Source organism: Capra hircus, chromosome 2, assembly GCF_001704415.2.
Source record: "Capra hircus breed San Clemente chromosome 2, ASM170441v1, whole genome shotgun sequence".
Taxonomy (NCBI): Eukaryota; Metazoa; Chordata; class Mammalia; order Artiodactyla; family Bovidae; genus Capra; species Capra hircus.
Genome location: NC_030809.1, coordinates 49,929,236 through 50,058,892, shown reverse-complemented (window position 1 = coordinate 50,058,892; position 129,657 = coordinate 49,929,236). Strand labels below are relative to the sequence as shown.

Here is a 129,657-nt window from a genome sequence, read left to right as displayed (position 1 = left end):
ATCCCTCTCAGAAAGCATCAAGTATAGGGAGGTGTATTTTTAATACATTTATTTTTTAAAATGTCTTCTCTCTCACCTCCACCACTTTCACTGTCCTCTACATGGGAAAGAACTGCCCATCCAGTCCATATTCTCTCTTCTTGCCTTCAACCATCAATTACAAAACTCCTTATAGAAAGCCAAAGTCCTCATAGTTTTAGATTTTCTTCTCTTTTCTTCCCACCATTTTATCTTCTCTAATTTTTTCTCTTGTGAGTAATTTTGGCCTTTTTCTATGAAAATACCCCAACCCATCTTTTCTTTGTTCTGTTTTCTACTGTTGTCCCAATTCTGCATCACAGAGCCCAGAAACCAGCCTAGCAAAGACAGAATCCTCCTCAACTCTCAGAGAAAGGGAGAGGTGGGAGTTGCTAGACTCAGAATTCTTTTTAGTGGGTAAAAAAGGCTATGAACACTCCACTTAAATACATTTATTCCTAGTCACACAATACTTAATCTAAACACAAAGGCAAATGCATCCCAAGGTTTTTCATTCCTCTACAAGGAAAAGAAGAAAAGATGTGAACAACATTTAAAGACTGACATTAACCCAGGAATTTTCATAGTACATGTGCTATCTATCTACCTCTACTTTTGAAGTATGTGTTATGCAATATTTTTTATATTTGTTTAATCCTTAACATATCCTATGACTGAGAAATTGTCTGGTGGTTTAGATATTCCCAGAATTTCTGGAAGTAGTGACTATCTTCTGCAGCAATATTCTAAGTGTATTCAGTGGGAGTGAGGGGAAATTATAGAGGATGACCTGGATCACAGTGCTATGAACACTGGAAATCAGATTAAATCACATGTTGTTTGGAGATCCTGGACTCAGGGTCACGGGAGCTCATAACATCGAGGAGATATGATTGTAGAACACTTTCAACTCATCTGCAGAGCTTAACCTGGCATGCAGGTGAACTGGGTATGTTCCCAGATTAGGGTATAAAACCATGCAGAAGAGAAACTGCCAGAGTCTGTATCCATATCTCTGCCTTTCCCAAGGTTCTTTCTTTGGATAGGTTAATATCCTTGTGTGGGGTAGGGGTGGTCAGGCTTGGGCATCATTTCCACAATGTGCCTCAAGTAAAGGAGGTAACTTGTTGAACCAAAAGATATAGTAATGGGGTTGAAGAAAGACACCATCATTTGCCTTTATGCTTGAACCCCAATCCAGTCCAGACTGCCTAAGTACAATGAAAGGATAATTTAATAAACCCTATAATTATCTAGGGCAGCATAATTATATTGTGTTATGCGTTATATGTGTTAAAGTAATTGTCTCAATGTAAACATTCAAAATAACACAGTTCTTCTAAGTCATTCTGCATTTCTTCATTTATTTTAATAAGTGGGAATAACATAGGCCTCATAGGCCTCTGAAATTCTGAGCAGTCCTGGGTCAAGTAGCTCTTGTCTGAACATTATGCCTCTGGAGATGGACTTTGCAGCTCTCTACACCATTAACTCGGAGAAGACAATGGCACCCCACTTCAGTACTCTTGCCTGGAAAATCCCATGGATGAAGGAGCCTGGAAGACTGCAATCCATGGGGTCACTGAGGGTAGGACGTGACTGAGAGACTTCATTTTCACTTTTCACTTTCATGCATTGGAGAAGGAAATGGCAACCCACTCCAGTGTTCTTGCCTGGAGAATCCCAGGGATGGGGCATTCTGGTGGGCTGCCATCTATGGGGTCGCACAGAGTCGGACACTACTGAAGTGACTCAGCAGCAGCAGCAGCCCCACACCATTAACTAGAACAACTAAGTCGTGTTAACTACTTAATAAATGAGAGAAAATGAAACAACTTCTGCCTGACTGTTTACTGTTTGTAAGGCACCGGAAACAAGTGAAAAAATAGAACATAGTTCTTAACCTCAGATTTATATGCCAGAGAGGCAGAAGGACACCAATCATGGAATCACGTCATTAACCTAAAATTATACTCTTGTGGGAGTTCTCTGGTGGCATAGTGGTTAGGATTCCAGTCTCTCATTGCCATGGCCTGTGTTCAATCCTTAGTGGGGGAACTGAGATCCCGCAAGCCATATAGCACAGCCAAAAAAAAAAATTACACTTATGATAAATTGCAGTAGGGGGATTTGGCCTTCTTTGGTGGGAATCAGAAAAGTATCTGTGAGGAAAGGGCAGAGGTTAAACAGATTTCTGAGAATGGAACAGAAATAAAGTGGGGGAAAAGTGGCAGGGCCAGGGAAGAGAGTCCCAAGCAGGGGGAAGAGGGTATTCAAAGGACCTGTGGTCAGAGGGAATAGCACAGATTTGAGACTTTGAAAGATGGCCTGAGCCTCTAAGACAGAGAGAGCCAGAGAAAATGGGGGCCAGAGGAGGCTAGTTGAAGGAGATCACTTTGAATCTCCAGGTTGTTTTGTTTTTTTTCTTTTCAGGGAAATCATCTTGCTGCTAGTCACACATGCCACATTCATGCCCCCACCCCACTGCTTATCCAAATTCCAGTCATCTTCAGAGCTCAACTTGAGCCTGAACTCTCTAGAATAAACCACACTAATCTGCCACACTGACTGCCCTTAGAGCACAACTTTCTTATGCTCCAGATTTTGAACAGCAGTAAAACCGAGAGGGAGCAAACCCATAACTGCGTAAAGTATTGTCCAAAGAAATAGCATCCAAGCAATAATATTAAAACGCATTTAGAGAAGTAGACAAAAGGAAGGAAACATGCCCTCCCAGAAATTTTTAAAAATTTTCCCAGATTGGGGGAATTTTCACTTATTCAGAGCAACAGCTTTGAGTTATTAGGGGACTTTTCACATATAAATATTGCAATGCATGCCAGAGGATGTGGTATAAAGATGAATTATGAAGAAGCTAAAGTAGAGCGAATCCACAGAGCCAAAATTTGGCTCTTTTAGAAGACTTTTTCAAAAAATAGACAAAACTCTGGAAGCTGGTGAAGAAATCAAATAAGAAAGCATAAATAGACAATAACAGGAGTAACAAGGGAACATTATTATAAATACGAAGATTTTTAAAAATAAGAGACTATTGAGAACATCTTTGTTGGCAATAAACTGAAAACAGATTTAAGGGAACAACTGACTAGAAAAATGTATCTCATCAAAATTAATTCAATAAGAAAATAAGTAAATTAAGGAATATATAACTGGAATTAGGCAGAGATGGTAGACTTAATCTCAAATAATTCAGGACCGTGTATGCATGCTAAGTCATTTCAGTGTTGTCTGACTCTTTGCGACCCCAAGGACTGTAGCCTGCCAGGCTCCTCTGTCCATGGGATTATCCAGGCAAGAATACTGGAGTGGGTTGCCACGCCCTCCTCCAGGGGATCTTCCCTACCCGATGATCAAACCCACATCTTCTGCATCTCCTGCACAGCAGGCAGATTCTTTACCACTAAGCCACCAGGGAAGCCCCAATTCAGGGCCAGTTGATAGCAAATGACAGAAAAAGCATTCAGGAATACCCCTAGCAGCAAGGGCTTCCCTGATAAAGAATCCACCCGCAATGCGGGAGACCTGGGTTTGATCCCTGGGTTGGGAAGATCCCCTGGAGAAGGGGAAAGCTGCCCACTCCAGTATTCTGGCCTGGAGAATTCCATGGACTGTATAGTCCTTAGGGTTACAAAGAGTTGGACACGACTGAGCGACTTTCACTTTTCTTTCCTAGCAGTAAAATGGGTCTTTTCCCCTCTGATTCTACCAATTGCTCATCTGTAATGTATAAACAGAATGCTTAATAACTGAGATTATCAGACTGAGGGAGAATTTCTTCTTACACTAATATCTTGGCTTGCAAGTTTTCCTGAAATTGCCACCTGCCGGGCTCCAGCCCCGGTGGATCCAGGGAATTCGAAGCGGGGACAGTGTTGGCGAGGGAAAAACTTATTTATTTATTAATATAAGATTAGATTAGGAAGAAATAGTGTAGTTGGAAAATTAAGTGGAGAAAAGAGGCTGAATGACTTAGTTTACTTGGAAAGCCAATAAAGTTCCAGACAAGGAGCTTGCACCATCTACTTTAGGCCACCGGTGTCCGTTTGAATATCGGAGAGTGCCCCAGCTTGGGCTCTCTCTCTTACAGATCTTAGAAGCTGGGACAAGTAAGTATACATGGAGAGCCTCCACGCCCCAGATGGGAATTCAGCCTGAAATTGTAAAGAGGAGACACAGGGGAAACCAGTCCTTCCAATGACTTGCCCGGCCTCTATTGTCTAGGAAGGCCTTTTATACCATTTTGATTGTACATAGAGATCAATGGGTAATACAAAATTATGCAGCGTTAGCAGTCCAGACTCTTTCTGTATATCTTTTTGTATACAAAAGGTCTCAGGTGATTTACATTATCTTCTGGCCAAGAGGCTTGCTAACACTTTTTGGCTCTCTTCCTTAATGAATGTTAATCTCGTTTCCCCTGCAGTGTTTTTTCTTTAATCTGCATCTCCTTAAAGCACTAAAGTTACATCTCTATAGAACAAAGGCGCAGTGGGTTATAACAAGGTAGTTAACTCAAAGATCTAATGTTGCTACTTGTTTTTTCTATATACAAACTATATCAACAAATAAAAGATATGAAAATTTGGCAGCAAGTATTGGCTCAACAATAAAACGCTTAATCAGTTTTATTCTAATGATCTTGACACCACGGAAGCCCCTGCAATCCTAGGATGTTTTAAGCTTCCTGTGCCTCCTGAGGTCAGGAGGCCTCAAACAATCACATGTGCAGCTGTATGAGTCCTGCAGGCAGGCTAGAAAGCCATTAGAGGGGTTTTTGGATAGAAACACTCATACTATACCCAGAGATTTATTATCTAAAAGCTCTAATTTTTCCAGAAAAAGGTGGTGGGGGGACAGCCCCATGTTAATGACAGAAGAGTAGGTGGAAAGCATAACACAGTAAAGCAGGCAGACTCTGGTCTCGGTGGGTGGATGCTCAGGAATTTCCAGAGGGAACTCCTGAAGCCTGATCATGTCCTTATGTTTTGTCAAGGCTTCCTTCCACATGACCTTGTCACGGGCGAGATTCCTCACGCTGGCCCCCAGCAGCCACCAGTAACACTACAATTAAGGGCCTCTATTTTAAGCAGGTGTGTGCACTGTAACCACCTAAAGTATTATGCCATCAGTTCTGAGCCTTTTTAATCTGAGGATATGTTTGAATACCATTGGCACACTTGAAAGGCATTCAGACAATACTAAACTCTAGTTAGCAAGAATTACAGTACACTTGTACTACAGTGGAACAGTATCACTGCGACTGTCAAAGCAGCAATTCTGTTTGTCACTCTTCAGCACTACGTTACTATTTGAGAAAAACCGTTTTACTACCTGACCAGGCTCTATTACGCATTGTTAAGCATCTGAATGCAGAGTTCCAAAGAATAGCAAGGAGAGATAAGAAAGCCTTCTTCAGCGATCAATGCAAAGAAATAGAGGGAAACAACAGAATGGGAAAGACTAGAGATCTCTTTAAGAAAATTAGAGATACCAAGGGAACATTTCGTGCAAAGATGGGCTCGATAAAGGACAGAAATGGTTTGGACCTAACAGAAGCAGAAGATATTGAGAAGAGGTGGCAAGAATACACAGATGAACTGTGCAAAAAAGGTCTTCACAACCCAGATAATCATGATGATGTGATCACTCATCTAGAGCCAGACATCTTGGAATGTGAAGTCAAGTGGGCCTTAGAAAGCATCACTACAAACAAAGCTAGTGGAGGTGATGGAATTCCAGTGGAGCTGTTTCAAATCCTGAAAGATGATGCTGTGAAAGTGCTGCACTCAACATGCCAGCAAATTTGGAAAACTCAGCAGTGGCCACAGGACTGGAAAAGGTCAGTTTTCATTCCAATTCCAAAGAAAGGCAATGCCAAAGAATGCTCAAACTACCACACGATTGCACTCATCTCACATGCTAGTAAAGTAATGCTCAAAATTCTCCAAGCCAGGCTTCAGCAATACGTGAACCATGAACTCCCTGATGTTCAAGCTGGTTTTAGAAAAGGCAGAGGAACCAGAGATCAAATTGCCAACATCTGCTGGATCATGGAAAAAGCAAGAAGAGTTCCAGAAAAACATCTATTTCTGCTTTATTGACTATGCCAAAGCCTGTGACTGTGTGGATCACAAGAAACTGTGGAAAATTCTACAAGAGATGGGAATACCAGATCACCTGACCTGCCTCTTGAGAAATCTGTATGCAGGTAAGGAAGCAACAGTTAGAACTGGACATGGAACAACAGACTGGTTCCAAATAGGAAAAGAAGTACGTCAAGGCTGTATATTATCACCCTGCTTATTTCACTTCTATGCAGAGTACATCATGAGAAATGCTGGACTGGAAGAAACACAAGCTGGAATCAAGATTGCTGGGAAAAATATCAATAACCTCAGATATGCAGATGACACCACCCTTATGGCAGAAAGTGAAGAGGAACTCAAAAGCCTCTTGATGAAAGTGAAAGAGGAGAGTGAAAAAGTTGGCTTAAAGCTCAACATTCAGAAAACGAAGATCATGGCATCCGGTCCCATCACTTCATGGGAAATAGATGGGGAAACAGTGGAAACAGTGTCAGACTTTATTTTGGGGGGCTCCAAAATCACTGCAGATAGTGACTGCAGCCATGAAATTAAAAGACGCTTACTCCTTGGAAGAAAAGTTATGACCAACCTAGATAATATATTCAAAAGCAGAGACATTACTTTGCCGACTAAGGTCCGTCTAGTCAAGGCTATGGTTTTTCCAGTAGTCATGTGCGGATATGAGAGTTGAACTGTGAAGAAGGCTGAGCACCAAAGAATTGACGCTTTTGAACTGTGGTGTTGGAGAAGACTCTTGAGAGTCCCTTGGACTGCAAGGAGATCCAACCAGTCCATTCTGAAGGAGATCAACCCTGGGATTTCCTTGGAAGGAATGATGCTAAAGCTGAAGCTCCAGTACTTTGGCCACCTCATGCGAAGAGTTGACTCATTGGAAAAGACTCTGATGCTGGGAGGGACTGGGGGCAGGAGGAGAAGGGGACAACCGAGGATGAAATGGCTGGATGGCATCACGGACTCGATGGACGTGAGTCTGAGTGAACTCCGGGAGATGGTGATGGACAGGGAGGCCTGGCGTGCTGTGATTCATGGGGTCGCAAAGAGTTGGACACGACTGAACAACTGAACTGAACTGAAGGCAATGACTTTATATCTCACATCCAAGAAAATTCTCTGCCATTGTACATTGTATCACACAGCCCCCTCAGCCTATTCCAGCTGACAGACCTCATATAACGAACTACATCTCTACTGAATCCCAGAAAGAATTAACTGTTATGTGTTCATCAAAATTTAACAACACCTCCCACCCTCTTGTGAAAGATTCACCTTACACCTTGTACATTAGCTGAGAACTGCCAAGAGCTAATAGCAATCCAGCATACACAGGTGATTCATTTTACAAAGTGCAAAATATCATTTTTTTTTTTTTTAGAGTAAGGGCTTTATGGAAATTGCTCCCAGCAACTTCACAGAGAGGTCCCTCCACGCCATCTCCCTCTGTGGAGCCCAGAGCCATGGGGAGACAAAACAAAGGTCCAGTCGACACAACCTTTACTGGAGTTAAATAGATGATTGTAGACAGAATTTTTTTCATTTTAATACATATTAGGAAGAAATGTAAATAGCAACTCAAACCTGGGTTTTCACAGATATTATTGTTTAAAATAATTTAAATTGAGTTGCTAAGCAAATTATATATTTAATAATATATTTACATTTACCTAGTCAGTTTATTTAAATATGAATGTTAAATTAATGATACTATGTATAATATGAGAATATGGTAAAAATCATGAAGGTGGCATATGAGTGATTGAAGTTTAGGAAAATGCTTTATCTAATTCACTCATTAAGGCCCAATATCACACAGCAGAAAGCAAGGACCAAAGAGAGGGTAATATATTTTCAGTACATGCTGTCATCTCCACTGACAGATGAATGGGTAAAGAAGATGTGGCAAGTGTGTGTGTGTATATATACAATGGAATACTATTCTAGATGATAGAATTCAGCCGTAAAAAGAATGCAATAATGCCATTTGAAGCAACATGGATAGATCTAGAAATTGTCATACTAAGTGAAGTAAGTCAAACAGAGAAAGAGAAATAATGTATAATATCACTTATATGTGGAATCTAAAAAAAAATTATGCAAATATAACTTATTTGCAAAACAGAAATAGACTCACTGACAAAGAAAACAAACTTAGGGTTACCAAAAGGGAAAGGGATAAATTAGGAATTTGGGATTAAAAGAGGCACATTACTATATATAAAATAGGTGAAAACAAGAACCTACTGTATAGCACAGGGAACTATATTCATTATCTTATAATAACCTATATGGAAAAGAATATATATAATGGATATATAACTGAATTACTTTGCTGTACACTTGAAACATTATAAATCAACTACACTTCAATTTTTTAAAAAAATGCTTTCTCATAATGATCTCAGGTGATCCCCCCTATACTGTAAGCTAAGAGAGAAAAGTGTTGTTATAACCATTGTAAAAGTAGAGTAAGTGAGACTCAGAGAGAATAAACAACATATGTGATGTCATCAGACAGCTGCACGGATCTCCCACTTCTCAGAAGACATTGTTAAAGAGAAAAACCACAGCCCCAAAGTGGTATCACCTGTACTAAAGTTCATGATACCAAACCTAGATTCAATACCTAACCTAATCGAAGTTTTGAGCTCAACCAGAAATGTAACCAGTCTGGAATTAACCAGTCTAGAATTCTCTGTTCATTGCCAATGAGTTAATCCATCACCCTCTGTGGCCCTCTCCATCCCCCAGGAAGAAGAGGCAATGATGATGCAAGATAAAACCCTTGTAAGTCCCCTCCACACAAAAAAGAAGACCAGCCTGGCCTAAAGATAACCTTTTCTTCTGCTGATAGCTCCTTTGCCCCATCCTTCTTCCTCTAAAAATCTTCCATTTTGTATAATCCCTAGAGCACCCTTCTAGTTGCTAGTTTGGAAGCTGTCCAATACATGAATCACCTAATAAAGCCAATTAGATCTTCACATATACTTGGTTGAATTCTGTCTTTTGAAAACATAATGGTGTGCATACGCATTAGATGATGAGTAGACCATCTTCCACTTGGTCCATCTCTTTTCACTGTGCCCTGTCCCCACTCCATGGAAGACAAAGGGGCAATAGAAGGCCCTGAGAACTAAGGGGCCATTATCAGAGGGTGGAAGGATGACAAATGAGAGTCTCCAAAAATAGCCCTTGTCTGCCTCATAATTCTGTCTCAGGCTGGTGAAGCTTCAGTTCAGCTCTGTTCAGTCACTCAGTCATGTCCAACTCTTTGTGACCCCATGGTCTCCCTGTCCATCACCAACTCCCGGAGCTTGCTTAAACTCTGGTACATCAAGTTGGTGATGCCATCCAACCATCTCATCCTCTGTCGTCCCTCCTGCTTTCAATCTTTCCCAGCATCATGGTCTTTTCCGATGAGTCAGTTCTTCGCATCAAGTGGCCAAAGTATTGGAGTTTCAGCTTCAGCATCAGTCCTTCCAATGAGTATTCAGGACTGATTTCGTTTAGATTGGTTGAATCTCCTTGCAGTCCAAAGGACTCTCAAGAGTCTTCTCCAACAGCACAGTTCAAAAGCATCAATTCTTTGGCACTCAGCTTTCTTTATGGCCCAACTCTCACATCCGTACATGACTACTGGAAAAACAGTAACTTTGACTAGACAGACCTTTGTTGGCAAAACAATGTCTCTGCTTTTTATTATGCTCTCTAGGTTTGTCATAGCTTTTCTTCCAAGGAGCAAGTGTCGCTTAATTTTATGGCTCCAGTCACCATCCCCAGTGATTTTGTAAAGCTTAGAAAAATGTTTTTCTCTGTGTAGGATTATCACATGTAAATGACAAATCCAAAATCAGTTCTCTCTTAAATTCCTAGCCCTAAGCAAATTAGCCTCTATTTTCCCAGAAAAGATTTGAAATGGGGCACTACCACAGCACAAACCTGGAGTGTTATTTTTTTTCAGTCAGTGTTCTTTCTGGGCTTTCCTTTTTTTCCCTCCTAGTGGTAGAAGCAAGTAGGGATCAAATTCTGAGATGATAGAATTCTGAGGCATCCCTTCCACAGAGCAGGCACGAGTAAGAGAAGCACATAATCTGGTCCCCAACAAGTAAACTGAGTTTCCAGGGCATTCCAGATAGAAAGTGAAGGGATTAGGTTTCTTCCTTGAAAGAAATGTGGACTTGGAGTACTGTGAGTGAAGTGAAGTCGCTCAGTCGTGTCCGACTCTTTGCGACCCGTGGACTGTAGCCCACCAAGCTCCTCCATCCACGGGATTCTCCAGGCAAGAATACTGGAGTGGGTTGCCATTTCCTTCTCCAGGGGATCTTCCCGACCCAGGGATCGAACCCAGGTCTCCCACATTGCAGGCAGACACTTTAACCTCTGCACCACCAGGGAAGTCCTGTAAGGGAGAATAATTCAGGTATTCTTAAATGTGAGTGGGATTTTAATTTCTCACACAAAATGAAGAAAATATTCCTCCTTGAAATCAGATCTGTTCTGTGTCTTACTCAGAAATATATTAACTCTAGAGCCAGGGGCATGACAGTAGAAGAAACAGAACTGTGGTTTCTAGACATAGTTTTCCAGCTCTTTTTTGACCTTGAGCTTGTTACTTCCTCTCTGTGGTTGGCCAAATGTACTTTCAAAATTTTTGCTGTTCCAGCACTGTGTGATTCTAAACATATTGTTTACAAGAAGAGAAGAACAGGAAAATTCAGACTTTATTGATCTCAGAAGTGGAGCATAGGGACTCAGCCTCTAGAATAATCTCGATTTGGGCCTGAATAGTAACAAGAATGAAAATGGGATGCCTAGGGGCAGTTTCAGAGAGCCTCCACCCCAGTGACTGATGCTGAATGTGGCAAAGATCATCATTAGGACCAGGAGTCCTAAGAGATCCAGAGGGCTTCCCAGGTGGTGCAGTTGGTAAAGAATCTCCCTGCCAAAGCAGGATATGCAAGAGATGCAGGTTTGATCCCTGTGTCAGGAACATCCCCTGAAGTAGTGAATGGCAAGCCACTCCAGTATTCTTGCCTGGAAAATTCCATGGACAGAGGAGCCTGGCAGGCTACAGTCCATAGGATCACAAAGAATCAGACACAACTGAGCATGAATAAGGATAAGGAGGACCAAGAGTCCAAAGGGACCCAGAGTAGGCAGGTCTCCATTAGAACTAAAGCTCCTACAACTTGAAGATGGAAGTTGAGTTACTCTATCAGAACTTGAACAGTGAAATTCAGGAAATGTAGGACTTACCCCAGGACTGGAAGAGTGATGAAGGCAGGCTCAATTAGCACATTCCTTTGACATAATGAAGGGCTTCCCTGACAACTCAGTTGGTAAAGAATCCACCTGCAATGCAGGAGACCTGGGTTCAATCCCTGGACTGGGAAGATCCCCTGGAGAAGGGAAAGACTACCCAGTATTCTCCAGTATTCTGGCCTGGAGAATTACATGGACTCTATAGTCCAACATATGATGTTGCCTTATTCACTTATTTCTGCATCATCTTAGGTCATGTTTTCCAGAAGCTGACCCTGAGATGAGGATGTGTGTGCAAGTGACTTGTTAAGGTAAGGCTCCAAGGAGAAAGTACAAGAGTGGGGAAGCAGGTTAGGGAAGAGGAAAAAGCCAGGCCAAGCTGATGAAGTCCTAGCCTCAGCCTGATCATGAAACTCTGATCGTCACATGAAACTCTGTCCTGCCTCAAGGCAAAGGAGCTGAGCTTTCTACTCCTGCATTAGTTAGTCATTGACTTTTGGCTGCCCTGAAGGCATGAAAACCCCATTACATTTCAACTATGAGAAGCATCAAGCTGCTTGCATAGCCCTGCGGTAGCGCTCTAAAGGAGTCTGCAGGTGCAAGCTATTAAGAGTGAAGCCCCCAAAGCTGTAGTTGGGACATTCTACTAGTAAATGTTGCTTGGGGCACCAATTATGTCCTCAGTATTCATAGAGGGCTGACTTTTCTCCCCATTTGGATAATAAATTTATATGAAAAGAAGCATAGGTTTTGGAGACCTGGATTTTAATTCTAGGCTCCGTCAATTATGAAGTTTGTGACCTTAGAGTGTTTAACTGCTCTGAGTCTGTCTTTGCACCTGCAAAGTTTAATTGACTGATATCAAATAAACATGGCAAAGTTTAATCAGATGAATATATTTTCAAGTTTAAAATCTTTGAAATAAGGATATGTCTTATTATCACCGCTGGTCAGATAGTAATCATGACAGAGTTGTCCCTGCCTGTGCCTGGTCTTGGCTGTTCACATCATTGTCACCTTAACTGAGTTATATGCACTGTTGATAGTTCATAAGTTTTCATCACCATTTAAGATATCTGTAATAGGCTGCAGTCCATGGAGTCGCTAGGAGTCAGACACGACTGAGCGACCTCAGTTTCACTTTTCACTTTCATGCATTGGAGAAGGAAATGGCAACCCACTCCAGTGTTCTTGCCTGGAGAATCCCAGAGACGGGGGAGCCTGGTGGGCTGCCATCTCTGGGGTCACACAGAGTCGGACACGACTGAAGCGACTTAGCAGCAGTAGCAGCAGCAGTAATATGATTACATTGCAATTCAACTTTAATATGAAAAGTTCCTTTAGAAACACACAGAAAATAGAAACAATAGTAGAATGCAAATTTGGTATTAAAGATACAAATATTCCTCTTAGGAGTAATGACCACATTTACCTATTTTCAGCAAAGCAATAAACCAGCCATGGTCTTTACAGAACCTAAGAAAGGAAGACACCCACAGGTAGATGAATCTATGTTATGTTCTATTACAGAGTCATGTACGGAAGGATTGCCTATTGTGACAGAGACATTGCCCCATCCTTCAGAACAGCTGAAAGAAATTTCAAAACAAGAGGTTAGTGTGACTGACTCATAATGGCATAGCACTTCATGGGTCACATTTTAGTTGACAGGGTTTTTCTTTCTTCCTGATACTTTATGTATATATTATATATACACAATGGTGAACAGGCATCTAATGATGCCTTAGATTTGATGAAATTCCCCCCAATTCCACAATCATGTCTGGCTGTTCTCTGGAGCTGACAGTGAAGAATACAAAAAAAATAATGCTACCAGGAAGGAAGAGGCTGTATGGAAACATCAAACCTCATGCCTGGGTCCTGGGTGGCAGCAAAAAGTGAACATGGAACTGACTCATAACTGATGGGAAGGAAATCTTTAAAGTATAAGAGAGAGTAGCTAGAGATGGCACAGGCAAACAAAGCCGTAACTTCCAGAGCTGCTCCCTCTCCCCTATCCTCACTAGGATTTCCTTTCCTCCAGGGTGATGTGCAGAGACTTAATAGTCCCCAAGCTGCCCAAACAGAAGGCTCCCTGAAGCCCCCTGCTGGGCCAGGTATAGCCCCTCAGTGGCTGCATGGGGTGAGGAGGGGAGCAGTGGGGGTGGGTGCAGGGGGGGCAGGGGGAGAGTTCTCATAGGAAAAAAGTGGAAGAGCACTCGGAAGCAGAGAGAGGCTAAGGATAGAAAGTAGTTTTCAATTAGTACAGAAATAATTAACACTTAGAAAGTCATTTTGGCCATGTTGGTGTTTGCCAGTTGAATATCAGTCCTGTTATGACCCTTTCTTCTTATATCTCTTCACTATAAAATGTGGAGAGACTGTATGACATGGAAGGTATGAGCCAGGCTATAGTTTGCCATGGGCTTGAATCCCTGCTGAATAACTTCTCATACTCTCTACTTTTTTTATTCATATAATACAGAAAACACTTGATCCTATACGTTTGGATAGATGCTTGCACATAGGGCCCAGCACATAGCAAGTTCTTCATAGAGAGAAGCTGCTAGAATAGTTATCTGTTTCTTTTGCACATACACCCACACCCACACAAAACACCAGTACGGTCATCCCTTGGTATCTATAGGGAATTGCTTCCAGAACCCTCACAGATAGTAAAATCCTACAATGCTCAAGTATCTTATAAAAATGGCATAGTATTTGCATATAACCTATCCACACCTCCTTTATACTTTAAATTAGATGACTTAAATTAATAATATCTATATTATATATATGTCTAATAATATCTATATTAGATATTATTAATATAATATAGTCCAATTCCCTACAGATACCAAGGGATGATTGTACCTGTAAACGCTACGTAAATAGTTGTTATATCATATTGTTTAAGGAATATGACAAGAAAAAAGTCTGTACCTGTTCAATACAGAAAATCATAGTAGGCCTAACCTCATAGAATAAACCAGCAACAATGTAACAGTCTATCCCCAATTGATTGAATCCATGGATGCCAAGCCCTGGATTTAGAGGGCAATTGTAACTTGTCCAGTCATTAGTGGATGACTCACATTAGCTAGGCCATGTTGAAGATGTGGACTTAAGGCTTTGACTACTGATAACTATTAAAATACAACCACAATGAGAACATCTGGTTTCAATAGAAATTCTAGTCCCTTTGTTTCTTTGAACCAGTTTAGAGTTTCTTTTTTTGCCCTCCAAAACAATTGAAAGCTTTGTACTAAAGTTACCATTTCTGAGTAGATTGAAAACGTTCTTTATTGAAAAAACAAGTAGACTCTAGGAAAGCAGGGGAGAGAGTTTTGGCAAGTTGCATTTTCATTAAGGGCATATTACATAGTCAACTCACCATGGTAAAGCGATTGAGACATTTCTCACTGACTTTTCTGACCCCAATTATCTTATGCTCAGCAAAGCTTTCACAAAAATATCATCACAACTTATAGCTAATGAATTAGCTGAACACTGTCTGTGTCTTTAAAATATACCTCCTCATCCTATATTAATGCTCATTTAGTACTATTTTCACTATTATTTATATATTATAGTGAATATGCTTGCAGTTATGGCTTTGTGTCTTTGTCTAATTATTTCCTTAGACCTCCTTAGAAATAGGAAACATGTTACATAGTTTTATTTAACTGAGCATGTATTGCCCCCCAGAAAGTTTTTACTAATTTATAATTTAAGCAATAGTATATGAAAATATCTTTCCTCATAGCCTATGCTGCTGCTGCTAAGTCACTTCAGTTGTGTCCGATTCTGTGCGACCCCATAGATGGCAGCCCACCAGGCTCCCCCGGCCCTGGGATTCTCCAGGCAAGAACACTGGAGTGGGTTGGCATTTCCTTCTCCAATGCATGAAAGTGAAAAGTGAAAGTGAAGTCGTTCAGTCGTGTCCAACCCTCAGCGACCCCATGGACAGCAGCCTACCAGGCTCCTTCATCAATGGGATTTTCCAGGCAAGAGTACTGGAGTGGGTTCCCATTGCCTTCTCTGCCTCATAGCCTCAATAACATTTAATTCCCTGGCAGTCCTGTGGTTAGGACTCAGTGCATTCACTGCCAGGGGTCCAGGTTTGATCCCTGATTGGGGAACTAAAATCTTATAAGCCATGTGGCATAGAAAAAAATTTTAATCTTTACCAGCCTGGTAGATGAAAATGTCATTTTATTGGTTTATTTTGCAATTCTTCATTAGTTAAGCATTTTTATGTTTGTTTATTAACCACATGGATTTCTCACTCTGAGTCCTTTACTCATTTTTCTACAGACTTCTGGCATTTTATTGTTATAAACTTTAATATATAATAAATATGAATACATGTCATTTAATGAATATAAATACAAATGAACAGCTTATATAATTTTATTGAGTGAGTATTTTAAGATTTAAGGTAATATAATCTGGCCTGATAAAAAGAAATTACGAGTCATTCTTATGCTTTAGTTTCAAATATATTATTTGGAATAAATTTGAAATAATTTTGTTTTGGTCAACAAGACTTAGCCACAATATTTTGATTACTACTTTGGGAATCAAAATAAACCAATGAGCTATTATTAATTAATCTTGGCTCCTCTGAGCAGGCCTAAGAGTAAATAAATAGGCCATGCCCTTGTAGTAACAACCTTGGGAAGGGAAAAAGGAAATTACCCGTGAAGGGCAGACTTTACTGATATTTCTCTGCTCTTGGTTGATGGGGCCATGAAATCAATGACTACAACCCTCTGGCATGAGGTCCTTCGGCACTTGGTAGTAGAAGGCCCAGCAGCACAGCAGCCCTGCTCCACATTTGGATTTGTTCTGAGAGAGGATGAATGGATCAGGCTGGGAAGAGAGATACAGCAGGCTGGATCCTCTTCAGGGAGACAGGAGGACTAAAAATGAGCATCCTACTACAGGCCAGGCCAGCTCCCTCCAGCTGTGTGGTGGGTGGCAGTAGCCCTCTGGGATGACCATCCCCACCAGAACCTGAAAGCTTTGGGAGGGCTGGTGGGGCCTCAGTGGTACTGGTGGAGCCTCTGTTGATTAAGTTGCCTCAGGAGTAAATCTGTGTATATGCTGAGCTCATGGATCCTTCTCTGGTTTCTATGCAGTGATGAAATGTATAATGTTGGTATTGTTTTTTATCACATACCATTTTTATTCATGCTTTTATACATGAATCTCTATTCTTTTCCAATTGGGTGATAAATTCCTTGAAGGTAGAATTTCTTTATAAAATTCTTAATTTTATCAAAGTTTTAAGTATACAATAAATACTCAAATATCTATTTATATGTAGTAGCATACAACCTACTAATAGATAACAGAATTTTAAAGGTTAAATAATGGTATATAAATACTTTATTATTGAACTATTGTTTGTTTTCCAGATCTGTAAAATGGGAAGGAAGAAGAGATAGGAAGGCAAAAGGAAAACAAGATATTCTTTCTAGGTCACAGAATTTTATAAGTAGAGAGGGTCATTGACATCATTAATCTAACACTTTTATTTTACAGAAGAGGAAAATGAGACTCAGAAATGAGGAATGAGTAATCTTTTTGTTTTTTCTTTTAAAATAAAATAAAATCATAGATAGCAGCTTTTTTTCTAATAAAACATGAACGATTCCCCACATCTTTAAAGACTGAGCTATGGCATCATTGTTAATAACAAATATTTTCGTGTAAGACTATGCCACATTTATTAACCAATCCTGGGAAGGCATTTTAACCTAAATAGAAATCTTACCAATTCTCGTAGTAAAAACAAAAAGAAGAAAATGAATATTTTGTTACTTTGGTATGAAGATTTAAAGTTTAAAGTCTCTCAGTCATGTCCGACTCTTTGCGACCCCATGGACTGTAGCCTACCAGCTTCCTCCACCCATGGGATTTTCCAGGCAAGAATACTGGAGTGGGTTGCCATTTCCTTCTCCAGGGGGTCTTCCCGACCCAGGGATCGAACCCAGGCCTCCCACATTACAGGTAGACACTTTACCGTCTGAGCCACCAAGGAAGCATTTAAAGTTTGGTCTGCTGGAATTTTGCTTTGAGCAGATGGTCAATATGCAGGAGATAATTATCTGTGTGTAAGAGGAAACCAGGGGGCTCCTCAGGTTTCCTTCTTTTGCCTTCTAACTTCTCAGTCATTCCAAAGTTTCATTCACTCCTGCAGCTTGATTTACCCTAAACACAGACATGACTCACATTGTTGTAAGGCAGAAATCAATACAACATTGTGAAGCAATCATTCTCCAATTAAAAATAAATTTAAAAAATAAAAACAAACAAAAGAATACTAATTCACTGTTACTGGTATTATGCAAGTCCCGTCTTCACCTGGCCAGGCCCACGTCTCCCCCTCACCTGTCACCTCACATGTCCCACCATGTCCTGCCCTACAGCCCTTGCCCACTTACTCTCCAGCTCATTCTGTGTGCGTTGCTCACTTTGCTAATAAGCCTGTCCTACGCAGCTCAGATACTATTTCACCTGAAGGCCTTCCATGGCATCACACCTGCTGCTAGTGGAACGGGGCTAATCCCACCCAACACTCTCCCTGCTGTCTCTCCAGGACTACAGCATGGAATTATAACACTGTTTCCTTGTCCTTCTCATCCATTTAATTATAAATCCTTAAGCTTATGGGGATCTTCAGCATCTTGAACGTGCCTGGTGTGCTGCAAAGCACTCAGTGAACACCTAGAGAATGAACTAGGAACTGGTCTTTTAAATTTCTCACATCATTTCATTCTTTGGCTCCCTACTGAATACAAACCTCTCTGCCTGTTTTCAATGTCACCGGGAGTCCATCCAATAATCCTATCCCCCTCCATTCCTGGCATGCACCTCCCTCAAGAAGACAACCTACGTGATATCCCTGATCCCCACCCTCCACATTCCCACCTCTAAACTGCTCTCCAGCCTACTCTGTTCTCACAGCCAACAGTCAAGGACAAATTTGAGACCGTCCTCCTACTTAAAGATGTCCATGATGACTCTTTTCAATGTGTTTGTTTAGTTATTATAGACTTTTTCTAACAGGCTGATTTCAAATACTTAGTAATCTTTTATTTGTGTTTTGATACTTAGTTTGTAAACCATGCTCATTATAGTCACCTGACCAACCTCTTAAAGACTTATCCTGACAATTAGCATGCACAGGCATTTTCTAATTTTACTTAAAGCATATAAAATATAAATAAACAATTTCTGATTCTTTTATTGCATCCTGGATTTATCGCATCTTCCCATATAATCATGTCTTTCCCAGAGGAATGTATGTTCCTTCTATATTTCTGTTATTATTGCTCCATAAAACTCTTAGAATAGTGTCATACAGATAATCAACAATAAACTATTACTTTATCAGTTGACTTTACATAGTTAAGAAATATTTCTAAATGTTTAAGTTCAGTTCAGTTCAGTTCAGTCGCTCAGTCGTGTCCGACTCTTTGCAACCCCATGAATTGCAGCACGCCAGGCCTCCCTGTCCATCACCAACTCCCGGAGTTCACTCAGACTCGCGTTCATTGAGTCGGTGATGCCATCCAGCCATCTCATCCTCAGTCGTCCCCTTCTCCTCCTGCCCCCAATCCCTCCTTGGCTTAAAGCTCAACGTTCAGAAAACGAAGATCATGGCGTCCGGTCCCATCACTTCATGGGAAATAGATGGGGAAACAGTGGAAACAGTGTCAGACTTTATTTTTGGGGGCTCCAAAATCACTACAGATGGTGACTGCAGCCATGAAATTAAAAGACGCTTACTCCTTGGAAGAAAAGTTATGACCAACCTAGATAGCATATTCAAAAGCAGAGACATTACTTTGCCGACTAAATGTTTCAGAAAACATTTATTACAATATTGGAAAATGATACATCATCAAAATATTATAGAGGAAAAAGTCATCCTATTCCACTAACAGTATTTAAAGTAACTCTAAATTAATTAAGGCCAAAATAATGGAGTTTTACTGTATTTCACAGAATCAGAGTCTTACAGTAGGAAAGAAACTTCAAAACTGCTTATTCCAACATATACATCCTATAGTCAGATCCCCTCCAGCAGCTCCACAGTCAGCTTTGTGGCAAAGCATACAGTGACAGGGAGAGCCCCACCTTCTGAAGGCAGCTCAGTTAGAAAGTGCTTCCTTATGCATGCGTGCATGCGAAGTCTCTTCAGTCATGTCCAGCTCTTTGTGACCCAAAGAGCTGTAGCCTTCCAGGCTCCTCTGTCCAGGGGGATTCTCCAGGCAAGAACACTGGAGTGGGTTGCCGGGCCTTCCCAGCCCCGGGATGGAACCCGTGTCTCTTTTGTCTCCTGCCTTGGTAGGCAGGTTTTTCACCACTAGCGCCACCTGGGAAGCCCCTCTTCCTTACGCTGACACATAAGTAGATTTACTTGCATCTTCCTCCCACATGTCTTACTACTACGCTTTGGGCACCAAACAAAACAAACCTAATTATTCATGCTGCAACTTTTCTAATATTTGGAGATAATTGTGATGGCCTCTCTCATCCTTCCCCTGCCCACTCCTCTCTAGACTAAAGCTCCAAATTCCTCAAATAGTAGCCATTGTTCCTGTTCCCTTGCCATCAGTGTGTATGTGTATCTGCATGTGTGTTTCCTGACTATGATCCAGTTTGTCCACATTCCTCAAAGAGTGGGCCCACGATTCTCTTGATTAGAGTTGCAAATTTAGATACTCCAAGGGCCCAGACCCTATCAAAGGTAAATGTGCGGCTATAGCCCATTGTAAAAACATAAAGCTTGATAGGATCTGGACTTAACCACTGACTTAAGGCTTTCATGTTTTAACTTTAAACCCATGTGCTGACGAAATAATTATTGGTGCGTGTGAGCCATAGTTACCCTTCTGAGCCACCAGTTATCTGACTAAAGTAAAGTTGACTGTCACCTCTCTGATACAAAAGAGGCAACTAACATTATGTTAGCTATTATATGTATTTGTGCATGTATACCCATATCAGTATGTATAATATTACATATGTTATAGGCATTATGTATTTTTTGTTTTTATAGTTTATAATATTTTTATGTAATAGCAATATATGATAATTTGTATATTATATGTAGCTGAAAATGAAAGTCTCTCAGTCATGTCTGACTCTTTGCAACCCCATGGACTATAGCCCTCCAGGCTCCTTGTCCATGGCATTCTCCAGGCAAGAATACTGGAGTGGGCAGCCATTCCTTTCTCCAGGGGATCTTCCCCACCCAGGGACTGAACCCAGGTCTCCTGCATTGCTGGCAGATTCTTTAACATCTGAGATAAATGTTTAATTTTATCCTAAGCCTTGTAACCATGGAAACCAACAAAGGTTAAGAAACCTTCCCTCTAATGGGAGGGACAAGATAGGGTTATGGAATTAAGAGATACAAACTGCTATATATAAAATAGATAAGAAATAAAGACATGTTGTACAGCACAGGGTGTTATAGCCATTATTTTGTAAAAACTTTAAAGGGAGTATAGTCTTTAAAAATACTGAATCATTTCATTATACGTATAATGAAACTAATATAATATTGTAACTCAACTATACTCCAATAAAAATGTAAATATATATTTTTAATGAAAAAAAAAAGAAATTTCTCCTCTTTGTGTTCTGAGGAGCATTTTACTGCAAAGAATTGCCACACCTTTCCCCATATGACTTCAATAAAACTCACATATGCCCTCCCTTAAAACTCAACATTCAAAAAACTAAGATCATGGCACCTGGTCCCATCTCTTCATGGCAAACAGATGGGGGGAAATGGAAAAAGTGACAGACTTTATTTTCTTGGGCTCCAAAATCACTGCAGATGGTGACTGCAGCCATGAAATTAAAAGACGCTTGCTCCTTGGAAGAAAAGCTATAACAAACCTAGACAGTGTATTCAAAAGCAGAGGTCATTTTGCCAATAAAGGTCCATATAGTCAAAGCTATGGTTTTCCAATAATCCTGTACAGATGTGAGAGTTGGACCGCAAGAAGGCTGAGCCTGAAAGAATCAATGCTTTTGAATTGTGGTGTTGGAGAAGACTCTTGAGAATCCTCTGCACTGCAAGGAGATCAAACCAGTCAATCCTAAAGGAGATCAACCCTGAATATTTACTGGAAGGATTGATGCTGAAGCTGAAGCTCCAATATTTTGGCTACCTGATTCGAAGAGCCAACTCATTCGAAAAGACCCTGACGCTGGGAAAGATTGAAGCCAGGAGAAGGGGATGACAAAGGATGAGATGATTGGATGGTATCATCGACTCAATGGACATGAGTTTGAGCATACTCCCAGAGATAGTGAAGGACGTGAAAGCCTGGCATGCTGCAGTTCATGGGGTTACAAAGAGTCAGGCACGACTTAGCGACACGCTAAAGTCCCTTGTTTACAAGACGAAATATAGAGCCCCTCCAGATTTCCTTTCTTTTCCTCATAGATGATTAGCTGAACTGCTCTTCCCAAATAAATTGTGGTTAAGCTTCTCTCTTTCCTCCAGGCCCCCAAACTTTAGCCCACTTCAGTCTGAGCCAGTTTACAGTATTCAGTACTCAGTATTCCTGAGAAGAAATTGGCTTCAGAACAACCTCTGAACTGTTGTCTGATCATGCCACCTTCTCTTCTCACTTTCCCACACCTGATTCTTTGGTTACTTTTCTCTAAAAAGAAACATCTTTTTCCTTGATTTTTGAGAAGCTTGAGGATCTCACGCTCAAGGCATTCTCCCTATTGCAATACAGTAATCTCTTTCCCCTCCTGGCAAAAATCCTTTTCAAATAAGTGTCTCCTTCCTAAGTCTGGGTTTGTTTTTTCATTTGACAATGTACATTATAATATGTTAGACATTAATAACACAGTAATATTACTATATTGATCATCTAAGTTTGTATTCATTTCAGTGATAACCTTAGCACACTATTGAATCACAGTGATTATAATTCTGAATCTTTTCCCAATATATTGGTGATGAATTTCAGTTTCCCTCTTTGAACAAATCCTCATATCAGTTGATTTTTTTTCTTTGACAAGATATCTCATTACTTCTGGCTGGTCGAGATATTTTAGGATCTTAATCACTTCAGATGGTGACTGCAGCCATGAAATTAAAAGATGCTTACTCCTTGGAAGAAAAGTTATGACCAACCTAGATAGTATATTCAAAAGCAGAGACATTACTTTGCTGACTAATGTCCGTCTAGTCAAGGCTATGGTTTTTCCTGTGGTCATGTATGGATGTGAGAGTTGGACTGTGAAGAAGGCTGAGCACCAAAGAATTGATGCTTTTGAACTGTGGTGTTGGAGAAGACTTTTGAGAGTCCCTTGGACTACAGGGAGATCCAACCAGTCCATTTTAAAGGAGATCAACCCTGGGATTTCTTTGGAAGGAATGATGCTAAAGCTGAAACTGCAGTACTTTGGCCACCTCATGTGAAGAGTTGACTCATTGGAAAAGACTCTGATGCTGGGAGGGACTGGGGGCAGGAGGAGAAGGGGACGACAGAGGATGAAATGGCTGGATGGCATCACGGACTCGATGGACGTGAGTCTGAGTGAACTCCGGGAGTTGGTGATGGACAGGGAGGCCTGGCGTGCTACAATTCATGGGGTCGCAAAGAGTCGGACACGACTGAGCAACTGAACTGAACTGAACTGAACTGAATTCTATAACATCACTGAGGTAAGTAATTCTCTAACATTTACCATATTCACCAAAGAACCTTCAATAGCTTCATTTATGTTATCAATAAAACATGTTCATGATACAGAGCCAAAAACTGAATTGTCAAGAACATTTAGAAAAATTTTCCTAGTCTCTTTTGTTAATAGTTAATGTAAAGTTAATATTCTCTGGAGGAGGAAATGGCAACCCACTCCAGCATTCTTGCCTGGAGAAGCCCATGGACAGAGGAAGTTGGAGGACTACAGTCCATAGATTGGCAAATAGTCAGACACCACTGAGCAACTGCACATGAGCGCTTGCACGCGCGCACACACACACACACACACACACAAGCACACACACAGAGTTAACTCTATAGGGAAATAAAGAGGTAACATGTTAAATATGAAAAATCATTGGTACTTCCTTAAGGCAGAGGCACAAGGTAAATATCTATGGAATGAATGGTTCAAGAAAGAACCACATTTCAATGTAACATCCTTTGATTTAACTGAGCATTTTTATTGTTTTATATTTACAAATTAAATATCAGTATGCTGCTGCTAAGTCTCTTCAGTCGTATCCGACTCTGTGCGACCCATCAGGGTCCACCAGGCTCCCCCATCCCTGGGATTCTCCATGCAAGAACACTAGAGTGGTATAGTCATGGTGAAAAAAAAATTGCCCAACTAGTTCTGACCCATTCATTAATCTTCTAAACACATGATAGTAGAACCAGGTTTTAAAATTTTTTATTAATTCATCCAACAAATACTTATTAATATTTACTGCATGCCTTCTGGTACCAGATACCATTTTAGGCACAGAGGATAAATAAGTAACCCAAACCAAGATCATACCCTTGTTGAGTTCACATTCTAGCCAGGAACACGTAATAAATGTCAGTCAGCTATATAATTTAATAGCTTATAATAAGGGCCAAGTAGAAAAGTAGAGCAGGTTGCAGATAGAGAATAAGGGGAGGAGGTGGTATTTAAGACAGAGTGATCAGGAGAAAGCTCTCTGAGGTGACATGTGAGCAGACACCCGAATGGAGCAAGCCACACACATACCTGAGAAGAGAGAATCCCAGGCCAAAAGAAGTGCAAGGGCAGAGGCCCGAGTTGGAAATGGTTAACTTGCTGAGGGCGGGGGGGCGGCGGTAGAGGGCAGGGGGTGACAAGAAAGAAGGCCACTTTGGCCACACAGAGTGGAAAGGAGAAGAAAATACGACAGACAGGCAGGGCCCAGGTTATACAGAACCGAAAAAGGCATCCTAAGAACTTTGGATTTCATCACAGACGACTGGAAGCCCCTGAAGAACCGAGACCAGAAGCATGACGTGGCCTACTTTCCCTTTTGCAGGATCACTCTGGCTGTTGTGCAGAGAACAGACTGAATGTACTGTGAGACACCAAAGACATGGTTTTTTTTTTCCCCTTTGTGCCTTTCTTGTATCTCTTTTACAACTTGTGTAAGGACCTGTTTAGAGTTTTTAAATATTTTAGCACCAAAGAAATGGATGGAATTAGTCAAGTATCCAATCAAAGTTGCCTGAGCTTTAGAATAGTTGCTTCAAAAGTTATTGTAAAGTTCACCCATCCATGAAATGTGAAATGCTTAGGTTGAAAATTACTTCCAGCTGTTCCTGAAGATATATGTAATACCAGGAAACTAATGTAGTTTTGCCCATGTTAGAGCCCTGGAGGCAAACAGCTGGGGTTTGGTTTAACAATGCTTCTCTTAGGAAAGTAGATGCCAGTGGCCATTTCAAAGAAAATTATGTGGAAGCTATAAGTCTATCAAGACTGAAGTAAAGCAATTATCCTTCAATTAAAAAATAAATTTAAAATTAAAAAAAATGACTGAAGTAAAGAAGCAAGAGGAGAGGTAGTAAAACTCTCTGCATTTTCAATATGCTTTGTTTGCTATTAACAGTGAAAATTACACTTATAAATATATTAAAATAGAACTCCAGTTTATGATACTCACTGCTAGTGATTATTCAAACACCACCACCATTCTCCACCTTCTACCTTGCTGAGGGAACCCTGATTTGGTTTAGAGAAACAACGTACGCAGTAGTCTCAGATGGATCCAAAGCGGCCTAAAAATAATCATTATCATCTTTTCTTCCTCTTCCACCTTCCTATGCAGGTAGAGGGGCTTTATGACTTACTCACTTCTGGCCAATGAGGCATAAGCAGAAATCAACCTGGGAGCATGGTCAGAGAAAACATTAGCTTTCCAGATAAAAGAGGCTGGATATAGCTGGCCTCCCCTTTCCCTTCTTCTTTCTGCTTTGTATTTGGGCATGTTGGCTACTGTTTGATGTCCCGCAACTATGAGGGAAGGCCAAGAAGTTTATCAAGACATTGGCCATCATCTTTAGCCACCAAACAACACCATCAGATGCCTACTTCCAGACTTCTCATTGAGTAAGAAATTGAAATTCAGTGTTCCCTGGTGGCCTAATGGTTAGGATTATGGCTTTCACTGCTGTGGCCTGGGTTCAGTCTCCGGTTGTGGGGAATATCCCATAAGTCATTCAGGAGAAAAAAAAAAAAAAGAAAGAAATTGAAACTCATGTATTTAAGCCTTCATAAACTGGATTTTCTGTTACATATAGCCAAATGAACTTTTAACTGAGACCCTTTAAGTCACCAGTATTCTAGGGGAAAAAAATATCCACCATTATGACTTGTAATTTAACATGAACAAAGTATTATATATCAGTCCAAGTTCAGCAATCATCAGGAAATACTGATCATACTACCTAAATCTTTTCAGGATATCATCAAGGAGCATCTATCCTGCTCTTTCAGGATTCTCTTAGATTTGTGTTGGCTTAATTTAATTAATGAGTTATAAGTCAAAATCAAGATAGGTGGGAAAAACATCAACAACCTCAGATATGCGGATGATACCTCTCTAATGGCAGAAAGCAAAGAGGAACTAAAGAGCCTCTTAATGAGGGTGAAGGAGCAGAGTGAAAGAGCCGACTTAAGACTAAATGTTGAAAAAACTAAGATCATGGCATCTGGTCCTATTACTGCATAGCAAATGGAAGGGGAAAAGGTAGAAGTAGTGACAGATTTCCTCTTCTTGGGCTCCAAAATCACTGCGGAGAGTGACTGCAGCCATGAAATAAAAGGACAATTGCTTCTTGGCAGGAAAGTGATTACAAACTTAATGTGTGTTGAAAAGCAGAGACATTACTCTGCCAACAAAGGCCCGTATAGTCAAGGCTATGGTCCCAGTGGTCACATACAGTTCTGAGAACTGGACCATAAAGAAGGAGGAACACCAAAGAATTGATGCTTTCAAACTGGAGAAGACTCCTGAAAGTCCCTTGGACAGCAAGGAGACCAAACCAGTCCATCTTAAGGGAGAAAGACCCTGGATACTCACTGGAAGGACTGATGCTGAAGTTGAAGCTCCAGTATTTTGGTCATCTGATGCACACAGACGACTCACTGGAAGCCACTGACACTGGGAAAGATCGAGGGCAGAAGGAGAAGAGGGCTTCAGAGGTTGAGATGGCTGGACAGCATCACCAACACAAGGACCACTAACTTGGTCAAACTCTGGGAGATGGTGAGGGAGAGGGAGGCCCGGCGTCCTGCAGTTCACGGGGTGGCAAAGAGTCAGACACGACTAGGCGCCTGAACAACAATTTAATTAAAAGCCTTTTGGTAAAGATAGCTAACTATAGGTAAAATTTTAATAAGGAGGGAGTGAGTACCTGGTGTAAAGAGATGGACAAACCCAAGAATGGACTTTCATTTGCTCTGACTAGCTTGGCAAGTTCAAGTCCTAGTACTTCGATAGCAACTAGTCACATACCAGCCCCTCTCTATGCTTTGAATTCTGAGTCTGAGTCTAGACTGGTTAAGAAAGCACCTCCAGGACCCAGATGCTCACTTTGATTAGCTCAGAACCAGGATGAAGAAGCACAGAAATCTTCTGAATACAAAACATATGTTACATATAGTCTGCTACTACTGTCGCTTATGCCAAGTGAATAAATACTCAAGAAGGACTCTTGTGGACCTGTGATTTATTAGCATCCGAGTCCTTTTACCTGGTTGATGTGGAAGGTGGAGAGGTGTACCTTGGTTCAAGATTGCCTTTTTCTCTTTGTTTTCTTTTCCTTTTTTTCTTTTTGGTCGCATCTGTAAAGCATTTTGCTTTCTAATTATGGATTACAGAGTGCTTTCACGGCTCATGTTACTGTCTTCAACTTCAAGCCCCTCTTTCTACCCCCACTCTTAAATACAAAATAAAAAGAAAAAAGAAGCCAGTGGAATTTATTTTCCTCTCTCTGTAGCAGATGTTAAACTTTTAAAATGAAGGAATATTAAAAGAGGCCTCTTTTTATACCGCAGCAACTGCCCCCGCATCCTGAGTCCCAGCCTCGAGAGGAAGCCTCACTGATCCTTTTATGCAGGGTGCTGACAGAGGCCTGGAGTGGGGGGCTGGCTCATCGTGGGCCTTGGGCAAGACTGAATCTCTCTGGGTCTCAGTTTACTCATCTGAGGGACGTTGGATGAAAGAATCTCTGAAGTTATTCCAACTCCTAAGGGTCAATGAATTTTCTTAAAAGTTCAAACGTAAAACCACTGTCCATTCCTATGAGAAAAGTCGCTTTCTTTTTTCCAGCTCCTCTTCTCAATAACCAGGGAGCATTTCATTCCTTTGAGTTTATCGCTTTGTTTAGGTTAGTTGCTCATCTCAGCAACTTGGGGTGAAAGGTCTCTATTAAAGTACATGTTCCAGAATCCGTTCCTTTAATTCAGAGATGTAGTTTTAATCTGTTTAGAGAGTTTCACAAGACAAATATCAGTACTTCCCTGCTTCAATATTTCTAATGTGAGAACTATTTATTGTTCATGTCTGATCATAGCCCCTGTATGTGACTAAATTCTCTCTCTTCCCAGAACCTCTCTTTCTCTCCCTACCCCTTACATACACATGTGCGTGTTAGGATCCTTTTATCTAACTCAGTTCTTCAAATTGAGGTCAAGAATTGTTTTACTGCCATCCTGCCTTGTGTGTGCGCATGCATGCTCAGTGGTGTCTGACTCTTTGTGACCCCATGGACTGGAGCTGGCCAGGCTCCTCTGTCCATGGAATTTTCCAGGCAAGACAACTGGAGTGGGTTGCCATTTTCTACTCCAGGGGATCTTCCCCACCCAGGGATCGAACCCATGTCTCCTGCATTGACAGGCGGATTCTTTACTATTGCGCCACCTGCTGCTGCTGCTGCTAAGTCGCTTCAGTTGTGTTCGACTCTGTACGACCCCATAGACAGCAGCCCATCAGGCTCCCCCGTCCCTGGGATTCTCCAGGCAAGAACACTGGAGTGGGTTGCCATTTCCTTCTCCAATGCATGAAAGTGAAAAGTGAAAGTGAAGTCGCTCAGTCGTGTCTGAGTCTTAGCGACCCCATGGACTGCAGCCCACCAAGCTCCTCCATCCATGCGATTTTCCAGGCGAGAGTACTGGAGTGGGGTGCCATTGCACCACCTGGGAAGTGCCAAAAGCCTAGGAGCACCATCCAATGCACAAGTGTCCATCTCTCGCTTTTTTCTAAATTATTCACAGTCTGATAAACATCATTACCTCACAATGCTCAGACTATAGATTTTTATGGATGGAAGTTCTTGAGTGTGCCTTTTTAGACAACCTGATCAGATTCTTCCTTTTAAAGTGGGTTAGAGAGAAAATGATGGGCTAAAAAGAACTTTATTTGCTCTTTCTTTTTCCTTAGAGACTAGAATTGTAAGCATGAGCACTTTAGCACACAGTCACAGCCAGCCAGCATAGTAGAGGATGGTAAGAAAAAGCAAGATCCACGTTCACACAACTCCTTTTCAACTCAAGTAAATGCCTGAGGCCAGTTCACTTAAGACTTATTTAAATTTTACAGCTTATTTTTACAGCATCTGAGCCTCTGATTCTGCCCAATTTTGTTATATTTCAACAAATGAAAGGTGATTTTGCTCTTAAGCTGCCTCAAGAACTGAAACATTTGCTCAAGAGAAACACAAGAAGCCAGCGAACATAGGCTGGGTTCATATTTCTCATCGTTATCACCCAAGAACATCTAGCAAGTTTTTTTTCTTCTTCCTTGTGGGGAAGTTTGAAGCTTCAAGGCCCAACTCAGAGCCACATGGTTTTCATTTCCTGGCCTCCTCCCTCGGCTGCTGCAACACCCGCAGCACACACAAAAGCCCCATCCTCTGTGTGCAGACTCAAGACGTTGTCGCTTATACATTTTTCACAGGAGCAAATGAGGCATAAAAAGTCCACACTCTGCATACATATCAGTCCACATAATAAATGGCCGCTTGCTGGTCCCATTCCATCTCTTGATTTGTATGAACATTTGTAGTTTGTTCAGACCTTCACAGCTTACAAAGCACTTTCACCTTCATTAATCTCACAGAACCCTTGCTGCAAGCCTGAGAGGATCACTTTTCTCTTCATGTACAAATGGCAAATGACTGTGTGGAGAGGGGAGGTGACTGGCCAAGGTCACACAGTCAGAGGCAGAAGCAGGACTCAACCCCAACCTCTGACCCTGAATTCAGGGGTGGTTTTTCTCCCCCACAACTATAACCTGTGCAATGTTCTTTCTTGTTAAATTGGAGATATAAATGAATGAGGACCTGCATGGGTAAGGCTGGGTTCCAGAAAAGCTTGTCTTGGAAAATGCAGTCTGAAGGGGTACTAACAGCTCAGGCTATGGAGCCAAATAGCCTACATGTGAGCTCTGCTTCCTAATAACTGTGTAATACTGCATAATTCCAGGGGGCTTTGTTCCCATGGTACTTTATGTCAGTGTACTCCCTAGAGGTCTTCAGTGCGGCTGTCCTGGGGATTGCTTACCTCCCTGTGACTCTGTTGTCCCAGCTGAGAAATGGGCAGAGTCATGACTATTTCCAAGGCTGTTGTGGCAACAGAATAAAATAAAGCACGACCTGATCCAGTAAAAGACACTTCAAGATGCCCTGTCCTCCTTGGATATGTCTCCACCCCTATCCTTTTCCTTGGAAAAGTTTGCCTCTGACAAAAATGTCTGCTTATTTTCTCCACATTCTCTCCTATACCAAAAGCTGGGCCACCCTGTGATCCCATCACGGCAGCCACCACGTACTGGACCAGGCAGTGTGCTCAACCTGAACGTGCATGCTCTCCCTTGATCCTGTCTTTCTGCATCTCCCCTGTCCCATCACTGAACCTGGTGAATGAGTGTGATGAGTTTCCAGGGGAGTCTGGATGGGAAAATTCTCACCCAGATTCTGCCAGTAACAACCTAGGTGACCAAAGGACCAGGATGTCCCCTGAGTCTCATCTAACTCATCTAGTAGGAGAGGTTTCTAATACCTATCCTGTGCCTAAGAGGATTGCTGTCTCTACAAGTAGGATGAAACATTAAAGCTAATGAAAGAAGCTCCAAGTTATTATGAAAAGAAATTGCCAGGCTCTTATTACCTGCAAAGGGCCCAGTTTTAAAAACTGCCTCCAAGTACAAATGGAACTTAACAGACAAGGATGGGGACAAGGTCTAACCACCAACATGATTTGAAAAAAAAAAAAAAAAGAGGGATGCTCCGGTTAACAAAGGTACTGCAGCAACCTGGAAAGAGGGACATGAGGGAATTAGAGCTGAACCACCTAGGATTTCCGGACTAAGAGAGAGAAGGCATCAGAGAACCTTAGAATACCCTGTTGAATTCTTTTCTATTTCTAGTTCTGAGCTGACCATGTGGGCTAAACATTAACTTTCTGCCAACCAGACCCAGCCCATCTGCACATCTCTTGTCTGTGCACACCCACTGGGCAACCACATGGAATCTTGCCTCTTTTCTTTCCCCCACTCTGCTTTTCAGGATTTTAAATAATAGAACATTAATAGAGTCCCTCAAGTTAAAGATGGAATAGGATGTGTCTATGACACATTTCTAAATGCAAATTCCTCACTTTGTGTATTTATGGGACAACATGGGCGGAGGAGCCTGGTAGGCTGCAGTCCATGGGGTCGTGAAGAGTCAGACACAACTGAGCAACTTCACTTTCACTTTTCACTTTCATGCATTGGAGAAGGAAGTGGCAACCCACTCCAGTGTTCTTGCCTGGACAATCCCAGGGACGGGGAGCCTGGTAGGCTGCCATCTATGGGGTCGCACAGAGTCAGCCACGACTGAAGCGACTTAGCAGCAGCAGCAGCAGATATGAGAAACAACTCAGAAACTCCCTGGAGAACTTACATGTGATCAGATCAGAAGTGCTTGCTAAACTCCACATGTTTGCTGGGCCCCTGTTTGTTGCATGCCAGGCCCTGTACTACCACTAAACATAAAAAGTACATGAGTGCCTGGGATCTGTGATGCCAAGGCAGATGCAAGGAGCGACAAACAGTTGGGGTTGATCCCCTAGTGAACTGAGGGCTTGTGCTCTTCTGGTCTCCTGGGCCCACCCCACCTAAAGAATTGAGTGGTAGAATTGTCCTCAAGTACAAGCACAGGGTATATATCCAACCTGCCCTCTTTCCTGATCAACAATGGCTTACATCAGATATTTTCCAGGTACAGTGAAGTTGTAAAGGTTACTCTAATGAAAGATAAAGATACCAGGAGGGGTACAGGGGTTGCATTTATTTTATTTTTGGATAAAGAATCTGCACAAAACTGTGCAAGTCAATAAACAACGAACAGTTATTTGGTAGAGTGATAAAAGCAAGCATTGCTATTGGCAATGGAAGAGTAGCTGAGTTCATCAAAGATGAAACTATATAGTTTGATAAACCTAAGTGTTATGAATGTGGAGAAAGTGGACACTTAAGTTAATGTCTATCCTAAAAATACACTTGGAGGATGTGAACCTCCAAAGAAGAAAAAGAAAAAAAAAGGAAAATTCCTGAGCCAGAAGAAGAAATTGAAGAAGACAGTGAAGATGAAGGGGAAGATCCTGCTCTTAACAGCCTCAGTCAGGCCACAGATTTCCAGCAAGTCAAAACTGAAAAACGGAAACCCAGTTCAGGGGGATCCTTCAACATCAGATGATTCAAAATGCCCAGGGATAAAGAAAAGAATATATTTCAATGATGAGGAGGAACTTAGTGATTAAAATTATATATGTATTATGCAAATATCATTAAAAAGTTTTTAAATCTTGGAGTACTAGGTTCCATCAGGACTAAACATTATTTTAGAATTTGAACATGAGAACACTTAGTACCAAATACTTTCCTACTTTAAAATGCTACATAGGAAAATGAAAAGTAATTTGAAAGTATCACATTCATTTTGCATCAAGATTTGCTAATAATCATTAATCTTGAAAATAGTTTATTTGAATAAAAATGAAAATTTAATACTATCATAATAATGCTATCTCAAGAAGAAATGTAGATAGTAAAAAGATTTGTTTGAGAAATTTGTTATAAAAGATTATTCACGATTGGTTTATATGAGGACTTTTGAAATAAATTTCATCCTTAAAACAAAAACTTCATTTAAAAAAAAAATACATGAGGCACTTCCCTGGTGGCGCAGTGGATAAGAATCTACCTGTCAATGCCGGTGACACAGCTTTGATCCCTGACCCAGGAAGATTCCACATGCTATGGAGCAGCTAAGCCACAACTTTTGAGCCCACAAGTCACAGCCAGGTGCCACAACTACTGAAGCCCGGACCTAGAGCCTGTGCTCGGCAACAAAAGAAGAGACAGCAATGAGAAGCCTGGGCACTGCAACGAAGAGTAGCCCCCTGCTCGCCACTACGAGAGAAAGCCCACGCACAGCAGTGAAGACCCAGTGCAACCAAAAATAAGTGAAAAGTTTTTTAAAAATTGCATGAGGCATGAGACTCGCTCCCATGCCATGATGGGTAGAGGAGAGATGATTTAGACTCTATTTGCTTGCTATTGATTTGAAACAATAATTGATTTCATTGTTTGTTTGTTTTCTACTTTATGTCTTTTTTTCCCCCAAGGCAGCAAAGGGGAAGGTAGCCACAGCATCTGGTAATAATTTGCAAATCTTGACACTCTCCCTAAGACCAGATGGAAATATTTCATGCCTTAACATAATTTTACAAGTTACTGGCAAAAAAAAATAATCACCCATCTTTTTAAAGATTTTATAATTGTGAAATAATAGAAAATATTGACCTTTGCCCCAAGTTCCTGAGACATAATTCCTAAATCTCTTGGAATTTCCCGGGTGAAAAGAGGCAAAGCTTGGTGGGCTCCTGGTTGAGTGATAGTCACTCAAAAAACCAATCATGGTTAGAAGTTTAGAGCTTTCAGCCCCATCCCTTATTCTCTGGGAAGGGTAGAGAGACTGGAAATGGAGTTAGTGGTCAATCATAACCATGTGATGAAGCCACCGTAAAAATCCCAAATGCGCGCGTGGTTTGGAATCTTCCAGTCTGGTAATACATGGAGGTGCTAGGAGAGTGGGGCACTAGAGAGAGCATGAACCTCTTCCCACTCACTCACCTTGCATCTCTTCCATCTGATGTTCACCCATATCCAACTTCATGTCCTTTTATAACGAACCAGTAAACGTAACTGTTTCCAAATTCTGTGAGCCATTCTACCAAATTATTGAACCCAAAGAAGAGGTCGTGGGTACTCCCATTTACAGCAGGTGGGTCAGAAATACAGGTGACAACATGCAACTGGAGACTGGCATCTGAAGTTGGCAGCGTGGCATCAGTCTTGTGGGGACTGAGCTCTTAACCTGTGAGACCTGATGCCATCTCCAGGTAGATACTGAATTTGAATTTACAGGATATCCAGCTGGTGTTGTAGAGAATTCCTTGATGGGAGGGGGAAAAAACCAACATTTGGTGACCAAAAGTGTCAGAAGCGAAGTGCTCTGTGAGTAGTAAAGGTGAAACACATAGGAGGAAGAGTGAGGTTTCCCTACTCAGTGATAAAATGAGGGAGATTATTTGCATTTTTAAAAAATGATATTTTTTTCCTTTTAAAAGACTGTAAATTATTTATAGTGCCTTCAAAGAATATCATTAATAAAAGCCAGCCTTTCCCTTGAAGTCTTTATTGCACAGTGAGGTTTGTCAGATACCAAGGGTTAGTTTCTGCTGAAAATTGTTAGAGGTCTGGCTCCAAACTTCTGTAAGCGACCCACCCATTGAAAAGCCTACCTCTGTTTTCATGGACTCTGCTGCCCCCTATCAGAAACTAAAGCTGTTACAGGATATACAATTTTTTGAACAAAGCTTTTCCTCAATCACATGATGAAACAGGATATGCTCATACCTTGCGAATTTAGACCAAATAACTATTTGCTTTAAAATGAGCCTAATTGCTTTGCTGCCCAGAAGTTATTGCACGACAGTAATAATAATCACGGCAGTAAAAATCTGTCTGAAATAATTTGGAGCAAGATGGAGTCCCTCAGCCCAAGGGCCCAGTCTACAGGCTCACACCTTTCACAGACTGCTGGGGAAGACACACAAGTGAATCAGCAGCTTCAACATGGATAAGGAGAGGCGTGTGGGTACTCAGTGCTGAGGGAGCACAATGAGGCAGCACCTTAACAAGTGGGTTCCAAACAAAGTAAAAGGACCCGTTCTTATAGAAACAGCAGCAGTCAGCCAAATGAAGAAGAAAGCGAAGCCTTTTCCAGAGAGTGGCAACTGTGTCTGCCAGGGCAGGGAAGCCCATGAGAGGGTGGCAATACACACATATATGTATATACATATATGTATACAATACTGATGCATTCTATATACACAAATATATACTTTATCACAGATTTTTCATAAATTTTGATGCAATAAATTAAAAAACTTCAATAAACTTATTTAAAAAAAGAAAGGAAGGAACTGAATTATGTATTGAGCTGATTCCCAGCAGCCCAGCTGTCACTCCTCTGCCTGAAAACGGCTGCTGCAAGGCCACGTCACCTCCCTGCCTCAGAGTATGGCTGAGTCAGAGTTCAAAACAAAGGAGAGCAAGAGAGATTCCCAAGGAGGTCACCTGAGCAGAACATCCAACGAGCAGCTGCCCTGTGTTCTGCATGTACATCCACAAGAGGTGAAATACTCAGTTAGCTAACTGAGGACACTGTCTCAAGACTGGAATCGGGAAAGAGAGCCATTAAACTGTCAGTAAAGATTTGCACATTATCAGAAATACTCTTGGGCTTCCCTGGTGCCTCAGTGGTAAAGAATCTTCCTGCCAAGGCAGGAGACATAAGTTTGATCCTGGACCAGGAAGATCCCACATGCTATGGGGAAACTAAGCCAGTGTACCACAACTATTGAGCCTATGCTTTAGAACCCAGGAGCCACAACTACTGAGCCCACATGCCACAGCTACTGAAGCCTGAACACCCTAGAGCCTGTGCTCCACAACAAGAGAAGCTACCACAATAAGAAGCCCGCGCACGTCAAGTAGAGAAAAGCCCATGCAGCAACAAAGACTCAGCACAGCCAAATAAATTAATAAATAACTTTTTTAAAAAGAAAGAAATGCCTTTCACAAGACAACAGAAAAAAAAATCCAGTGGTCATCTATGAGATTTCAAAACATCCTTTGAGAGATGCTTAAAATCTAGTGCTCATTTCTCCTGTTTTCCTTCAGTGCTGGGCATGTTGCTTCACTTCGAGAAAGTAGTTTTGTCTTTGTCAGAATATACATGCACCAAGGCATTAATTATTTACAGTTTTCCATTATTTATCTCATTTCCATTTAGTGCATCATCTTTCAGCAGATCATATGTTTTCCCTTTGAACAGCATTTTGGCCAAGTTTTTCCATTATTCTTTCCTTTTTCTTTAGTATACTCTAGATCAAATATTAAATATACATTTATTTCTATACTCTTCAATAATATTTTCCATTCTCCTGGTCTCCTACTGACTTATTTGACTTTACTGGTCCTACATGATTTTGGTGAAAAAAAAAATGATACACTCTCAATAAAAAAATACGTATTTCTCATTAACCTAGAAGAATAAGGTCAAAAACTAATTTCAATAGATAAAATAGTTAAAAATAACACTGAATGGGAATGTAAATTATTACAGCCACTGTGGAAAACAGGATGGAAGTTTCTCAAAAAACTAAGACTAAAACTACTATATGATCCATCCACTCCTGGGTATATATGTGAAAAAAGCAAAACCACTAATTCAAAAAGATACATGCACCCAATGTTCATGGCAGCATTATTTGAAATTGTCGAGATACTGAACCAGCTAAAGTATCCCAAAACAAATGAATGGATAAAGAGGATGTGAATAAATAAAGGTACACATACACGCACATGCACGCACACACACAATGGAATACTACTCAGCCACAAAAAAGAAGAAAATTTTGCCAGTTGCAGCAACATGGGTGAACTTAGAGGGCATTATGCTAAGTGAAATAAACAGAAAGACAAATACTATTTGATATCACTTAGATGCAGAGTCTAAAAAATACACAAACTAGTGAATATAACAAAAAAGAAGCACACTCACAGATACAGAGAATCAACTAGTGCTTACCAACTGGGGGAAGGGGGAGGAATATGGATGGGGTTGTGGGAGGCACAATCTATTGGGTGTAAAATAGGCTGCAAGAATGTATTATACAACACAAGGAATATAGCCAGTATTTTGTAACAATGTAAAAGGGGCACAGCCTTTAAAAATTATATTTAAAAATTAAAAAAAAATAACAGCACTGAATACATGCACCAGTGGAAAGAGCATTGGTTTGGGGTCAGACCAGCCATGGTTCAAATAATAGCACTACCACTAAACCTCTCTGACCCTTAATTTTCTCCTCTGCACAATGGGTATAATAAATATCTGTCTTTATGGCTATTGTGAGAAGCAAGGAAACTGATGCTAAACTGCTTTAGAAATTGTAAAGCATTAATCAAATGTAAGGCATAGTGTTTAATTGCTTATTGAATAAACTCAGGTTTCATAATTTTTCCTTTGAACACCAAGGTTCTCATCTTGAAAACATTCTTTATTTGCCCATATTTCATTGTTTTAGGAACTTGCCAAAGTCAGGAATGATTTCCTTCTTTTTGCTGGCCTCAGTTAATTGATTTTTGTTAAACTAGCAAGACAAAAATTTCAGCACATAGGAAAACAGCATTGCATTAAAAAAGGATTTTCCTTCACATCTTTTTTTTAATCCAAGATAATATTAAGGGAATTCCCTGGTGGTATGGAGATTAGGACCCTGTGCTCTCACTGCCGAGGGCCTAGGTTCAATCCCTGGTTGGGGAACTAAGATTCCACAAGCTGTGTGGTGCAGCCGAAAATGAAAATACAAAATTATTTCAAAGAACAAAAATCTATGTACAAGATAGTATTAAGTAGTAAGTAGCTCTTATCCATCCCTTTTCAGGCTACTTTTTTGTTTGTTTTACAAACTGTTTGGAACTCTTTAAGACAGAGGGGTAGCTGGTAAGCCATGGCAAACTTCCATGGACTATACTCAGTGACGACAATAAAGAGAGACTAAGTAGCTTGATCCTCTTTAATAACATTTCTGGGGCAGAGATGATTGATACCATTAACTTTTAATTATAAACTTATTTTTCTTACTAGAACAAGAAGAGGCCATTTTTTTTCCTCTAAGAAAAAATTAAAGAGTAGGATCCATGTATGATTTCAAGCAGAGACAGTGAAGTATCATTAAAATTTCTAGAGCATTAATTACTTCTGTTTCCTTGCCTTGTTATGACAAGTGTACCTGATCTCTTGGGATGGCTGGCCAGAGCTCTGCAGTGCCCCACTCCAAGAACAACAGTGACTGACACTTATCCATCCCAACTCACCTGTGGAAAATGTCCAGGAAGTTGCTCAGGCTACAAGTCAAAATAGCCATGGTCTTTTGGAAGGTTCACTATTAACCCTTTCCTCCTGAAAAATACAGGATATTCGAGATACTTTGTGGTATAAAAAATAATTTTTCTAACATCTTCCAGACCCCTAAATATTAGGCATCTAGGGAAAGCAGCAAACAAGTAAGTAATTTGAAAAGCATGAAACCAGCTTGTATCAATTCCTTCCGCAAGCGGCCCATTTCTTTTGCAGTGGTTGGCTAGGGTTGAGGCAGCAACCAGCAGGGCCACAGTGTCACCATTAAGGAGATAGGAGCAGGGTCTTTGGATAGGGTCTTTGATTTAGTCAGTTTGAACGTCTTCTTTAAACTAATTCTGCCCTGAGAACACTTTCTGAACTAACTTTTTTTATGTGTCTATGCTGCTGATACAGGAAATGAACCAGGAATATTGATCTTCCTGCATCATCATTCAGTTCATACCATTTCCTTACTTGAAAACCTTCAACAAATATTTGTTGAATAAATGAAGTATGAATAGTCAGTGGTTACCACTCAAAATTCTCCAAGCCAGGCTTCAGCAATATGTGAACCGTGAACTTCCTGATGTTCAGGCTGGTTTTAGAAAAGGCAGAGGAACCAGAGATCAAACTGCCAACATCTGCTGGATCATCAAAAAAGCAAGAGAGTTCCAGAAAAACATCTATTTCTGCTTTATTGACTATGCCAAAGCCTGTGACTGTGTGGATCACAACAAACTGTGGAAAATTCTGAAAGAAATGGGAATACCAGACCACCTGACCTGCCTCCTGAGAAATCTGTATGCAGGTTAGGAAGCAACAGTTAGAACTGGACATGGAACAACAGACTGGTTCCAAATAGGAAAAGGAGTACATCAAGGCTGTATATTGTCACCCTGCTTATTTAACTTCTATGCAGAGTACATCATGAGAAATGCTGGACTGGAAGAAATACAATCTGGAATCAAGATTGCCGGGAGAAATATCAATAAGTTCGGATATGCAGATGACACCACCCTTATGGCAGAAAGTGAAGAGGAACTCAAAAGCCTCTTGATGAAAGTGAAAGAGGAGAGTGAAAAAGTTGGCTTAAAGCTCAACATTCAGAAAACGAAGATCATGGCATCTGATCCCATCACTTCATGGGAAATAGATGGGGAAACAGTGGAAACAGTGTCAGACTTTATTTTTTGGGCTCCAAAATCACTGCATATGGTGATTGCAGCCATGAAATTAAAAGACGCTTACTCCTTGGAAGGAAAGTTATGACCAACCTAGATAGCATATTCAAAAGCAGAGACATTACTTTGCTGACTAAGGTCCATCTAGTCAAGGCTATGGTTTTTCCTATAGTTATGTATGGATGTGAGAGTTGGACTGTGAAGAAGGCTGAGTGCTGAAGAATTGATGCTTTTGAACTGTGGTGTTGAGAAGACTCTTGGGAGTCCCTTGGACTGCAAGGAGATCCAACCAGTCCATTCTGAAGGAGATCAGCCCTGGGATTTCTTTGGCGGGAATGATGCTAAAGCTGAAACTGCAGTACTTTGGCCACCTCATGCGAAGAGTTGACTCATTGGAAAAGACTCTGATGCTGGGAGGGATTGGGGGCAGGAGGAGAAGGGGACGACAGAGGATGAGATGGCTGGATGGCATCACTGACTCGATGGACGTGAGTCTGAGTGAACTCTGGGAGTTGGTGATGGACAGGGAGGCCTGGCATGCTGTGATTCATGGGGTCGCAAAGAGTCGGACATGACTGAGTGACTGAACTGAACTGACCCACTGCCTAGGACTTCCCTGGTGGCTCAGATAGTAAAGTGTCTGTCTACAATGTGGGAGACCTGGGTTCGAGCCCTGGGTTGGGAAGATCCCCTGGAGAAGGAAATGGAAATCCACTCTAGAACTATTGCCTGGAAAATCCCATGGACAGAGGAGCCTGGTAGGCTACAGTCCATGGGGTCGCAAAGAGTTGGACACGACTGAGCGACTTCACTATCACTATCACTATCACTATCACTATCACCCACTGCCTATATAAAGTTTAAAGGATGGCCTTGGAAGTGCTCCATAAACTGATGCAAAATTACACCTCATTCATTCATTTGCTCAATAAATATGTATTGGGTACCTAGAAGAAGGAGCTCTACTTGGTGCTAGAGGGTTAGATTTGAAGACAAATCAGATACTGGCCTGAACTTCTTGGGCTGTCTGATCTTCCACTATTTCATATCACTAGGGCTGCCCACTGCCCCACACTTTCTTCAACACAACCCAAACCTCCTCTACTTTGTTAGTTTTTCTTCCTTCCCTCCAACATAATACATGCAATTCTAACTTATCCTCAAATTTAAGCTCAAGTGCGCCCTCCTCCTCAAGCTCCCTCTTAATCACACTTTCTCTTCCCTCTTCAACATGAAGAAAGCTCTGTCCTCTGACTTCATGGAGAACTTGACGAGCAGTTTTGTTTGGGCATTTTCTCTTCTATTACCATTACATCAATATTTTCTCCACCATCTTGAAGGGAAGGACATTTTCAATTCTGTTTAGAGCACCTGGACTTCAACTAGTTGGCAGTTAGTAAATATTTGTCAAATGAATGAATGAATAAGTGAATGCCTCATGACTTAGGTTATAAGTACTTCTTTTACCCCCTTGAGAATACATTTCTCAAATCTCCTTAAAATTATGCTTTTACAAACTTAAAAGCCAAATAGGTCATTTGCTCAAGTTTATTCAATACAATGAAAATATAAAAATGCCCACAAGAAAATAAAATGTGTTATACTATATGTCTCATCAGTTATGCATGTAAGGCAGAATTGTGTCACTATCTCCAAAGACTTGAAGTTTGAGAAGTGAAGTGTGCTTCTATCCACTGCGTGACACCAGTTCTTTCTAAAATAATTTGAAGAATTGAATAGTAAACCTATGCTTTCAGGTCTTCAGCTGAACTCAGGCCAACCCCCTAGTCCTCTTGCACCTTCTGCTGCACCTGACATCAATCCAATCAAATATTTTCTCCAGCCACTTGGGCTGCTGAGCAATGCTAGAGAATACCCACAGTTTCATGGGACTACCAGGCAATCCTGAAGGGCCTCATTCTTTCTCAAGAGTGTTGTACAAAGTCTTCTCCTCAAGCCACCTACAAACATCCATCTCCTCCAATTTTAGCATGACAAAATAGATTTCCTTTGTCATGATAATAAAGAACAATACCCCGAGGGCCCAATGTGCAATGGTTGCAAACAGCAGCCTCCTCAGTAATGTATACAGTCTGTTGCCTGTATAGGTTGCCCTAAGGGACCTTGGAGACAACTCTTTCTAGAGGGCATTCATGACTGGCCTGCTGTCCCCAGTCTAGGCTCCAGACAGGTATGCGCTGTGCCTTTGGAAAGCCCTAGGGCACAGTGGCCAGGGTCCATATTGGCTAAGTCATAATGTTCATCGGCACCAAGCTGCAGAACAAGGAGCATGTGATTGAAGCCCTCTGCAGAGGCAAGTTCAAGTTCCCTGGCCTCCAAAATATCCACATCTCCAAGAAGTGGGGATATACTAAGTTTAATGCAGATGAATTTGGAAACATGGTGGCAGAAAAGTGGGTCATCCCAGATGGCTGTGGGGTCAAATACATCCCTAATCATGGTCCCCTGGACAAACGGCGGGTGCTGTACTCATGAGAGCATTGGTGCTGTCCCCTCCTTAATCATGCTCACCAATAAATCCTATTTCCTGTCAAAAAATATAGCAACATCAAAGCTGTTACTTTTATTAAACACTGTGCGTAGGCCTTTTACCTTATAAGCATTATCTCAGTTAATTTTCACAAAGATCACCACTTATTGAAGCAGGTACAATTATTATCCCCTTTCTACAAATTAGGAGACTGAACTTGGGAAATTGAAGCATAGAGAGGTCAAATAACTTGCCCAAAGTCATATAGGCACTAAATGTTATATCCAGGTTATAGATCTAAGTCCCAGTGAACTCCGGAGCCAACCAGTAAACTTGTGCTATATTTGATTCCCTGTTTTACTCTTCCCTTAGAAGATGGTAAAGGTAGGGACAGGATCCTCAACAGGATGTCTGGCTCTTATCCCAGTCCAGTTCATATAGGCCTCTAAAGAGTAAGTCTCCATCTCTTCAGCTTAAGGTTCTCTTACAACCAGTGTGAGCCAGTCAATAGGAGAAACAATGTGGATATACACCTTACATTGACCTAGTCAGCTTTTCTTAGTTTCTGTCACTCTAACAGAATATCATAGACTGGGTGGCTTAAAAACAAATGGTTGTTCCTCACAATTTTGGAGGCTAGGAAGTTCAAGATCAAGATGTGAGCAAGATTCAGTGTCTGGTGAGGGCATGCTTGCTTCCTGTTTTAAAGATAGCCATTTTCTCTTTGCATCCTGCTGACAGAGAGCAGAGAGAGGGTCAGCTTTCATATCCCTTCTTATTTTTTATTTTTTAAAATTTATTTTATTGAGGTATATAATTGTGTTAATTTCTGTTCAGCAAAGTAATTCAGTTATATATATATATTTTTTCATATTCTTTTCTGTTGTGGTTTATCACAGGATACTGAATAGTGGGGCTTCCCAGGTGGCTCAGTGGTAAAGAATCCGCCTGCCAAGCAGGAGACGTGGGTTCGACCCTTGGTCGGGAAGATCTCCTGGAGGAGGAAATGACAACCCACTCCAGTACTCTTGCCTGAGAAATTCGATGGATGGGGAGCCTGGAGCCTGGTGGGGAGTTGCAAAGAATCAGAAACAACTGAGCAACTAAGGAGCAGTAGCAGTATTGAATATACTTCCTGTGCTATACAGGAGGGCCTTGTTCACTCATTCTATATGTAATAATCTGCACCTGCTAATCCCAGCTCCCAATCCATGCCTCCCCCACACTCCCTCCCACTTGGCAACAAGTCTGCTGGGTATGCTTGTGTCTGTTTCTGTTTTGTAGAAAAGTTCATTTGTGTCACAATTCCTTTTATAAGAACACTAGTCTCATTGATGAAGGCTCCACCCTCATGATCTCTTTACCACCCAAAGGGCATCTTCTAATACTATCTCGTTAGGGATTAGGGTTTTAACTCTGGGGAGGACACATTCAGTCCATAGCAGAGCCTTATTGGAAAAAGCAGTTGATTCTATTACCATAAAAAAACCAAACATTTCTCCTTCTTTTGTCCCCTCCTTTCTAATTTCACCCAAGTTTCAGCAAGGTAGCATCCCAGGGTGTTCTGACCATCTTGTGGCTATCTTGCTTTCACGCCTATACTCATGTTACTGAAGCTCAGCTCTTACCCTCCGAGGTCTAGGTCCTGGCTTTGTTGTTGTTCAGTTGCTCAGTCATATCCGACTCTGCGACCCCATGGACTGCAGCATGCCAGGCTTCCCTGTCTTTCACCATCTCCTGGAGTTGCTCAAACTCATATCCATTGAGTTGGTGATGCCATCCAACCATCTTGTCCTCTGTCGTCCCCTTCTCCTGCCTTCAATCTTCCCCAGCATCAGGGTCTTTTCTAATGAGTTGGCTCTTCCCATCAGGTGGCCAAAGTGTTGAAACTTCAGTTTCAGCATCAGTACTTCCAGTGAACATTCAGGGCTGATCTCCTTTAAGACTGACTGGGTTGATCACCTTGCTGTCCAAGGAACTCTCAAGAGTCTTCTCCAATACCACAGCTCAAAAGCAGCAATTCTTCTGGGCTCAGCTTTCTTTACAGTCCAACTCTCACATCCATACATGACTACTGGAAAAACCATAGCTTTAACTAGACGGACCTTTGTTGGCAAAGTAATGTCTCTGCTTTTTAATATGCCGTCTAGGTTTGCAATAGCTTTTCTTCCAAGGAGCAAGCATCTTTTAATTTCATGGCTGCAGTCACCATCTGCAGTGATTTTGGAGCCCAAGAGAATAAAGCCTGGCATTATTTCCATCATTTCCCCATCTATTTGCCATGAAGTGATGGGACCAGATGCCATGATCTTAGTTTTCTGAATGTTGAGTTTTAAGCCAACTTTTTCACTCTTCTCTTTCACTTTCATCAAGAGGCTCTTTAGTTCCTTTTTGCTTTCTGCCTTAAGGGTGGTGTCATCTGCATATCTGAGGTTATTGATATGTCTTCTGCCAATCTTGATTCCAGCTTGGGCTTCATCGAGCCTGGCATTTCGCATTATGCATTCTGCATATGTTAAATAAACAGGGTTACAATATACAATCTTGACGTACTCCTTTCCTATTTTGGAAAAAGTCGGTTGTTCCATGTCCAGTTCTAACTGTTGCATCTTGACCTGCATACAGGTTTCTCAGGAGGCAGGTAAGGTGGTCTGGTAATCTCATCTCTTGAAGAATTTTCTAGTTTATTGTGATCCACACAGTCAAAGGCTTTAGTGTAGTCAGTGAAGCAGATGTTTTTCTGAAATTCTCTTTGGTTTTTCAGTGATCCAACGGATGTTGGCAATTTGATCTCTGGTTCCTCTGCCTTTTCTAATCCAGCTTGAACATCTGGAAGTTCTTGGTTCACATACTTTTGAAGCCTAGCTTGGAGAATTACATCCTGGCTAACAGGAGGCAGATTTCAGTTGGTGGCACCCTCAGGGCCCAGTACCCCGCCACCCCACCGACCCTGCTCAACTGTCACTGCTAAGGAAGTCAGGCGCCCAGGTCACAACAGGCCCTCAGGATCCTCCAGCCACACAAACAGCAGGGGATAGATCCTGCTGACTGTGACCCAAGCACACTGCCACTGCCATTGTCATAGAGGCGGAGACAGGGGAGAGGTTCACCACTTCAAGGCCTGGGCCAATCAGTAGCTGGTCTTGGTGGGGGCTCTGCAGCCTTGCAAGACACAGCCCCCAGCCCGTTTCCTGGTTGGGTAAGGTGTGGGCACCTGGGGAGAAAGCAGGGATCCACCTCTCACCTCACTCTCCTCTCAACCACCACCTCTTGGCCTGACTGTTGACTGAATGGGCCCACTAATGGTGGCTCACTGACAGTTGGTTGCTTATGGGAGACCCACTGCAGCACCAATCAATGGCTGAACTACTAATGGTCCCTAGCAGTAACCATTGCCTGGTAAGGAGGTGCAGGGTAACGGCGGCACAGCAATGCCTTTGTGCTAAGGGCTGCACCTGGCCAGGCTATATTACAATAGGAACTTCTGCCTCTTATATCATCATATCATTACTACATTGGGAATGCAATGGTACCATAGCCTATATTTCTCAAACTTAAATGCACATATAAGTCACCTGAGAATCTTATTAAAATGCTGATCCTTTCAGTAGATCTGGGGTAGTGTTTTTAGTACCTAAGTCATGTTTGACTTTGTGATCCCATGGATAGCAACCTGCCAGGCTCTTTTGCTCACGGGGTTTCCCAGGCAGGCATAGTAGAGTGGGTTGCCATTTCCTTCTACACTATATTTTAAAAAATTATTTATTTTTGGCTACATCTGGTCTTGTGGTGTGCCACTGGCCCAGAAAGGCTTCTCTAGTTGTGGCCTGTGGGCTTTAGTTGCCAGGTGTCATCTGGCATCTTAGTTCCCCGACCAGGGATAGAACCTGTCCCTTGCATTGGAAGGTGGATTCTTAACCACTGAACCACTAGGGAAGTCGAGTCTATTTCTCACAACTGCAAATGATACTAACACTTTTGACCTCCAGGCTAAACTTTCGGGAGCAATGACCTTGACATCTGGTATCTGAAGTTCTTCACAGGTGATCATTTTGGAGTAAAGTGATTTTCCTCTCATATATGTAAATTCTATATTCTGCTTTGGTAATCAAAACTACGCAGAGCATCCAGTTGCATATTACACTTTATACACATTACACACTACAGACACCGGTTAACTAGCAGGTTTAATTTTGGGGGGTTTGGATTTTCTTTGTATATGATTTTCATTTATGACTACTTGTTTCTAAAGTAGTGGTATAACTATTTCTATATTTTGATGTCCATATGCCATGGACAAACTTTTCATGCCTACAGACCACCACACGGCTGTCATCCTTATGGACACAGGAAAAGATATTCCTCTTTCTATCCAAGAAAACCCCTCCATAGATGCCCTGACTTAGAACTCATTGAAAACACACTGGTTACTTCTTTTGCTAATCAGCCTGCTCTACTTCATCTAGTCCTAAACTTTCTCTATAGTAATACTGGTAAAAAAAAAATTGTTTCATGAAATTACATTATTTAAAAACAAAGTGAATGCAACACAATTTTAATTGCTGAACTTAGCTGAAAGATGCTGCCATCTACTGGACTGTCAGAGATGGTATACATCCTGCAATGCCAGGAAAGTGACCCACACAATAGGTGTGTCTGGCCCAAAATGTCAATAAAGCCAAGGCTGAAAACCTAGCTGTAATTTCTGCTTTATCTAACCTTGCAAGATTTAGGAAGCACTAAACACCAGAGAACCAAACAACTGAACCTATATGGCTCCAACTGTTTTTTTCAGTTCTTTATTAAGAAACAGTATTCTTTGGTTTTTCAACATTAAGTTCCCTTAATTGGAAAAAAAACCAGAGTTCAATACCATTAAAATGGCACAACCACAACAGTGTAGTGCAGTAATAATACAAAATCAACTAAGATTAAAAACTAGTCTAAGACTTTGGATATAATAAGTTTTATTCATCTGGTGGTACTTGATGCTCACAGGGCACCATACAACAATCTTTAAAAATACAATAAGAAAAAAATTGAACAGCCAGAGAGATCAATTCCATTAGAGGGCCCACAGGAAAACCAACAAAAGCCCACAGAAAAACCCACCCACTGTCCCCTCAGAACATTAATTTCTTCCTTTTAAGTTTGGCTTTAAGAAACACCAAAGGAAAGTGCGAAAGAAAAAGTCTTTGTTAAAACATCACATAGCGTCTTTCACGTAAGTATCTCACAAAATGCTTTCCTTATTCCAGAAGCATATAAAATAATTCAAACATTTGTGAGCCTCATTTGGTCCCAACTTTTACGAACACAGGCCTCAGTATTTGTCTCACCTCTGTCCTCAAGTTTTCGAATCAGTAAAAAACCACTTCCAATCGTCTTTGCTCCACACTGCCACTACAAAGCACAGATGTTTCACATAAACATCAAAGGCCAAAGCAAATTGAACTTATGCAAAAAACTGAGGATGTAACTAAATTTTCCAAAGACTGGTTTAAAAGCAAATCTTGGCTTTGAAATTTCATTGTATTCTTCAATTTTCACAACTGGTAATTACTGAAGGTGATCTGACATCAAGCATAAAAGAGAACAGCAAGATTTAAAGTTGCACAGGGGATACTGTTACAGTAACTTCTAAAAATAGATGATTTTGGAAATTTTGTACCACTGACATATTGCCATGAAGTTATGTCCCATAAAAAACTAGTCACTAATTCTGCCTGATCAGCTAATGCTCAGTATCAATTTTGTACAAGTCAGCCAATTATAAGCTATTTCTCAAGTAAGCCTCCAAAACAGGGAGTATTAACAGTTCAATAAATTAACCTAATCTCAGGATACTGGTTTTCCTTACTGCGGCAGAGTCACTGTATGTTTAGGCTGCTGCGGCAGCTCATTTCTCATCAGAGTTCATGTTAAGTACTATAACATAAGGAGATAAACTAAAATAGCTATGGGAAGATTAACACCTAAAACTAAAAAAGTTTTGGCCAACTAGGGAAAAACAAAGATATACTTTATTATTAAAAAAAAGTACTGTATTAATGCTGGGTTCTTCTAAATTTGAATGGCATTTCAGCTTATGCTCAACACCTATTGATCATTATCTGATAAATTGATTGATGTTACCTGATGCTTAAGCAAAACTAAGCAAACCTAGACATTTCAGCTGCTGCCATTGTGTAGTATTAGTACATAAGTAATCTGTAACTAGATGTTTCCCCTTTTCCATTATACTGTATTTCCTAAGGGCAAGAGGCAGGTCAGAAGTACCTCTGCATCCCTACAACTAACCACAATGGCTGACATACAGTAGGTGCTTAACAGGTATATACTGTTGAGTAGTGGCTTACGACATGACATGGGCAAAGAACTCAAAAGATTGTCTTATTCTAACTAGCATGACTTAAGAGGTAGCCTTACTCCCTACTAGAAGTAGAAGTTTAAGCTACTTTTCCCACATTCTAAACAGAATTGTCACGAGTTGGATATGACTTTAATTACTTCCCTTAAGCAAATTCATAAGCATTTTGAGAAATCAAGAGATGAAAGGCGCTATGCAAGTGCAAAATAATATTAAAGACAGTTCAGCAAAGGTGCTATATTTTCTAAGGTGATAGAAGGGTTGTGCTAGTTTGAGGTTAACACCCTCAAAGCTACTCTTCCTAATGTCTTTATCAACAGAGCAATGGAATTTTGACAAAGATACCATCACTTTATATAGCTTGTATTCTACTAACTACTCTCTATAAACCAGGTGACAGAAAACGATATTAAGCCACTTATTCTACAGAAACCAGTACTTTATCAAAGTTCCGCATTTTACAAGTCATGTTCAAAAAACACACACGAGTTAGCATTTTGTACACAAACGTTTATTTCTCAATTAAACATTCCCTTTAAACACAAGGAATGAATTCTAAATCTTCATAAACATGAATTAAAAATGAAAGCCCTCCAGTATAGTGTGTGTAATCACTGTGTTCTTGGTCACTACTGGCGTTTACTGCTTAACATCAAAAACAAAGGTTATTTAAAAATCATGCTACTGGATTTCTAGCTCTTCCTCTAAGACCAGGTCTACGCTGATCTGCAATGTTTAAAAGTTTACATCACCAAATCAAAGCAAGTTTAAGGTGTGAAACAGCTGTGCATTAAACACAAAATAAACAATAAAGTTACAAGATATAGTCAAGTTCATAACGAATATAGGTGTTCTTATCATCATTGTAGATTCTTGGGTAATGTGCTATGAGAGCATCCTGTGAACCGATGTAGATGGAGTTGTAAATTTTCCAATACACATCTCTGACTTTCCGGGCTGGGTGAAACAAACCCTAGAATAATGAAAAGGTTATATTATTTCAAGAAATACATAACCTTAACACAACTAACAAACAAACCATAAAGATATGGTTCTAAACATCTCCCTTTGAGAGAGGAAAAAAAAGATGTCAATTTCATAAAACTGAAGTGGGCAAGGACAAAATCTAACCTCTCCCCTCATAACTGTTTTCCCATATGGCACAAATATATCTTCCCTAATGATAATTAGGAACAGTGACTTAATTCAACTAAATTACTTTTTCAATGAATACTGTTTAAAAAATCTTTAACCTACCTGTAAACAATACTGTAGCATTCTACATGGTCCAATAGCAACTCTCAGACCCTCCAGGGCCCCCATAACTGCCTGAATTACATGGGGAGATGTCTCGAACACATTGGGCCATACATAGTTCAACAAGTGATTCAGCGAATCTTCGCAACCAAATCCATAAACCCCAAGTGACATGTGTTGCACCACTGCACTAGCAGTCTGTCTGTGTACAAGGTCCCTGTAATGGAGAGGGGAAAAGGCTTTTTATTAAGATGCAGTCTTAGTTTCACAGAAAATACCTGCATGCCCGTTAGAAACTAAATCATAAATTCAGTGCTTGGAATGGATGCAGAGTCATCCTTACACCTCGTGTATCTGACATAGGATACCTTTAGAATGACTGATGATTATACTTGAGAACTTTTGCTTTGATGATTCAAACCTGCTCACAATGGCTCAAAAATAAGCTATATTTTTCTTTCAGAGTAATAGGAGCAAGAAGGCCCAGCACAATGTGTATTTTTGCCAAGCTACTAAAAATAAGAGAGGATACATGACTCTTAACATACAAACAATTAACAGTAATATCTCATTTTAAACTCTGTAAATTTAAAATCTTTGAAAGTAATTCAATACTGTATACAGTAAGTAATTAAAATGAGATTAAATCCCTTCCCTTGTGGTTTTTTAAAAAGATTCATTCAAGAGTTCAATTTAGGGAAAGGAAGAGAAGGACTAATAATTTTTTCAAACCCAGAAAAAAGAACTTTTATCACCTCCCATGTTTTGACTGACTTTATGACACATCATTGACTTATTTATTCCACAATTTATTCAACTGAGTACAAGTATCAGATAGAACGTCTATGATAGGTATAAAAACAAGTTCACACGTTTTACCCTCGAAGGCAGGAAGAGAACCTTAAAGGTATTTAAGAGAAAAAAATACCTTTTTCTCTTAAACCTTAAGAGGAAAAAAAAAGCACCTGAACTGACTTAGTTACTAGCATCTTTATTTCTCTTATTTATTATAATAATCTATTAGGCATAGATTATAATGGATCTGTATTCCTCCTTGGTAAATTTCCCAACTAAAGTAATGTTTCTTGGTATTAGGACTGTATCAATCACCTCCAGCAATACTTTATCAGGGGTCACCATCTGAATAATTGGGGGCCTGCAGTGACAATAGTGTGGCTCTGGCAGGCTATGTTCAGTAGTTAAAAGTTGTCTCTGCTTCACCTGCCATAACAAAAAGCTAAAAAGATCAGGTCTCTCTGTTATATTAATAAGCTCATGCTCATCATTTTCTTTGTAATTTTTAAAACAAAAGTTGATTGGAAATTTCCTGATGGTCCAGTTGTTAGGACTCAGCGCTTCCACTATTGGTGCCAGGGTTCAATCCCTGGTCAGCTAAGTATGCTCTCACAAGCCTCATAACATGGCCAAAAAAAAAAAAGGGGGCGGGGGGTGGTTAAAATGAAGAGGGGGCACACTTGGGAGAAAAAATTGGGGGAGCCATTATAGCATGTATCTTTTTTTCCCTTTGGCTGTGCAGGATCTTTGCTGCTGCACAAGGGCTTTCTCTAGCGGCAGAGAGCAGGGGCTACTCTTTAATTGTGGTGACTTCTCTTGTTGCAGGGCACAGGCTCAGTAGTTGCATTGCCTGGGCTTAGTTGCCTCATGGCACTGGAATCTTCCCAGACCAGGAAGATTCCCCTGTTTTGGCAGGTGGCTTCTTAACCAGAGGACCACCAGGAAAAGTACTATATCATATACCTTATTTGGAGATAATAGTCACATTAATAGTTTCATAAAATCCAGGCTAGTAGTCCTTTCTTTAACTACATCACAACAAGCAGGTCATCTAATGATTACTTCAATAAGTTCTCTAAAATAAAAGAATTATTTTAACTATTTTCTTGTGCTTAGTTCAAGTCACTTACCTATCCATTAAAGCATCCTCAAGTAGTGGTGTTACAGCATAAATGTAGTCCTTTCCCATTTCACCAATATATTCAAACAAGAAGGAAAGTGACTTTAACACTCCATTTTGAACATTCAGTTCAGGAACTCTGTATTCATTCATTAAGGCAGGTAGTACTGTGAAGGGTGAACATGTTTCAGCGACAATAGCTATGGCCACAGTTGTACAAACTCTGTTCTGCCTTTCCTGAACTTTTAGGTTGTTGAGAAGTGTAGCCAATACATCATGAGGGCTGGAAAAAAATAAATGTGTCAGCAAACTGTTAGTATACAAGTCAAAATTTTTTTCAGAGGGAAGAAAAATGATCAAAGGATGGAACTCAGTAATTTTATGCTATGGCATTATTGTTTCTACTTAACAAATTCATTTTAATTAAAATGTTCACTCTAATGAAAATATTCAAATAGACTCATCTTCAAATATAATTCAGTTTTTAATAAATTTCATTGAATGAAGTATCATTTCATTACATGTTTAGTCTGAGAATTCTTTGAGTGATCAGAACATGGTCTCCCATGCCATAACATACAAAATCTGTTTCCCTTTTATCTTCCCGCCCACAGACCTTTACCACATTTATTCTCCTTCTTTAAGGATTTATCTTACCACAAACTTAAAGGGATATAGGAACTAAAAGATTATATTAGCACAGGTATTCACTGCAAATTGCTTGACTTTCATCACAAATGAAAACATACTACAGCTACTGAAAAAGGGGTGGAGGAGACTCTAATTATATAATCAACTTTTGTTATGTTTGAGAATATCTTGTTATTATGCCACATGTACGTGAAATATCTCATTTTCTACAATGACTGTTCTAGTTTGGTTCTGGTGGAGTGAAAGCAAATAACCACAGATTATCTAACAAAATAGTTATAATTTTTAGTTGTCAGTGGATTAATTCTAGAAAAATATTTTCAAAACACATGAAGTATTAAGTTGAGAATTGAACTATGTTAACTATTTTAGCGATATCCAAAAAGAACTGGCCTTAATATTTTAAATAACCAAAAAGAATCAACAAAACCTGAAATCCTTCTGAAATGTTTCCCTCTCTGCAAACACTGAAATGTTATTAAATGAAATTTTATACTCTTCTATTTTAATTCAATTTAAGATGAAAGAAAACATTTCAAAAATTGAAGGTCATTAGTTAAAGTCTATTTTAACTGCATTACTCATACCTTACCTTAAAAGAGCTTACAGAAACAGAAGCATCTTTTAACGCTAAATCAGTCTACTACAAAGTTAAAAAAAAAAGATGTAAATAATACTCACCCAATGGCCTTTGCAATATAACCAAATGTGTTGACTGTGGCTCTACGAATAGCTTTTTTGTGTGCTTTTAAGAGCTCTAAAAGCTCAAAGCAAATCCTCATCCATTCTCTTGCAGACACATATTCAGCTCCCCTGGTTTAAAAATAAAAGTTTAATTTGTTCATCACAATAAATTTTAAAAGGTAAATTCAAAAATTCAGTTCTCAAAACATGATTACCAACTCATTTTAAGCATTATATAAATTGTTACTGTTCAGAAGAGATGGATTATTTTTAAATAAAAGCAAAATTTAAAAATATACTGCTACTCCCTCATTACCATTCAAACTGAAATTTCACTGAAAAAATTAGCCTGACCATATATACTTACATTAGCAAATTTGCCAAGTGAATAAAAATGTAAAAATCAATACTACTTTAAAAATATTTAGGTAATCTGCTTACCTATCAGCAATACGCCCAACAAGATCAATACAATTCTCCTGTACTTTTTCATGCCTATTCTTTAAGATGGGGGTGAGTCTAGGCAGCAGATCTTTAATTGGTGGGGTCATCTTATGCATACCTATTTAACAAAAGTCAACACACTATCAATTAACATGTAAACTGCAAGCTTTGCTCATTTTATCTTTCACTTAACAATGTAATATATGTGACTAGGCATAAATACAAACTTACAGCTGCCTATAGAAAGAAAAAGCCCCAGATTCTGACCAAACGCAGAATTTTTAACTTTTCATTAACAACTTCTCATTATGTATGTATAAAAATGAAAGAAATTAGTGAAGTGATTTAAAGAATGATGGATACTCAACAACAAAAAATTCCATTTAGTTCTGAAATGTATTTGTACACTGACATTTAAATATGGGGACAGCTTATGTTCCGGCCATACACAACAATAAAAGCCAGAGGGAGACATGTAAATTAAAGCAAAATTTTCCAGAAAGGGCCCCCTTACCCTTTAACTGCAAAACAAACAGATCTCCAGTCTCCCTGCAATGCAGGGCATACTTGGATGGTATTTACACCTACGAAGAGAGAAAAAAGGAGGCAGCTGGCAGGGGCTCTTGTTCTAACTAGAATTGCTTGCTCTGATTCTCTCTCCATTGCTTTTCCCATGTTTCTCTGACCAACAATATGGTTTATAATTCCTTGCAAACCAGAGCCCCACAAGTGGCCAAGTAACTGATTTTTAGCTCCAAATATAGAGGACAGGGCTGAACTGTGATTTGTATGTAAATGCAATGGTTTAAAGACATCCTATATTGCATAAAAACCCCTTACTAAAACAAGAAAAATAGTGGCTTATTTCAACCTCCTGATAGGTTATTTCTGCCCCTCCAAACTCTGCACAAGTCTGCAATAGTTCTATTCAATTACAATGAAGAATAAAACACAAGACCATATTTATTGCTCCATCAAAAGGCCTTTGAAGAATAAAAGCTTTATTCTCCACACCCAAAAGAATTTGAAATATACTTGTTTTAATTTTGGGTAAAAAGCTGAAAGGGTAGTTTAAAAGTATTGGATTTAAATAATGAGAGATTATTTGCTTGATTCACTTTTCTCCCTGGTTATCATTCCTTGAACTTCATGGCAAGCAGGAAAACCTGCCATAACCATTTTACTTAAGTTGAGTAAATATATCATATTTAGTCTTAAAATTTCAGAGTTCTCTCCACCCACCATTGCCCTCCTATATATTCCAGGTGAAACACTGTATTTTTAGGGCCCTCTTATCCCATGACTTCAAAGTTTTTGAGTTGTGACTATTCACTCCTCTCTTGCAGGTCCTAAAACTTGCCCTCTTTTCTCTTTTAAAGTAAAATATAAATAGGTTTTGGGAGGTAATATTCTTGTGACATCCCAACTTAACTATATTTTTAGTAGTTAAAAAATTGTATCAGATATCATCACTCAACTCCTAAATAGGATTCTGTATTTTACTTTCAAAAAATCCAAAGAACTTTTAAAAAGGAAAAAACAAAAAATTCTTCCATAACCAACGAATTCCATACCTATTACATTTACAATGGCCTTCAGTGCTCCAAGAATGCTGCCCAAAACTTCAGGGTACTCTTCACCCAAATACTCATACAAAACAACACCCAAATGCCCCATCAATTTTTCCTGTTTAAAAAGAAAAAAATGATTAAATGTTACTGTTTATCCTATTTCTTTCGGTGAATAAATAAGAGTCTGATATAGAAGTTTACCTCTTGACAAGTCTTCATGACAACAGCTGTTCGAGAGATCAAGTCAGCTGCCTGCTGCCTAACTTTTGCTGATTTGTTATTTAAACGCCACAAAACTGTACCACAGATCTGAGGCAAGTAAGGTTTGACTCGTTTGCCAAGAGCATTGACCACTGTACCAAAGCCGTTCAACATTACTGAGTCCTTATTTAAAAAAAAAAAAAGGCCAAGTTAAATTTTAAAACTATATTCAATGTGAACAAGAATTCAGTTTGTGACAAAACAGTTAAAATATACTAATATTCAGCTTCCAAAAATTTATTCTAAAAATGTGATGTAAAAGAACATTTCTTTGTAGTTAACTGCATAAATACGGGCATTTAAAATTTTTAATTACTCTTTAGTGATAATATTTCCTTGAAATTACTTTTTACAAATATGAGAGCCAATGGCAACTTGCCATAATAATTAGTATCATTACCTCTGTAGTCTGTTCTTGGAAAGCATAAAGAATACCATCAATCAGTTGTTCTTCAAGTTTATGATCAATATCTGCTGCTCCCAAGTTGCCCATGATTTTTTCAATTGTCTCCATAACCATTTTTCTGTACTGTTCAGCTTCATCTTTTAGATCATCCACAATCCTGGATATAATTTCTGCTGCACCTACTTTGTTTGCCAACTCCACAGTAGTATCAACTAACTAAAAAAAAAAAGGAGGGAAAAGTCAATTTACTGCTTTTCCAAGGAAATACAGAGAAATTATGAAAATGGAATATTCTAAAGATACTATTTAGCTAGTCAGTGTGTTGAGAACAGCTGGCTCCTACTATTAAAACTTTAAGATGGGACTTCCCTGGTGGTACAGTGGATAAGAATCTGCCTGCCAATGCAGAGGACATGTCTTTGATCCCTGGCCAGGGAAAATACCACATGCCCAGACCAACTAAGCCTGTGCACATAATTATTGAGCCCACGCTTTAGAGTCCATATGCTGCAACTACTGAAACCCAAGAACCCATGAGCCAGAGCTCCACAACAAGAGAAGCCACCACAATGAGAAACCCATGCACAGCAACAAAAAGCAGCCCCCACTCGCTACAACTAGAGAAAGTCCTAAGAGCAGAAACGAAGATCTAGCACAACCAAAAAAAATTTTTTTTTAAATTATAAAACCTTAAGAAAAAGATGGCCAAAAAAATTAAGTGTGAGTCTATGTCAAGGGGATTAAAGATTATATTCATGCTTCATTTAAGCCAGATTAAGTAGTTCATTTACTAGATAAAAATGTCAATTCATAGTTGGCTATTTATTCTAGAATGCAAACTCAAAATGAAAATTGACTTGCTGACTAAAATCCATCCTTTCACAAGCAAGCAAGCAATCTATGAGATCCTCAAGGCAAAATGACTTATGTAATATGCAATCAAACTAATGGATTAATTGAAAGAATTTCTAAAAATATACATATTTTTAAAAATAAACACTTACCTGTCGGTAATTTCTTCTATCCAAAGCCATTCTATGTTGCCAAAAGTGTTTAAAAAAGGGAGGAAGGATCTCGGTTTTAATGTAGTTCGCTTCTACACCATCTGTTCCACAACACTGCTTTACCACCTAAAATGTTCAAAAAGATAATAATAGCAGCAAACACAGTCCTGGTCTAAAATGTATTTTTTAATGATATAGAATTCTCTTTCAACAATGAAACACATCCAATTTAGATTAATAAATATGGAACAATTTGGAACAAGTACCTTTAGCACAATTTTCTTCATTTCTTCATCAGGAGACTGGAATTCTCGAATAAGAATTAACATCACTTCTCTAGTATAGTAGTTGGCATATTCTGCATCCATGAGAGGAATAAGATACCCAATAGCCTTTAAGAAAGCGGCAAGACCCTATTATAAAATAAAAAATATATATATACTTAGTAAATTAGATTTAGGTCACTTGAACTTCAATGAGTAGAAATAAAAAACACAACCAAACTGGTGAATTTACCTTTCCTCTGTGTTGGCGGATACCCTTCCATAGAGGCTTTAATACAGAATCGAAAGATTCGATACCGTAAGGGGTTGCTGCTTCAGCCAGGGCAGCAATGGCCAAAGCACTAATGGTCCGAACTTTTTGCTGCTCATCCACAAGACCTATAGAAAGCCAAACACAGGTTTCAACTAAGCAACACTGCCTAGTTTTAACTCAGATAGTACTACTGAGATCCCAGCAATACATCTAACCGTTTAGTCAAACTGCAGAATCTGTTCACAATGGACAAAGTTAGGCAAAAGTCAGTATGAACTATAGCCTATTAGCAGCTAATATTACAAATCATAAACTATATGGTGTTTATGTAGGTCACCTTCCACTTCTCCAAAAATCAGTAGCCTAAATTTCAGGAAACCTGTCTTAAAGTTATCCTACAACTTACCATGTTCAATGATTTCAACTAAACTTCTGAGATGTGGCAAGATGGCACAGCCCATGAGAATAGCTATCTGCTGTACAATCTTTATACCAGTGTGTCTCGCTTGCCAGGACTTCTTGCTTTTGCACACAGCTTTTAAGAAAGGCAATAACGAAGGAATGCCCAGAGCAGAGGCTACAACAGCAAAAGCTCTAGCTGTTGTGTTACGGACATACTCATCCATGTTATCTATATCAGGTCTCATGGTAGAGATCATAGTAGCCAGTCCAGCAGCCTGAAAGTTCAAGAAAAAAATGATAATAATGAGTTGATAACATTAACCTTCAATCATTTTGTTCTAAAATTGAATAATCCTATCAACAAATATAAAACTTTCTTTTCCAGAAATATAAATACCTTTGCCAAATTAGAAATAATCTCTCTGCCTTCCACTCGAGCGTAGTAATCTTCATCAATCAACAATGGTTCAATGACCACTAGGATCTGAAAAAGAGAAGGAGCTACATTTTCACATCAGTTACTGATGCAATGCTCATGTAACAGAGTACATATAAGGAAATTTTTAATTTCTAAGACTGTGTTAATTAAGGGACTGATTAAGAATTTTAATCACACAACTTTAAACCCAACATAAAAATCAGTATTTGGGAGAAATGGTAATACAAAAATTATTAAATACAATATACATACACACTCCTATCTGCATTTTACAATTCTAAGCCATAATTACCATCAGCAAAAAGATGGTTCTTAGTACTCAATGGCTGATACAGAAACATATATTGTCACATCCTAATATCAATAAAAGCAAATTAAAAATATGAGTACTATGAATCCACTAGGATGGCCAAAAGTTACATCTATTTATACATGTATTTGTATATGTACCTACGTGCAAAGAAAAAGGTCCGAGGGCATGTAAATGTAACAATAGCTAACTGAGTATTCTTTAAAAGGAGCTGAAGTTTCCCTTTTTTATTGTAAATGTGTAGCATCAGTTGTTACTTTTTAAGAATTTTTACATTTCACAAATACATCTATTGATAAGCTGGTAAAAAAAACATTATGAATTCTTTTTATATCAAAATATATGAAGTCATTAGAAACACAACTGGAGAACAAACCTTGTGTACATATGGTCGAACTAAGTCATCAAGTTTGTATAATATTCTATCAATAACCTTCACAAGTAAATGACGCTCTTGATCCTCAAGTGTAGGTGACATCAGCAGAGGAAGAATCTGATTAAACAAAGGACCAGCTCCAAATTCACGAGCTTTATCAGTAATCTGACGCAATGCAGCCTGGAAGAAAGAGTAAAAGGTAGGTTTCTCGATTATAAGCATTTTGAATGGGAGCAAAATAATTACTCCATGGTTTTCTGCAACTGAATATTTTAGTGTAAACTTCACACGGATATTTTACATACAGAAGTATGTGTTCATTCCCATCAAAATTACTCTGAAGTTTGAACTCCTGTGATAGAGGCTTAATCAATGTTTTCAGATAATTCAAACAGGGTAACAATGCTAGAGAAGGTGTGGAGAGAAGGGAACCTTCCTACACTGTTGGTGGGAATTTAAGCTGGTGAAACCATTGTGAAACAGTATGGAGGTTTTTCAGAAAACTAAAAATAGAATTATTATATGATCCAGCATCCCACTCCTGGGCATATATCCAGACAAAACTCTAATTCAAAAAGATACATATACCACCTATGTGCACAGCAGCTCTATCCACATTAGCCAAGCTGTGGAAACCACCTAAATGTTCACTGACAGATAAATGGATGGATATGGCACATGTATACCATAGAATACTACTTATCCATAAAAAAGAACAAAATAACGTCATTTGCAACAACATGGATGCAACTAAAGATTATTATTGAGGTAAGTCAGAAAGAGGAAGACAAATACCATATAATATCACTTAAAGGCGGAATCTGAAATACAACACAAATGAACCTATCAACAAAACAGACACAAAAAAACAGACTTGTGGTTTGGCGGCGGGCAGGATGGACTAAGAGTCTGGGATTGATAGAATGCAAACCATTACATTTAGAATGGATAGAAAACAAGGTCCTAGTGTATAGCATAGGAAACTATACTCAATATCCTGTGATAAACCATAACGGAAAAGAACATTAAAAAAGAATGTATACACGAATATAACTGAGTCACTTTGCTGTACAGCAGAGATTAGCACAACACTGTAAATCAACTATACCTTCACTAAAAAAAAATTGAAAAAAATATAAGAAAAAAAGGGTAATTTAATAGAAAGAGTCACGAGAGTATAAATTAACACTCCTAAACTTCTCCTAAAGAACCAACCATTTTCAAACCACATATGATACTAATTTCCCACATAATTCTACTAATTTCCTTATCTTCAGCATGTTTTAAAGGCCCTGAGGATAAAATGGAGAATTTCTAAGATTATAATGAACATGATAATTTAACAAACTGGTACTTACCTTTCTCATAGGAGGTGTTCCATTCTTAATTTTTAAAAGCAACTTCATTATTTTTCTCTCTTTTTGCTCTTCTGGACTAAGAGTTGATTCATCGACATCAACCTAACAGTAAAAAGTAAAAAATTTAAAGGTTAGTGGAGATATAATGACTTGTAACTGCTAAATAAAAAGTTAGTATTTGTATGTTATTCTCACTTACCAAAAGTTTATCAAAGTACTGAATATCATCAGGTTTTAAAAACGGAAGATTTCCAGATGGTTGGTCATTAACGTTTTTCATAGTTCTATCTTCTGTTTGCATGTGGAAACCTGTCATACCACCCAAAGGTGTTGGAGTTGCTGTCAGCTTTCGAGCTGGAGTTCGAATAGGAACATATCCAGCTGGAGGGGGAAGTACCTAATACAGTTAAAAGAAAGTTTAGGACTTTCTTAGCTTTATATAATAAATGATAACAAAAATGAATAATATGTGCACCTAAAAAGCTTTTTGCTTAGAGGCAAGAATTAACATCAATTAACATCAATCTCATTTTTCTATTTTAATTGTGTATTTAAAATACATGACAAGTATTACTCTTTCTCATCAAATTTAAATTTTAGATTAAGTGTACTAGTGTGGGGAAATCAGAAGATACATGAAGAAGGCTTACAAAATTATGATCACTTTTAAACATTAGACTATATAAACATATTGGTGAACCAGCATCATATAAATGCAAATAAGCTCACAAAGTACACAGAATGCATAAAAGATTATATTAAAATAATGAAAAATTTAAAATTAATTCATGTAAATCTCTGCGCTACAAAAGCAAATCTCTTTTAAGACTGTACAAAAATGAGTAACTGCATAAAAACCAAAAATGTTGAGCAAAGCCCTATAAATACACCATTTGACTAAAATCAAAAAATTCCCTCAATATTCACAAAGGAGGATTTTCCCCTTCTACTTATAAAGAAATCAATGAATGTAATTGAGACAGACACTCAAGTAGTCAAGAGTAGGCTGGAGAGTGACTATACCCACAGTATTACATGGAGATTTGTGGTGATTTAGTCGCTAAGTCGTGTCCGACTCTGTGACCCCATGGACTGTACTGCACCAGGCTTCCTCTGTCCATGGGATTTTCTAGGCAAGAATACTGGAGTGGGTTGCCATTTCCTTCTCCAGGGGACCTACCTCACCCAAGATTACAAAAAGTTATGAAATAGTTAATTCATGCATACTTAAAAACAAACACTCTAGTACAAACCTAATGAGGGGAGAGGGGAAAATACATAAAACTGTTAAGAAGCAATAGACATTGGCAGAAAAGGCCCAGTAAAGGCCATCAAATTACTTAGGTTCCAGCTCTGATTATAACATCAGCTATATGACCACGTTTAGACCATCAAAAGGTCCTTGAGTCAGAGGTACCTACAAAATTTTATACTTCAAAGTAAACTTTACGTTGCTATGTAAAGCAAGAACATTCTTTGTGTTCACTGGCAATCCATGCCCTAAATACACAGGATCTTGTGAGACATCAAGTAAAATAACCATGATCTAATGTGGAAATGAAACACACTTGGAAATATCTAAAGAATGAAACAGAGTAGTAAATTTGGGCAAGACCAATGCAAACTTTACCAGTTAGTATTTTCAAAGAATATGTAAAACAAAAACCAGGCAATTTCCTGGTGGTCCAATGGTTAGGACTCGTTGCTTTCATTGCCAGGGCCAAGGATCAATCCTCTGCCCCAGACTGATTGGGAATTGATATCCTGCAAGCTTCATGGCACACCCCTCCCCACCAAATCCACATTTTAAAAACCAGATTCATGTTGTTATTACCTTATATCCTTCTGGGAACATAGCATCTAATTCTTCATCAGACAATGGGCGATTTCTCTCATCAATTTCTCGCTCCCATCGCCAAGCCTGAAGCTGCTCAGGAGTCATACTCATTATGTGACCTACCAAAAGAGAAAATTTCTGTAATAATCTACATAGTGCAAGATTTTATCATCACATAGGTCCTTGGGATTGGATATAAGACAGTTAAGATCAATTCTAACATTCATTTTTATATTATAAACTCACACTTCCTTTTATGTCCTGTTATTCTTGCTAAAAATAGGCATTAATAACACACAGAAAACCACAAACAAAGTTCAAAATACTAACGGGAAAAAAATTATTTCCAATGATAAAGTTTCTACCTGGAGTAGGGGTGGCCATGTTCATGGCTGGTGTGCCAATTGGTGTCTTTCCAGGGGTCAGAACAGGAGTGCTTCCACCCATCTGACTAGCTGGTGTTTCATCCCAACGTGACTTTCTTTTACTGGCTCCGGGAGTTGGCGTTTCACCAATGGAATCTCCACCTCGATCTGTTCGAGGAGTCTCAGCCCATCCACTTCCATGCCCAGGAGTATCTTTAAAGAAAAAGTGAATAAGCCTAAAATTTTAACCACTGTCAAAAAAATGACTGTTTATTCTCAAACTGTTAACAAATTCAAACTGATGAAGTTCAAAGACAAGAAAAGGAAACAGGAGCAAAGAATTTTTTAAATCACTCACAATACCACAACCCAGAAATAGCCACTCTGTGTATCTTGAGGCATTTTTCAATTTTCCAGAGTGAGATTACTCTGCACGTGCAATTTTATACTGCTTCTCTTATCCATTACATTACTGTTTTTGCGGGAGGAGGAGATGGGGGTGTGTGGTTTGTGGAATCTCAGGTCCGACTGAACCCAGGCCCCTGCAGTGAAAACACTGAGTCCTAATCACTGGACTACAGAGAATTCCCTACACGACGTGTTAAAGCACTCTGCCCTATCATTAAACATTCTTTATAAATTCTTAATATAGCAGATATACTATTAAATCTTAACTTTCAGAAACTATTCTCACAGCTTTGGAGAAGTCACACAAACAACAATGAGATTTAGGCAAATTTACACAGACAAAAAGTAGATGAGACATTACCAGACGCTGGGATGAGGAAGAATGGCAAGTTATTAATGGGTTCAGCTTTTACTTGCAATGAAAAAGTTCTAGAAATGATAGTGATAATGGCTGCACAACACAATGCTACTAAATTGTATCCTTAAAATTAATAAAATAGCAAACGATGTTATGTACAATAATGATGATATTACATGACAATAACTAATGTTATTATACTATAATATAGTATAAGTTATGGCCTTTAAACTTTACTTTCTCCTTTCTTCCTGGGAAGCCCTGATGGCTCAGCAGTAAAGAATCCACCTGCAATTCAGGAGACGCAGGTTCCATCCCTGGTTCAGGAAGATCCCCTGCAGATCACAACCCACTCTAGTATTCTTGCATGGGAAATCCCATGGACAGAGGAGCCTGGCAGGGCTACAGTCCATGGAGTCACAAAAGAGTGGGACACAACTTAACGACTAAGCAACAACAAATGTTTCTCCTAAAATAATCCTTAAACCTCTTTAAAAAGGGAAAAGATTTACACATATAATCTGCTCAGTTCTTAACCTGTCCCGAAAACATCTGGTTATTTATCTGTCTATCCAGGACCAGAAGAATTTCACCCACAGACATACCTCATCAAATCAACATTTTACTCAAACACATGCCCAGATTCTACTAGAAATACCTCTTTCTGTTTTGGGGGTCTCATCCCATCTGTTTTTCCGAGCACTGGAAGTTGCGCCTCCATGGCCTGGTGTTGCGTGGCCTGGTGTATCGCCTCGTCCAGGAGTAGCAGCTCCCGCAGGTGTGTGACTAGGGGTAGGATCCCATATTTTTGAGCCTGGGGTTGCTCCAGGAGTTTCACTTCCCTTTGCACGACCTGGTGTTTCATCCCATCTTAAGGAAGGGGTATGTCCAGGGGTCTTAACAGAGTAAAACATTTTTATTTCAGACATCCACATAAAAGTAACCAGAACACTTAAAAAAAAATTTAAATGTTTTAGTTCATGATTAAGAGAGAAGATTATCCTTCTGCTGAAAAGATACCTACTTTCTAAGCAAACATGTTTATGACTAAAAACAGTTTAAAGATTTAATTTAAAGCACTGAAAAAAGCCCTAGCTTAAAAAAAATGACATATTTTGGGTAATAATCTTGTTATGCCACTAATGGTTCTGTAACTTTGAGAAAACATTAAGGTTTTTCTGTTGAGATCTCAAAAACTTTCAATTCTAATGATATGCACCTCTCCAATCTGGGGCTTAGAAACGTAAGCACAAAGTTTCCCACTAAGAATATTTTTGCATTTTTGTTCAGTTTTATGTGTTTAATTAATTTAAGCATGTTCTGAATCACTTGGGTAATTGTAACTTGATACTGCCACATAATTTCAAATCCTTGAAATAAGGTTAACTTATAATCTTTATATTACTCTCAAGGTTAATGAAAACAAAAAATTAGAAGCTGACAATCAAAAGTTCCATGGTAGTTCAAACAAAGACAAGCAGTGAGTGATATAGGGCATCAGACAGTGTGACAGTAAACTAGCCTTCATAATGCAGACAATATCGTATCAAAAATGGCAGGTCAATCAGTGGAAACAAAATTTGTATTTAAATAATTCTGTAAGTTTTGTAGTATATTTTTACATATTTCTTTTAAAGTTGGATACTCCACCCAAGAGTTCTATTTAGCTTTATGTTTGCAAGTAAGAATCAGTAGTTTTTTTTTCTTTCAAAAGATTCCATGTATTAATCAGGGTTAAGAAATTCTTAATTAGGTGAGTAAAGCATATAAACAGTTGGACCATAAAGAAGGCTGAGCGCCTAAGAATTGATGCTTTTGAATTGTGATGCTGGAGAAGACTCTTGAGAGTCCCTTGGACTGCAAGGAGATTAAACCAGTTAATCCTAAAGGAAATCACCCCTGAATATTCATTAGAAGGACTGATGCTGAAGCTCTAATCCTTTGGTAACCTGATATGAAGGGCTGACTCACTGGAAAAGACCCTGATGCTGGCTGAAGGGAGGAGAAGGGGGCAACAGATGATGAGATGGTTAGATGACATTACCACCTCAATGGACATGAATCTGAGCAAACTTTAGGAGACAGCGAAGGACACCGAAGCCTGGCGGGCTGAAGTCCACGGGGTCGGGAAGGGTCAGACTCAACTTAGTGACTGAACAACATTGAACAGTAACAAGGCACATGAACTGCTAAAAAAATCTTTTGGGGAGCTGCTCTTCCTGCTCAATCAGGTAGGAAAAAATTCTTCCTACTATCCACTGTAATTCCTACAGACATGATTAGAATGGAATTGTGTTAAATGAGAAACATGAAGAATATATGGTCTGAATCTCTAGTTTTCATAAAACAGACATCAACTCTTGGGTCTTCTTTTCTGTTAAAGAGATACAAGACAAGCTTCTTTTTCTCAGTTTTCAAAATTTACACTGAATGCCAGCCACAGGATTTAACTTAGTAATAATATTTCTCTGCAGCATCAAGTCCTCTCATGCATCAGCAAGCAAATGGGAAGTCCCAAGATCTACCTTAAACTAAATTGGTTGGAAATTATGTGTTAGATTTAGAACTCAGTTCTGAGTTTGGAAAAACACTGCCATGGTCTGACATGCTTTTCCTCATTTGTAAATAAATCTGCAGTAGCCTATGCTAGAGTGGACAGTGACTTAGACTAGGGTAGTGGGGACAGAGATCATGTAAAGTGGCTAGATTCTGAATACATTTAAAAGTGGGGTCAAGAAAATTTATTCTGGATAGGATGTCAGATTAGAGAATAAAAGGGATATACAATGACCCTGAAGGGTTTGGTTTGAGCCAATACACATGGGAGCAGGATGTAAAGAGTGAATAGGGAAAATCAATTTTATTTTAGAAATACTGATTTTGAGATGCCTATCAAATACACATCAAGGTAAATGTGTTGGGTCTGAGGAACAGAGAAGGAAGGATGGATCTGTGTATCTGGGAGTTGTCTTACAAAGACAATATGTAAATACAGGAGCGAGATCCTAGAGTTAATTTAGGCTGAAAAAAGATCTGAGGACTGAGCATTAGAGTACATTAAATTTAAGGAAGCTGAGGATGATATAGCAAACAAGACTAAAAAGTAGTAGCCACTAAGAGGAGTATTAGGAAAATCAAGAAAGACTGAAACCCAGAAGCTAGGGGAAAAAAGGGTATCAAAGAATGTACTGATATGCTGAGTAATATGAAGACTGACACCTGACTTTTGGATTTAGCAATGAGGAAGTCACCTTGACAAAGACAATTTGTTAGAGGGGATGCAAGCGAAAGCACAGAGTACCAAGTATAGATAAATGACTCACTCAAAGCATTTTGTAGTAAAGAGAAAGAAATGGGATGGTAGCTGGAAGGGGATGTGAGGATCAAGAGATGATTTCTTGCAGTTTTTTGGTTTTTTAAAAAGATAAAGATCAGAAAAACGTGTTTGTTGATAATAATAACCTAGAGTACAGAGAAAAAAACTGATGTTACATGAGAGTCCTTGAGTAAGAGATGGGAAATGGTACATAAACAGACGGGTTAAGCTGTATACAGTCAATTTGTACCAACAGTCCATATTATAAGAGATGTAAAAGCAGAGTAGTTGAGAACATATACAGGCATACCAGTAGATTTCACAGTGGGAACATTTATACTTTTATCTTTTTAATTGTTCCTATTTGGGGTGGGAGAGAAATAGAAAGCAAAGTCACAAACTAAAAAGCAGCAGGTGAGGTGGTACAGGCTTCACAGAACATAAGGAAGTCATCTGAAGGGAAGGGGAATACAGCCATTGCTTAATGATCCGTTTGTCTGAGTGATGAAAAAGTTTCGGAATATAAATCATGGTGGTTCTTGTACAACATTTGAAGAGTAATTAGTATCATTAAATTGTACACTTAAAAATGGTTAAAATGGCAAACTGTATATTTGACCACCAAAAAAAAGTTTCTAGGAAAATAAACTGACAAAGAAAATGCAGTAGTAGTGTGTATCTGACACCTGTAGTCAGACTTAAAATAACCCATCTAGAAAATGAAGAGAACCATTATGTTATACTCAGCCTCCATAGAATGTGACGTACTTCCATATCTGTATTTAATATTTCAAAACAAACATCCCTTTACTCTAAGTTATAAACAGAACTGTTTTGCCCAGAAGTCATGTTGAAGCCTTTATCCTTGCTGTAACTGTACTTGGGAGACTGACCCCTGAGTGAGGTAATAAGGTTAAATGAGGTCACAAGGTTGGACCCTAACCTGACAGGACTGGTGTGGCTACAGGCAGAGGAGAGACACCAGAGCTCCCTCGCTCTTTCCACATGAGCAAAGGCCACATGAGGACACAGCATGAAGGCAAACATCTCCAAGTCAGGAGGAGAGCTCTTACTAGGTACTAACCCTGCTGGCACCTTGATCTTTCAAGCCTCCAGAAGTGTGAGAAAATAAATGTCTCTTTTTTAAGCTATCCAGTCTGAGGTTATTTTGTTAAGTCAACAAAAGCAGACCAATATATTCCATGAGAGAAATAAATTAAAAATAGTAACAATAAACAATAAAAAGAAATTACCTCTGCTTGATCCCAACTTGATAGCTTTTTTGGAGTGGCACCAGGAGTCTGATCAGCTGTTTGATCCCAACGTCGTTTCCGTTTTGAGGGAGGCTGGGATGCTGCTGCTCCATTGACGACTTTTAGTTCTCCAGCCTTAGCTTTTTCTGCTAGCTGTTGCCTAATTTCTCTCTGAAAAATACACAAATAAACAGTGAGCATCTTTAAAACACTTTCAATATATTTTCAACACTTTCAATATATCTTCATACCATTAGTAGAGTTATCTGTACATAACACCATTTTATTCTTCAATCATTCTCCTTTCTATGCTATTGGTATTTCCATTCCTTATTTTACCTCTCTTTCCTGTATTTTCAAGCTTTATACACTGTCTTTCTACATAATATATGAGCAAATATGGAACATATTACATAGAGAGTGCTGCTTTATATATAGTTAATGAAGTAAAATCTTCAGTCAATGGCAGCAAACCAAAATGCTTCCACTGAAAAATACATCAAGTAAAACTCATAAAAATAGCGATTAAGACTATGTAATAAGTTGGGAAAGTGATAAATTTTCAAACTTTTATTGTAATAGTAACTATGAAGTATTATATATACTACAGTCACAACAAATATACATTTAATTTACCCTGTGATTTTAAAGTGGAGTTCTATAACCCCACTAGATATATGTAGTTCTATAAGCTCAAAATCTATTATATATTCATAATAAAGTGACAAAGACTAAGTATTAAAACAGAGCAATCTCTGCAGGCCAGCAGGAACTCATCAGAATATTCAAACTGAATTTCCACACATATTCAAACTGAATTTTGTGGAATAAGAAGAGGCTTTTCAAAAAATGATTTCACTATTTGACTTTTCCCTTACACAGTGACTTTAGGGACATACCATTAATAGCCCCCACAGATACGTCCACTACAAAATCTGTATGTATACACATATATTGGAGAAGGAAAGGGCAACCCACTCCAGTGTTCTTGCCTGGAGAATCCCAGGGAAGGGGGAGCCTGGTGGGCTGCCATCTATGGGGTTGCAGAGTCAGACACGACTAAAGCGACTTACCAGCAGAATTCTGCATAAGGTTCTTTCTCAACTTAATTTTTATTAACAGTAACAGTAATAAAAAAGTAAGCAATACTTGTGCAGCAAATAAAAAAGGAAATATAAAAGTCTCTCAATCTCAACTTCCTTTACATTATTCCAACGCCATGAAAATAAAAAGCACGTTTACAGACCTCTTCTTTAGTTAAATGCTGTTCTCGCATTACATCCATGTAAGTCCTAGCATTCATTTTAGGATCAGGGGTCTTCCCTCCTGCAGAAAAGAACAGCAACAGGACAAGAGTACAATAAATAAAAGATAATTAGGTTCAATTGATTTATCTGCCCTGCTCTAATATTACATTATTCCATAATCATTTAATTTATTTTTTGATGAAAAACTTTAATAATTATACATCTTACTTTTTATTGAGTTTGCTGATCAATTTAACCTGTTTGAACACAAACATATCTACAGCAGTTTAAAACAAAGATTTTAATGCATATAAAAACAAAATGACAGCACAGTTTAGTGTCTTCAGAAGTGATGGGTTCCTGGGTTGCTAATCCGGAATACGTACACTTTCGTGCCTTTGTCTCCATCAGCAGTTCTGACTTCAAGCAGCAGAATAGAAGCCTAGAAAATTATCTCTTTACCATTAGTAACACTTTGGAAAGATATTTATATTCAAAACATTACCTGTTGCAAGCTGTTAAAATCCTGACTACAAGTAACTATGACTAGATAAGTTCTTCATACAATGTTCTACAACAGTTTTAGTTTAGAAAATCTGACTTTTAAAAATATACCTCTAATCTTATTCTGATGTCATGTTACTAAAAAGGGCTTCATGGGCTTTCCACGTTTTGTTGATCCAGAAACATATTTTTATCTTCTTAAAAAGTATAAATAACAACTGGAAACATATTACTTGAAATATATTACTTCTACCAGTTATTATGATGCATATAGAAAAAAAGTGGTGTACAAAGAGATGTGTTAGTCTCTTGGTTAAAGTTTCAGTATTTGCTTTTCAAACTTCGAAATATCTTAAAGAAGCCCAAACGAAACAATACAAGATTCACAGAGGCACACGATGTTTTTAGAAATGTGATAATTCGCTATACAAGTAGTATAGCATCATAATTTAGGAAAATATAATAAAATTCTAAGACATTTCCTATGCTGAAGATCATGCCCAATTGATAGTGTCATTCTTTCTGACACTAGCTCTGATAAGACTTCCTTTGGAATACTTTTTCACCATAATCTAGAGAGGATGTGTTGAACTGCACCCTTAAGAATGCAGACAGGACTGGCATATAGCAGTACTGCTGTAGGAAAGAAATTAAGGACAGTTAGTATGGGCCTGTGAATTCTGACATACATGTTTAAATCAATTACAATTATGCAAGTAAAAAAAGAATATCCCTACTAATTCATGCAGGCTGAAAGTCTAATTTATAAACCTGCAGCAGAATCTTATTTTAAGAAACAGGCACCTAATTTTGATTTTGAAACTCACTCACCTGAGGAAAGCATCCATCAGGCTCACTATGCCCCTTGTGCTGACCTGTACACTAAAATCAGCAAAACAGACTCCAACTATTAAAAATATCAAAGTCTTTGTATACATACTTCTGTTTTAACTTTAAGTTTGCTTAGAGCAAAGTAGGTGCATTTATTAAACTATATTTAGAGCAACATGGGGGGAGCTCTAATGTGGAAACAGTTTCTCAAAAGTTAACAATCCTAAAAATCTAGATTTGGGATGAAAACTTTCAATAATTTGAAAGTATTTTGAGCAGAAAAACACATTTGTTCAAAGTAAAGAAAGCGTACCCAAAACAAAAGTAAAAGAAAAACCTTTAACCCTTTGCGTTTCTATGGCATGGGCTCATTAGTTTCTTGTCCTTCTACCTGGAAAGAAAACTGGCATTATAAAGATGAAGAATATGGCATCTGTGACTTCAACCAAATCTACACAAATCTATAGTAAGGGGGATTTTAAAAAAGAAAAGCAAATTCATAAGCATGCCAAAAAAAATCAAAGGGCTAAAGACAACTTAACACAAATAAATTTCTGAATACTTATAGAAAAGTGGGAAAGAATTACCATCTGCAAAAGGATCAAGACGCTCAGGGGAAATTATCATGGTCCGCCTGTGCTTTTTGTATTCATCTTCCCGATCTGCAATCTTCGGAGGTCGATGCTCAGCAAATGGATCATACTGAAAAGAGGTATGTCTCATTTAATATTCACTTATTAAATAACCAAACAAAATCACAAACAAAAGTCAGAACATTATAAAACATAAAAATGTTTAATAAATGCCTACTAATATTCTGTATCAATACTCATATAAATGCTATTGTGAGAAAGTAAGGCATATGAGAAATTTCCATAGTTCAATAATTTTTTAAAATCAACTCTCCTCAAAACATTAATTTGACTCCTAAAATAAATGAGTTTCCCCGGGAGTTGAGACATTCAGTTTTCTTTATCCAAATAAACTCTGGTTTAATTTTTTTTTTAAGTTACCTGTTCTGTTGACTGTGGTATATCGTTAAGCAATGCCACAGGGGCATGATATCCTGGCTTCTTCTGACCAAGCAAACTTGTAGATGATGAGTAGTCATCGTCATCCTGCAATGCAATACCCCCCCAAAACCAAAAAATGTCAGAACATAGAAACTAGAAAGTACATAAAGATTCAATATGAAACCAAAATACAGTATGATGAAACCTGTTAACACTTGGGTTTTCTGTTCAACTGAAAAAACTACTAAAAAAATTAAATTTAGTTTTCTATACTCTTAAAAAGATTAAATAAGGACTGCTTTCTGTGGAAGTCAATTAAAGTTATATGTGGACTAGAAAAATGTGAGCATTTCATTTTTCTCAGTGGGCATGATTAAATTTGTTTTTCCGATTTGGAAACTACAAATAGCTTCTTTAGAATTCTCCAGTTTCCTGGTCTAACTCTTTTTTAAAAAACTTGGTTTAGCCACAGAAAAAAGTAAAATGTAATTAATTTAAAATGTATTTCCCTAATAGTATTACTATGTTTGGACAGAATAATGTTATATTATTATTTTACTAATGTAAGAAGTGCAACAACAGGCAGGTCTCAAGAAGATCTTAACATATCATTTATTTTATTTAAAACTGAAAAAAAAATTTCCTGCTCAGCTTTTGGAACACGGAGACATTACTGCCTCTTACCATTAAGGTATGATATGCAAAGAGGCCTGACTGGCTTCTACAAATTTTGCTTTGGCATTTTAAAATTTTTCTTTAAAAAAGGTGCTAACTATAAAAGTATGGCTTGAATTTCATAAAAACAACAAGTTTCACAATCTATATACATAGGTTACTGAATCACACAAAAGTGATAAGCTATTTCACCAAATTTGGATGTTTGGGATGGTCTGACAAGATATAAGCTCTGTGGAATATATGGAAACACTTTAAGAGATGTGTTTCAAAATGAGAGGTAGTCCTTCAGAGTAACTAACACAGGCTCGAAAAAGCCTATTAATGTCAGTACCAAAACAGTTCGTTCATATTAAGATACCAAGGGAGGAAAAAAAACAGTATCAAGCAAAAATCAGAGGTCACAAGCCATTCACAATGAAATCACTTCATAGAGGGCTCCTCCAAATAGAGCTCAGTAGGTAACAATAACTCAGGAGGTTACTTTTACAATGGTTAATGATTTCCTTTGCTGAATAAACTAGTTTTAAAGTAAGAGTCAGAACTGAGCACTTCCAGAAGTCTTAGAAGAGAAAGACACCTTCAACAGTTTTATCCTCCCAAAGAAAAGATTTCTCAATCTCCAAAATGTCTTTAGAGATTACACCAGATGACTCGAACAGAAAATTCTTTTATATTTCTTGCTCTCCAACAAAAAAAAATGCTTGGACTCTTTGTATACTATGAAACTTACATCTTCAAGTTCAGTTGCAGCAATTGATGTCACGTATCCAGCAAACCTGCTGTCACTTCCACCGTAAATTTCCTGGTCATAATAACCCGTAGAATCAAGGCCCACTCCTTGAGCTTCATCAAGAGCTGCCTTCTTGCCTTGAATTTCTCGAATCTGTGCTTCAATATCTGTAAGAAAATAAATACAGATTTTCTTAATTTCATTTTCCTAACATCACTCAACATAATACATTTCTCTACTGGGTATTATCAAAATAACCATACAAAGTATTGATTTTTAATACATTTAAAATATCTCCACCTCAACAGAAGGTACTTAGGCACACAAAAGAAATCCTATTTCATCAACTACAAGTTACTCTTACCTTAAAAACAGCTTGCCAAAGTTTATTAAACTACCGTTAAATTTTAACTTTTCCCAAGTGAAAAAATCCTGGTGATGTTGATTAGGGAGCAAGAACAACACTTCAGATTATTTAAACACTACCAGAGAGGTAACGCACTTCCCCAGTGGCTCAGACGGTAAAGCGTCTGTCTACAATGCGGGAGACCTGGGTTCGGTCCCTGGGTTGGGAAGATTCCCTGGAGAAGGCAACGGCAAACCACTCCAATACTCTTGCCTAGAAAATCCCATGGACGGAGGAGCTCAGTGCAGGCTACTGTCCATGGGGTTGCAAAGAGTCGGGCACGACTGGGCGACTTCACTTCACTTCAGAGAGGTAAAAACAGTACTGTAGAGAGTGGGTCTCAAACTCAAATGTGCAACAAATCGTCTGTGGGTTCTGATTTTGTTACAATGCAGAAGGCCTAGATCAGACCCAAGTTTCTGCGCTCCTGACAAGTTCCGAGGTAAAAGCCTGAACATCTTCAATAGTAAAATAACAAAGGATAAAATCTAAATTCTTAAGCATGTAATACAGAGCCCTACAGCTTGGCTGCAATCACCATCACATTAGATTTATGATTTAGAGTCCGAGCTTTAGATTAAAAATGTATGCCTTAAAGGTTCTTTACCTACTAATTAATACACTGATCTATGTGTCTCAGTTTCCTACAACAGAGTTTCATTTTAAGGATTAAATGACATAATGAGCATGAAACACTTAAGCATTCAATGAGCCCCCAAGCACTGCGTCTATCCATAGGTCTGATATTCAGAAGATGCACATGTGGTGAATGAAGTGTCAACTCTTAACTGCTTTGCTAATTTTTAACTCTTCATCATCTTATAATCTAATTTCATATCTCAATTATCTAAATCATGATCATTTCCCAATCATTCTAGTATCCTTCACATCCTAGTAACACGTTCTCTTTGTTTCCTGATCCTATCAAGAACCACACACTGCATATAGTCATGTCTCTTCAGTCTTCTTTAAATACAGACTAGTCTTCCAACCTTTTTTGAAAGTCTTTCCTGACACCAGGTAACTTTAAATTATGAACTAATGTTTCATTTTAATAATCTGAAATAATATATAGATGTGTAAAGAAAAAAAGCGTTTCCACTGCCAGCGATCTGTGACCTCACAAATAAGCATTTCTTGCTAGCTCATTACCTTCAAACGAACTAGTCCTTTGATACTAGGCACTTCTGAAACACTCATTTATTAAGTTTGCAAGCATCAAAAGGAAACAATTCAAGTGGTACAAATAAATGCCTGACCCCCACCCCCAGCTAAGGGAGAAAACCCTAAGTCTTCAAGATGTGTGTGGCTTCAAGTAGAAAATGTAATAACATTATCTAGTCCAAGGCACAGCGTGCAGGAGCAAGTCTCAGAAACTCAAAATAACCCAACAGAGTTAATACTGAAATTAGCAGCCCCAGTTTGTAAACGAATCTCTTATAGCACTACCATCCCCACTCATTTTCCCTGCATTTCTCCCCTCAAAACTTACAGCAGCCCAGGCAGTAAAGGGCCTCCATCACAATTAACCACAAACAGAAATAATGTCATCTGAGTTGACTGATTCATTTTACTATCTACTCTACTGTTGTTTATATATTTATATATATATTTAAGCTTTAACCCATATTAGCTCCCCCCACCCCCACCCCCCAGAACACTTTTTCTTCTGATATAATACAAAGAACTCTCAGGGATTAGCAAGATTGGCTCAAGGGTGAGTGGAGATCAATTCTCATTTTTTCCTTTTTGAACACTGCCATTTCAGAAATGTTTACGGTTTAAAAAAAAAAAAAACCACCACCACTAGGTGCATATATCATTTTTGAAAGTAAATAGATTTTTTTTTTAAAGAACCATAAATGCTACTGTCATCAGGACTCAGGCAATAAGCACAAATGGGTTAATCGTCTGCAATTTCCTCTCCACAGCATCAGTGTAGTCTACTAACCACTTACATCAAAATGACCTCAGGAATCTGTAACAAGAACAGACTCCTAGGTCTCAAATGCACTAAACCAGAATCTCCCGTGTATGAACCCAGGTTTCCACATTATCAGGAAACTCATACCTAGCCCAACACCTTTCCACTTGCAGCCCCATCCCAGTCTTACCAAATCACCAATTTTATATTTTCCTCTAGGTGATATACAAATAAAAAACCAGAAAGGGGCACTGTCTCATAAAAACTGCATCACACTATACCTATCATTGTGCAGCGTGCTCAGTCCCCAACTTACATCACAGACAGCTTTATTTTCCCTCTAAAGAACTTTTCCATTGTAAGGTTTCACAACTATTATCCCTTTATTTGGATAAAATATTTATTCAGAAACTGTCATCTACTGAATTTAACCTACTGATTTTATGTCTTTACTTATTAGCAACAGTTTTCCTATTGTGGAACAATTATGGCAAAATATTAAGAATTGGTAATGCTGGGCAACGGGTTACACTGTGTTCAGTACATTTTTTCCCTACACTTTCCTGTATTATATTTCATAATAGAAATGTGATCTGTAGAAGTCTCTGAAAGTAATTTTTCAAAGTTTTCTCTCCAGCAAAGGTTTATAAAATTCACAGCTTTCAAATTTTACATTCTACATCTCTGGGAAAGACAAAAAAGTTGTCTTTAGCTCTTATTTTCAAAGTTACCTAACACTACATTACAGCTACTGGTACACAAGTATTCCTGTACTTCCTTAAATATGAACTGACTAAAAATAAGCAAATAGATAATTTCAGACAGCAAACGATTAACACGTTAGACTTCTTAAGTTCAGTTCAGTCGCTCAGTCGTGTCCGACTCTTTGCGACCCCATGAACTGCAGCAGGCCAGGCCTCCCTGTCCATCACCAACTCCCAGAGTTCCCTCAAACTTCTTAGCAAGTATGAAAAAAACTGAGGTGGAACATACCCAAAAGAATAACCAGAGGTCTAAAATATTTAAAAAAGGATGTGAGGAGGCGAAGAAGGAAATGTTTATGCTAATCTAGCTCTAGTTCAATTATGACCAACATGAACAGATCCTCTATTACCACCTAATCCCCTTCCAATATAAAATCTCTATAATTCAAGACATTCAGATGTGAAAATAAAGAAAAATGGATACTGTCCGCTAGAGACTGGACAAAGGATTGGGACCTCCTAATGGTCACATATGTGACTGCCAAGAGCTAGCACTCTTAATCCACCAAAACGTGTAAGTATTCCAGTCTTCCCGTTGTATCAACAGTGTATGCCTTTTTATTACCAAGCTGTATTCCACTGTACCACAGAGTGTTTATCCATTCTCTATTTGACTGGCATTCAAGTTGTTTGCAGCTTGCAGAGATACAAAGCTGCTGTAAACATTAGCGTACAGGTTTTTGTGTGAACAGATTTTAATACCCCCAGAGTAAATAAGCTGTGAGTAGGATTGCTGGGTCTTATAGCAAATACATGTTTCATTTGATCAGAAACTTTTGAAGTCCTTTTTGTGGGTTTACTTGAGCAAGTTTAAGAACAGAGAAGAAATGAATTATTCTGTGTAACAGAAGAATTTTGACCAATACGGGAGAGAAATTAAGGGAACAAGTAAAATGAAAAAAAGCTGGGATACGTGAAATTAAAAATCCCAATTTTATGGCATTAAAGGGTAACAGGAGGTATAAACATCTAATATGGGTTTCTAAATTATCTGAATAAGCACCTCACTTCTGTTCTCTAACTAACCCTACCCCGATCTTCAGTAAAATCTATCAAGGGGGAAGGAGCCTTCTATGATAGCACTCTTGGTTATTAATGCTGAAAGTTTAAAAACAGATAAAAGCAGAATCAACTACACTCCAATAAAAATTTTTAAGAAAAGAAAAAAGAACTAGAAATTCCTTATCTTGATGGTAGATCTGGAACCCTAAAAATTACAATGATGCACAATTCTTCAAATCCCCAGAGCTGGCATATTCTGGAAGTGGTTAAAAAACAAACAAACAAAGGCCTGGGGGGTGGGGGAGGAATCAAAGTACTAGTTAAGTATTAGACTTGTATTTACCAAAGAGCCTCACTAAAGGATGATCCTAGCGAATAACCTGTCAAGAACAGGGTTTTGCTTAAGTTGGTATTTCCGTTTTAAGGTATGTCTATCAGTTCAGTTGCTCAGTCACGTCCGACTCTTTGTGACACCATGAATCGCAGCACGCCAGGCCTCCTTGTCCATCACCAACTCCCGGAGTTCACTCAGACTCACATCCATCGAGTCAGCGATGCCATCCAGCCATCTCATCCTCTGTCGTCCCCTTCTCCTCCTGCCCCCAATCCCTGCCAGCATCAGAGTCTTTTCCAATGAGTCAACTCTTCGCATGAGGTGGCCAAAGTACTGGAGCTTCAGCTTTAGCATCATTCCCTCCAAATAAATCCCAGGGCTGATCTCCTTCAGAATGGACTGGTTGGATCTCCTTGCAGTCCAAGGGACTCTCAAGAGTCTTCTCCAACACCACAGTTCAAAAGCATCAATTCTTCGGCGCTCAGCCTTCTTCAGAGCCCAATTCTCACATCCATACATGACCACTGGAAAAACCATAGCCTTGACTAGATGGACCTTAGTCGGCAAAATAATGTCTCTGCTTTTGAATATGCTATCTAGGTTGCTCATTTTTCTTCCAAGGAGTTAAGTGTCATTTAATTTCATGGCTGCAATCACCATCTGCAGTGATTTTGGAGCCCAAAAAATAAAGTCTGACACCGTTTCTACTGTTTCCCCATCTATTTCCCATGATCTGATGGGACCAGGTGCCATGATCTGTTTTCTGAATGTTGAGCTTTAAGCCAACTTTTTCACTCTCCTCTTTCACTTTCATCAAGAGGCTTTTGAGTTCCTCTTCACTTTCTGCCATAAGGGTGGTGTCATCTGCATACTAATCAATAGGAGTAAAAAAAAAATTTCTGGTAGTAATAAAGCTTATTAGAAAATTTTGAGTATATTCATTGTTATGGCACTAGTGGTAAAGAACTCGCCTACCAATGGAGAAGACACAAGGGTTCAATCAGGGTTTGATTCCTGGATCAGGAAGATCCCTTGGAGAAGGGAATGGCAACCCACTCCAGTATTCTTGCCTGGAGAATCCCATGGACAGAGGAGCCTAGCGGGCTCAGTCTATAGGGTGGAAAAGAGTCCAATGAGACTATAGTGACTTAGCAAAGTTAGAGTGGGAGGGGCACTTGAATTTTCAAGTCCTTTATTAGACTTCCTTGCCTTGGCTACTCTAACCAAAACCTGGAGTATTATTTCAGAACTGTACTCTTTCCAAAAGCCATTAATTTTCTTGGAGCTTTCCTTGCTTGTGGGCCTGACACCTTGACTGTCACAGCAGTGGTGGGAGTGTCTAACAAAGAGTTGTGTTTTTATTGCCATTTTCTCCTTTCCCTCCAGACTGTGGGAAATCCTACAGGACAAAGGTACTGCCACCAGTTAATTCTAAGAAAGAATAAAAAGACATGAAGGAGGAACATACAGATTTAAGATTACAATATATGAAGTTTATTTGGAACTTAATTCAAATGAATTGTAAAAAAATGTTTATAAGGCAATCAGCAAAGTAAAACACTGATGGATATTTTATTAGTCTTAGGTTTAATAATGGATTTTTTGGGGGGGAGGGGGGAGGGCTGTGCCATGCAGCATGCAGGATCTCTGTTCCTCAACCAAGGATTGAACCTAGGCCACCACAGTGGAAGAGCCAACTTCTAACCACTAGACCACCAGGGAACTCCCAATAATGGTTTTTTCCCCCCTCTTAATGATGGTATTTTTTAAAGTCCTTATATTTTAGAGATACACACTGAAAAATGTTTGGATATATGTAAAATAGATGGCCAATGGGAATTTTGCTACATGACTCAGGAAATTCAGCGCTGGATAGATAACAACTTAGAGGGGTAGGCTGAGGAGGGAGGTGAGAGGGATGTTCACGTGGGAGGGGACATGGGTAAACCTATGGCTGACTCTTGATGTTTGGTATAAACCAATGCAGTAAGTCGTAAGTTGCTCAGTCGTGTCCGACTCTTTGTGACCCCATGGGCTGTAACCTACCAGGCTCCTCCATCCATGGGATTTTCCAGGCAAGAATACTGGAGTGGGTTGCCATTTCCTTTTCCAGATCTTCCCAACCCAGGGATTGAACCCGGCTCTCCAGCACTGTAGGCAGACGCTTTACCATCTGAGCTACCAGGGAAGTCCAAAAAGAACTTAGGATTTACATATGTTATGTATATTTGCCATAAGATTGAAAAAGAGGTCTAATAACCAGAAAATAAATTTATCCAAAAAAAAATATGGATAAAATTATGTATCTGGCATTTGCTTTGAAATAACAGGAAAGGTGAAAGACTAGTGAAGAGATTAAGAAAAGGTGGCTCTGCCTTTACAACTGTTCAAGCCACATGATTAGATGATAAGCACAATATGGGGGTTTATTTCACTATTGTATTTTTGTGTATGTTTTCAATTTTGAATAAAAAGTTAAAATGTTTTAAAAGCAATTTAAAGTTTCTTTTTTCTCATTCTTGGTTCTCATTTCTTCTAACCCTTTGAAAACACAGCCTCTGGCCCCATGCAACAGAAAATAAAAGCTCTCTCTCCTCTGAAATGAAATCCTCTGGTGTACTTAAACAGAATTTTTTAAGTTCTCTGATGTACTATCTTAACCCTTAAAAGTTTCAATTCTTGTTTCAATTTTTTTTCTTTTCTAGTTTTACTCATCTTGCAAGTGCCAGTAACGTGAAATCTTCTAAACATTAAGGTATATATATTTTAAAAACTAACTATGCTCCAGTGATCTATAGAAATGTCATCATTCAACTGAAACTCCTCTTTTTGGAGGGAAACTGATCCTAGGATGATTTTCAACTATCAGAGAACAAATCCTTCCCTAGGAGACAAGAGGTTGATTATATTAACTGTGTGAATTCATGAATAAATTTATGAAGAGGCCCATTTGAAATCTCACGTCATTCAATAAGCAGATTTCCATTTTTCATTTACTTAAAAATTGATTATTACTAATCCAAAAATTGTGGTAATTTAAAACTTAAAATTATAGACATTTTCTGGACATAAATACATTAAATGTTTCATCCGGGAATCGAATTTGACATCAAAAAATAAAATACTGATGGAACTTGTACCTTCTAAAAGATGGAAAACATCTAACCTACTGTTTGTATTTTAAACTAAGACCTAAATATCAAACTCTGAAATAAACCATCACTGGTCACATCTGATAAAACTGTTTAACTGCTCCCCACCAATTCTGTCCTACTGGTTTCCCCTTCTGTGCCTTTCCTTTTTTCTATGCCTCAGACAATGCTAAATCTAGCGTGCAGCACTTCCTCCTCCTTGATACATCTTTATTCCTCATTTTTATTTATTTTTAATTTTTTTTTTTACTTTATTTTACTTTACAATACTGTATTGGTTTTGCCATACATTGACATGAATCCACCACGGGTATACATGCGTTCCCAAACATGAACCCCCTCCCACCTCCCTCCCCATAACATCTCTCTGGGTCATCACCATGCACCAGCCCCAAGCATGCTGTATCCTGCGTCGGACATAGACTCGCGATTTGATTCTTACATGATAGTTATACCTGTTACAATGCCATTCTTCCAAATCATCCCACCCTCTCCCTCTCCCTCTGAGTCCAAAAGTCCGTTATACACATCTGTGTCTTTTTTGCTGTCTTGCATACAGGGTCGTCATTGCCATCTTTCTAAATTCCATATATAAGTGTTAGCATACTGTATATTCCTCATTTTTAATTTGTACTATTTGCACCATTCTATAATTCATCACTCTGCATTACACAGACACAGCCTTTGGTCGTGCTGCAAGGCTTGTGAGATCTTAGCTCCCTGGCCAGGTATAGAACCAGTGGCCCTTGTAGTGCAAGCTCGGAGTCCTAGCCACTAGACTGTCCGGGAATTCTCCCAGACACAGCCTTTGGATGTTAATCATTCACTGACACCTTTCAGTCTGATCCATAAGTAACATCTAATCACCACCAATCAGAAGCAAGTAGTAAACAAGGATTTATCAAATATGAGACTTCTAAAAAAATATGCAGAAAAATAGAAAGTATATTCTGTATACCAACTCTCAGTCTTTAACTATGGTGGTAAATTATTTTACTGAACACTACAAACAACAGTTCTTAAAAGATTAATTCCTAACTAGTACCAATTAAATTCTTACATAATTCTACAGGAAGAAAAATTTTGAAATCTTTAAACAACTTTTTTCCTTTTTACTTTGACTAACAACATTCATACTGCATGTCTACAAAACTGAAATAACAACTATTCTGGACACAGGAAAGTAAAAATCTCAGAAGCTACAGAGAAATAAAATCATTATTCCAGCCATTCTGCAAGCAAAGAATTAGGGAGAAAACTTTTTCAGCCTTGTGATGCCCCTGAAAATCCATTCAAGGGATAGTGGCCAAACAAGCCAATACGTGGAATTTTTGGATAATCCATCTATTTTCCTTTCCAGACAGAATACCATGGTTCCCTCACGGGCCAAAATCAGCAGTATCTGAAGAACTGCTGGCTGGCAAGATTACCCACATTAATAACTTTATACACTTGACACGACATGCAAAAAGGGATTGCATTTGATTTGAATAAATCTAGTTCTTTTTATATTTCAATACTGGGCAGCTTATAAGCCACAGTGACCCAGGATAAAAAAATAATAATTGGGTTGGTTAAATAGGATGTTATGGGTTGATCCTAACAAATATTTGAAAGGAATATGACAACAAGAGAGGAAAAAAAAGATTGGTTTGGATCAATGAAGGGAAATAATAGCCTATGGAAAAAAACTATATTGGAAGGTACAACAATAACTTAATTCAGCTTGAATACTGAAGTATTATTTATCTCACGAGACTCAATTACAAAGTACTGATGCAGCCATATTTTAACAATAAATTACCAGATACAACAAAGAAATGTCTTTACTAGAAGCATTATTTAGGATGAAAAGATTATAATTTTTATATAAAAAAGCAACATGATGTCTTAAAAGTAACTTAAAAGCAACTTTAAGACAAAAATTAAACAAGTATTAAATACTTTTAAAAGTTGGTCCAGGGAGTTCCAGGTGGTCCAGTAGTTAGAACTTGTGCTTTCACTGCCATGGCCTGAGTTCAATTCCTAGTGAGGGAATTATGATCCCGCAAGGCACTCAGCACAGCCCAAAAAACCAAGACTGCTCCAGTGAGATTCAAATTCAAGACTTCCTCTCAACTACTTCAGCATCCTAAAAGGTTAAGCTTACTCCCTCTAGATCATCCTTTACCACAATCAATGACTTTAAGTCACTGAAGTAATGTTACCTCAGAGAATGAAGAGGAGGGTGCTTTATCCTGGAGATACCGGAAGGCCAAAGTCAAGCCTAGCCAAATATCCTAATTTGATGTTAATATGTCTCAGGAGGTTCCCAAAATATAAACTCAGGAAGGTCCCAAAATTTAAGTTCTTCCCAATTATCTTAGCCAAACAGAAGTATTCAAACCTACCAAACTGTTCAAAGGTCAGTGTTTAAGTGCCCCCTTTCTGTGATAGTCTTAATACTTTCAGTATAATCTCTCAGTAAGTGTTGATTAAAATATTCAGCATTCATACATCAGGAACGGTGGATACCAAAGGACAGCTTCTGTATACAACTGTAAGTCGAAGAAAAAACCTTAACACTGTAAAATATTATAAGTAATAAAAATTAGGAGTGCTGTAACAGAAGCACACGCAAGTCAAATACACAAACAAAAATCCGAGAAAGTTATTCTGATCCAGTTTATTGGAGATGGCTTAAGAAGTAAAAACAGAGATGGACTCTGAAGAACTAGTACTCTCCAGGAAAACGTCATGAGGAAGGAACAAGAAACTGTAACATTCATCATACTGTCTTACACTGCAGTAAGTGATTGGACAATGTCTTGTATACAAATAGTGTTCACACCTGAAACTGAACGCTCCAATACTTTAGGCCTCAGCTAATTCATGAGTATAATCCCATATAAAACCAATTCCGGTAAATGAATTGCAATCTTCTATAGACCAAAACTTTCAACTGTGCTTCTAAAACACAGGAAAACTAATCATAAATTTGATTTTCCTATCCAAAAGTTATCTTATCATGAAGATACCGATAAAGTAATCAAGGCCACAAAATGCCCCGAATGAATAATCTACAAGATAAACAAGAATAGCCAACATCTTTATGTTTTCTAATTATTTTACAAAAGTAGTAGTCTAAAGACAGAAGTGCCCCCAAAACACTTTGGTATTAAAACAGTGTTTCAATCCCAAATACCCAACAAGAACAGTAAAAATATAAAAGTCACTGCCACTTCATTAGTCTGTTTCCTAAGTTGTAGAAAACTGGACTCAATTCCCAGGGGTGACACAATCATTAACAGCCCCAACCAACATTTTTCAGATGCATCTCCTTTTTTCCTCCTTGAACTCTCTTTTCCTGCCACAACTAGCCAAACACATCTTTCACGAGTCACTAACTAGGTACAAGACGTCGTCTCAGGTTCAAATGTCCTCCCCTAATTTAAAACCGATTGATCCTTTTAGACCAGGGATACGTCATCTCCTCTATGAAATAGCCCTAAGCATAAATTAATGACTCCGTTACCCAGGTTCCCAAAATACACTGCTTATATTTGTTTAAGCATTCAATTGCCTCGTAAAGAATGAAAATAGATACCTGTTTCCCCACTAGACTATAAAACTTGATGACTTTAGTCTTTATTACCTCCCACAAACTAACACCAAGCCACGAAGCCAAAAATGACGTGACATAAAAGTAAAAAAACGACGTGTGAAATAAAACTAACTCTTCGAAGCAGTGTTTGATTGAAATTTCAGATTTCAAGTCAGAAATCAAGGAATGCAGTTCCAACTTCCCATACACCTCGTCTTTTCTCAAAAGTGACCCTGCTGCTGCTAAGCCGCTTCAATCGTGTGCGACCCTCCACAGACGGCAGCCCACCAGGCTCCGCCGTCCCTGGGATTCTCCAGGCAAGAACACTGGAGTGGGTTGCCATTTCCTTCTCCAATGCATGAAAGTGAAAAGTTAAAGGGAAGTCGCTCATTTGTGTCCGACTCTTAGCGGCCCCATGGACTGCAACCTACCAGGCTCCTCCGTCCACGGGATTTTCCAAGCAAGAGTACTGGAGTAGGGTGCCACTGCCTTCTCCGCAGAAGTGCCCCTACTTCCTGTCATTTCTGAATACTCCCTGAAGGGGGACTGCTACAGCCTATTTCTAATATTTTCCTAATTTCGCATACTCTGTATTTCACAAAACGACCAACTTGTTCAAGAGCTGTGGCCATTACTGTGCCTTTCCCTGTTCCATCAAAAATCAGTCTCAAGAGAAAAAAGGCCCCTATTATACTACAAGTAATCAAGGACGGAGAAAACTACCAGATTGTATTTCCAAATCATTCCGAACAACAGCCAAAAAAAAAAAAAAAAACACCAAGGTATGTATCTTAGACGCCTGAAGACATACAAATTAACCAAGCTTAAAGAGTAACGAGCCTCAGTTTGACTAAACTCGATTGAGTGCAGCCCGGAAAGCGGCTGCCGTAATTCAGTGCTTTTCTGACCCTCCCCTGCACAAACTATGCCAACGACAGTTCCGAGAGGTGAGAGAGACTTTGTTCCCACGCCCTTTTCCCCGCTCCTTAACCCAGGAATTATCCTTAGAGAGCTGTTTAAACGAGGCCCCAATCAGAGAAGAAAAGCAATGTTGAAGTAACAGCACCCAAACACGGAACAAAGCGCCTGTCGGGGGTGTACGAGTAGGACGCCATTACGCGGGGCAGTGGCCTGCGCCTCGCGCCGAGCAGACAACCTGGGGCACGAAGCGCGAGTTCGGACCCCCAGAAAAGAAACCACAGGAAGAGGCAGAAACCTAGGAAGACAAAGTCTTAGCAGGTTGGCAGCGGAGAATCTACGTAACAACGGGAAAACCGCTTACCTTCGTGAGTCTTGGCGATCTTCGCCATTTTGTCCACTCGAACACACAGACGGAACTGGCGCTCCCAAGAACTTCCGCTCGTCGCCGCTGCCACGGAGAAAAATAGCTGGGAGCAGCTCTCCGCGCAAGCGCCAAGCGGGAGCGCGCTCGGTCGGTGACACGTGACAGAGCAGCCACCTAGATAGAACAGAGAGGTGCATTGTGGGTGGAGGGAGGAGTCAGGGTTGCTCCCGGAGACGGTTTCCGTGGTAAACCCGACAAGGACTACGTGGGCCTTAGAACCCTGTAGCTAGTAACTCCGCCGTGAAGGAAAGTGGATTACACCAGGGCAGTTAAAAACAGTCGCTGAAAGAAACACTAGGTTTCAGGACTGGAAGAAGCCTCAGACCTTCAGTCCCCTTTCTCCAAATTCACCAGACGGCGTTTTGAGGCCAAAAACTTTCCTCAGCATGTCTCAGCTGTTGTAGTGCTTAGTTATGTTAACAGTTACAACAGTCTCATCCCTCACTCTGTAATTTAAGGTCGTTCTCTTTTTAACTACTTACCATTTGATTAGGAGTTTTGTCTACAATATACATTCCCAATCGCTATTGAAATTCACATAAAGAGAGTAACTTGTTGGTAATCCCCTAACTCCCACAAAGTGGATAAATTGTTGCTAATCTCATTTAAGAAATGACGGAAAAAAGATAGCACAGGGTTATATATGAGACTGTACAAGGTAACACGGTTATTAAGTTATACAGCAGGAACTCTGACGCTCTTCTGAGTTCTTAGAAAAGTCCCGATTGTCAGCACTAACACTAATGAAATGCTTCTGATAATCCTAAATGTCATTCCTAAATCAGTATTTTTTTTCTCCTAAACATCAGCTATACAACCATAACCTGTCACACTGGCTTTGGACTCTGAAGAACATAAGAATTTAATAGGGAAATTGGTACTAGAAGCAGCCTAGTAGGGCAGGTGTGACAGACTCAGAATACAAATACTTGGTAGAAATTTACGTAATAAAAAAGTAAGGTGGTTTTTTTTTTTTTTGGCTGGGGATTGAACCTGGGCCCCTTGCATTGGGGGCACAGAATTTTAGCCACTGGACCACTGGGGAGGTCCCCCAAAGTGACATTTTAATAGCATCAATGAAAAAATCAATTTGATGGGTTAAAGTTTTCAATTTAATTTAGGTTAAACAATAGCTGGAGGAGGAAGGGGATGAGATAAGAGAAGAACATGTAGATTATTAAGTCAATTGTTGATAAATTCTAGTTCTTGGATTGGCAGAGGGTCCATAGGTATTCCTTAAATGGCTTATAACCTACACATAGATTACATATATTCTTTTATATATAAAAACTAGCATATTTTAAAGTAAAAGAATGAGAAATAATGAATTAAAGGTGTTGTTATGTCCATCAATAACCAATAAACTAAAAGAATTCACCCATGTTGACAAAAATAATAGCAAGGATGTTGCATTTCTTGATTTATAATTTTTTAAAAGATAAACTCATTTATACAAGACAATCACTGTCATGTAAAAAATACACAAAAAGGAAATTTATCAAAATGTTAAGTGCGAATGTTTGTTAATGATAGAATTGAGTGGTTTTTTTCTTTATATTAATAATTTTTAGTATTTTCCAGATACTCTGCTATGAGCATATATTATTTTTATGAACAGGAAAAAAATGAAAAGCATTTGTAAAGTAGGCATCACATGTCCTCTGTCTTTCCCAAGATATAAATTGTGCCTGCTGGCCACTTTGTATTATGTTCATATTTCTCTAGGTTCCTAGGTATTAAAAGTTACTTTTGTAGGGCAAGGGCATGTGTTGGGAAGTGAGATATGAGAGACTTGGTCAAAGATCATTGGAGACTCCCTTCTCCTAATCTTCCAAAACTGAATTGTCTTTTATAAAACAATAACTTGAATTTTTAGACAGTAAGAAATAAAGAGTTTTTTAAAATAACTTGTTGTTTAGTTGCTAAGTCGTGTTTGACTTTTTAGCAACCCCAAGGACTATAACCTGCCAGGCTCCTCTGTCCATGGGATATCCCAGGCAAGAATACTGGAGTGGGTTGCTATTCCCTTGTCCAGGGGATCTTCCAGACCCAGGGGATGGAACCTGCATCTTCTGCATTGGCAGGTGGATTCTTTACCACTTAGCCACCAGCTAAGCCACCCTTTACTTTCCATTTCCAATATTAATAAATATTAATCACATATTAGTTAAAATGGATTTCCTATACATTTTTTATTTCAAAAGTCAGGAGTTGTGGAGGGGGAGGGGGCTTCCCTGGTGGCTCAGTTGTAAAGAATCCACTTGCCAATGCTGGAAACGAGGGTTCAATCCCTGATCTGGGAAGATCCGACATGCCACAAAGTACCTAAGCCCCTGCACCACAACTATTGAGCCTGTGCTCCAGAGCCCCGGAGCTGCAACTACTGAGCCCACTTGCTGCAACTACTGAAGCCCATGCACCACAAGAGAAACCACTGCAATGAGAAGCCCATGCACCACAACAAAGAGTAGCCCCCACTCGCCACAACTAAAGAAAAACCCAGGCAGCAGACTCAGAATGGCTGAAAATAATAAATAAAATTATTATTTTTTGAATCAGGGCTTTTCTACCCCTTCCTGCCTATTTATAACCCAAATCATTGAGAGTGATGACATCCAATTAGAAGGAAAATCTATTCCTTATCAGTCTTAAAATATATATATATTGCAAAGTTGCAATTATACATGATTTTTCTAGACAAAAGTGAAAGTTGCTCAATCATGTCTGACTCTTTGTGACCCCATGGACTATACAGTCCATGGAATTTTCTAGGCCAGAATACTGGAGTGGGTAGTCTTTCCCTTCTCTAAGGGATCTTCCCAACCTAGGGATCAAACCCAGGTCTCTCACATTGCAGGCAGATTCTTTACCAGCTGAGCCACCAGGGAAGCCCAAGAATACTGAAGTGGGTAGCCTATCCCTTTTCCAGTGGATCTTGCTGACCCAGGAATCAAACCGGGGTCTCCTGCATTGCAGGCAGATTCTTTACCAACTGAGCTATCAGGGAAGCCCTTCTAGACAAAGAATAAGAAATAATTTTTCAGAATGTTAAATGCTAGCTGTAACTGCACAAATTACCATAGGAGATAAAGCTATAAAGGCCTTGAAGCTCCATGCTGCTTGAAAAGCAGTGACAATTTATCAAGCCCATCTTTTCAGAGGTAAAGGGACTGTCACAGGACAAAGTGACCACAATCCTGATGTGTAATGTTGAGCTTTCCAGAAGTCTCCTAAATCAAAGGTACATCAGCCTCTAGGTACCCCAGGCAAAAAATCTACTTTTATCTGCCTTTCAGTTATGCCTAAACTTCCAAAACCAGACAGCTTTATTCCTGAAAATTTGGGCATTACTCAGTTAAATAACAGATAACCCCAAGATGATGTTCTGAATATGTTGGTCAATGTGTCTGTCATGCCTGACTTTCCCTTCTAGCTTCAACTGACCTGACCAAACTCTCTGTTCAGGCGAACAGCACTGGGTTGTTCTGGAAGAGACAAGTACCTGGCTACCTGGAACCTGCCCTGGAATACAGCACACTCTGTCTAAAAACAAAGGAAGTTATTGGCTAAGTCAAGATGCCTTCTCTTGGAAATTTTAACTTGAAGTAGTTAACAAAATCAGTGGAAATTGTCACTTTGTCTGAAGAATCACACATTCCTGTTGCTTGAGTCCCCACCACCACCTTGAATCCGGAACCACATCCAGCTCTAAGCTTCCAAAGAATCATTCTATAGATACTACTTTTCTTGCATTTAGCTTGGGTGATCTCTCTTCCTTTCAGCTATACCAGGTCTAACTAGAACTGAAAAGCATATATTAATATGAGTGTGAATTCATTAACTAGCTTTTTTTTCTAACTAAAAGTCATCAACCAAGTGCGGTCTTTGATTTGTAATGTTAAAATATCAAGATTCAGAGCACACATAAGTAGGTGTCCCAGGTAGCTAAGCAGATTGTGTCTCAGAAGCATCCAGATGCCTAGAATGCTGCGATGATCTTCTAATGTGTCAACCTGGCCAAGCTACAGTCCCAGTTATTCATACAAATACTAATCTAGGTGTTACTATGAAGGCCTTGTGGATGTGCTCAAGTGATATAACTGACTTAAAGTAGATTGTCCTAGATAATCTGGGTGGGTTTTAATTCAATCAGTCGAAAGGTCTTGAGAGCAGAACTGAGACTTTACTAAGAAAATTCCACCTGTGGACTGCAACTTCAGCCTGTGCCAGAGGTCCAGCCTGCTCTTACTGATGGTCTGCCCGATAGATTCTGGACTTGTTTATTGGTTGATTCCCACCATTGTATAAACCAATTCCTTCCAATAAATGTCTTAATGTGTATCTCCTTACAGATACTTAAGGTATATATATCCAGTTGAACCCTAATTAAAATAAACAAAGGTAAATTTCACCATTTATTGAAAAAATATTTGAAAACCTGTCAATAAATATTCAGTAAGGACCTATCATATACCAGACATCACTTTAGATGCTGGAAATACAATGGTGAATAAGATCCTCACAGAGATCAGAATCTTTGAGGGAGAGAGATTAAAAATCTGTATCTGGGGACTTCCCTGGAGGTCCAGTGGTTAAGACTCCAGGCTTCCATGCCCCCACTGCAGGTTCAGTCCTTGGTGGGAGAACTAAGATCTTACATGACTCATAGCACAGCCAGAAAAAAAAAACAAACCCAAAACTGTATGTGTTTGTATAATTTCAGGTACTATCAAACGCTATGAAAAAAAATAAGGCAAAGTAAGGGGAGTGGGCAGGACAAGATAGGCAGAAAAAGCAAGATGTCTGGGAGGATGACATCTGAACAGACACCTACATGAAATAAGGGAATGAGGACATGAGGGAAGAGGTATTCCAGATGAGGCAAATGCCAATGTGCCAAGGTGAGAGCGAACGTGGGGTTTCCAAAACCAGAAAGGTTGGTGAATGGAGCAACAGGGGAAGAGTGGCATGAGATGTGGTACCTGACAGTAATAAATACCGAATGAAGGAATCTGAACTGTCTTGCTAACTAATACAGAGCCCTGCCACGTAATTTTGCCACTGGATTCTCAATGACACAAGCACCGTACAAGGGCAAGAAACATTGTCATTAATGTTTCAGTTTAGGATGGCTATTTTCACTGGTTGAAGAAACTGGCAGAAGGTAGAGGAAGGTGGGATATCAGGACCAGAGAAATAGGGTTTGTGAAATAGGGTAAGGGATGTTCAGCAGATAGCAGTCACTGGATCAATGACAAGTAATCTGTTTTAGGCAGGTACCAGAGTCAACCTAGATATGTTGGCAATTTTAATGACAGTTGCTATAGAGTACAAAGCTGGCAGTTTTTTACATCACCCAAAGAAACCTACGAGGCATAGTATTCTTTCCTAGTGATGGGAGGTACAAGATGTAATAGCGTGTCCTTTACTTTGGAGGGGGTATCCAGGCATGCCTTAGGCCACTACACTCCTAAAACAGTGGTTCTCAAATGGGAGTGCTTGTGTCTCCCAGGATATTTTGCAGTGTCTAGAGATATTTTTGGTTGTCACAACTTAATACTCTCTTACTAGAAGGTCCTCTCCACCTGACACTGACCCAGTGTCACTCCACCCAGGAAATCTCACCCGAGGAGTGAGATATAGATGGCATGCTTTGATACTGCTGTGCTCCTAAAATACCAGAAACATCTGTAACTACTCAATCCACTAGGTATTGTAATTTTTTCTATGTGTCTTTCTCCCTGAACTGGAGTAGGACACCTAAAGCAAGTTAAAGTGAGCAAGTACTGGCGTCTAGAGCACAGAGCACTGCTCAGAGTCCTATGTTCCACAGGAAGGCTCCCCACAACAGAATTTTCTGACCCAGCATGTCAACAGTGCCACGACTGGGAAATCCTGCACTATAAGTAACAAAGCAGACCTTAATTTTCACAGGGTTTATCTCCTACCCTCCGGAATATATATGTTTTTCCAAAGCCTCTAATATACCTACCATTTTGTGGTCATTTAGTCTGATTGACAAGATTAACACAATACCCATGCATATGATGAACTGATATAACTTTCTGCTGTCTGGGTCCTTTAAGAGTATATGTATTATGATAGTTATTATAAGAGACCATATTATGGAAGAAGTGACACAATCCAGGAGTCAAACTTAAAATATATACACTTGTGCAGCTCAAGACAGTGTTTTAAATCCTTGTTAGGTATGGAAAACAACTCTTTTCCTCAAATCAGTACCTGCTTACCATGTACTTGAGGTCATGTTAATCTGCTGTAGCTACATCTGGCACAGCGACTAGGGCTATTTCTTGGTTTAATGTGTGATAATTCACTGTCATCCTCCAGGGTCTGTGCAGCCTTTTGAAGGGCCAGACCCCAGTTTAGACATGATGGGGACCACATCCTTTGCATTCTTCAGGTCTTTAAGGTACTAATCTCTGCCATACTTCCTAGGCTATGAAAATGTTTCTTATCTGCTATCTTGGCAGGGTATTCATTAGCCTTCCCCACTATGTTCTTATTCCACACGTCAAGCAACCAATATGAGGGTTTAGCCAACTTCTAACTATATCCATTCCAATTAAACATTTGGGAACCTGGGAAATGATACTTGGCACCATGAGCCAGACCTGGGCCCAGACTCTACTTTTGACCCTAGACTTCCATTCTAACAGGGACCATTATGACAATTTGGGTATCAGTCTCAACTTGTACTGTCCACAGGACTCAAAACATTTGGTTATTCTACTTTCCCCAATGTATGCTTACCAGAGCAAATGATAGGGGTCTTTGAAGAAGTACTAGGGGATTCTTTAGCACATATTTACCATGGTGTTACATGGTCCTACTTCCTGGGGATCTGTTTCAATCAAATAGTCTGAAATTAGAGTTCTACATCTGAAAGCTAGCTCATGTACAGAAACTATTAAAGGATCAATTTTTTAAAAATGTACTGGAATAGTTGCCTTCAGCCTCCTGAAGAAATCCACCCTTGATTTCTCTTGGTTGTATAGAGTAAGCAACATCCTTGTAGGCTGCCCATCAATCTTGCTTCTAAGGACAGTCTATTGGATTAACTGTCTCTGTATCTTTTCGCAGGTCAGGAGTCCCCATGCAGCCATTCTGACCTTGTGCTAACTATAATTGTACCCCCTTGCCTCTGAGGGTTAAACATCACCACTTGCCCTCTATTTTGGGATCCTATCATTGCCATTGCTCACATGGAAGTCAGCTATGTCACTTTTTCTGCTACCATCACCTAAGACCTGTAAGGGACAGTCATCGTGAGTAACAGGGCTGTGTTGAACCATACTGGAGCCTGAGGCAAAAGGAAAAATCAGTAGTACTGATCCTGTCTTTATTTAAAAATTCGACATCTTATTCATCTTGGATTTTTTTGCACTAATATTGAAATATCATTAAAATATTATTTATCTTAGTTACTGAGCTTTTTGGCACCCTCTTACCTTTTGAACCTGAGTCAAGTACCTCACTCACTTCACCTCAGTCCGTTCCAGTGATGCTGGTGCCCCTTTCATATTCCTTATTGCTTTAGTGAAGAGTGTCCTCTGAGCCTTCCTGTGGAGCATAGTCCTCTTCTGGAGCATAGTTTTCTGGGCTTAGTGGAGAATACCTACTCCAGCATACTCACTTCTCTGAGCCTTCTGACCCCTTCTTCCACCATGCTTCACAGTAGTTCTGCCATTTCTACACCACTTAATGTGAGCCATCCTAGTAGAATGTTAGCACTGGCTCCCCAGATCCTAGTCGGGGTATTCCATATTATGGGATAGTGCTCCCATATCAATCAGTTCAGTTCATTCACTCAATCATGTCCAACTCTTTGCGACTCCATGGACTGCAGCATGCCAGGCTTCCCTGTCCGTCACCATCTCCTAGAGCTTGCTCAAACTCATGTCCATCAAGTCGGTGATGCCATCCAACCATCTCATCCTCTGTCGTCCCCTTCTCCTCCTACCTTCAGTCCTTCCCAGAATCACGGTCTTTTCCAATGAGTTAGTTCTTCACATCAGATGGCCAAAGTATTGGAGTTTCAGCTGCAGCATCAGCCCTTCCAATGAATATTCAGGACTGATTTCCTTTAGGATGGACTGGTTGGATCTCCTTGTAGTCCAAGGGACTCTCAAGAGTCTTCTCCAACACCACCGTTCAAAAGCATTAATTCTTTGGCACTCAGCTTTCTTTATAGTCCAACTCTCACATCCACATAAGACTACCAGAAAAACCATAGCTTTGACTAGATGGACCTTTGTTGCAAAGTAATGTCTCTGCTTTTTAATATGCTGTCTAGGTTGGTCATAGCTTTTTTTCCAAGGAGCAAGTGTCTTTTAATTTCATGGCTACAGTCACGATCTGTGGTAAATCCTCCCTATCCATTACATTCTGCTACCCAGCCCTACCCCTTGATCTAAGACCCCTCAGAATTTAGTTCATTATGTCATCTTCCACCTTCTAGTGGTATATATTGGCTAGGTCCTTTGATTCTTTGAGGTGTCCCTTTCCTCCCATAGCAGGCTCAGCATTTCCTTGGTCAGGTGATATATGACTTAACCCAGCTATTGGTGTGTTGTCTAGGAAGGAAAGTTCCTGAGGGTAGCACCTGACTTCTAAGAAGTCAACAGTTTTTGTATCTTCCTCAAGCAACAAGGGAGCACTAGCTTTTTCACAGGATTAAATCACTTCCATAGGCCCAAAGGATTCAGGGGAATATAGGATTTCAAGTCTCATGAGTGCACTGACCCAGACGTCCTGGTTCAGTTTCTTAGGACTGAAATCCTTCCCAATTAGGGCCCCACCTTGTATAAAATACATGTTGAGACTGAGTGCTTTGTCCACTTTTAGAGCTCTGCTATTCTTATTTAGTCCTGAACGTGACATCAGCCTTTTTGGCTCTCTGGCTGGAGACAGAGACAATGACACTCTCTTCATATATTACCAAAAAATGATGCCCTTCAGCCTTAACACTTAACCTTTTGTTAGTGACTAACCTCAGCCTTTCAGTGTCTGTCTCCCAATATCTCAACAGGAGCTATTAGTGCTTTACCTATCACCAGTGAGAGGGTCCTCATTACTAGCCAGACTGCAGGTGATCCAGATCTGAAAAATCCCATTTTAGAGTCTGCTTTCTTGGATCACAGGTTGGGTTCCCTATGAAGCAGGCGCTAGATGGAAATTGGAAGAAGGAATCAGAACTGGACAGGAGGAGCTGAACTACCACCCAGTTGCAACAAAGACCTCAATTATATGGGGAACTCTGGAGATGGGATGGCTTTTTAGAGTTGTTCTAAACTGGGGCAAGGAGTTGGGCCTTTATACTCCCAAATCAACATGACTTTGGATGTGAGTTTCCCCAAGCAAAGGGCATGACCTTGGAAGATGCAGCTCTCTTTTAACCTCAAGCAATACCCATAGAGCTGTCACCAAAAGAACTCTCAACAGCTCTAGTTATGAAGGGAGAGAGAAAGGAATCTGGGGAGCCTATAGCATCCACTACAAGCAAACATGTCTTCCATGAAATAACAATAATGCAGCCAGGTAGAGGATGACATTATCCCTCACAGGAGGGCCGAGAGGAGCTACTCCATGTTCGTGGTCAGGAGAGGCGGCTGTGAGGAGATACCCCTCGTCCAAGGTAAGGAGCAGCGGCTGAGCTTTGCTAGAACAGCTGCGAAGAGATACACCACGTCCAAAGTAAGAGAAACTCAAGTAAGACGGTAGGTGTTGGCATCAGAGTAAGAGGCATGAGAGGGGAAACGTACAAACCATAATCACAGAAAACTAGTCAATCTAATCACACGGACCACAGCCTTGTCTAAGTCAATGAAACTAAGCCATGCCCTGTGGGGCCACTCAAGATGGGCGGGTCATGGTGGAGAGGTCTGACAGAATGTGGTCCACTGGAGAAGGGAATGGCAAACCACTTCAGTATTCTTGCCTTGAGAACCCCATGAACAGTATGAAAAGACAAAATGATAGGACACTGAAAGAGGAACTCCTCAGGTTGGTAGGTACCCAATATGCTCCTAGAGATCAGTGGAGAAATAACTCCAGAAAGAATGAAGGGATGGAGCCAAAGCAAAAACAATACCCGGTTGTGGATGTGACTGATGATAGAAGCAAGGTCCAATGGTGTAAAGAGCAATATTGCATAGGAACCTGGAATGTTAGGTTCATGAATCAAGGCATATTGGAAGTAGTCAAATAGGAGATGGAAAGAATGAACATTGACATTCTAGGAATCAGTGAACTAAAATGGACTGGAATGGGTGAATTTAACTCAGATGACCATTATATCTACCACTGTGAGCAGGAATCCCTTAGAAGAAATGGAGTAGCCATCATGGTCAACAAAAGAGTCCGAAATGCAGTACTTGGATGCAATCTCAAGAACGACAGAATCATCTCTGTTCGTTTCCAAGGCAAACCACGCAATATCGCAGTAATCCAAGCCTATGGCCCAACCAGTAACGCTGAAGAAACTGAAGTTGAACGGTTCTATGAAGACCTACAAGACCTTTTAGAACTAACACCTAAAAAAGGTGTCCTTTTCATTATAGGGGACTGGAATGCAAAAGTAGGAAGTCAAAAAACATCTAGGGTAACAGGCAACTTTGGCCTTGGAATGCGGAATGAAGCAGTGCAAAGACTATTAGACTTTTGCCAAGAGAACGCACTGGTCATAGCAAACACCCTCTTCCAACAACACAAGAGAAGACTCTACACATGGACATCACCAGATGGTCAACACCAAAATCAGATGGATTATATTCTTTGCAGCCAAAGATGGAGAAGCTCTACACAGTCAACAAAAACAACACCGGGAGCTGACTGTGGCTCAGATCATGAACTCCTTATTACCAAATTCAGACTTGAATTGAAGTAAGTGGGGAAAACTGCTAGGCCATTCAGGTATGACCTAATTCAAATCCCTTATGATTATACAGTGGAAGTGAGAAATAGATTTAAGAGCCTAGATCTGATAGATAGAGTGCCTGATGAACTATGGAATGAGGTTCGTGACATTGTACAGAAGACAGGGATCAAGACCATCCCCATGGAAAAGAAACGCAAAAAAGCAAAAGGGCTGTCTGGGGAGGCCTTACAAATAGCTGTGAAAAGAAGAGAGGTGAAAAGCAAAGGAGAAAAGGAAAGATATAAGCATCTGAATGCAGAGTTCTAAAGAATAGCAATGAGAGATAAGAAAGCCTTCCTCAGCGATCAATGCAAAGAAACAGAAGAAAACAACAGAATGGGAAAGACTAGAGATCTCTTCAAGAAAATTAAGAGATACCAAGGGAACATTTCACGCAAAGATGGGCTCAATAAAGGACAGAAATGGTATGGACCTAACAGAAGCAGAAGATATTAAGAAGAGGTGGCAAGAATACACAGAAGAACTGTACAAAAAAGATTTTCACGACCCAGATAATCATGATGATGTGATCACTCACCTAGAGCCAGACATCCTGGAATGTGAAGTCAAGTGGGCCTTCGAAAGCATTACTACGAACAAAGCTAGTGGAGGTGATGGAATTCCAATTGAGCTGTTTCAAATCCTGAAAGATGATGCTGTGAAAGTGCTGCACTCAATATGCCAATCTTTCCCAGTATCAGGGTCTTTTCAAATGAGTCAGTTCTTTGCATCAGGGACCAAAGTACTGGAGTTTCAGCTTTAACATCAGTCCTTCCAATGAATATTCAGGACTGATTTCCTTTGGGATGGACTGGTTGGATCTCTTTGCTGTTCAAGGGACTCTCAAGAGTTTTCTCTAATATCAGAGTTCAAAAGCATCAAGTAGTTGACAACATTTCACACATGTTCTCAGAAATTGTATCACCTTAGTTTTCCAATCTCTGTTTAACAGTGTCTTTATATTAAATTTCCTGTTAAAAATAACTGGTATAATTTTCCTGACTGGTTCCTAACACAACCATATTAGTAAGGACAAACTGTCCAGTGAATCCCCTTTGACAGTCGATTTTTATTGGAAACTAACACCTATAATTACACTAATCTCTCATTCAGTAATTCAGTTCTGATTCAGTCAAGGAAGATGTTTTTTCAACCTAATTTTCTCAAAAATAATCCCTGTAAGAGATCATTGAGAGTGCTGGGAAGATTATGCTACTGATCAAAAAGGTCCCAGTAATGAGATTATGTTAACTTTGAAACCCTGTTTTATTTATTTCAGGAAAGAAATATTTACAAGTGATGTTTAAAAAATTTAAAGTTTTAATATGTGGTTAAAATTCATCCTGTATTTGTTTTGACCAAAGGGTTGATTAAAAACAGTATTAATACAAAGTCATAGCCATGCCTATTTATCTGAAGCTTTTATGCTGTTCAGTCTATATTAAGGGTTCTGAAGTGAGCAAAAGGTCAAAGTATATTTCTACACAGAAGTCAAACAGGAAAATGTCACTTGTAAAGATTACATGAAAGGCAGAAATTAAACATACACATATATGACAGCAAGACAGAAGCAACCAAAATGTCCATTGACTGAGGAATGGATAAAGAAGATGTTACATACATACAGCGGAATATTAGTGAGCTATTAAAAAGAATAAAATAATGCTATTTGCAGCAATATGGATGGACCTAGAGACTGTCATGCTGAGTGAAGTAAGTTAGAGAAGAAATACCATTATATGTCATCCCTTATATGTGTAATCTAAAAAGAAATGATACAAATGAAGTTGCTTACGAACAGAAACAGACGAAGACTTTGAGAATGAGCTTATGGTTATGGGGAAGGGGGGAAGGAGAGGGGAAAGGATAGTTAGGGAGTTTGGGATGGGCTTGTACACTGTGCTATACTTAAAATGGACAATCAACAAGGATTTACTGTATAGCACATGGAATTCTGCTCAACATTATGTGGCAGCGTGCATGGGAGTGAAGTTTAGGGGAGAATGGATGCATGTATATGTATGGCTGCTGCTGCTGCTAAGCTGCTTCAGTCGTGTCCGACTCTGTGCGACCCCATAGATGGCAGCCCACTAGGCTTCACTGTTCCTGGGATTCTCCAGGCAACAACACTGGAGTGGGTTGCCATTTCCTTCTCCAATGCATGAAACTGAAAAGTAAAAGGGAAGTCGCTCAGTTGTGTCCGACTCAGCGATCCCATGGACTGCAGCCTACCAGGCTTCTCCGTCCATGGGATTTTCCAGGCAAGAGTACTGGAGTGGGGTGTCATCGCCTTCTCCATATGTATGGCTACATCCCTTAACTGTTCACTTGAAAGTATCACAAAACTGTTTGTTAATCAGCTATACCCCAATGCAAAATAAAAAGCTAAAAAATAAACATACACATGTATATGTGTGTGTGTGTGTGTACAGATACAGAGAGAATATACAGATATTTCAAACATCCAGAAAAACTAGATACAATCCTATTAGAAAATCCTAATTACACTTATCCAGTCCAATAATTACCAACAAATGATCAATTTTGTTTTCTATACTCTATTCCTCTACCCTCAGTGGATCATTCTAAAGTAAAGCACAAACATATTTTACCTCTAATCTTCAGTTAAGTTCAGTTCAGTTCAGTCGCTCAGTCATGTCCGACCCTCTGCGACCCCAGGAATTGCAGCACACCAGACCTCCCTGTCCATCACCAACTCCCAGAGTTCACTCAGACTCACGTCCATCGAGTCAGTGATGCCATCCAGCCATCTCATCCTCTGTCGTCCCCTTCTCCTCCTGCCCCCAATCCCTCCCAGCATCAGAGTCTTTTCCAATGAGTCAACTCTTCGCATGAGGTGGCCAAAGTACTGCAGTTTCAGCTTTAGCATCATTCCTTCCAAAAGAAATCCCAGGGCTAATCTCCTTCAGAATGGACTGGTTAGATCCCCTTGCACTTCAAGGGACTCTCAAGAGTCTTCTCCAACACCACAGTTCAAAAGCATCAATTCTTAGGCGCTCTGCCTTCTTCACAGTCCAATTCTTACATCCATACATGACCACTGGAAAAACCATAGCCTTGACTAGATGGACCTTAGCCAGCAAAGTAATGTCTCTGCTTTCAAATATACTATCTAGATTGGTCATAACTTTTCTTCCAAGGAGTAAGTGTCTTTTAATTTCATGGCTGCAATCACCATCTGCAGTGATTTTGCAGCCCCAAAAAATAAAGTCTGACACTGTTTCCACTGTTTCCCCATCTATTTCCCATGAAGTGATGGGACTAGATGCCATGATCTTCATTTTCTGAATGTTGAGCTTTAGGCCAACTTTTTACTCTCCTCTTTCACTTTCATCAAGAGGCTTTTGAGTTCCTCTTCACTTTCTGCCGTAAAGATGGTGTCATCTGCATATCTGAGGTTATTGATATTTCTTCCAGCAATCTTGATTCCACCTTGTGTTTCTTCCAGTCCAGCGTTTCTCATGATGTACTCTGCATAGAAGTTAAATAAGCAGGGTGACAATATACAGCCTTGACGTACTCCTTTTCCTATTTGGAACCAGTCTGTTCTTCCATGTCCAATTCTAACTGTTGCCTCCTGACCTGCATACAGATTTCTCAAGAGGCAGGTCAGGTGGTCTGGTATTCCCATCTCTTTCAGAATTTTCCACAGTTTATTGTAATCCACACAGTCACAGGCTTTGGCATAGTCAATAAAGCAGAAATAAATGTTTTTCTGGAACTCTCTTGCTTTTCGATGATCCAGCGGATGTTGGAAATTTGATCTCTGGTTCCTCTTTTTCTAAAACCAGCTTGAACATCATGGAGTTCATGGTTCATGTATTGCTGAAGCCTGGCTTGGAGAATTTTGAGCATTACTTTACTAGCGTGTGAGATGAGTGCAATCGTGCGGTAGTTTGAGCATTCTTTGGCATTGCCTTTCTTTGGGATTGGAATGAAAACGGACCTTTTCCAGTCCTGTGGCCACTGCTGAGTTTTCCCAATTTGCTGGCATATTCAGTGCAGCACTTTCACAGCATCATCTTTCAGGATTTGAAACAGCTCAACTGGAATTCCATCACCTCCACTAGCTTTGTTTGTAGTAACGCTTTCGAAGGCCCACTTGACTTCACATTCTAGGATGTCTGGCTCTAGGTGAGTGATCACACCATCATGATTATCTGGGTCGTGAAAATCTTTTTTGTACAGTTCTTCTGTGTATTCTTGCCACCTCTTCTTAATATCTTCTGCTTCTGTTAGATCCATACCATTTCTGTCCTTTATTGAGCCCATCTTTGCGTGAAATGTTCCCTTGGTATCTCTTAATTTTCTTGAAGAGATCTCTAGTTTTTCCCATTCTGTTGTTTTCTTCTATTTCATTGCATTGATGCTGAAGAAAGCTTTCTTATCTCTTCTTGCTACTCTCTGGAACTCTGCATTCAGATGCTTATATCTTTCGTTTTCTCCTTTGCTTTTTGCCTCTCTTCTTTTCACAGCTATTTGTAAGGCCTCCCCAGACAGCCATTTTGCTTTTTTGCGTTTCTTTTCCATGGGGATGGTCTTGATCCCTGTCTCCTGTGCAATGTCATGAACCTCATTCCATAGTTCATCAGGCACTCTATCTATCAGATCTAGGCCCTTAAATCTATTTCTCACTTCCACTGTATAATCATAAGGGATTTGATTTAGGTCACACCTGAATGGTCTAGTGGTTTTCCCTACTTTCCTCAATTTGAATCTGAATTTGGTAATAAGGAGTTCATGATCTGAGCCACAGTCAGCTCCCGGTCTTGTTTTTGTTGACTGTATAGAGCTTCTCCATCTTTGGCTGCAAAGAATATAATCCATCTGATTTTGGTGTTGACCATCTGGTGATGTCCATGTGTAGAGTCTTCTCTTGTGTTGTTGGAAGAGGGTGTTTGCTATGACCAGTGCATGTTCTTGGCAAAAGTCTAATAGTCTTTGCACTGCTTCATTCCGCATTCCAAGGCCAAATTTGCCTGTTACTCCAGGTGTTTCCTGACTTCCTACTTTTGTATTCCAGTCCCCTATAATTAAAAGGACATCTTTTTTGTGTGTTAGTTCTAAAAGGTCTTGTAGGTCTTCATAAAACCATTCAACTTCAGTTTCTTCAGCATTACTGGCTGGGGCATAGACTTGGATAACTGTGATATCGAATGGTTTGCCTTGGAGACCAACAGAGATCATTCTGTCATTCTGGAGACTGCATCCAAGTACTGCATTTCGGACTCTTTTGTTGACCATGATGGCTACTCCATTTCTTCTGAGGGATTCCTGCCCGCAGTAGTAGATATAATGATCATCTGAGTTAAATTCACCCATTCCAGTCCATCTTCCAGATTCCTAGAATGTTGACGTTCACTCTTGCCATCTCTTGGTTGACCACTTCCAATTTGCCTTGATTCATGGACCTGACATTCCAGGTTCCTATGCAATATTGCTCTTTACAGCACTGGACCTTGCTTGTATGAATCTTTACTAAAGTAAGTATTTCAGTTGAATTTCTTAGTCTTGTTTCTTTTATATTTGGTTTGTTCAAAACAAAATGTAAATAATGCCTCTTTAATCTTATAAATCCACAAGAACCCCCCTACCCCCAATCTTCCTAATTTATTTGTTGAAGAAATTGGGTAATTTGTCCTACAGAATTTCCCATATTCCATATTTGGCAGATTGTAGGGTGTCACTTTCACTTTTCACTTTCATGCACTGGAGAAGAAAATGGCAACCCACTCCAGTATTCTTGCCTAGAGAATCTCAGGGATAGGGGAGCCTGGTGGGATGCCGTCTATGGGGTCACACAGGGTCGGACATGACTGAAGCAACTTAGCAGCAGCAGCAGCAGGGTGTCGTTTAACATGTTCTTCTATCTCTCATTTAAATTGGCATATCCACAAGCTTGACCAGATTCAGCTTCAATTATTTTCAGTCAGTCAGTCAGTTTAGTCGCTCAGTCATGTCCGACTCTTTGCGACTCCATGAATTGCAGCACACCAGGCCTTCCTGTCCATCACCATCTCCTGGAGTTCCCTCAAACTCATGTCCATCGAGCCAGTGATGCCATCCAGCCATCTCATCCTCTGTCGTCCCCTTCTTCTCCTGCCCCCAATCCCTCCTAGCATCAAAGTCTTTTCCAATGAGTCAACTCTTCGCATAAAGTGGCCAAAGTACTAGAGTTTCAGCTTTAGCAACATTCCTTCCAAAGAACACCCAGGGCTGATCTCCTTTAGAATGGACTGGTTGGATCTCCTTGCACTTCAAGGGACTCTCAAGAGTCTTCTCCAGCAACACAGTTCAAAAGCATCAATTCTTCGGTGCTCAGCTTTCTTCACAGTTCAACTCTCACATCCATACCTGACCACTAGAAAAAACATAGCCTTGACTAGACGGACCTTTGTTGGCAAAGTAATGTCTCTGCTTTTCAATATGCTATCTAGGTTGGTCATAACTTTTCTTCCAAGGAGTGTCTTTTAACTTAATGGCTGCAGTCACCATCTGCAGTGATTCTGGAGCCCAAAAACAAAGTCTGACACTGTTTCCTCTGTTTACCCATCTATTTCCCGTGAACTAAAAAGCCTCTTGATGAAAGTGAAAGAGGAGAGTGAAAAAGTTGGCTTGGCAATAACATTTAATAGGTGGTAGTGTATCAGATATATTTTTTGCAGCATAGTTGTTTTGAATTCTGAATTACTGCTTTCCACAGATCTCTGCTGAGGTTTAATATACTACAGATCTTTTCCTATTGTCGAAACAGATTTTTTTTGCCTACAATATATGGAAGCACCATTATCTACTAAAACTGAGCTAGAGTTTATCACCTTTAAGCTTCTGACATATAACTATATCCTTCGCTAAGAAGTCAGGTGAGTACCATACACTGTCAACTGTCACAAAGATTCCTTTATTTGCCCTAAACAAAATCTTGGGGGAAGTGCAGGGAAGAACGATTCAATTGAATGAGCCAATTCAGTAGATATTTTCTTATGTCTGAGAAGAGTTCTATGAGAAAATGTTTGGTGAATTTAGCAAAATAAACCCTTCTATTAAGTTCATAAGTAAATTATGTATTATGTTGAAAAATACGTTTAATAGGCCATTTAGGAAGATCCCCTGGAGAAGGAAATGGCAACTCACTCCAGTATTCTTCCCTAGAGAATCCCATGGACAGAAGAGCCTGGTAGGCTACAGTCCACAGGGTCGCCAAGAGTCAGACACTACTGAACGACTTCACTTTCACTTCAGTTAACAATGGGCTTCCGAGGTAGCTCCAGTGGTTAAGAACCCATCTACCAATGTAGGAAATGTAAGAGATGTAGGTTTGATCCTCGGGTCAGGAAGATCCCCTGGAGGAGGGCACAGCAATCTATTCTAGTACATTCTTGCCTGGAGAATCCCATACAGGAAGCTGGTGGGCCAGGGCCCACAGGTTCACAGAACTGGATATGACAAACGACTTAGCACACGCACACAGACTAGTGAACAATTTTGTAGGATGCAGCAATAGAACCACCTCAGTCAACAATTATATCCTGTGTTGAACTGAAAACTGCTTGACATACTCTGTAGCTGGGGATTTGAACTCACACTACAAAGCATCTAGTAAGGGGTAACTGCCACGAAGGACCTACAAACTTTCTAGAACTAACACCAAAAAACATGTCCTTTTCATCAGAGGGGACTGGAATGCAAAAGTAGAAAGTCAAAAAATACCTGGAGTAACAGGAGAGTTTGACGTTGGAGCAGGGCAAAGGCCAATAGCGTTTTGCAAGAGAATGCACTGGTCATAGCAAACACTCTCTTCCAACAACACAAGAGACTACATATAGACATCACCAGATGGTCAGTACTGAAATCAGATTGATTATATTCTTACAGTCGAAGATGGAGACACTCTATACAGCCAGAAAAAAAAAAAAAAGACTGGGAGCTGACCGTGGTTCAGATCATGAACTCCTAATCACCAAAGTCAGACTTTAATTGAAGAAAGTGGGGAAAACCACTAGGCCATTCAGGTATGACCTACATCAAATCTCTTACAATTATACAGTGGAAGTGACAAACAGATTCAAGGGATTAGATCTGATAGAGTGCCTGAAGAATTATGAACAGAGGTTCGTGACATTGTACAGGAGGCAGGGATCAAGACCATCCCCCTAAAAAAGAAAGGCAAAATGATTGTCTGAAGAGGCCTTAACAAATAGCCGAGAAAAGAAGAGAAGCAAAAGGCAAAGGAGAAAAAGAAAGATACTCCCATCTGAATGCAGAGTTCCAAAGAATAGCAAGGAGAGATAAGAAAGCCTTCCTACTAATGCAAAGAAATAGAGGAAAACAACAGAATGCAAAAGACAAGATCTCAAGAAAATTAGAGATACCAAGGGAATATTTCATGTAAAGATGGGTACAATAAAGGACAGAAATGATATAGACCGCAGAAGATATTAAGAAGAGGGTGGTGCAAGAATACACAGAAGAACTGTACAAAAAAGATATTAATGACTCAGATAACCACAATGGTGTGATCACTCAGTTAGAGCCAGACATCCTGGAGTTTGCAGTCAACTGGGCCTTAGGAAACACCACTACGAACAAAAATAGCAGAGGTGATGGAATTCCAGCTGAGCTACTTCAAATCATCTTTTAAGATGATCCTGTGAAAGTGCTGCACTCAATATGCCAGCAAGTTTGGAAAACTCAGCAGTGGCCACAGGACTAGAAAAGGTCAGTTTTCATTCCAATCCCAAAGAAAGGCAATGCCAAAGAATGTTCAAACTACTGCACAATTGCACTCATTTAACATGCTAACAAAGTAATGCTCAAAATTCTCCAAGCTAGGCTTCAACAGTATGTGAACCGAGAACTCCCAGACGTTCAAGATGGACTTAGAAAAGGGAGAGGAACCAGAGATCAAATTGCCAACATCTGGTGCGTCATAGAAAAAGCTAGAGAATTCCAGAAAAATATCTACCTTCTGCTTCACTGACTACAATAAAGCTTTTGTGCAGATTACAACAAAGTGTGGAAAATTCTTAAAGAGATGAAAGTACCTGACCACCTTATCTGCCTCCTGAGAAACCTGTATGCAGGTCAAGAAGCAATAGTTAGAACCGGACATGGTACAACAGACTGGTTCCAAATTGGGAAAGGAGTATGTCTATTGTCACCCTGCTTATTTAACTTACAGGCAGAGTACATCATGCAAAATGTTGAGCTAGATGCAGCATAAGCTGGAATCAAGATTGCTGGGAGAAACATCAGTAACATCAGCAACATCAGCAATGCAGATGACACCACACTTACGGCAAAAAGCGAAGAGGAACTAAAGAGTTTCTCTTGATGAAAGTGAAAGTGGAGAGTGAAAAAGCTGGTTTAAAACTCAACATTAAGAAAACTAAGATCATGGCATCCAGTCCCATTACTCCTTGGCAAATAGATGAGAAAGCATTGCAAATAGTGACAGAATTTATTTTCCTGGGCTCAAAAATCACTGCAGATGATGACTACAGTCATCATTAAAAGATACTTGCTCCTTGGAAGAAAAGTTACGACCAACTTAGCATATTAAAAAGCAGAGACATTACTTTGCCAACAAAGGCCCGTCTAGTCAAAGCTATGGTTTTTCCAGAAGTCATATATGGGTGTGAGGGTTGGACCATAAAGAAGGCTGAGTGCCAAAGAATTGCTGCTTTTGAACTGTGTATTGGAGAAGACTCTTGAGAGTCCCTTGCACTGCAAGATCAAACTAGTCAATCCTAAAGGAAATTAACCTTGAATATTCATTGGAGGGACTGATGCTGAAGCTGAAACTCCAATACTTTGACATCCTGATGTGAAGAGCCAACTCATTAGAAGAGACCCTGATGCTGGGAAAGATTGAAGGCAGGAGGAAAAGGGGATGACAGAGAACGGGATGACAGAGAATGAGATGGTTGGATGGCATCACTGACTCAATGGACATGACTCTGATCAAGCTCCAGGAGATGGTGAAGGACACAAAAGCCTGGTGTGCCGCAGTCCATGGTGTCCGCAGAGTCAGACACAACTAAGCGACTGAATGAAAGTTGCAATGAACAAAGCAAGAGTAGAAAATAATAATCATACAGATACACAAAAGCTGGAATATTTATGTTAATGTAAATCAGATCAAATGATCTCAAATGACGTCCCTTTACACTTAGAATAAAATCCAAAGATGGCGCCATGGCCTCCCAGATACTATGAAAAAGCCCTCACTACCTCTGACCTCATTTCCTACCACTCTCACCCTCACTGACTGTAAGACAAAGCCCTTGCTTCTCATACAACAGGCAAGACTGTTTGTGTCTGAGGCCTTTGCACTTGCTGTTCCCTTCCCAAATATTCACATAGTTCACCTGCTAACTTCATTTAGCCTGTTCATTATCACCTTCTCAGAGGCCCATCTGACCACCTTATATAAGACAACACCCCACTTTAGCTTCTCCATCTGCTTTTCATACTTTTTCCTCCAGCATATGATTATCTGACACTGTATTAACTGAATGAAAATTTATTTCCCCTACTCTAGATTAGAAGCTCTATGATAGTAGACTTTTGTTCATTTATCCAGCACCTAAAACAGCGGAGAGTGAGTGCTCAATAACTATTTGTTTATTTCGTTTAGTCAGCTACAATTTCTCAAAACCGTGTGCAGTTAAGTATTGACATTATGGCTATCCTCACTTTACAGTTTACAAGAAACTATGGCATATAAAAGTTACATAAGGACCTAAGAACCAACAAAGCGAGAACAAATGTCAAGACTTGATGAATGATTCCTGAAATGGGTGAATGGAAGCAAAATCCGAATGGAAGCAAAATTTGGGCTGAGGGAAACCCAAACCATACATCAACACCAGGTAAAATGTTGGCCACACAGAAAGAAGGCAAACAGAACCGAGTCTCTTCTCTAAGGCCATAACCTTATTATATTGCCCTCATAACAACCTCACGGGGTAAGGACATCAGGTACATTCATTAACAGCAAGACTGACGCCATATTTCGCAGCCTGCAGGGGTGGCAATTTCAGCCCAGCACTCACCGATTCGTACAGTTACATAATCGATACTCAGAACCTCGGGCTTCCTCCCGCCCCTGCGCTGGGCTCACGTGGCTGGCCTCGCGACCGGAAGCAGCCTCTAGAGAACCACGGCGGTTGGTGAATCCGCGGAACACTTCCTGAGCTGCTGCAGCGGGGAGCGGTCACGGTAATTCTTACGTCAGAGCACGGCGGGAACTGAACACCCGCCGGCCTAGAGGGATTCGTCCATGCGGCTCTGCGGTCCCTCTGATTGGCCGGCAGGATGACGTAGCCCGTTTACAGTGCGCTCTGTGGCAGTAGGAGTGTGCGTCAGCTTTGCGCAATAGGAAAGAGGAAAATGGGGCGTGTCTGACCGCTCAGGGGGCCCGCTGATTGGCTGGAGGGCGGCTACGCCGCGTGGCCCGGGCCGCCGGAGGAGGGCGGTGCCGTGGGCCTGGTCCGGGTTTACTGGAGACCGGCTTCAGTAAGATGATCATGGCAGCTCGGATAGGTCAAAGAGCCCTGAAAAAGGTGGTTTCGGGATGCCATCCGAAGTCTGTGGCAGCCGCCAGAGTCCCGGCTCCAGCGCAGGTGCCTGCGAGGAACGTCAGGTAATGAACAACGGGGGCGCCGCAGCGAGGGTAATTTCTCCCTCCCCACGGCCTGTTGAGCAAGGGGACCCGGGACATTTGCGGTGAGGCAGGCGGATCGGATGCGTTTCCGCGTCTATGTAGACAAAGGGCCTACTGCTGCCTTCGGCAAGTGACGGACTCAGGCCCCCTCTCTCCGCACCCTTGGCCGGAGGGTCGCCAGCCTGTTCTGGTCGCCCCGTCTTGTTTGTGGTTCCCAGCCCTTGCGAGAGGCGGTGAATCATTTCGCTCAGCGACTTGGAAGCAGCTGATACAGCCACTTGATGCCGGGTGGGGTGGGGCCTTTGGGCTCTTCCGGTCTCCTCCCCTACGGCCTACTGCTGCAGTTCTCCGGAAGTTATAACTGGGGCGCAGGAGTTGGGGCTGATGGATGTGGGAGTTTGTGACCTGTCAGTGAGTCCGCTTTTGTTCCCCCAGAGTGTCCAGTGGCCAGAGGTGCTTTCCCCAGTTTCTGGTAGCAGTCTTTGCCCACCCCCGTCCCCACTTTAGTGCTGCTGCTAAGTCGCTTCAGTTGTGTCCAACTCTGTGCGACCCCATAGACGGCAGTCCACCAGGCTCCCTCGTCCCTAAGTTTCTCCAGACAAGAACACTGGAGTGGGTTGCCATTTACTTCTCCAATGCATGAAAGTGAAAAGTGAAAGTGAAGTTGCTCAGTCGTGTCTGACTCTTAGCGACCCCATGGACTGCAGTCCACCAGGCTCCTCCATCCATGGGATTTTCCAGGCAAGTGTACTGGAGTGGGATGCCACTGCCTTCTCTACTTTAGTGCTAGCTAAACTAAACCGAAGCCGAAGTAGGGGACTTGGATTTTTTTTTTTCCTGCCATTGTAAGTTAGCAGTCCTGTAACCTTGAGTCAGAGTCTGCCTTCGATTTTCCAGGTTGGTTCTTTTTTGGTAGGTAATAGAAGAGGACTTCCCTGGTGGCTCAGACGGTAAAGCGTCTACCTACAATGCGGGAGATCTGGGTTCAATCCCTGGATTGGGAATATCCCCTGGAGAACGAAATGGCAACCCACTCCAGTACTCTTGCCTGGAAAATCCCATGGATGGAGAGCCTAGTAGGCTATAGTCCGTGTGGTCTCAAAGAGTCCGACAAGACTGAGCGACTTCACTTTCACTTAATGGAAGAGGAGAATTGAAATTTTCCATATTTCCACCAGCTTCCTTTTATTAATGACACTTCAATAAATTATGCTCGAAAATTAAAGTTAACTTTTAAAATTAATTCAGTTGTAATCTGTACAGGATGGAGGGATAAAGCACAAATCTGGTTGAGCTCCTTCCAGGACATTTAGAGTCAATGAATTTTTTAAAATATCAACAACCCAAAAGTTCCAAGCAGAACACTGTATCATACTTTACTGCTTATATTGCTCTTATAAAATGCTGGCTGTTACTTTTGAGAAAAAAATTGCTTTAGTGATCAAATTAAGGTTTAAATTTCAGTCTAAATATTTACTGTTCATGATAATGAAAAGGGAGATAATTTATGAGTTCATTGCAAGGCTGATTCTGGCCTTTATTATAATACAGTATTTAGGTTGTAGTACTGGAAGTTTAGTGACCAAAAAACTGTCCTCCTTTTGTTCAGTTTTCATTCTATCGTTTAAACATGTGTATGACTGTAAGGTTCTCATATTGTAGTTGAAGACATACTTTTCTTGATAAAGTATGAAGATGGATGTGTTGTCCAGGGCATTGTAACCATAATATGCAAACTGATCAGAAAACTCCTATTGTGCTCAGTCCTGTCCGACTGTTTGTGACCCCCATGGACTGTCACTTGGTCATTTTTCCTCCACCCACGTAGCACCTGTTACATCTTACTTCTGTCTCTAGTTCACTATTGCCTTCTCTCGCAGTCTGTTCTTTTTTGCACTAGTTATTGCTGTTCTGTGTCTACGTCACGTCCAACTCTTTGCAACCTCATGAACTGTAGCATGCCAGGCTCTGCCCTCCACCATCTCCTGAAGTTTGCTCAAACTCATGTCCATTGAGTCAGTGATGCTATCTAACCATCTCATCCTCCTGCTGCCCTCTTCTCTTTTCACCATCAATCCTTCCCAGCATCAGGGTCTCTTCTGATAAGTCGGGCTCTTCACATCAGGTGGCCAAAGCATTGGAGTTTCAGCTTTAGCATCAGTCCTTCCAGTGAATATTCGGGGTTTATTTCCTTTAGGATTGACTGGTTTGATCTCCTTACAGTCCATCCCTGATCTTCTTACTGAATAGCCCCAGTTTCTTCAATCATTCTTTAACTCAGTTTTCTCTTCCAGCCACACTATGGGATGTCAGTGTCCTTAAAGAAGTTTTATTTATACATAAATCATATTTTATATGAATCAAATTTTATATGTAACATGAGATTTCACCAGGCCACTCCTTTCTCTGTTAAAAAAATAACTTGAAGACTTGATTTAATGAAATATTCTTTTAGGGGGAACACTTTAAGAGCATCTCATTGAGAATAAATACCAAATTGCTTTATACTGACCAGTAGTCCCCAGCATGATCCAGCTGCAGCCTCTCTCGCTAACATTATTTCATCGTGCTCTCACCCTGGCTTGCTATACTTCTGCTTCACTGTTAATCTTTTTGAGAGTCTGGATGCTGCCAGGCTCTTTGCCTAGTACTTGGAATGGTCTGTATCTACCTCTCCTCCTCCCATGTACAGACACACACATATGTGTGTATGAGAGAGAGATCTTATATATGTGTACACACACATTATGTACATACATACCTGTTTCACCCTTTACATGGCTGTAGTTGTTGTTCAGTTGCTCAGTGGTGTCTGACTCTTTGCAACCCCATGTGCTGCAGCATTCCAGGGTTCTCTGTCCTTTACCATGTCCCAGAGTTTGCTCAAACTCATGTCCGTTGAGTCAGTGATGCCATCCAACCATGTCATTCTCTATCATCCTCTTCTCCTCCTGCCTTCAGTCTTTCCCAGCATCAGGATTTTTTCCAGTGAGTTGGCTCTTCACATCAGGTGGCCAAAGTATTGAAGCTTCAGCTTCAGCATCAGTCCTTCCAATGAATATTCAGGGTTGATTTCCTTTAGTATTGACTGGTTTGATTTCCTTGCAGTCCAACGTACTTTCAGGAGTCTTCTAAAGTACCACAGTTGAAAAGCATCAGTTCTTTGGTGCTCAGCCTTTGTTTATTTTCCAGCTCTTACATCTGTACATGACTACAAAAACCATAGCTTTGACTATACATACCTTTGTAGGCAAAGTAATGTCTCTGCTTTTTCATACGCTGTCTAGGTTTGTCATAGTTTTTCTTCTAAGGAGCAAGTGTCTTTTAATTTCATGGTTGCAGTCACCACCCACAGTGATTTTTGAGCCCAAGAAAATAAAGTCTGTCACTGTTTCCATTGCTTCCCATCTATTTGCCGTGAAGTGATGGGACCAGATGCCATGATCTTAGTTTTCTGAATGTTGAGTTTTAAGCCAGCGTTCTCACTCTCCTCTTTTACCTTTATCAAGAGGCTCTTTAGTTCCTCTTTGCTTTCTGCCATAAGGGTGGTATCATCTGCATATCTGAGGTTATTGATATTTCTCCCAACAATCTTGATTCCAGCTTGTGCTGCTTCCAGCCCAGCGTTTCTCATGATGTACTCTGCATAGAAGTTAAATAAGCAGAGTGACAATATACAGCCTTGACATACTAGTTTCCCAATTTGGAACCAGTCTATTGTTCCATGTCTGGTTCTAACTATTGCTTCTCGGCATATAGGTTTCTCAGAAGGCAGATAAGGTGGTCAGGTATTCCCATCTCTTTAAGAATTTTCCACACTTTGTTGTTAACCTGCACAGCCAAAGGTTTTAGCATAGTCAATGAAGCAGATGTTTTTCTGGAATTCTCTAGCTTTTTCTATGATTCACCAGATGTTGGCAATTTGATCTCTTCTGCCTTTTCTAAATCCAGCTTATACATCCAGAAGTTCTCAATTCACATACTATTGAAGCCTAGCTTGAAGGATTTTGAGCATTACTTTGCTAGCATGTGAAATGAGTGCAACTGTGCAGTAGTTTGAATGTTCTTTGACATTTCCCTTCTTTAGAATTGGGATGAAAACTGACCTTTTCCAGTCCTGTGGCCACTACTGAGTTTCCCAAATTTGCTGGCATATTGAGTGCAGCACTTTAACAGGATCATCTTTTAGGATTTGAAATAGCTCAGCTGGAATAACTCCTCCTTATCCATTATGCCTCAGCTGAAATACAACATCGGAGGACTTCCTGCATCACCCTATCTAAAGGAGGTCCTAATTACATGTCCCCACACCCATTTCTATTTTAGTGGCTTATTTAATCCTCAGCTAGAATGTAATCTTTATATTTGTTTTATTCTCCATTATGTCCCTAGTGCCTGGCACAGAATAGCAGCTCAATAAATATGTGAACTAATGTACAAATAGTAGTGTATAATAGTTATGAAATAATCTTAGTAGTGTAAAGGCTAAAAATATATAGGTGAACAAGAGCATATCAGGCATCTGTATTATGAAGTACCCTAAACAGTCAACATTCTAATTACCTTGACATATGTTTTTACATACACACATGGAAATGGAGATTGGAAGGTAAAAGATAATTGAGTAATAGGTCTGACAGGCCTGCCACATATACAGTGGAGACAGGGACCTAATTTCAGATGTCATGCGGATGCAGCTGGGAAAACAAGGTGGGTAGATGAGTTAAAAATTGGACAATGAATATTCTCCCATCCTAGGGCAGTAATATGTTGTTTACACATGACTGCAGACTAAAAGCCAGCTCTGAGAGATACCTTTTGTGTCTGAAGGCTCTAACCCTAACTGTAAGCTGGTATTTTTAGTTTTCTTTATGGTGCCCAAGAAGCTTATTTTTTGCATGTGTAATTTTTCGGAAATATTCTAAAGTTGCAAACATCTGAAGTATGATTGTTATTTAATGGTCTCTACTTTGTTTGCTCTTAATTGTTAATGTTACTCAATCAGGTAATTTCTCTCTTTTTAGTTATTTAGCTTCCTGTGGTATACTGATGAGCAGAACTCTTCCACTACATACCTCAGTTTTTCCTAAGAAGATACGTGCAAGAACCTTCTTCAGAATTGCTGCACCATTAATAAACAAAAGAAAAGAATATTCAGAAAGGAGAATTATAGGGTTTGTATATAGTAATAGATATATTAAAAGAGCATGTTCACAATGTTCTTTAGAATATTGTGCTTCTTTTTTTCTAGATTCGTTTCTTACAGACCAAGCTCTGATTTTCTCACCCTTGCTATTTTATAAATACTGGTTGAATGAATATGGTAACTATATAGGATAGGTTTAAATCTTGACATTTAAAGAAAATAAACTGTTTATGTCCTGCATTTTTGTACACTGTTCTTTTTTATAGTGGCATCATTACTGATATGTTGGGCCAAATATGTTTGTATAGCTCCCTCACCTACACACATACACACATACATAGGTAAGTATATATAAACATGCTAAGAGGCCCCTACCATCCAGAGCTGAGGTTGGCAAACTTTTTCTGTAAAGGGCCAGTTGGTAGATAGGTTTTTGGGCCATATTGTCTCTGTTGCAACTACTCAACACGGTCAGTGTAGCCCAGAACTAACAGTGGACAATGTGTAATAAATGGTCATGGTTGTGTTCCAATAAAACTGTTTACAGAGTCAGGCAAGAACCTAGGCCCCATCCAACTTGGTACTTTTGTGATTCCTTGGTCTTCAGGATCTCTTAAAAAGAAACACCTGATGCTTAATCATATTGGTCCTGGAAGTGACACACAGTGCTTACTCTCAGATATTATTGGCAAGAAGTAGTCATATGACAGCTGTTTAATTTGTAGCCTACTCGTGGCCAGCAAGAATACCACATAAAGCAAGCCTTAATACTTGGATAGGTAGACATCTTTGCCCCAGATGGTGTCTTAAGAACAGAAATGGCAACAAAAAGATGAAAAATCAAATTGTGAATTGGTCTGCTTTACTTTTGAATTACTAAGATCTCCCTTTTACTGTGAACTTGCATTTGACAGGCCTGCTGGCTGCTCTATATTGTTTCATTTAATTCTCACAATAATCATGTGATCTAGGTATTTTTCCCATTGTAAAGATGAAGAAACTGAAGCTGAGAAATTGTGTTGTGTCATGACTCCAAAGCTTATTTTTGCCACCATATTTATTTATTCTTTCTTGTTTCCTTATTCTTTCTCATGCTAAAATTCTTTTTATTACAAATTGGTCTTATCTGATGATCACCTTCCCCCATATATTGTTTGATGTAAACACATAATAGCTACCATTTATGAAGTGCTTAGTAAGCATTGTGCATTATGTCAAAACTATTTCCTTTAACCCTTAAAATAACTCAGTAGAGGTATTTTTCAACTATGGATGAAGAAAATTGAGAGGTTAAGCAACTTAGGCTCACATGAAACTACTATGTTTTAGAATTGATATTTGAACATAATAGACTACTTTTATGCAAATAGCTTCCAGGCTAGCAGGTCTCATACATCTTCATGGGATTTATATTGACATTTATTTCCAAGTGTCTGAGAACATGGAGAGAGTAGAGTAGGTGTATTTACTCTTTCCTCTGTGGGCCTCATTTCATGATCATAAAGATTAATTCATTCTGTCATATTCCAAACATACCCTTTTGAAATTTAGAATGTGGTGGTTCATTTTGAGATGAGTTCTATTTTAGCAGTGTTGACTCTTTATAACCGAGAATAATATGTGTTTGGTTTTCATTGTTCAGTGGTCTTTATATGTATCCACAGTGTGGTGTGTGTTGTTGTTTTTTTTAAACCCTGATGTATCTTTGTGGAATTTGTTTCTAGGTATTTTGAATTTGTATGCGACTGTTTTCTACTTGTTAGTATAGAAACAGTATTAATTTTTATATATTTCTTAACAGGCTACCTCACTGAATTCTTGATTGATTCATTTTTGATTTGATAGTCATCTCACCTGCCAGTTTATAATTTTGCTTAATTCTTTTCCACACGTGTGCCCATATTTCATACTCTGATTTAATTTCTTTGACATTTTAGAACAATGTCAAATGACAGTAATGATGGCATCATTGGTTTCTTTCTAATGCTAATAGTAATGCTTCTTATATTTTACTATCTGTGAAGGGAATCATACAGTGATTTTGTTTTGGCTAAATATTATGGTTGTAATAATTCTTAGTACTGAACCATCCATACTATGTATGGTTGATTGTATGTACTATGGATGATTCATCCATACATCCTTAAATGAGTTGCATTTGATGGTTTTATTTTTTTAATATATTACTGGGATTATATATGCTGGTATTTTACCTAGAGGTTTTGCTTCAGTACTCACAGGTAATATGGGTTTATAGATTTTTTATGTTCTTTGTGAAGTTTGGGTTGGCAGGGTGTTAGGCTGGCTCATAAAGAGTGAGAAATTCTCCTTTTTCTGTTATAGAATTGATTTTTTTTCTTACTTACAAATGTTTGCATACTTGTATAAATAGTTAACAATTTAGAAGTATATATACTAGAATGAAAAGAAAAAAACAGAAGAAAATAGAAAAAAAGAATTTTAAAAAGACACAAAAGAAAAAATAGAAATATATATATTAAAGAGTTAGTCTGTTTTTAATCCTACTCTTTTTTTCCTGAATTACAACTGGTAATTGTTTATATCCTTTTAGGACTTTTAAAATATATTTTCATTACAGTCTGTTAACATAATTATTTTCAGAAAAAGCAAATACCAAATGTTTAAAATTGAGGAATTACAGTATATACTTATATCCATTTCTCAAATCGATAATAAAGTTGTATATAAAACAGACAAGATATATACAATTTTATTATCTATCTAAGAAATATTGTAAGTATATAGTGTATTTCCTCGATTATTAAAAACTTGATATTTGTGCCTTTTTTCATGTAGCCATATATTTTAAACCTCTTTGCTCTAAAGTATATGGTTGACCCTTGAAAGATGGGGGGTTTGGGAGTACAGACCCCCACACAGTAAAAAAAAAAAAAAAATCTGCATACTGCTATTTTTGTTTGAAAACAAGGAATTGATAAATGATTTATCCAAAGGCAGGAAGCTGAAACAGCTGGTATAAAATCAAGACTCAGACCTTAGTTTGTTTGATTCCACATACTGTGATTTCTGATTGAACACAAACTCTCCCCCACATTTAATTAAAAAATCTGTAAAACAAAAATACAAGTAAAAAAACTCTTTATGTAGGTAGACCCACACAGGGCAAACCTGTGTTGTTCAAGGGTGAACTGTACATTTGATCTTAATCCTTTTAGATAACTGACGAGTTCCACAGTATGAATGTACCATAATTCATCAGCCATTTATTATAAAGCAGTATTAATGTGTGTGCCAAATGATTTCTTGCCTCATTCACAGTAAGTTTTATTATTTATTCAGTTTAAAGTAGGGGTCCCCAATCTCTGAGGTCTAATACCTGATGATTTGAGGTAGAGCTGATATAATAATAATAGCAATAAATTGTCCAATAAATCTTACGTACTTGAATCATCCTGAAACCATCCTCTCTTCCCGACTCCATGGAAAAATTGTCTTTCATAAAACTAGCCCCTGATGCCAAGAAAGTTGGGGACCGCTGATTTAAAGTGTATATGTACTGTATAAATAGGTGCAGTTAACACCTTTCCTTTTTTTTTTTAAAGTTATTCTATGCAGGAAATGTATGATGTAGTATCTGGAATGGAAGATTACAAGCATTTTGTTCCTTGGTGTAAAAAATCAGATATAATATCAAGGAGATCTGGATACTGCAAAACACGATTAGAAATTGGGTTTCCACCTGTATTGGAGCGCTATACATCAGTAGTAACCTTGGTGAAACCACATTTGGTGAAGGTAATGGTTTTGTTTTTTGTTGTTTTTAAATATTCCTCAACTAGTGATATATTAAACGGGTTAATGTGTAATAGCTTAAGAAGATTTCCTTAAACTGATAGGAGGAGGGAAAAACAAACTGTTATATCACTTAAGTTGTGTTATTTTATACAATATTAGTATTATTCTTTCCAAATATAAATTTAACTAGAACATGGAAATGAGAAGCTTTTTCTTTTGTCCTTCTGTTGAGCTGCTGACCCCTAGGAAAGATTCAGCCACACAAGTGAGAAATGTTTTAATTTAATATTGATACTTGTGCTTTTTTTTTTAAGTTAAGGCAGGGAAAGTGGTGAGAGGATGAAGAAAGATAGAAAAGATATAAAAGTGGAGAATATAAACATTGTTGAAGTCATCCTGCCATGTACCAGGTACTGACATGCCAGGTGCTGTTGCATGCATTGTGTTAATCATCTTACCCTTCTCAGAGAAGGGTACATGCATAGGAAAGGCACTCAGACTTCAACACATGAAAAAGGAGAACTCCAGAGTTACACTACCATTTATTTTGACCCTAGAGTGTGGTGAACAAAGACTTTAAAAGCTTAAGTTGTGTTTTGTGCCCACTTGATTTAGTGGTGGTATCATTTCGGTTATTGGGCAGAGCTAAGTGCCTTTTTCACCTCTTTGTCAGTCATTGAGAACATGCAGCTCTCATACCAGAAAGAATATACTGTCCAGTGAAGCTAAGACACTGGAGTCCACCCTAGTCCCACTGTCAAAACGTCAACTCCACTTAAAAGTCCGTGCCCCATACCCACCGATTTGCCTCATAGTTTTGCAGTTTTTACCTACTATAGTGCACTGCCTGTCTTATAGTAGCTAATGTATTAAGCTCTACAGTGCTTTACTTGAATTGTTCAATCTTCACAACAGACCTTTGAGATGCAAATTTTTATCCTCGAGTATGCTGAGCCTTAGAAGAGTTAGATAGCTTGCCCAGGGTTACACAGCCGAGACTCTAGTCTGTCTGACAACTGCGAATATCTCTATAAATCTTACAATTGAGTCCCGTGACCTCAATCTCTTACCATTCAGATTCTTATAACTTCGATCTTAACATATCCTGCATCTAACTGAAGAACTCTAAAACCGTATCATTTTCTCCCCTGGCTTTCTTCCTTTCCCTGACTTCCATGAATGTACCGTATAGTACTTACTCCACAGCCCTGTGCCTTTGCATATTGTTCCTTCTCTCTGTAATGAACTTGATTCTTTGCCTGTTAATCCTTCAAATCCCAGCCTGCTTTCTCCCTTTCCTTTCATATGGCTAGTCTGTTCTACCTCGGTGATTCCTCTAGGCTTTGCATGTGCTTTATTTATTTCTCTTACCACTCTTTAGTATAACTTCTTTCTTCCTTTGGATTTCTGCTTGACAGAATCGAGCTACTTAAGGGAATGGGAGATCTTCTTTTTCATCTCTGAATCCTCAGTTATGAGGCTTTTGTTTATGAAGTTCTCATTGCTGTGTTCCTGTGTTCCTGTATATCCAGATGTTCATAGTAATTTCAGTAACCTTCAGCACTGCCAAGGAGGCAGGAAACTTTTTTTTAATTATAATAGTATGTATTATATATTACTATCTTAATTTTAGGAGGCTTAGAGAAATTAAGAGCCCACATAAATTTATACTGTGTGTGTCTGATTCCAAAATTATTTTTCCATCAAAATAAGCTGCCTCACTTAATGTGCTAATTTATTATTTAAGGGCTTCCCAGGTGGCACTAGTGGTAAAGAACCCACCTGCCAATGCAGGAGACATAAGAGACTGGGGTTCAATTCCTGGGTCAGGAAGATCCCCTGGAGGAGGAAATGGCAACCATCTCCATTATTTTTGCCTAGAGAATCCCACAGACAGAGTACAGTCCGTGAGGTCGCAAAGAGTTGGACATGACTGAAGCAACTTAGCATGTTAGCACGACCTAATGGTTAGGCAGCATTTGAGGGTTGTTCTGAGACCCAAGGTACACACAAATTCATACTGTGTATGTCTGATTCCCAAATTATTTTTCTATTAAAATAAGCTGCCTCACTTAATGTGCTAATATTTAAAGACATATTTGAGAATAAAACACAGCTATGTTCAGCTTTTAATTTTCCCTGGGCTCAGGTTCTAGATCTTAATACCTTATATATATATATGACATAAAATAAAAATTAGAACCAAGAGAGCAACAAAAGCTGTGACATTTTTTATTAGCTGCCCCAAATGTGCCTGTGACTTGACATGTCAGTGGTTCTACATGAATCATAGATTCGTCAGTCTGTAATGGCCAGAAGCCCACTTGCTGTGTTCAGTATCTCTGTTAGGAATGAGACCATTGGCAGTATTGTCCCTATCAAAACATACCAGTAAAAATCTGTGGGTCCTTGGGCTAGGTTATTGATACAAGTACAGCACTGCCAAATTTTGTTAAAAACATAGTCAGAGGAAGGTGCTATATTGTAGTGATTATTCCCAACAGCTGTTTCTCCCTTACTATTAAATTTCTTTTTTTTTTCTTACTATTAAATTTCTTATAAGCTTCATACATGATTGTAAAGAAGGATGGAATGCTTTACCTTAAAGTTGGGTAACTGAAAAAGTTGTAAAAAATTAGAAATAAAAGTAAATAAATTGCTTGCTTCAGCAGCAAATATACTAAAATTGGAACAATATAAAGAAGATCAGCATGATCCCTGCACAAAGATGAATGCAAATTCATGAACCATTCCATATTTTGGGGGAGCTCATTGTGGTACTCTGTGACCACCTAGAGGGGTGGGGAATTGGGGGGAAGTTCCAGAGGGAGAGGATATATGTATACTTAAGCCTCATTCACATTGTTGTATGGCAGAAGCCAACACATGACTGTAAAGCAGTTATCCTCCAGTTAAAAAAAAAAGGTCGTCCCTGGTGGTCCAGTGTTGAAACCTCACTTTTCCCCTGCAGGGAGCACAGGTTTGATCCCTGATTGGGGGACAAAAGATAAAACAAGCCACAAGGCACAGCCAAAAAAAAAAAAAAGTTGGATAACTGAAATAATATTTTATTATAGATTTTTGATGGTTTTAAAAATTAGATGTTCATTATTGAACCAAGTATAAAGCCAAATGCTTTGGGGAAAAAAAATTTTTTTTTTAATACGAACTAGATTTATTTAGAAGAAACTTTACAGAGTGTGGGCCATCTCAGAAGGCAAGAAGCCTTGAAGATATTTTTTTACTTTAATGACTTTTTTGTGTCTAAATAAAAAACTTTCACTGGTTTCCATATTAAAAATTAAAAATTTTTTAATAAATGTGAATAGAGCATTTCTTTTAAAATGCTTTTTAGTATGGGTGCAATTTATAATGATTCTATAGTAGTGAAAGTAAAAGTTGCTTAGTCGTGTCCAACTCTGCGAACCCATGGACTCTATAGTCCATGGAATTCTCTAGGCCAGAATACTAGAGTGGGTAGCCTTTGCCTTCTCCAGGGGTTCTTCCCAATGCAGGGATTGAACCCAGGTCTCCCTCATTACAGGCGGATTCTTTACCAGCTGAGCCACCTGGGAAGCCCAAGACTTTCAAACAAGAGTTTAAAAATAGCCTGCTTTTGAGGGAACATAGCATATATATTCTTGAGGTCAGTTGTCTACTAGTATAATAAGGCCCAGATGGCATCTTAGGATAGTAAATAAAGAAGTTGAACTTCATTCAAGGTCATAACCAGTTCTGACAGTGTCTTAGTAACTGTGGTCCTGGCCACCATTTTTCACACTGGAAGGCAACTCTTGAATGGGTCTCAACCGGCATTTTTTAATGCTAGAGAATGGGACATGTCAGATTGCACTGCACATAGTATCACTGTGTATTACGTTTCAGTGTACACACGTATGTGAAATAACGAGCACTGAAGAGGTGAGAGGTCAGAAAGCAATGAGTCAGGACTAGACTTAACAAGAAAACTGGAACCATAGAGGCCCCTAGAGATACAGAATAGTGAGTTAGAGAAAGTAAATGTGATTGATAAGGAAGATCTCTGGGCAGGCAAGAATTACAGAATTGTTGTAGGGATCTATGCCAGATTCCTTACAAGTATTAAATTTAGCCATCTCATAGTGATGGTAAAAAATGGGCATTATGCTCATTTTACAGGTTAAGGAAATACATTACAGGGAATTAACTTGTTCAGGATCACTAATAAGTGGCAGAGCTGGAAATAAACTTCCAGATAGTAACTCCCTATTTTGTTGTGGGGGGAGAACTCTGCAGTAGCACAGTGGGTGGCAGCAGTGGAAGAGAGAACTGGTAGTAATCTTGGGAATCCCAGGAGAAAGGAAAATGGCTTATGTCGGCAAGAGATCTCTTCCTAGTACCAAGCTAAAGAGATCTTTTTGTCACCTGTGATCTAATCTATAAAAATATTTACTTTAAACTAAAGCATCCTCAATTATAGATTCTGGACAATCCAAGTGGTATTTTACTGATTTTTGTTTTGTTTCATTTTGTTCTAGGCATCCTGTACTGATGGGAAGCTCTTCAATCATTTGGAGACTGTTTGGCGTTTTAGCCCAGGTCTTCCTGGCTACCCAAGAACTTGTACTTTGGATTTTTCAGTAAGTCTCTCATACAGCTCTCTATTTGTTCCAAATATCAAATAAAGTTGGTAAAGAAGGAGTAATTCATTTTTATTAGAACCCAGATGCTATAATTAGTAAACTGCATGCATAGCAATTAGGCTTCCCAGGTGGTTCAGTGGTAAAGAATCCGCCTGCCAATGCAGGAGACGCCAGAGATTCAGGTTCAATCCCTGGGTCAAGAAGATCCCCTGGGGTAGGAAATGGCAACTCACTCCAGTATTCTTGACTGGAAAATCCCATGGACAGAGGAGCCTGGGGGCCCTAGTCCATGGGGATGGAAAGAGCTGGACACAACTGAGCAAGTGAGTGTGCTCACATGTACTCGCACGCGCACACACACGCACACTTATGCATAACAATTACTATAAGACTTTTTTTTTAATCTCAAATTTCTGAGTATTGAATATCTTTTTCTGCACTGACTATTCTTTTTTTTTTTTGGCACTAATTTTATAAGACAGAATGCTAGGGGAAATTCCCTGGCAGTCCAGTGGTTAGGACTCTACACTTCCACTGCAGGGGACACTGGTTCAATCCCTGGCTGGGGACTAAGATCTCGCATGCTGCATGGCACAGTCAACGAAAAGGAAAGAATGCCAATGACCTTTTCTCTTTCTCTCTTTCCTGAAACCTTGAATGCCTTCTCTATTTTCTAGTTTTTGCAAGTCCATAGATGATAAGACACATGTCTTGCCTACTACCAGCTTAATAACAGTGTAACACCAAATGAAATGTGTACATTGATCTGCATCTTATGAATTGCAGAAATAAAATGCAAAGGAAAATATATTTTTAAATTTAAGCACTATGGTATTGATATTTCCTTGTTCATACCACCTTAGCAATAGCAAACTTAAAGTCACTTGTGTGGCTTTCTATTTACATGAGTTGGTTCCTGTATTTGCAGCTCAGGCTTACATTTTAAAATATGGTTATAATTTTGAGTAAATTACTGTATGCTGGTCTCAGCTCTTAGGTTGCTTTCATTTCATAATTTTTTCATAAAAATTAGTGGACAATAATGGAACACTTGGGGAAATTTGAATGAAACCTCTATAGAGTAGATAATAGCATTACTATCTAGTAATATTAACTCTTGTCTCTTAATTTCCTGGTTTTAATTGCACTGTGGTTATATAAAACCTGAAATCTGGGTGGTGGGCATATGAGAAATCTTAGTGGTATTATTGCAACTTTTTAATAAGCAAAATTGTTTTAAAATTTAAAACTTTTGAAAGTTAGTGGATATTTCATCCTTAAGGCATTATTTCTCAGATTGGTTTTGAATTCAGTCTTGAGGGGATATAAATGAAATTTAAATCCTTGTCTACTTTAAGATGGAAGCACCTTTGCCATCTAGTTTGTGGATTAACCTCACCTTTCTGGTATTAACTTGTGGGAATAACCTATCAGAGAGATCACTTCCCTTCCTTCCTTCCTTTTGGGAAGTCGTGACCGACTCTTTGTGACCCCACGAACTGTAGCCTGCCAGGTTCCTCTGTCCATGGAATTCTCCAGGCAAGAACACTAGAGTAGGTAGCTGTTTCCTTCTCCAGGGGATCATCCCAACCTAGGGATCGAATCCAGGTCTCCCTCATTGCAGGTGGATTCTTTACCAGCTGAGCTACCATTTCTTTTTGGGAAGGAAGGTAGCTCTTAAAGGGACACACTAATAAGAAGCTGAAGTGATAAATATGATATTCATTTAGCAAAGCTTTTTTTCCAGTGTTTTTTTAACTTAATAAAATCAGACTCTTTGCCATAAAATGAGATTCATTGACTCTGTTTTATTTACGTTTGTTGTGTAGCCACTGTTGCGCTTACTACAGTAAAAAAGTCTCCCTCTTATCGATGTTAAAAATCTCATCTAGATATAGGCCCATATTGCTCTGCCTTAGGTATTGGGCCAATTAGCCCGTTTGACTATGCAAACACCATTACCCTAAGTAGAGATTTAGTAAAAGAAAGGTCTTTCTAAAATAGTTATTAACATTTTCCTACAGATTTCTTTTGAATTTCGCTCACTTCTACACTCTCAGCTTGCCACATTGTTTTTCGATGAAGTTGTAAAGCAGATGGTAACTGCCTTTGAAAGAAGAGCGTGTAAGCTGTATGGTCCAGAAACAAACATACCTCGGGAATTGATGCTTCATGAAGTTCATCACACGTAAAGAAAAAAGGAAATGGTCACCTACTTGTATCTAGTTTATTCACTTTTAGGAAGTGCTTTCATCATTTGCTTTCAGAAGTCAGAAAGCATTTGTCAAACCCAGCTTCAATTATAAACCCATACTGTTGAAAATTTGCACTTGGAATATGGAACCACATGTACATAGAATTCAATCAAGTATAATTCAGAGTAGTATGTATATTAGAATATTTACAATAATAGGATGACATCACTGTTGCTGGAATACTGATATCACTCTTTTGAGCAGAAATTGAAACTGTAAATTTAAACCTTTTACTTATTACCTCACCTAAAAGAGGTTGGTTGAGCTACTCATGCAGTGTGTACTATATTAACCATATCATGTTTAAGTTATTAATTTCAGATTATTTATAACTTATTGTCTTAGGGCCTGCCTCGTGGCTTAGGATATTTGAGTAATCATCAGATATTTAAAGTAAAAACTTTGGCTTAAAAATACTGTTAATGAAGGTTCCCTGGCACTTTTCTTATTTTTAGATTGTTCCTATGGATAGTAGTAGATAATTCAGTATTATACTAAGGTTAGCTTCCAGATAAACAATTATTCTTTATTTTTATTTTTTGGTGAGTGGTCCAGAGAGTATTTTTTTGGTCCAGAGTTTTAAGCTACTTTTCTCATAGTTTGCCACCCTCTCTCTGATACTTTGACTGCTGTGTCAGTAATGCTGAATCTGTGTCAAATTTGTCTACAGCAGTGGGCAATAGATCAAGATAAGTTGGTTGATGTGTCTGCAGCACCATGCATCCTTATGTTCTATTTATTGTGTGTATTCACTTTCGATAATGTATTTCAAACTGATATTTTTGTAAACAAATCAATGTAAGGACTGAAGTGGTAACTTAATAAAGTTAATTTGTTTATTTTTTGTACAGTTATTTTGGTTATTGAAATATCTCAAAATACTTTAACAAAAACAAATCTGGGCAAAATTCAGTCTTCCTTTAATCAGTATTAATCCTCTTTCCTTCCTTCATCTCCTACCCAACAACCCTTTTGCATTAATCATCCATTGTTTCGTCAGATCAGCCAAGGACTTCATGGGTTAGTTCCCTCTGTGAATGCATGTTTGCATTAATCGGTTGTAAGTGGCTGCTCTCTGCCACGTGGTAGGTATACTGTGGTGAAGGATTTATACAGTCCACTCACATGGAGCCTGGTTTGTGCCTTCACATAGGTAAAGTAATTTTCCACTTACAAATGAAGTGTTTTCCCATGGCATAAGTAGTTTTTATATAATTATGTACCTTTTGGGACTTTCTTGGTGGTCCAGTAGTTAAGACTGCAAGCTTTCACTGCAGGGAGCACAGGTTCAATGTCTGGTCAAGGAACTAAGATCCTGCATGCCAGATTTTTTTTTTTTTTAATTGTGTACCTTTTAAGTGAGAAAAGTATTTTTTATTGTTTTTCTTGCTAAGTGACAAAGATAAGATCTAGGTATTTTTTTCCCAGCACAGTGCTACTCTGTTTATGGAAATAAGAACCTGTACTTTACTACTATTCTTACAAATACCATAAGTCAGTTCTTAGGTTCAGAATCTAACTTAGTGGTTGGACATAACTGGCTGGTATTATGATAGTATGTAGATGGTATTTTAGTGAGGGAACCCAGGAATACCCAAATATTGCCTTGATCTAGCACATCCCTTTGACCCATGAGGTTCCCCAAGTATCATTAGAATGTGAGTCTTAGAAGTGATAGAGAAAACCCAGGCAGTCTGGCTCCAATATCTGTGCTCTTGTGTTTGCTCTGAAGGCTGTGACCTGTGGAGTTAAGGTGGCGCTAGTGGTAAAGAACCCACCTACCATTGCGGAAGACATAAAGAGACCCGGGTTCGATCCCTGAGTCCAAAAGATCCCCTAAAGAAGGGAACAGCAACCCACTCCAGTATTCTTGCTTGGAGAATCCCCATGGACAGAGGAGCCTGGCAGGCTACATACATCTCATGGGATCCCAAAGAGTCAGACACGACTGAAGTGACTTAGCACACATGCACACACCAATGAGAATGCAAAAAAATTGGGGGGGCCCATCTATGCTTTCCATATCATAAAGGGGAAAAACCCCACCACCTTTAGAAACTTTTCTTGAAGTGGCATCTGGTCAGTGGAATCTGAGGGGAAGACTGGGATAGGACTTTTGTCTCTGTGGAAAGAAACTTCAAAGAGAAACTTCTTCCTTAGTTTTTGCCTGGTTAACATGAGGACGTGAAGTTTGCAGCTATATCTGCAAACTTTTCACAAAAAAGGGAAGGGGCATTGATTCCAGAAAAGCCAATTCATAACCCTAACATCAAGGGTTGAGTGAACCAACCTAGTAGTGGGCACTCTGGTTATGTGAGATGACAGACCTCTAGTGTTTAAGTCACTTAGAGTTGGGTATTCCATTACTTGCAGCCACTCTTTCATCCTGCTCCAGTCTGGACTGGTTGCTCTCCAGGCTGTTGTGCAGCTTTAACCCCTAGCAGTCATGCTAGAATTATCGCCCCTCCTCCTCTTGGGGTACTTACTTCCTGAAATTTGGCTTCCTTTTTTATTTTTTTAACTCTCAAAATGCAAAAGTAATCATCTCGTAGCTTCCTAAGAAAGGGTAAATGGGAGCTAAATTTTTAGAATCCTTGCGTATCTGAAGATGTCATTGTTTTATAACTTACTTGAGGCTAGAACTCCACATTAAAAATAGTCCCCCCTCCCCCATAATTTGAAGATCTGACTTCACTGTATTCTGGCAGCTAGTGCTGCCCCTTAGAAATCTGATGACATTCTTACAATCAGTACTTTTAACATCCTGTTTTTGATCTCTGGAAACTTTTAAAATTGACTCTGAGTAGTCTGAAAATTGGAGAAGGAGATGGCAACCCACTCCAGTATTCTTGCCTGGAGAATCCCATGGACAGAGGGGCCTGGTACAGTCCATGGAGCCGCACAGAATCGGAACGACTAAAGTGACTGAGCAGGAGCAGTTGAAGATACATGCCAATCTGCCTTGCTGCCTATGTTAATTGCGTTGGGCAACTTGTAGATCCTTTTAGTCACAGGCTTATTTCTTTGAGTTCTGTGGAATTTCTGTGAATTATTTGTTCGATAATTTCCTCTCCATATTCTGTGGTTCTTTCATTCAGAAATTCCTAAGTGATTAGACTTTCTAATTCTTGTATTAAATCTGTATCTTCTTACTTCCTATTTTCCATCTGTTTTTGTTCTGCCTTTTAGATTTCTTCAATTCTGTCTTCCAGCCCTTTTAGTTAATTTTATGTTTGCCATAGTTTGCACTTTCCAGATTTTTTTTTTTTTGGCTGTGCTGGCTCTTGATTGCTGCACTCAGGCTTTTCCTAGTTGCACAGAGTGGGCGCTACTCTAGTTGCAATGCAAGGGCTTCTCATTGTGGTGACTTCTCTTGTGGAGCACAGGCTCTAGGCACACGGGCTTCAGCAGTTGCAGCACATGGGGCTCCTTAGTTGTGGCTCCTGGGCCCTAAAGTGTGCAGGCTTCAGAAGTTGTGGTGCACAGGCTTAGTCGCTCTGCAGTGTGTGGAATCTTCCCAGAGCAGGGATTGAATCTGAGTTCCCTGCATTGGCAGGCAGATTATTAACCACTGAGCCACCAGGGAAGACCGATTTTCAAGATTTTTTTTTTTTTCTAATTAGTCTTTGTTTTTTTTAAATAGCTTTCTTCTTTTGTGGAGACAAGATCTCATCTTAAGTTTCCCTTAGGTCCTTTCTGGTTTTTGCAATCCTCCCATTGAAGTCTTCCTTGGCTGTCTAATGGTTCTGGTTTGTCTAATATTTGAAGGCAACGTACTAACCAGTTTATTGAAATTCAGTTCAGTTCAGTCACTCAGCCGTGTCTGACTCTTTGCAACCCCGTGAATCACAGCACGCCAGACCTCCCTGTCCATCACCAACTCCTGGAGTTCACTCAGACTCAACGTCCATCGAGTCAGTGATGCCATCCAGCCATCTCATCCTCTGTCGTCCCCTTCTCCTCCTGCCCCCAATCCCTCCCAGCATCAGAGTCTTTTCCAATGAGTCAACTCTTCGCATGAGGTGGCCAAAGTACTGCAGTTTCAGCTTCAGCATCAGTCCTTCCAAAGAAATCCCAGGGCTGATCTCCTTCAGAATGGACTGGTTGGATCTCCTTGCAGTCCAAGGGACTCTCAAGAGTCTTCTCCAACACCACAGGTCAAAAGCATCAATTCTTCGGCGCTTAGCCTTCTTCACAGTCCAACTCACATCCATACATGACCACAGGAAAAACCATAGCCTTGACTAGATGGACCTTAGTCGGCAAAGTAATGTCTCTGCTTTTGAATATGCTAACTAGGTTGGTCATAACTTTTCTTCCAAGGAGTAAGTGTCTTTTAATTTCATGGCTGCAGTCACCATCTGCAGTGATATTTGAGCCCAAAAAGATGAAGTCTGACACTGTTTCCACTGTTTCCCCATCTATTTCCCATGAAGTGATGGGACCGGATGCCATGATCTTCGTTTTCTGAATGTTGAGCTGTAAGCCAACTTTTTCACTCTCCACTTTCACTTTCATCAAGAGGCTTTTGAGTTCCTCTTCACTTACTGCCATAAGGGTGGTGTCATCTGCATATCTGAGGTTATTGATATTTCTCCCGGCAATCTTGATTCCAGCTTGTGTTGATGGGGCATAATGACTGGTGAGTTTCATTATAAAGTGACCTGAGCCAGCCTTTTCACTGGGGGCACTCCACAAATGGCAGAATCTAGAGGTCTTTGCTCAGTTTTTCTACAAAAGGATTCTCCTATCTCTTGTCCTAGAAAATATGGGGTTGAGAATAGGAATAGGGACGGATGAAGTAGATATAATGCCTGGCAGTTGGCATTCTGTAAGGTTAGTAAGGAACTGAGGATACCATAGTTTGGAATGTAGGCTTTCATTTGTTTTTAGTCCCTCTCTTATCCTAGCTCTCTGCTCTTCCTGGTGTTCCAGGCTGACACTCATTCCTATTCATTATCCACAGGGAATTAACCAGTAGGCAAATTACCTGGTGGTGTGGGAAAAGGGGATAAGAACTGGGAGTCCAATATCTCAGTAATCCTTCAGCTAATTTCACCCTCGTTTCCATTCCCACACTTGGCCTTACCTGATACCCTAGACCCCCAGCATCCAGTGAGTCCAAATGCTAAGTCTTGGGGGTGGAGTTCTAGGGGACTGAGTACCTTGCTTCTTTATTCCTTCTTTAGGTTCTTAGGTTGTAACTATATCAGCTCTAAGTCACATCACTTTTCCATCAATCTTTTAACTTCCTATAGATCCACTGGTAACAATCTACTCTTCTTTGCCTGGGAATTCCTTATGTGTTCCTAAAGATCATTTTTAATTAAATTCCTTCTAAAATAGCATTTCTCTACATATTCACATACTGCTTATGTAACTGGACAGTTTAAGTGTATGAAATTAAATTTCCCTGAACATTTAAGTACTGCAGATTTAATCAAATACTTCTGAACACTTAAAATTGCAAGCTCAATATATCAGATTTTCTTGAATGTCTTAAATGCATTATGATACAGAGAACCCTACCTACAATGTTATGATACAATAAAAATATTTACATACCAAAAGGATGAGTGTTACTATTTCAGCTTCTTATATTTATTACTTCTATTTCTCCTGAGGTTGCCTATTTTTTATATCCTTCTGGACAGTCAATATATCAGACTCAAAAAAAGACACCATCTTAGACCAGCTGAGGTTGCAGGATGTTGGTAACCAAGAGTCTTGGTGATGGTGAGTAACTTGGTGGCATAGGTCATTGTGATTCTGAGTCTTGGGTCTTTGCATGAATTGATTTCTTTTGTTGGGCTTCCCAGGCAGTGCTGGTGATGAAGAACCCGCCTGCCAATGCAGGAGACATGAGAAGTAGGTTTGATCCCCGTGTTGGCAAGATCCCCTGGAGGACAACATGGCAACCCACTTTAGTAGAGAATCCTATGGAGAGAGGAGTCTGGAGGGCTATAGTCCATAGGGTCACTAAGAGTTGGACACAAGTGAAGCAACTTAGCATGCACACACATATTCCATCTTTAAATTTTTGGCTTCATCAATCACTTACTTCACTACAGTCCTTTATATCCAACCTAGTTTAAGAATCATTGGTTGCTGAGATCAGGAAGATACCCCTAAAGACTTAAGCCTAGCTGGGACTGCCGAGGTTGCAGTACAAACAACCTATTTTCTCAACTCTTCCTGAAATAGTAGGATCTGACTTCATAGTGGCATTCCTTTTCATTTTTCCATTTTTAAAAGCTAGATGAAGCTGCCTTGACAAATGTGCACCTCCATGGTCAGGGCTAAATATCAGATCTGTGTTTATGTGTCTTCCAAGCTTCTTTTCTCTCAGATTCACGTTTATTATAACACACTCCTGTAAATTTTGCCTTGAAAAGGCTCTCTGTGGGCCTGTGCTTGTTCAGATAAATCCACTTGCTTTCACAGGATGCCAGTCAGGGCCTGGACATTGTACTTTGTGTGGTTTCCCAAGTGATTTCCATGTGTGCCCAGAGCAGGTTTCCTCAGATCTACCATTCCTGCTTGCTCACCTAGTCATTAGCATCCTTTGTCT

General features: G+C 39.5%; 2 protein-coding genes and 1 pseudogene across 6 annotated transcripts; 2 read left to right on the top strand and 1 right to left on the bottom strand.

The window, feature by feature from the left end:
* Nucleotides 30,442-32,234, top strand: LOC102182547 (annotated as a pseudogene).
* SF3B1 (splicing factor 3b subunit 1) lies at nucleotides 46,574-106,777 on the bottom strand. 5 transcript variants are annotated; one of them, XM_005676299.3, is made up of 26 exons: nucleotides 106,676-106,777; nucleotides 84,596-84,772; nucleotides 72,149-72,315; nucleotides 70,741-70,845; nucleotides 70,315-70,429; nucleotides 68,392-68,471; nucleotides 67,146-67,316; nucleotides 63,235-63,472; nucleotides 61,811-62,023; nucleotides 61,443-61,564; nucleotides 59,808-60,005; nucleotides 59,609-59,710; nucleotides 58,251-58,430; nucleotides 57,523-57,609; nucleotides 57,130-57,400; nucleotides 56,703-56,848; nucleotides 56,453-56,599; nucleotides 56,187-56,312; nucleotides 55,177-55,398; nucleotides 54,717-54,899; nucleotides 54,519-54,630; nucleotides 52,942-53,062; nucleotides 52,498-52,629; nucleotides 51,176-51,448; nucleotides 49,251-49,467; nucleotides 46,578-48,966 (listed from the first exon to the last, which is right to left on the bottom strand). In XM_005676299.3, exons 2-26 carry the CDS (start codon nucleotides 84,621-84,623, stop codon nucleotides 48,808-48,810), a joined length of 3,915 nt encoding a protein of 1,304 aa, XP_005676356.1. In that variant the 5' UTR covers nucleotides 84,624-84,772; nucleotides 106,676-106,777; the 3' UTR covers nucleotides 46,578-48,807. The 5 variants fall into 5 exon arrangements, 3 of the variants coding, with proteins under 3 accessions (XP_005676357.1, XP_005676356.1, XP_013826111.1); XR_001919384.1 differs by lacking the exons at nucleotides 46,578-48,966; nucleotides 49,251-49,467 and adding an exon at nucleotides 53,459-53,528 and having other exon boundaries at nucleotides 51,314-51,448; nucleotides 106,676-106,774; XR_001919385.1 differs by lacking the exons at nucleotides 46,578-48,966; nucleotides 49,251-49,467; nucleotides 51,176-51,448 and adding an exon at nucleotides 53,459-53,465 and having other exon boundaries at nucleotides 52,558-52,629; nucleotides 106,676-106,774.
* Nucleotides 106,836-123,936, top strand: COQ10B (coenzyme Q10B). The gene is made up of 5 exons (XM_005676301.3): nucleotides 106,836-107,265; nucleotides 112,311-112,460; nucleotides 116,017-116,209; nucleotides 120,727-120,828; nucleotides 122,856-123,936. The coding sequence occupies exons 1-5, from the start codon at nucleotides 107,144-107,146 to the stop codon at nucleotides 123,021-123,023; spliced, it is 735 nt and encodes a 244-aa protein (XP_005676358.1). The 5' UTR covers nucleotides 106,836-107,143; the 3' UTR covers nucleotides 123,024-123,936.

Bases quoted from the DNA above. Each gene is read 5' to 3' on its own strand.
- COQ10B (XM_005676301.3), top strand. From the start codon at position 107,144: ATGATCATGGCAGCTCGGATAGGTCAAAGAGCCCTGAAAAAGGTGGTT. The intron at 116,210-120,726 runs GTAATGGTTTTG...ATTTTGTTCTAG, and splicing joins TGAAACCACATTTGGTGAAG to GCATCCTGTACTGATGGGAA. The intron at 120,829-122,855 runs GTAAGTCTCTCA...ATTTTCCTACAG, and splicing joins CTTGTACTTTGGATTTTTCA to ATTTCTTTTGAATTTCGCTC.
- SF3B1 (XM_005676299.3), bottom strand. From the start codon at position 84,623: ATGGCGAAGATCGCCAAGACTCACGAAG. The intron at 56,600-56,702 runs GTAAATTCACCA...ATTTTATAATAG, and splicing joins TCCGCCAACACAGAGGAAAG to GGTCTTGCCGCTTTCTTAAA. The intron at 54,631-54,716 runs GTAAACTTCTAT...CTTTTTAAACAG, and splicing joins TCATGAAGACTTGTCAAGAG to GAAAAATTGATGGGGCATTT.